Source organism: Mustela nivalis (assembly GCF_964662115.1).
Source record: "Mustela nivalis genome assembly, chromosome: 1".
In the NCBI taxonomy this organism is placed as follows: Eukaryota; Metazoa; Chordata; class Mammalia; order Carnivora; family Mustelidae; genus Mustela; species Mustela nivalis.
This window is the reverse complement of record NC_139020.1, coordinates 2,765,529-2,874,315: the sequence shown is the minus strand read 5'-3', so window position 1 is coordinate 2,874,315 and position 108,787 is coordinate 2,765,529. Positions and strand designations below refer to the sequence as shown.

Sequence of the window (108,787 nt, the reverse complement as noted above, 5' to 3'; positions counted from 1 at the left end):
AACTTGTATCTGTCACCATGAACTTGATCGCATCCCGGTACTGGGTGAGGTTTCTGATGAGGCAGGTGCCGCTGCCTCATACCGTCTAGGGACACGGTGCAGCACTCGCGGGGTTCCTGTAACTCGGGGTTAACAGGTCTCCAATGACTGAGTGACCGCGTGACAGCACCGCGCGGGGGTCGCAGGTCCGTCTGCAGGGCGGGGGGAGCCCAGTGGGGTTTAGGCTGACAGCACGAAGAGTTCATCGATGAGGTGTTGCCGGGCCCACGTCACCACACACCTTCCAGAAACGTCGATGTGTGGGTTTCCGTGGAGTCTCTGTGTAAATGCTACACGGCTCCTCGAGGCCGGAGTTTCTTCACACGCGTTGACTAAGACAATATATCGTGACAGACTGGACACAAGCGGCTGTGAACACCCAAGCGTCTTCTCTCAAGCTACACGCTAAAGAGACTGGCAAAAGCGTGAAACAAGTTGACTCTTCTAATTTTTGAGAAGCATTTTCCATAAAATACACTATTTATATTAACAGAGGATCATATGGAAGAGGCTTCTTAGTGAAATCACAAATAAATGAATCTTTCAATTAAATAAATAATTAAGTGTTACTTTAATAATAACAAATAATATTTAATATAATAATACATTTAATAATTTATTTTAATTTAATTTAAAAATCTGTTAAAAGCGGTTTCTTGGTTTTACTGTCTGATGCCGTATGTGTGGATGAGCATAAAGCCCGCAGAGGAGAGAGGCGGGGCGGTCTCCGGCTGCGAGAGCTTCGGGCGGTGAAGGGACTTGTTCCAACTGCTCTGGCGACGGTAAGTCTAAATTTCCCAATTCTTCATGTTTACCAAGTGCCCCTCTGATACATTTAACCTCTTGAGTATTTCAGAGAGTAGAAGGGAGGGAGAGAGAGAGATCAAGAAGCTCAGAACCAAGTGGTCTTTTAAAAATCACGAGATCCTCGCACACCCTCTAGAATGGCTACTCTGTAAACAAAACCAGAAAATGAGTGTTGGTGAAGATTTGGAAAAATTGGAGCCCTTGGGCACTGCTGATGGGAATATAAAATGGTGTATCCACGGTGAAAACCAGGATGGCAGTTCCTCAAAAAATTAAAAATAGAACCACCATGTGATCCAACAATCCCACTTCTGGATGCACACCTGAAAGAACTGAAATCAGGGACTCACGAACTGGAACAGATATTTATGTATCCATGTGCTTAAAAACAATTTTTTTAAAGAGATTTTATTTATTTATTTGACAGCAAGGGAGAGAACAAGAAGGGAGAGCAGAGGGAGAGGGCAAAGCAGGCTTCCGGCTAAGCAGGGAGTCTGATGTGGGACTTGATCCCAGGACCCTGGGATCATGATCTGAATTGAAGGCGGATGCTTCAAGGCTGAGCCACCCCAGCATCCCTTAAAAACAATTAAAAAAAATTTTTTTTTGTATATCCATGTTCCTAGCAGCATTATTCACAATAGTCAAGGGTTGAAAATAATACAAGTGCCCATTGACAGACGAAGGGATAAGCAAAATATAGTATATCCAGACCACGAAATATTATTCAGCCTTAGAACAGAAGGAAATCTACACAGAAAACTATGTCATTCATCAAAGAAACTGTAGAAGAGGGAAAGATATGGAAAGACATTCTGTGCTCTTGTTAAAATATCCATATTATCCAAAGCAATATACAGATCCATACCCCATTAGATCCAAGCCCCATCCAAATCTCAGGAACAGTGTTCAGAGAAGAGAACCAACAATCTTTTTTTTTTTTTTTTTTTAAAGATTTTATTTATTTATTTGATAGCGAGAGATCACAAGTAGGTGGAGAGGCAGGCAGAGAGAGAGAGAGAGATGGAAGCAGGCTCCCTGCTGAGCAGAGAGCCCGATGTGGGACTCGATCCCAGGACCCTGAGATCATGACCTGAGCCGAAGGCAGCGGATTAACCCACTGAGCCACCCAGGTGCCCGAGAACCAACAATCTTAAAGTTTGTATGGAACCACAGAAGGTCTGGAATAGCCAAAGCAATCTTGAAAAAGAATAAATCCAAAGGTATCACCCTCCCTGATTTCAAACTACGTTACAATGTTATACTAATCAAAACAGTGTGGTAGCATAAAACCAGACACACACACAGATCATTGGAACAGAACAGAGAGCCCAGGAATAAGGCCACACATAGAATATTAATTAATTTATGACAAAGGAGGCAAGAATATAGAATTGGGAAAGCTGGAAAGAAAGAAAGAAAGAGAGAAAGGAAAAAAGGAAGGAGCGAGAAAGAAAGAGGGAGAAATTAGAGCACTATCTTACACCATACATAAAAATTCACTGAACACTTGAATGCAAGCCCTGAAACTATGGAAGTCCTGGAAGAAAACATGCATGGTAAGCTACCTGACATCAGTGTTGGTAATGAATATTTGGATTGGACACCAAAAGCAAAGGCAACAAAAGCAAAGATAAAGTATCGGGACTACATCAAACTGAAAAGCTTCTGCACAGGAAATGAGACCATCAACAAAATGAAAAGACAACCTATGGAATGAGAGAGAATATTTGCAAATCATGTATCTGGTGAGGGGTTAATACTGAAAATATGTAGAGAACTCATAAAAGGCAGTAACAAAAAAACGACAATCTTATTAAAAAATGGACAGATGGGGCGCCTGGATGGCTCAGTCAGCTGATTCTCCATCTCTTGATCTCAGCTCAGGTCTTGATCTCAGGGTGGTGAGTTCAAGCCCCACGTCGGGTTCCATGCTAGGTGTGGAGCCTGTTAAAAAAGGGGGGGGGGCGACAGATGATCTGAATAGACATCTTTCCAAAGAAGTCATCCAGATGGCCAATGGACACACAAATAGCTGTCCCGCATCACTCATCATCAGGGAAATGCAAATCAGAACCATAATGAGGGATCACCTCCCACCTGCTGGGACAGCTATTATCAAAAAGACAAGAAATAGCAAAAGAGAAAACCACAGCATGGTGGGGGCAAGCGTCACCCCGCGCCCCCGTCCTGAGCCGGTTTGGCATGGTTTGCAAGTCCGCTCCCGAATTCCTGACCCGTAAGTGTGTCTGTCCGCACCTTTCCTTTGAAACTGGTCGTCCCGTGTCACCAGTTCCCGCATTCAATCACCGGTTCGGTAAGACGTTTGGCACACGTCGGTTGCGTACCCCTGGGACACTCAGGACTCTGTCCTTGGTCACCATAATTTTTTAACATTGGTCTGTCCCACGTGTTGTGGCTGCCATTTTTTTCCTGCTGCATTTCCCTGGGATCCTTGAGAAGGAAGCGTGGGTGGTGAGGACAAAGTCTCCTGATCTTTTAGGACTTTGGAGTGAAAGTCTGTGGGTCCCCCTCATCCTGGCCTGAGCGCTTCACCAGCTCTTCTCAGCTCGGATGTCCCCTGCACTTTCCAAGTGCAGCCCCGTTTTCTCTCCTGTGTAATCGTCTCAGAGAGGTCCTGCTGCCCCATTGAAGGCAGAAAGAACAGAATCTCAGGGAAGGAAACTCCTCCTTGGAATTTAACAGTAAGTGGCAAAGTCACATTTACACCCAGGACTTTGGACTTAGGACTTTGGACCGCAAGCCCAGTGCTCCTTTGACTATACCACAACTGCCTCTCTCTCTCTCCCTCTTTTTTTTTTTTTTTTTAATGATTTTATTATGAGAGAGAGAGAAAGAGAAGTGGGAGAGGCAGAGAGAGGGAGGGAGAGAATCCCAAGCAGACTCTCCAGCCGAAACACCAGCTCAATCTCACAACCCTGAGATCATGACCCGAGTGGAAACCAAGAGTTGGATGCTTAACCCTGTGAGCCACCCAGGTGCCTCCACAACTGTGTCTTCAACACAGAAAAAGAAACTGCCACATGTAGGCAGCCTCTAAGCGATTCTTGGGGACCCTTTCCTCCAGGCGCTCATGTCTTTGTGTGATCTCCTTCCCCGAGTGTGAGCAGGACCTGTGACTTGCCTCTAAGCCACAGAGTCCAGCAAAGGAGATATGACGTCACTTTTGGGATTACTCAATGCAGGAATGTGATTTCTGTGTTCTAGTGGACTCTGGTCCCTGCCGGTTTTAATGAAGCAAGCTTCCAGATCATGAATTCCTCCATAACGAGGTCCAAGTGGAAGGGAACTGAAGGTGACCCCCATGCCAAAAGCCAGCAGGGAGCTGAGACCCTCAGCCCATCTGCCCACAAGGAAATGAACCCTGAAAATGGAGCCATCCCCAGTGGAGCCTTCAAAGGAGCCCCCAGATTTGGCTGGCACCTGTGAGACCCTGAAGCAGGACCGAGGCAAGCCATACCTGCATTCCAGACAAGCAGAAATTGTGCGGTAATAAATCAGTGTCGTTTGCAGCCACTAAGTTTGTGATAATTGGTTACAAAGCAACAGATTGCCGATACATCAGGTCTTGGAAACATTCATTCATGCATTCAACAAATGGAGCTTGAGGGGCACTAGTCAGACACTCAGATGCAACAGTGAACGAAACAGAGTAACATTCTTGCACTTTGATTTCTAGTGTTTACAGGTGTGTGGGTGGGGGGAGACAGTTGATATAATGGGCACGTTACCTAGTTATAGAGTTACAGAGGAATGTTACAGGGAGCTACACAAGTCTGCTGGAAGAAGGCAGGGTGAGGTGGGAGGGAGGAAGCCGGGAATTTTGCGATTTTAAACTTTTGAGAAAGCATTTTGAGAAATACCTCAGGGAGGAAGCCAAGCGGGTATTTTTGGGAAGAGTGCTGCAGGCAGCCGGATCAGCCCCTGCAAACGCCCCGAGGCTGATGGGCCTGGAATGAGGGAGAGGCAGGAAGGAGGCGGATTGAACAGCCTGGGTGGGGGAGGGGAGGGGAGCTGAAGTCAGAAGGGGAGGGTGGGGGAGGGTCCGGTAGACCCCTTTGGCTAGTGTGAGGACTTTGCTTTCACTCTATGATGCGGAGCTCGACCCCAGGACCCCAGAATCATGATTGGGGCCGAAGGCAGACTTTTAACAACCAACTGAGTCACCGGGCGCCCCTCCCCCATCCTTGCATCCCGTCACTGTGGGTGCCTTTCGCGCGCCCCCCCCCCCCCCCCCCGACCTCAGCCACACCGGCCGCCTTAGTAAGCCAAGAGACATGCCCTTATTTTTAAGTGGTTTTCAAGATCATTTTTCTTACTGATGCCTTCAGATCCTGGCCAACTGCTAAGGACACCTCAAGCCCCGCCCCCCCAGCCCCGACCTCAAACCCTCCCCCACGCAGGCACTAAGCACCTTTGCGTCCTATTGGGGGTGGATGCTTGCTTTGCACTCTAGACTGTAAGCTCTCCCGGGCAGGTGCAAGCCCTACCCGTCTTTTACACCTGGCTGCTGAGCCCGAGCCCCCGCCCCGTTGGGCTGGCGGGCACCTTGGCAGAGTTCTTTCTACCTGTCCCTGCGGCTTCTCTCCAGCAGCACGCCCCACCTCCTGCAGCCTCCTCAGGGCCTCCCGGCATGACCACGACGGGCACCTGCTGCCACCTGCACACTTCAATCCGCATTTATAGGCGGCTTTTTACTTTCCACACTTAAACAGGGTCCTTGGGAAAAGACTAACACACTTGGGGAGGGGGGGTGGGGGAGAATAGCTAGAACGGCTGATTACCTGCAAGTTTTTGTCTGGGGACCACCTGGTCCTCAACACTGGGGACAAACCTGGGGGTGGAGGCCAAGGGAAGCAAGGAACCCTCCAAGGCCCCACAACTAATTTTGAATGACTTTTACTAAGGAGTCCCCCTCAATCCCCAAATGTGTGAGCCTCAGGGCTACAAAAACTGGGGGTGATTACTGATGGTGCTCCAAGCCCCCGGAAAGGAAGAAAGCTTAGCTGATCAAGGCTGGGGGGGGGGCAGGGGGGAAGACCAGAACACAGAGCCAGGAGGGCAGGTTGGTGGGGCTTGGGTCTCCTGGGCCTTCTGACCTGAACGGCTCTCAGGTGACCCTACACAACCAGATCCTCTCCAGGTTCCAGAATCCCTGCGGGATCGCCCTTTTGAGGGAGGGGGAGGTGGGGAAGCAGGATGATGACATCCAGAGTTGAAGCACCCTGGCTCCCGTGGCTGCCCAGCCTTGCTGGACTGTCCTCTTCCACAGCCTCAGGAAGCCCGGCTCCCCAAGTTCTGCCAGTTAGATGGTGTTACCTGGAGGCTCTGACAACAGCCTGATTTATAGACATTATGCAACCTTCTATTTTGTCTTCTGTGTGCAGTATTCAGAAATCGGACTTGACATTTTAGACCTCATTCAAGTATTTGTGGAAACATTGGACAGGTGTTTTGAAAATGTCCAGAGCTGGATTTAATTTTTGCCACGTCTATGAGGTTCCTAATATTCTTGCTGAAATGGTGGCGGGGGGGTGGGGGGGTGGGGGGGATGCTACCGGAGACCAACGTGAAGATCGTTACACCAACTGATGCAATCTGAGGCTAAATAATCTGATAATCTGAGGCTGATAATCTGAGGCTGGCTTGCAGGAGCCCTAGCCCTGCAAGGAATCTTCTCCCGATCCCAAGGAATACTAACATTGGTGACATCAGTATAAATCCGCCCACTTGTAAGGAATCCAGGGGAGAAAGTCATCTCAGTTTACCGCACAGTTGTTCACCAAAAATAGAGGTGGAGAGTCTTACTTTTTGCTCTGGGATTTAAGCCAAGATACTGTACAGAAGTTGTATAAAATTGGTATGGAAGTTTAATGTTCCTTTTTTCGCTCAGTGATTTTGAAGAAATTGGGTAATTCCAGCATGATATTTCTTTCTTTTCTGAATGCGTCCCTATGCCCACCTCAGGCATCCCTCCATGTCTTGGCTCCTGCTGTATTTCAAAAAGCATGTGAGACGTGTCTTTAAATCACGTACAATCCAAAATGTTTTGTGTGGATCACAAGTGCAGCGTTCCATAACTCCTTCTGTTGTCAGAATTGTTAAAGAACTGAGTGCTAGTCCATGAAAACATTATGCTTTCTCTCTTAGTTTACAGAAACTCCAAGGTAACTAGAAACTAAAACAAAACAACAAAAACGCAAAAACACAGGACAGGACCCGGGACTCAGGGGGAGGAGAGGCCAGGGACAGTCGGGCGGCCTGGGGACAAGCACAGTCACAAGGTCCGTGCCCAGGCCAGCTGTCGCTCCGTTTAGAGTTGTCCTGTCCCTGCCTTCACATTCCCAGTAACTGTTGAACAAGGGAACTTGCCTTTCCGCTTTGCCCTGGGCACTCCACATTCTGCAGCTGGTGTGCATCCCTGAACTTTTGGGGTCCCCTCCAACTTTTCACCCCGTTAGAGCCCCAGCGGCCTCTGGCGCGCGGGCCTTGCTCGCTACAAGCTTGTCTGTACAACGCGGTCCACAGAGCAGTTGTGCTGTGGCTCGCGGCGTCGGGGAGCTCAGCCGATGTCCTCCGAGCAGCTCCAGGCCGGACCGGACCCGCGGCTGCGGGGCCCCATCCCGGCGCGGCATCTCCCAGGGGCGGCACCGGAGCCGGCCGCGCGGCCCTGCTCCGGGCGGTGCGGAGCCCGCACAGCGATCGCACGCGATGGGCCCGCACAGCCGCCGCCCGCCCGGCCCCCGCCCCGGGAAGGCCCGCCCGCCCCTCGGCGCAGCGGACGAGGCCCCCGCGGGAGCTGTGGGCGCACCGGCACGGTCTTGGGGAGCCCGGCCCGCAACGCTGACAACTCTCCGTGTCGCTCTAAGGGAGGCCACGCCCCCGCATGGAGGGCCCGCGTGGGTCTCCCGGGGGGCAGCTGTGCGGGAGGCAGAGCGCGGGAGCAGAGGCGAGCCGGCCGCGGTCCCTGGAGCCCTGGCCCGGGGCCGCGGGGGCCGCTGCGCACCCGCCCGGAGGAGGCACACAAAGGGGCGCGCGCGTGGTGCGGGCCACCGGCGCCGGGCGCCCGAGCGGACGGGATCCAGGGCAGCCGGGGGTGGGGGTAGGGGTCCGGGGCCCACCTGCCGCAGGTCGCGCCCCGGGGAAGCCCGCGCTCCCCGCGGCGATGGTTCGGCCCGCCCTCCCCGCCGGCCTGCGGCGGATGGTTCCGCCCACCCGAGCCCGCGCCACAAACCCCGCCCCTCCCGAGAGCGAGCGAGGGGGCGTGGCGCGCTCCGGCCACGCCTCCAGCTGCATAGTCATGAGGCGGCCCTCTCGGCCGGCGGGGCGGGGAGGGGCGGGCCGCTCCTCGCTCCCCGGCGCGCCCTACGGGGGGGCGGGGCTCGGCGCGGGCGCGAGGCGGGGGCGGGGCCGGCCGCCGGCCGCCGGCCTCCCCCGCCTGGCTCCCCGCCCCCGGCGCGCAGGCCCCGCCCCGCGCCGCCGCGGCGCAGGGACGGGGCGGGGCCCGGGCCCAGCAGGCCCCGCCCCCCGCCTGAATATTGATGCGGCGCGCGTCGGCGTCGCCCTCCTCCCATTGAGCGAGGCTGTGTCGCGTGGCCCAGCGTCGGCGTGACGGTTGGACGCGGGCGCGGCACTGCGGGTCCCGATTGCTGCAGCCGCTTGTCAGTGTGATGAAGATTGGCACCCAGGTAAGCTGTCACTCAACCGCTCCGCCGCCGCCGCCGCTCCGCCGCCCCGTCCCTATCAATCACGCCGGCCCGCAGGCGCCGCGGCCGCCGCCCCGCCGCCGCCGCCCGGGTCTCCGCGGGCCGCCGCCGCCCGGGAGGGCCGCGCCGGACCCGCCGCCCGGGGCAGGGGGCGGGAGGGGGCGCGGGTGGGGGAGGGGAGCCGAGGCCGCGGGGAGGGGCGCCGTCCGCCGGGCCGCCGCGGGGGCGCGCCCCGCTTGTTTTCCTGTGTGGGCTCAGGGACGCGGAAATTTCTGGAAGGCGCCGCCGCTGCCGCGCGGGGCCCGCTGTGAGGCGCGCGCTCCTAACCGTCCCTCTCGGAGCGCGGCGCGCGCCCCTGCGGGCGGGGGCGCGGGGGCGCGCGGGGGCGGGGCCCGGCGGGGGGCGCGCGGGGGTGGGGCCGGGCGGCGGGGGCGCGCGGGCTCGGGCGGTGGGGGAGGCGGCGGGGGCGCGCGGGCGGCGGGGGCGGGGGGGGGCGGGGAAGGGCGGCGGGGGCGCGCTCGGAGCCGCGGCCGCCGGGGTGCGGGGCGGAGCCGGCGGGGCGGGGCGGGGGCGGTCGCGGGCCGGGAGCCGGGCCCGGAGCTGCGCCGGGGTGTGAGGGGCGGGGGCGCGGGGTCGCCTGGAGCCCCGGTGGAGGCGGGCCTCGGGTGGGGGTGGGGATCGGGGCGGCCGCCGTCCTGCCCGAGGGCGGGGTGCCCCGGTTCCCGGATTAGTCGGCGCTGGTGTGCGGCCTGTGGCGAGTGAGCGGCCGCGGTGTGGGGTGCGGGAGTGGGTGCCGGGAGGTGCGGGCCAGGGGCTGGCCGCTCGCCGGCGTCTCACGTCGCTGCGGGCGAGCTCCTGAGTCCCTGGACGCGAATCAGGAAAAGTTGCGTTCGCTCTGCGGGGTCCCGGCGGCCGCGGAAGGGCCTCGTGGTGCCCGTGTGTCGAGGCTTGGCCCGCGGGGCCGGCCCGTGTGCTTGTGGGCCCAAGGGGCCGCGTCCCGAGCCGGGCTCGGGGCGGGTGGCCCGGGCCCTCGCACGCCCGCAGCCCGGGGCGGAGGCGGCGCGTGCAAGGGCTGCCCGCACGCTCGGGTTGTAAGAAGGAGGTTCCCTAAGAGCCGCTGGGGTGTCTCCCTGGGCAAGTGCGTCCTCCCCACCCGGGGTGCGTGGCACCCTCGGTTGGGTTGGGCGTGAGTTTATACAGCTTTCTGACATGTTCCGAGAGAGGAAGTACCTGATCCGCTTCTGCAGTGCAGCGCGTTGGATCCATTATGTAAGGCTCGCATGGGGGGCTGGAGACACTGAGGGGGAGCCGGAGGCGACGTGCAAGCGTTTGCCGGTGTCGGTGCCGCGCGCTCCTGCGCTTGTGCGCACGTGGACTCGGGGGTGGCGGGCCGACTCCCAGCCTCAGTGTCCTGAGCCTGGAGAGTGACACGTGGGTCACGAAGGTGGAAGGTGTGCGCGCAGAGCAGGAGCTGACCCAGCGCTTCCTTACGCAGAGGTGGGGGACGCTCCGTGTGTCCGATTTACAGGCGGGAGTTAGAGTGGGTGAGATCCGCGGCCGAACCAGAGCTTGGAAGACTGACCTTCAGGCGTGAGGGTTTCTGAGTCCGCAGGTGGCGTGGCTGAGGATGGGGGGCAGACACACGCATTGACCGCTCCGTGTCCGCTACAACTTGAGAGACGGTGTGTGTATGAACGGAAGGTGCTGCGGGCGGACAGCAACATTCTAGCTGTAACTTTCACTTTGCAAATTGTTGCGAATTGTTAAAGTTCTTGAAACTGTTTATTTAGGAGAAAGCCTGAAACCACGGGAGGGGGTGGAAATCCTCTGCCTCCGGGGGCCTTTTTGTGCTTCACCTAGCCTGGGGGCTCCTCACCCACATGTTTTAGACAAAATGAGATGGAGGAGGGAGCCCATCTGTTGAAATACAGTTTAACCAAAGTACTGAGCCAGACTGATGCTCAAGAGGCTTGGGTGCCCTTTGTTAGCTTACTTAGTAACAGGTCAGTTTCCGGCTGGAGCTGAGACCGGCCTAAGTGATGGGCTGTTTCTGTAGCAACTCCGGAGCTTTGTGAAAATATCTGTGGCTTCTCTTGGTGGAAAAGCCACAGGTCCTGTGAAAACTCTGGGATTTCATGTCTTCCTTGATGACTGAACCAGTACTGAGTTTCAGCCGGAGGTTATTGGGAATCAAGATGTGATGTTGTTTCTCACTCACATTCATGGAAAGCAGCGTCAGAACCTATCAGGAGGCCTGTGTATGCACCTTGTTTTCTTTCCTCGGGTGGGCAGCTGTGCTGGTGCCTGCAGGGGCGGGCAAGGGCAGAGCAGTCTGCGGTCATTGTCAGGGGCAAGGGAGTGGGAGGAGCCACGTGGGGAGGGCTGCCTTCTGCCCAGACCAGATCAGTTCCCGGTGTGTCCTGGACGGTGGGGAGTATAGTGTAGAAGAGCTTCAGTCTGGAAGTTGCTAGAATCAACGTCTGAGAGCGGGAGGCCTGGTCATTTGGCAAAGTCCTGGCTGCACAGCCTGTCAAAGGAGGCCACACCTGCCATCCCGCCAGCCGCCCCACCACGTTAGCTGTTGTTTCTGGAAAGTTTATTTGCAGAAGGCTGTGTGAAACGGCAACAAACGTGCTGTGTGACAGGGTAGTTTGAAACCAGTGGCTTGGAAGTGCTGTGGTTCGGGGTGGGGGGCGGCGGCCTTCGTGAGGGGAGGGGGCGAGGGGACAGCAGCTCCATTCTAGCTGGGATTCCTTAGGGAAAAGGTTCTCGGGTGTTCTGAGAATCTTCAGAACAGCCGACCTGCCCGATGGCCAGTGTCAGAGTTTGTGAGTAAACTGAGCCTTTGTTCCCCGCCTTGAGGCTTCCTCTCAGTGACCGGGTGGTCACCTGACAGGTCCGCCCCCAGGCCTGCCTCTTCTCCGAGTGGCTCAGCCGCGCAGCGTGGATTGCTGGTGCTCCTGTCTGGGGGAGACCATTTCAGCTTGGGGTGACCCCCCCCCCCACCTAAAAAGTGTGCGTGATTTTGTGCAGTCTCTAGCCGAGCGCAGCCCTCCGTGCGCCGGTGAGGCTGCCGGGCGCTCCCTGGAATGGCTTTTCTCATTTTCCGTCCGTGCCTGGCGCCTCGGGATGGTGAGCCGCCTTCGGCAGGTGGCAGCGTGGCAGGGAGCAGGCCGACTTCAAGTCTAGGGGTCGGGGCTTACAGAGCAAGAAGGAAACTAGGAATCTGGTGGGTCCCGGAACCACTAGTGCTGGACTTCGGGGCCCACAGAACTAGCCTGAGCTCTGGCAGGAGGCTGGGCCACCCTGGTTCGGCTGGGCCATCGCTCTCCACGGTCTGTGGGCTCTGCACACTGGTGACCACAGGGTCTCCCCTCCCAACAGTTTGGGGCCCAGCTCTACGGGCCTGGCCTCTTCCTGTTTCCCAGCAGGCACCCCAGAGAGAGTGACAAGCTCCTTCCCTCCGCCTACCTCCCCAGCCCTGACCCCTGCGCCAGGTGCTGCCCTCAGGGAGGGGCACAGGCCTTCCGCCCTGCCACCCTTCTTCCCTGGGGTCTCCCGTAGGTTTGGGTCACTTGGAAGGGACCGTGGATTAGAACCTGCACCTGATCAGACTTGTGATAATAATGCTGGTCTCAATACCCGTTGTTTTATTGATCAAGGTGTGTATTTTTTTGCATTAAAAAATTTAGGAATTTAGCTTTGCTTTCTTTTAAATTGTGTTTGTCTGTACCCACCCCCACCCCAGAATGGATGTCAGCAGAACTTATGCCGCATAAATGCGGACACTTCTATGATGCTGCAGGGCCAGGGCTGTGCACCTGCGGGAGTGTTGACATTGGGGCCAGATGCTTCAGTGTTGTGGGGGCCGTTCTGAGCGTTGCGGGATGGCAGCAGCATTCCTGGCCGCTACCCCGCAGAGGCCAGAAGTCTCTTCAGATATTGCCAAATGTCCCCTGGGGAACAAAAGCCGGCCCCGGTTGAGAACATTTCCCAAAACGTATTGTGTGGAACCCAAGTTTAATGGGATACATATCCATTTTTACGTGTTAGTTATTTTAGTTATTTTGTGCCTTTAAAAAAAAAAAAGATTTATTTATTTATTTATTTGACACAGAGAGAGAGATCACAAGCAGGCAGAGAGAGATGGAGAAGCAGCCTCCCTGCTAAGCAGAGAGCCCGATGCAGGGCTCGATCTCAGGACACTGGGATCAGGACCTGAGCCGAAGGCAGAGGCTTAACCCACTGAGCCACTCAGGCGCCCCAGTTTGGGCTATATTTTTAGTCGGCATTATCATGTATGTTTCCATGTACTTACATAACCCACGTGCTTCTCACTAAAAAAAAATGTATCAACGGTCTCCACACAATTTTGTGATTCTTTTTTTTCCTGTATTGCTTTATGGCATGTCTGATGTCACAGAACCTTATGAGCATTTAGGTTTGGGTATTTTTTTGTTTTTTTCCGCCATTCTCTGGTCTACCAAGCCTAGTGCTGGGCAGATCACAGGGGATGTGGGGAGGAGGGCTGGTGCCCCTGGGTCCCTTTCTTTCTTTCTTTCTTTTTTTTTTTTTTAAGATTTTATTTATTTATTTGACGGGAGAAATCACAAGTAGGTAGAGGCAGGCAGAGAGAGAGAGGAGGAAGCAGGCTCCCCACTGAGCAGAGAGCCCAACGTGGGCCTTGATCCCAGGACCCAAGCCGAAGGCAGAGGCTTTAACCCACGGAGCCCCCCAGGCCTGCCCCCCCTCCTCGCTGGGTTCCTTTCTGCTGCCGCTCTGTCCCTGAGCACACAGTGCCTGGGAGGAAGGATTGTCCTTGTGGAAGGGCCCTTGCTTTGAGAAGTTGGGGGTCTTATTTTTTCCTAAAACCATTCCTTTACTCTTTTTTTTTTCTTAAAGATTTTATTTATTTATTTGACAGAAATCACAAGTAGATGGAGAGGCAGGCAGAGAGAGAGAGAGAGAGGGAAGCAGGCTCCCTGCTGAGCAGAGAGCCCGATGCGGGCCAGGACCCTGAGATCATGACCTGAGCCGAAGGCAGCGGCTTAACCCACTGAGCCACCCAGGTGCCCCCATTCCTTTACTCTTAATAACAAGTCCATCATGAAAGTTTTGAGTGTCAGGTTTTTGTGTTTGTTTTAAAGATTTTGTTTATTTATTTGACAGACAGAGATCACAAGTAGCCAGACAGGCAGGCAGAGAGAGAAGGGGAAGCAGGCTCCCTGCTGAGCGGAGAGCGCCATGTGGGCTCGATCCCAGGACCCTGAGATCATGACCTGAGCCAAAGACAGAGACTTTAACCCACTGAGCCACCCAGGCACCCCATGAGTGTCAGTTTTTAATGATGCCGATGATAGTCACCGTTTGCAAAGCAAGGGTGTGCTGTAATTTTAAATTCTACCAGCAATGTCCTAAGGCCTTCCAGGTGAGATTTTCTGAAACAGATTCTGATGCCATGAAATCAACTTCATTGTTAGAATTTTGCTGTGACTTGAATGGACATGTGGGCATTTAACTTGGGAATGCACCCCCCCCCCCATACAGTTTGTTTTAACAGGATTTGGTATCTGATTTTGAGTGTTAACTCAGTAAGAGGCACCTCCCCAAATCTTGTTTGAAAAATAAAGTGATTTCTTGACAAATATTTTCCTTAATACGAGTTGTTGACTGAACACCTCCCGGGGCTGGGGGACGTGAAGCCGGGTTGGAGGGTGGCTGGCAGGTGACTTGTGCTCGAGGCCCGGGCACTGATGACTTCCCACACTCTGAATGAAATCTCCTTGAACCTCAGTGACAGTTTCCTGAAAGGTGTCTGGGAAAAGATCTTTTTTTTTTTTTTTTTAAAATACAGAATTTTGACAATTTTCTTGGATTCCTTGATGCTTTCTTAAGCTTTCTTAATAAACAGGTTTATTCTGAAAAAGGATACTCAGTTAAATGTTTCTTGGGAAATGCTAGTAACCAAAACAAAAAAACAAAAAGGGAGAGATGTAGTTTGTCAAGGTCTCAGGCCGCAGCTGCAGTTGGTGTGACCGAGAGCACGTAAACTTGAAATTCCCCTCGAATGTCTGGCATTTCTCGGTCAGTGGAACTGATCGTGCTCGTTAGTAAAATAAAGCCGCTTTGGAGAGCAGCTGTGAAGCTGCGGAGCTGGGGAGGTCGAACCCTTTGCTCATAGTTTGGCAGAGAGGGAGGGACCGGGCCAGGCTGCTCCTCCCGCCTTGGGCGTGTTTGGAGACTCACTGGAAAACACAAACGACTTGATGTCACCAAAGTGAGCAACTTTTAGATGGGTTAAAAATAGAAGAGTTCAGTTTTTAAAGTGTCACATGTCTCTCTGGACAGCTCTGCTTTCAGACCAGGGGCTGAAGGCATCCCGCCATGGGCTCCTCTCGCCTGGCCCCGGGGCCGCATGTTCTCCATTTGAAAAGGTCACAAAAGCAGGAAAGCACAATCTAGGGAGGACAGTACGCAGCAGCTTGCAAAGCCTAAACGGTTCCTGTCTGGCTCTTTACAGAAAAGCTCGCTGACCTCCACTCGGCGGGCGCTCGCCGGAGGTCAGCCCGATCTGAATGGATAAAGTTGCAGAAGTGTGCTGGGGAAACCCGGGTAAGAAGAGGGAGGAAGTAGGAGGGTTTCCCTTCGTCATCCTAACGGGACGGCCTGTGGTGAGAGCTCCTGCGCCAGAATTCGACCCGGCCAAGGCCTCCCTGTGCCTCCGGGCTGGAAGCTGACTCCGTGCCCAGTCGTTCTTCTCTTTTGGTGGCATCTGAGCCCTGGGGAACCTTGCTTTGCTGATGAAGTCAGTATATAGGGTCGAATTCTCTCATGGGTGCCACCTCCTGGCCCAGAAGTCATTCCGGGACCCCGGATGCTGCTGGGAAGGCGAGGAGGAGTCCTTGGTCACGGGCCTGTCCTGTGGGCGCCAGTCCCGGTGTCGGCCGGGCTCTCGGGCTTGGGAGTGCTGGGCGCGAGGGCCCGTGGGCCCTGGGCAGGGCTCCGAAGTATGGGCCCGGGGCCTGGGGGGGCGGCTGGCCGGGCTCCTGGGGGCTGGGCTGGGGGTGCCCTCACTGGTCTTTCGTTTTTCAGGGCTTATTTTTTCTTTCTAGAATCCTCCCCTCCCCAGCTTTTTTGTTTGCTTGTCTTCGGATCTCTTTCAGCATTTCTTTTGTAAAAGGAGTAAAAAAGGGGACCGATAATCTTCAGCTCTTTTCCGACAGCTGTTTTCTCCTGGATGTTTTGATGTGTCTGGATGTGTTCGTTTCTCTGTTTAATTTTCATGTCAGTCCAGTATATCCGAAGAAGGTGACCTGTAGCTTTTAAAAATTTTTAAAAATTTCTCTATCACCATGTCTCTTATTTTCCCCATTTTTTTCAAAGACAATTTTATGTGACTCGATTTCCAAGTGGATAATTTAATTAATTGAATTTGTGTGCAGTGGAAAGCCGTACGGAGCGCTCCCAGTATCTCTGCCTTCAAAGCTCAAAGGAATGTTTCTCTAATGTATTTGTCTCACATAATAAATAATGTTGAAAGCAATGATGATAGTGCAAATAAAACATTTAAATGTTTTCTCATTTTGGTTATATTCTTGATAGGGTGTCATTACAATTACCTGAACTCTGTCTAGACTCGTCAGAATAATCGCGCGTTGCACATAGTTATTGTAACGTGCTTTGCTGTGTTTGATGTGGTTCCTCATTGAAAGGAGACATCCTGGTACTGTACTGTGAGTACACAGACAACTAAATGTGTGTGTGTGTGTGTGTGTGTGTGTGTGTGTGTGTACACACACGGTTTATACAGGTTACATGACATTCATTGGGAAGGAAGCATTACAGCGAAGAGAAATCCACGGATAATAAAGTTTACCCCGTAAATGCCTCAAAACTCATTTTAAGGGGTTAGAAAATGTCCTAAAGTGATCCTAGATGTGTTTGCCATTCCAGCCTTGTGTTTGCACAACCAGCAGTGAGCCTCTAAGGACAAAATGTCACAGTCCCGACGGCTAAGGAGGACAAATAAGTGTGGAAGTACAGTGAACCTTAGTGTAGGTTTCGCGGATGCGGTGAGGCCTGGCAGAGCCCGGGGGCTGGGCTGTTGGTGTGCGGGTCGGTCGGAGCTGGTGTGAGAGCCGGCAGTAGAGGGCCGGAGGGGGCTGTGCGGCTCCCAGACTCCCAGAGGGAAATGCAGCCTCGGAGAACTTCATTTCAGCAAAAGGGTGTTAAGAAGAAAGAAGAGGGGTGCCTGGCTGGCCCAGTGGGTGGGACATGTGACTCTTGATCTGGGAGTTGTAAGTTTGAGCCCCACGTTGGGTGTAGAGCTTACGTGACAACTTCGAGAAGGAGAAGAGAACAAGGAGGTTTACTTGGCGTCTTGAAAGCAAACAGCGAGTATAAGGTGGCATGAGTAAGCGCAGTGTGGATAACTGCGATTCACGTAGAAGGTTGAAGTCTCCGGGTGGTGATGACTCCAGATTTAGAAGAGTGAAATCTAGTAAATGCTGTTTATGTGTGATAGCATCTGGAGCACAAGGAGGTAGGCAACTAATCACGATCAGTCCTAAGAAGAGGAAAGCAGGTTTAGTAACATTACATTGGACACAACCAGACTCAGGTTACGGAGCGCTGGGGGACTGTGTCCTGTTGCTCAAAGGTAGGATTAATAATCATAAATTAATGCACAGTAAAACTTGCCAAACGTAGAAGTTGCCAGTTGTATATGTAAAAGGGAGGACTCTTAATGTGGCTCTTTGCAGGCTGCGAAGTAGACCAAAGAAAAGAAAGGATGTGGGGTAGTTCCTAGCCTGACCCTGTTGGCATTTGGGGCCAGATCATTCTCTGTGAGGGAGCCATCCCGTGCTCTGCCTGTGACTGAACAGCACCCCAGTCCCTCCTCACTAGACACCAGTAGCTACGTAACTCCCTAATTGTGGTAGCCAGCAGTGTTTCTGGAGGTTTCCAGATGTCCTCAGGGAGTCAAATCGCCCCCAGTTGAGAGCCACCGATCTCAAGGATTTAAATCATGTGGCCATAGATACATATACGAATTTGTAGCCAACAAACCTAAAATACAGATTCTCTTCATTTACATGAATCATTTAACAAAACTGGCCAACTACAGGCCACAAAGGAACACCCTAGTTTCACCCAAAAAGTAAGTCCTGTGGGCCAGATTCTCAAGCCATAATGCACCCTAGTTAGAACCTAAGAGTGAAGGGATAGCTAAAAATAACTCCCTGGAAAAGGGGGGTTAAGACCCCCCCCCCCCGTTGTGTCTTTTGAATTGAAAGTGGAGATCAAAAATTGTTTTCAGCCTGTGTAAGTGACTGGCAGAGGGCTGTGTACCGCAGTCCTAGAATCAGGCAAAAACCGTTCTCAGGAGAAAGAAAATGTATAACCTAAAGGCTTTAGAGCACAGGAGAAGTAAATTCGTTCAGCTTTCAACTCAAGAAACCAGGAGAACAAGTAAAAGAAAATAGAGGAAAATCTGTTTCTGCTTTTTGCAAATCAGATTAAGAAGACCCGAGAGCTCAACAGTTACAAAAAGGATGTGACTGTACGTACGAGGATCTGTATGTTTACTTTTTATTTTATTTTTTAAAGATTTCATTTATTTATTTGACAGATCACAAGTAGGCAGAGAGGCAGGCAGAGAGAGAGGAGGAAGCAGAGAGCCCCGATGCGGGCTCGATCCCAGGACCCTGGGATCATGACCTGAGCCGAAGGCAGCGGCTTAACCCACAGAGCCACCCAGGCGCCCCCATGAGGATTTTTAAATAGGAATAAAACATGCACAGTTTGATGGCAACAAATCAGAAGCCTTCTGGATGGTTTATGAGGAAGTTGTAAATGACCAGCATTTACCTTGGAGGTAGAAAACTTGTATAGACCAGCACCTTTAGATGAAATTGAGAAGGTCGTCAGGATTCATCTGTTTAAATAGACGCTAGAAACCATTGTGTGAGTTAGATCCAAGTTTGTATAAAGTGTAGCAACCATTAACTAAATAAAAATCTGTATGTCATTATGTTACATGGTCGAGGTTTTCAGGGTAAAGAAAAGATACAGAAATATGAAATCAAAGTGGTAGCAGGTAAATACCCTGTAATCCCAAATTTGCATTGTAGATAATAGTGTTAATTCGTTTTGAAAAAAAGTTAATGAGAAAACACTTACTGTGTCCCCCAAAAAGCCTAGAAACAGTGACCAACCAGTAGCAGTGAGCAACGGTGGTGCCTAGATTGTGGTCTGTGCATATCATTTCCCACCGAAAGGAATCTGAGCCCGTTGGATGAATGGCAAAGTCAGAGTTTGGTGCAGAATATGAACAAGATGATCATGGAGGAGCTCGTTTTACCTGAAAGCAAGAAAGTTATTGAGAATTAGTAGGGTGTGTTAAAGGCTCTAATCGGTAACTAAAGGGGCTTGCATTGGCCAAACATGGGATAATTTGGAACATCAAAAAATATATGCATTTATATGAAGCTCTGCTTATTTTTTTTAAGGTTTTTTTGATTTATTTACTTGACAGAGATCACAGGCAGGCAGAGAGGCAGGCAGAGAGAGAGGAGGAAGCAGGCCAGGCTCCCTGCTGAGCACAGAGCCTGATGTGGGCCTCAATCCCAGGACCCTGAGATCATGACCTGAGCTGAAGGCAGAGACTTAACCCACTGAGCCACCCAGGCGCCCTACTCTGCTTATTTTGGAAACGTTCAAACCCATGAGGTGATAATGTACTAAAAAATTGGTCACTGTTGGAGAATGCTGGGGAATCAGCGCAGTATTCTGAAAATTGACAGCCAGCCGGAAGGCAGCAAGCTTTAAGGAGCCGTCACTGGGGCTGCAGCGTGGAGCTTGGCCTTGGGGGTGGGGTGGGGTTGGGAAGGGTGGCTGCGGGAGAGAGGTCTGGAGGCATTGCTTGGCGGTCAGGAAATGGAGATGTGAGGGAGTTGCTTCACCTCTGTCCAGTGGGGTGAGTGTTTCTGTAAATCTGTGGAATGAGAACAGATTCTGGAAAATAATCTTCACAGTAGCAATCGGAGCCTCTGTCACCCAGCATGTGAACCCAGATGCTTACCGCAGTATCAGGAATCTGTCCCCCGTTGTCCGTCTACGTTGGCTACAATGTATGTTTCTTGTATGTGTCCATGCGGCATGAACAAGGAGTTCTTTCCTTTTCAGTAATTTGTGTTACGGTATTTTGGAGATGCCTGACTTCTAAACCTTGACTGTGGGAGGTGCCGCGTCTGCTCATAAACATGAGGCTGTCATTTTCTTTCGAGTCTCGTGAATGTTTGCGGAGCGCTTGCGCGGGTGGGCAGAGTCCAGCGCTGCATCCTCGCTGTGGTTGGAAGTCCCGTTTGCCCAGGGACCGCCGCCTGCCTCCACGCTGAGGGCTTCTCATTTTGAAAGACACCATCAATCATACATGGGATTCATGAGATTAACACGGAGGCATCAAAGTCCTGCGGGTTACCAGATACTGTGCCGATTCCCTGTGAGTTCTACAGTCATGTTAGAAACAAGGTTCCTGTATTCTCAGAGATCATGTGTCAAAGGCACAGCAGGGCTGCGAGCCAGACAGAGCGACCTCACAGAGGTATTTGACCTCTGAGGTCCCTGTCACCAATGATCTACCAGAGTGTTCTGGTTAACCACTGGTGTGAATCCCGTCACCCCATAAAACAACCGTTTCCTTATGCTCAGGGCTGCCTGGGTCCGGAATTTGGGGAGGGGAGCAGTGGCAACGGCCCCTCTGCTCCAGGTGGCTGATGGGGTACCGAGCTGGGAAGACTCAGGCTGGCGGTGGCTTGATGGCTGAGGGCTGGAGTCTTGGGAGGACTTTCTCACGTCATTTCCACTGCTTTCTGGTTCCACGTGAGTCACTGAGATCAGCCCAGATTCAAGAGCTCAGCTCAGTGGGAGGAATTGGGGGCACCTTTTAAAAGGGCCTCACATGGGTCGTGACATACGGAGTACACATTCGGGTGACAGTTCTTCTCTCTTCCCCCTCTCTACACTCCGTACAAAATGAAGAGTGAGCCTCTTAGAACGAATTTTCCACGCATCCGTGCATCAGCATGGACTGTGTGAGTCGGCCTATAACACAGCTTTGAGACGATGTTCTTCCAAATTGGTAGAGATTTCATCTTTTTTTTTTTCAAAGATTTAATTTATTTGACAGAGATCACAAGTAGGCAGAGAGGCAGGCAGAGAGAGAGAGAAGGAAGCAGGCTCCCTGCGGAGCAGAGAGCCCGATGTGGGGCTCGATCCCAGGACCCTGGGTTCATGACCTGAGCCGAAGGCAGAGGCTTTAACCCACTGAGCCACCCAGGTGCCCCAAGATTTCATCTTTTGAGTGCTTCTGCCTTAACCAACTCGGTCACCAAGAGTCAACGTGCGCATGTGGCTGACCCGGAGAGCGTGTGCTGGACGGGTGCGGCGTGCTTGGAGAGTAGCACCAAAGCCCAGTTTCACCAGCACTTGCAGGAATTGATAGTGTTCAGAGATTTTTATAACAGTGTCAATATTACTAAGGTTTGTGCATTTTTGGTACTTCTTCAAGCCCTGGCAGGTCTAATGTCTTATTTCTTCTGTTCCATTGGCCTGTTAATTGGTTCTTTGCCATTACCCAATGTGGCCTCGTAGGGCACTTTGGAAGTTGGCATGTCCTCAAGCTTTCGTGAGTAACTCAGCGATGCGTGGAGGCGTGTTCCCCATATGCATATTACAGTAGGCCTCATTTCTCAAAAATGCCGGGAATCTTGATTGGGACCGCAGCCCTGTGACTTACAGGTAATGACACATGCCAAGAACAACGGGTACACCCTCCGTGAACCGTCAGGAGAGGCAGCCCCGCAGAGCGGGCGGGTCCGAGGTTAGTGTGTGCGAACCGAGGGCATTTCTTATCCAGAAGCCCACCGGAAAGTGCAGTAACAATGAGATACTTTGGACAGTGGCGAGAAAAACCAGAAGATATTTAGGAATAAATCTGACCAGGAATACAGTAGACCTCCACGGAGACCATCGAACTTCCTGGGGTTGCAGGAGGGGGCCTTAGATGGGGTGACCTGGTACTAGAGAGATGCCTCTTTTCCCCAGATTGGTCCATAAACACCTTTTGGACGTTGTTGTAAGGTTGTGTCTTGACAGCAGGGACCCTGTCCTGTCCATCCAGCCGTTAGAATACAGAGAGGACGGTCAGTGAATATTTGTGGACTGAATGAAGTCGTGGCAAATGTGTGCCCTCCCTTTCCCTGGTCGGTTGCTGGGAGCCCTTTCCAGGCGGCTCTTGGATGAAACCGTCCTGTTAATGATTGATGACGGGGAACTGTAATTGATTTCACCGGTCCCCTGTGGATGACATACAGGTTCTCTTTCCATTTATTATTAAGGTGCCTAAAAAACATTGTGAGCCTGTAGCTTTTCTTGCTGTTAGTTTTTAACGCCCTTTGACGTGAGGCTTTTGAGCACAGGGAAGATTTTTTGAGATTATTTTAAATCGACATGTTTTTAGGCTGCAAAGTTACAGCCCTATTCTTATGCTTTATGTGGACTTTGTAAATTTTATTTTTCTCTGTGTAACTTGGTAAATTTTGGGGCACCTGGGTGGCTCAATGGGTTAAGTCTCTGCATTTGGCTCAGGTCATGATCCCAGTGTCCTGGGATCGAGTCCCACATAGGGCTCCTTGCTCAGCAGGGAGCCTACTTCTCCCTCTGCCTCTGCCTGCCTCTCTGTCTGCCTGTGCTCGCTCTCTCCCGCCTCTCTCTCTGATAAATAAATCTTTAAAAAAAAAAAAAGAAGCTTGCGTAGATGAAGAATGTTTACAGTCTCTGTACATTTCTCTTTTACACCTTTTCACTAAAATTAAAAATCATGTCTCAAATCAGAAGCTTAATTATGTATTTTATTATTTATTTATTTAAAAGATTTTTATTTGTTCAGCAGAGAGAAGGAGATTACAAGTGACAGAGAAGCAGGAGGAGAGAGAGGGGGAAGCAGGCTCCCCGCTGAGCAGAGAGCCCGATGCGGGGCTTGATCCCAGGACCCTGAGAACATGACCTGAGCTGAAGGCAGAGGCTTAACCCACTGAGCCACCCAGGCGCCCCTATATTTTATTTATTTTTTTAGAGATTTAATGTGTTTATTTGAGAGAGAGAGAGAGAGGGCGGTGGGAGTAATAGAGGGAGAGAATCTTCCAGCAGACTCTCCGCTGAGCAGGGAGAGCCCAAGGCAGGGCTCCATCCCAGGACCCTGAGTTCATGATCTGAGCCGAAACCAAGAGTCAGATTCTGAACCAGCTGAGCTACCCTGGTGCCCCAATTTTACATTTTAAACTAAGTTCAAGGCTAAAATGTAAGATTAATTGGCCAGATTTTCTTTTTTTTTTTCTTTTTTTTTTTTTTTTAAGATTTTATTTATTTATTTGAGACAGAGAGACAGTGAGAGAGAGCATGAGCGAGGAGAAGGTCAGAAAGAGAAGCAGACTCCCCGTGGAGCTGGGAGCCCGATGCAGGACTCGATCCTGGAACTCTGGGATCATGACCTGAGCCAAAGGCAGTCGTCCAACTGAGCCACGCAGGCGTCCCAATTGGCCAGATTTTCTTAAATACTACAAATACCTTAAAGGTCAAATACATAGTTCATTCTAAAGCTTAAATTAAAAATATTAAAATCTAAATCTTCCATACGGCTTAATGCCACCCCCAAGGCAATAATTAAATCCTCTCAGACAGGGGCTCCTGGGGGGGCTCAGTCGGGGAAAAGTCTACAATCGGCTCAGGTCATGATCCCCGGCTCCCTGCTCAGCGGGAAGCCGGTTTCTCCCGTGTCCCTGCCTGTGGCTCTGCCTACTTGTGTTCTCCTCTGTCAACAAATAAAATACTGAAAAAAAAATGCTCTCAGGCAAGTAGGAGTTCCCATGTGGGGGACCCACGCTGGCCGAAGGGTTGTGGCCGGGATGAGGAGAGAGGCCCTGCCCTCCGCCCCGCCGGGCCGTGCTCCCCGGCCCGCAGGAAGCCTTCCCGGATTCGTCCGCCTGCTCTGAGCACAAAAGACTTCGCCGCCACTCGGTTTCAGTCTGGTTTATATCTGTTCTTTTCTGGAAAAAAAACAAAACTAAACTAAATTTTGTCCCATCCGCCTGGACAGGAATGCCTAGAAACATTAAAATGCCTGCCTGTTGGATTCGGGCCACATTCCATACTTTGATCTGCCTTTAAGGTCACGACACGAACACTGTATTCTTAGGCTGATTCTGAAAAGAGTGTGACACTTTTTATGGCAGTTTGTTCGTGTGGCCGAAGTGACTTGGTCCCTGAGTCTCAGGACCCCTTCAGGTTCCAGGTTTCACTTCACCTCGCCCAGCAAAGTGTGGGACCCTTGCTGGAGTTTAATCATTGCTAGATGAAAAAACGGTTATTACTTAAAAATTGGTGATTCTTTCATTACTGGTGCGAGTTTTAGTGTTTCTGTACATGAAGATCAGAAGATTGTGTTTTATTCGTCCGTATTAGTCTGGCCAGAACTCTTGAAAGGGTAGCAAAGGGACAACATCAGTACATGCTGCGGCCTTTTTTCTTACTGGATGAAACCTGCAGAGGTAGAACAGACGAAACTACGGGCAGCCCTTCACCAGCGCGTACCGTCAGGACACTGGTTGACTTCCTTCCAGCTGGAGGATGGAGCTCCGTGGGATGGTAGGAAGTTAAGGCAGTGTTGGGGCGCCTGGGGGGCTCAGCGGGTTAAGCCGCTGCCTTCGGCTCAGGTCATGATCTCAGGGTCCTGGGATCGAGCCCCGCGTCGGGCTCTCTGCTCTGCAGGGAGCCTGCTTCCTCCTCTCTCTCTACCCGCCTCTCTGCCTGCTTGTGATCTCTCTCTGTCAAATAAATAAATAGTCTTTTTTAAAAAAAAGAAGGTAAGGCAGTGTTGCTGGAGTTTGAACATAATAGGAACTTACTTTTCCGTGTAATGCAGGGAAGAAATGGGGATTAATTGATGGTTTCAAAACTCCAGTTAGCCCGGGATTTTGCATCCTGCCTCACAGAGCAGTTACGGTCGCGCGAGCCGACCGCTCATTCTTGTTGGCCGCTGTGAGTTGATTTCCCAGTTAATGCTGGGTTTCCCTCGGGCGCTCAGACGGTGGCTCGGGCCTGGCGGGCCTGGCAACCTGGAGGCCTGCACCTGAGCCCAAAAGTGGTGCAGGGTGAGCCCCGCGGAGGCTGCTGGGAGCTGGTTGCCCTGTCGGGGAGTGGGGTTTGGAGGGGGCTCCGCAGGTGAGGAGCAACACACTTGTGGGTGCCCCTCCATGGGCGGGTGCCCTCTGTGGGGTTCGGGCGGGTGGTGGGATCCCCTCAGCCTCTTGAGCCAATGGCGCCACCTGCTGGCGCCTCCCTCCCGTTCTTCGGTGTCTGTCCTGTAGGAATGCGGGTCCCCCTCCTGCTGTGTGTTAGTCACAGAATTCCCGCCACCCCCCAGCCCCTTAAGAAAAATTCCTCGCGTGGTATTCTGTTGTAGAGGGAGCACGGGTTTTCAAAGCATTTGGCACAAATGACAACTAAATTCCATTTAGAATGGTTGTACCAGTTATATCAGACATTGTGGTTTTGCCCAGTTTTGATAGAAGAACTGCAAATCCATCCGTCTTTGAGGGGTGCCTGGGGGGCTCCATTGGTGAAGCCTCTGCCTTCAGCTCAGGTCATGGTCCCAGGGTCCAGGGATCGATCCCCGCATCGGGCTCTCTGCTCAGCGGGGAGCCTGCTTCCTCCTCTCTCTGCCTGCCTCTCTGCCTACTTGTGATCTCTGTCTGTCCAATAAATAAATAAAATCTTTAAAAAATATCCATGTGTTTTTGAACAAAATTCTGACTTTTCCCCAATATGTATTATGAACATTTGGAGACGGAAAGTTTGAAAGAGTAGGACGGAGACCCCTACCAGCTAGATTTAGCAGTTGTTGACTCTGGCCGCATGTTGTTCGGCTGTGTGTGTGCCTGGGACCATCTGAAGTACGTTCTGGGGGTTGTGACCACAGCCCGAAGCATCGCAGCCCTTGCTTCTCAAAACCGAGTGTTTCGTACGAGTGAGAAGCGCTGTCGGTGGGTAACAGCCCTCGGGCTCCCCCGTCGGCCCACCCACTCCATGCGTCTCCCCCGGGGCCCCTGCACTGCGTCCCGCAGCTTCTGCACTGTGCTCATTTGGTGGCTCATTTGGTGGTTCCGTCTTTACCCCCTTGAACCCAGAGCAGACCCTCACCTTCTTTGTAATCCTGCAAGTGTGAAACGTTAAGCAACTTCTTGCTTTGAATTTCACTCTTACAGAGAAGCTGCAAAAATTGGTCAAAGACTTCCTGTCTGCCTTCCCCGGTGTTAACATTTTGCCAAGTCTGTGCCCCCCCCCCCCCGCCCCGTGCCTCACTGTGTGTGTCCGCATGCGTGCACATGCATACACACGCACGTGTGCCCGCAGCGTCGAGAGCGAGCCCGTCACAGACACGAGGCCCCTGGAACGTCAGTGTGTGTTTCAAAGCAAGGATAGCGTCTTTAACCATAGCACAGTGATCAACACCAGGAGGGAAGCTGGCAAGGTAGCCTTCTCCGCGGGATGTAGATGTTGCCCATTGTCTCACTAGGGAGCTTTAAAGCAGGAAGGAAGTAACAGTTTGGGGGCCCAGGACCCAGGTGAGGATCACACCTACTCACCTGTCACTTCCCTTTCTGGAGAGGTCCGCCCGCCCTCTCACGCTGGCGCTTGGGAAGCTTGCTGGCGGGTTCCTGTGCAGGCGGTGGTTTGCGGGGACAGCCTCAGGATTGGGCAGGGCTACGTGGTGGTGTCAGGTGTCATCTGTCCTTTCTGCGGGGGCCGTGATGTTCTGTCTCATTACCGATGAGGGGACTTGTCACCATCTGGTCAGGATGTTTTCTCTTTGTGGTGAGGCTCCTGTTTTCCCCTGTAAGGAACAGTAACTGTGGCTTGTCTCCGGGGACCCCGTGCGTCTCCGCCTCCTCACGCCCTGCGCTGCCCCGTGGTGGTTCTTGCCTGAAGGAGCGATGACTGTGCCCGGAGCCGTGATGATCAGATGTGCCCTCCTGTACGCGCGGGCCGGGACGCCGCGCTCACTCGGAGCTTTCCACCCCCCGCTCGTTTATCCCTGTACGTGTGTCTGCCAGAACGGACTCAGCGGTGCTTTGCTTTCTCTCGTTTTTACTTCGTCCACCCCGTGCTCACGGCGGCGGGTGCGCCCCCAACCCCCATCCCGTCTCCCCCGTCCCGTTGCCCACCTCCCCTCTGATGACCGTCTGCTTGTTCTCCATAGTCACGAGTCTCTTTCCTGGTCTGTCTCTCCCTCTCTCTCTCTCTCTCTTGCTTGTTGTTTCTTAAATCCCGCGTGTGCCTGTAACCGTGAACTCGTCTGCCTCTGACGGACCTAGCTCACTCAGCCCAGTACCCTCCAGCTCCGTCCGTGGTGTGGCCGGTGGCAAGAGCTCATTCTCTGCTATGGCTGAGTGGTGGTCCGTTACACACGCGCGCGCGCACACGCGCACACCCACACCCCGCCCCCAAACATGTTCTTTCCCCATTCGTCAGTCAGTGGACGCTTGGGCTGCTGCCATGTCTTGATTATGTAGCTGCCGCTGCTCTCAACATAGGGCTGCGTGCATCCCTTTGATTTGGTGTTTTTTAAAAACATTTTTTAAAATTTTTTAAAAATTTAACTTCAGTTAATTAACACATAGCGTATCATTAGTTTCAGAGGTAGAGCTGAGTGATTCATCAGCTGCACAGCACACCCAGCGCTCGTTACATCACATGCCCTCCTCACTGCTCACCCCCAGGCACCCTGCCCCTCCACCCCGCCCCTCCAGCAACCCTCCGTTCGTTTCCTGTGATTAAGAGTTTCTTATGGTTTGTCTCCCTCTCTGATTTCCATCTTGCTTTATTTTTTCCTCTCTTCCCCTATGATCCTCTGTTTTGTTTCTTTAATTCCACTTATGAGGGAGATCATGTGATCATTGTCTTTCTCTGATGGACTTATTTTGCTCAGCATAATACCCTCCAGTTCCATCCACGTCATTGCAGATGGCAAGATCTTCATTTTTTGACGGCTGCGTAGTATTCCATTGTGTGTGTGTGTGTGTGTGTATACATATATGTATATGTGTATATAGACCACATCTTCTTTATCCATTCATTTGCTGAAGGACATCTCGGTTCTTTCCATAACCTTTCCATAATCTTTCTTCCATAATCTTCCATAATCTATCTTCCATAATCTTTCTAATAACCTAGGTTTGGTTATTGTGGACGTTGCTGCTATGAACATTCGGGTGCACATACCCCTTTGGGTCACTCCATTTGCATCTTTGGGGTAAATACCTGTTAGTGCGATGGCTGGGTCATAGGGCAGCTCTATTTTCAACTTTCTGAGGACCCTCCGTGCTGTTTTCCAGAGCGGCGGCACCAGCTTGCCTTCCCACCAACAGTGCAGGAGGCTCCCCTCTCTCCGCATCCTCGCCAGCATCTGTCGTTTCCTGACGTGTTGATTTTAGCCGTTCTGACCCGTGTGAGGTGGGATCTCACTGTGGTTCTGATGTGTATTTCCCTGATGCCGAGTGATGTGGAGCCCTTTCTCATGTGTCTGTTGGCCATCTGGATGTCTTCTTTGCAGAAATGTCTGCTCATGTCTTCTGCCCATTTCTTGACTGGGTTAATTGTTTCTGGGTGTCAAGTTTGATAAGTTCTTTATAGATTTTGATATTAGCCTTTTATCTGATAAGACATTTGCAAATATCTTCTCCCCTTCTGTAGTTTGTCTTTTGGTTTTGTTGACGTTTCCTTTGCTGTGCAAAAGCTTTTGATCTTGATGAAGTCCCAGTAGTTCATTTTTGCTTTTGTTTCCCTTGCCTCTGAAGGTGTGTCTAGCAAGAATTTGTGGGATGGGGTAGAAGGGTTGGGGGGAATGGGATGGGAATGGGGTAACTGGGTGGTGGACATTGGGGAAGGTATGTGTTGTAACGAGCACTGGGTATTATTCAAGACTGATGATTCACAGACCTGTACCCCGGAAACAAATAAGACATTATATGATAATTAATTGAGTTTAAATTGAAGAAGAAGAAGTTGCTGTAGTCAAGGTCAAAAAGGTTGCTGTCTGTGTTCTTTAGGATTTTGAAGGTTTCCTATCTCACATTTAGGTCTCTCTCTCTCTCTCTCTTTTTTTTTTTTTTTTTAAGATTTTTAATTTATTTATTTGACAGATGGAGATCACAAGTGGGCAGAGAGGCAGGCAGAGAGGGGGGGGAAGCAGGCTCCCGGCTGAGCAGAGAGCCCGATGCAGGGCTCGATCCCAGGACCCTGAGATCATGACCTGAGCCAAAGGCAGAGACTTAACCCACTGAGCCACCCAGGCGCCCCTACATTTAAGTCTTTTATCCATTTTGAGTTTATTTTTGTGTGTGGTGTAAGGAAGTGGTCCAGTTTCATTCTTCTGCATTGGGGTATCCAATTTTCCCAGCACCGTTTGTTGAAGAGACTGTCTTTTTGCCTTTGGATATTCTTTCCTGCTTCATCAAAAATTAGTTGACCATAGAGTTAAGGGTCCATTTCTGGGTTCTCTACTCTGTTCCATTGATCTATGTGTCTGTTTTTGTGCCAGCACCATACTGTCTTGATGATGACAGCTTTGTAATAGAGCTTGAAGTCCGGCATTGTGATGCCACCAGCTTTGCTTTTCTTTTTCAACATTCCTGAGGCTATTCAGGGTCTTTTTGGTTCCATATAAATTTTAAGATTATTTGGTCCCAGCTCTGTGAAGAAATGCTGATGGTACTTTGATAGAGATTACACTGAATGTGTAGATCGCTCTAGGGTAACAGCCATTTTAACAATATTTACCCTTCCGGTCCATGGGCATGGAACGCTTTTCCATCTCTTGTGTCTTCCTCAACTTCTTTCAGAAGTGTTTTTTAATTTTCAGAGTACAGATCCTTTTTGGTTAGGTTTATTCCTAGGTATCGTATGGGTTTGGGTACATTTATAGATGCGATTGACTCCTTAATTTCAATTTCTTCTCATAGTTAGCTTATACAAATGCAGCTGGATGCACCAGGATGATTCTGTATCCTGCCACTTTGCTGAATTCCTCTGAATTCTGGCAGTTTTGTGGTGGAGTCTTTCGGGTTTTCCACATAGCGTATCATGTCGCCTGCAAAGAGTGAGAGTCTGACTTCTTTGCTGATTCGGATGTCGAACCGGTTCACTCTCGCAGCCCAGGAATAAATCCCACTTGGTTCTGGTGAATCATCTTTTTGATGTACTGTTGGATCCTACTGGCTAGTATCTTGGTGAGAATTTTTGCATCTGTGTTCATCAGGGATATTGGTCTGTAATTCTTTTTGGTGGGGTCTTTGTCTGGTCTTGGGATCAAGGTAATGCTGGCCTCATAGTCTGAGTTTGGAAGATTTCTTTCCATTTCTGTTTTTTTTTTTTTTTTTTTAAACACCTTCAGAAGAACAGGTATTAATACTTCTTTAAATGTTTTGTAGAATTCCCCTGGGAAGCTGCCCAGCCCTGGAGTCGTGTTTATTGGGAGATTTTTGATGAGTTCTTCAATTTCTTGAGGAATATGGGTCTGTTTGGGTTTTCTCTTTCTTCCTCTCCTATTCTGAATGACAATTGTGGTAGTTTATATGTTTCTAGGAATGCATCCATTTCTTCCAGATTGTCAAATTTGCTGGTGTATAGTTGCTCATAATATGTTCTTACCATTGTTTGTATTTCTTTGGTGTTGGCTCTGATCTCTCCTCTTTCATGCATGATTTTATTTATTTGGGTCCTTTCTCTCTTCTTTTTGATAACTCTGGCCAGGGGTTTATCATCTTATTAATTCTTTCAAAGAACCAGCTCCTAGTTGATCTGTTCTGTTCTTTTGGTTTCTATTTCATTGATTTCTGCTCTAATCTTTATTATTTCTCTTCTACCGTTGGATTTAGGCTTTATTTGCTGTTTGTTCTCCAGCTCCTTCAGGTGTAAGGTTAGGTCGTGTACTTAAGACTTTTCTTGTTTATTGAGAAAGGCTTGTCTTGCTATTTATTTCCCTCTTAGGATGGCCTTTGCTGCATCCCAAAGATTTTGAACAGTTCTGTTTTCATTTTCACTTGTTTCCATGAAATTTTAAAAAATTCTTCTTTAATTTCCTGGTTGACCGTTCATTCTTTAGTCGGACGCTCTTTAACTTGCATGTATTTGTGTTCCTTCCAAATTCCTGCTTGTGATTGAGTTCAAGTTTTAAACTGTTCAGGTCTGAAAATATGCAAGGAATAATCCCAGTCTTTTGGTACCAGTTGAGACCTGATTTGTGACCCAGTAGGTGATCTATTCTAGAGAATGTTTCATGTGCATTCGAGAAGAATGTATTCTGTTGCTTTAGGATGAAGTGCTCTAAGTATATCTGTGAAGTCCATCTGGTCCAGTGTGTCATTCAAAGTCCTTGTTTCCTTGTTGACCTGCTTACATGATCTGTCCATTGCTATGACGGGATTGCTGAAGTCTGCTTATTATTGTATTGTTACCAACGTGTTTCTTTAATTTTGTTATTAATTGGTTTATAGAATTGGCTGCTCCCATATTCGGGGCATAAATATTTACAATTGTTAGATCTTCTTGTTGGATAGACCCTTTTATTATGACATAGTGTCCTTCCTCATTTCTTATTACAGTCTTGATTTAAAATCTGGTTTGTCTGATATGAGGATCGGTACCCCGGCTTTCTTTTGATGTCCATTAGCATGATAAATGGTTTTCCACCCCCTCACTTTCAATCTGGAGGCATCTTTGCAGATAGTGTATTGATGGGTCTTGTTTTTTTTTTTTTTATCCAAACTGATACACTGTGTCCTTTGATTGGAGCATTTAGCCCATTTACATTCAGGGTAATTATTGAAAGATATGAATTTAATGTCATTGTGTTACCTGCAAAGTCACTGTTTCTGTATATTGTCTCTGTTCCTTTCTGGTCTTTGTTACTTTTGGGCTCTCTCTTTGCTCAAAGGATCCCCTTTAATATTTCCCGTGGATCTGGTTTAGTGATCACAAATTCTTTTAGTTTCTGTTTGTCTTAGAAGCTCTCTATCTCTCCTATTCTGAATGTCATCCTAGCTAGACAAAGAATTCTTGGCTGCATATTTTTCTTATTTAGCACCCTGAGTACATCATGCCAGTCCTTTCTATCCTGCCAGGTCTCATGGACCGGTCTGCTGCCAACCTTATGTTTCTAGCGATGTAGGTTAAGAACCTCTTGTCCTGAGCTGCTTTCAGGATTTTCTCTTTATCTCTAAAATTTGCGAGCTTCACTATTATATGTGGAGGTGTTGCCCTATTTTTATTGATTTTTTGAGGGGGGTTCTCTGTGCCTCCTGGACTTGAATGCTTGTTTCCTTCCCCAGATTAGGGACATTTCCAGCTATAATTTGTTCAAATAATCCTTCTGTCCCACTTTCTCCCTCTTCCTCTGGGACCCCAATTATTCCAATCTTTTTTCACTTGGAATTGCTAATCTTTCAGATCCTTCCCTCGTGATCCAGTAGTTGTTTCTCTCTCTTTTTTTCAGCTTCCTTATTCTCCATCATTTTGTCTTTTAAATCACTGACTCTCTTTTGCCTCATTTGTCCCAACAGAGCCTGGGACAAATTTTTTTAATTTTTTATCACACCTCATTAACAGCCTTTTTTATTTTGACCTGATTAGATTTTAGTTCTTTTACTTCTCCAGTAAGGGATTCTCTAGTGTCTTCTATGGTTTTTTCAAGCCCAGCTAGTATCTTTATAATCGTTATTTGAATTCTAGCTCTGATAGTCTACTAATATCCATATTGACTAAATCTTTGGCAGTGAGTACTGCCTCTTTTTCTCTCTTTTGGAGTGAGTTCTTCTGTCTTATCATTGTATCCAGAAAAGAGTAAATGAAAGAAAGAGAAAATACAGAAATAGCAACTACAACACTAGAAAAATGCACACTAAACAAATCAGAAGAGAACAGAAACCAAAAAAAAAAAAAAAAAAGAATCAAACAAGAAGTTGAACAGAACAATAAACTAGATCCCAAAATAGGAAAGAAACACACACACACACACACACACACACACATAAAATTGAATACAATGAAAGGAAGCCAGAAATGAAAAATATATATGAAGTGTAAATGTAAAAATGAAAATGAAAAAGACTTTAAAAATTGACAATATAAGAAAATAGCTAAAACGGAAATGAAGTGTAAAACTGAAAGACTAAAGAATCACAAGAAAAAAGCCACAAATGCGTTATACTGTTTTCTCCAAGAGCCGGAGTCTTGCAGTTCTGTACAATCAGTAAACCTGCTGTCAGCCTGAAGTTCTGCTGATTTTCGGGGAGAGGTGCCTGTTACGCTGATTCTCAGCTGACTTTGGCCTGGCAGAGATGCCCCCCACTTGCAGGGGGCCTGGCTCGGTGTAAGTGGCTCCAGGACCATGGGGGATGAAAATGTCGGCGCCGCAGTCTCTGACCCTGGAGCAGAAATTCGCTCCCCCCACTCTTCGGGAGCCCCCGCGGGAAAGCAGTCAGTCATTCTTTACTCCCTGAGCTTACCGAGCCTGTGGCTGAAAGTTTTTATCTCAGACGCGTGACCCTGTCTGGAGTCTCCAAACTTTGCAGACTCCTGTGGTGTGCACCCATGCTGCTCCTCCGAGGGCAGGGAGGGGGTGTCTCAGCCCAGATCTGCTGCTTGCTAGGAACCTGCTCGGAGAACAGTGACCTGACCCCACAATGGTTCTCCGGAGAACAGTGACCTGACCCCACAATGGTTCTCCGTTTGTGGCAAGACTGAGCAGAAAGTTGGTGCCTGGGGTCACTGATTGCAGTCAACTTCCTGCTCCAATGCCTGGGAACCCTGCCACCCTTGGGCACCCCATTCTTCTTGTGACCCTGGGGACCCTGAGACCACACTGTCCCACCTGGGGTTCTGGCTCACTTGGCCCCATGTGTGCCTTTCAGGTGTCTAAAAGTTCTGATTTTGTGTTCACTGCGTGTAACACTCTCCAGTAGCTGCTTCCAGAGGCTCCCTCTCCCTGTATTTATCTTCCGCTGTATCGCCTCAGATTCTTGTCTGTGTGCCTCCTACTGTGCAGAAAGTGGCCGCTTTTCTATTGGTAGAGTTGCAGCGGTTCTCAGATCTCTCGTTGATTCTGCAGTGTTCAGAATGATCTCGTAACTGTCTCGCTGAATTCCAGGGACCAGACAAAATTAGGGTCCCCTACTCCTCCTCCGTCTTAACTCCTCTTGAATTAGTGGTTTTGTATTTTCAGGGTAAATACCCAGTAGTGCGATTGCTGGGTCATAGGGTAGCTCTATTTTTAACTCTCTGAGGACCCTCTGTGCTGTTTTCCAGCGCGGCTGCCCCAGCTTACATTCCCACGAATGGTGCACGAGGCTCCCCTTTCTCCGCATCCTCTCCAGCACCTGTTGTTTCTTGTGTAATCTTAGCTGTTCTGACAGGTGTGAGATGGTGTCTCATTGAGGTTTTGATGTGCATTTCCCCGATGATGAGTGTGTCTGTTGACCCTCTGGATGTCTTCTTTGGAGAAAAGTCTGTTCATGTCTTTCCATTTTTTAATTGGATTGTTTGGTTTTGGGTGTTGAGTTTTATAAATTCTTTAACTATTTTAGATTATAACCCTTTTTCAGATACGGCATTTGCAAATATCTTCTCCCATTTCATAGGTTGCCTTTTGGTTTTATTGATTGTTTCTTTTGCTGTGAAGAAGATTTTTTTCCTTCTTTTAAAATTTATTTTATTTATTTATTTTTTAAAAAGATTTTATTTATTTATTTGACAGATGGAGATCACAAGTAGGCAGAGAGGCAGGCAGAGAGAGAGGAGGAAGCAGGCTCCCCGCCGAGCAGAGAGCCCAATACAGGGCTCGATCCCAGGACCCTGGGATCATGACCTGAGCTGAAGGCAGAGGCTTTAACCCACTGAGTCACTGAGGCACCCCATCTTCTTCTTCTTCTTCTTCTTTTTTTTTTTTTTTAAAGATTTTATTTATGGGCGCCTGGGTGGCTCAGTGGGTTAAGCCGCTGCCTTCGGCTCAGGTCATGATCTCAGGGTCCTGAGATCGAGTCCCACATCGGGCTCTCTGCTCAGCGGGGAGCCTGCTTCCTCCTCTCTCTCTGCCTGCCTCTCTGTCTACTTGTGATCTCTCTCTGTCAAATAAATAAATAAAATCTTTAAAAAAAAAAAAAAAAGATTTTATTTATTTATTTGAAAGACGGAGATCACAAGTAGGCAGAGAGGCAGGCAGAGAGAGAGAGAGAGGGAAGCAGGCTTCCTGCGGAGCAGGGAGCCCGATGCGGGGCTCGATCCCAGGACCCTGAGATCATGACCCGAGCCAAAGGCAGCAGCCCAAACCACTGAGCCACCCAGGCGCCCCTTCTTCTTTTTTTTAAAATGAGATCCCAATAGTTTATTTTTGCTTTTGTTTCCCTTGCCTCAAGAGAGATCTAAAAATCTAAAATCATGTTGTTATGCTTGATGTCACAGAAATTACTGCCTGTGCCCTCTTCTATGGTTTTTATGGTTTCAGGTCTCACATTTAGGTCTTTAACTCGTTTTGAATTTATTTTTGTGTGTGGTGTAGGAAAGTGGTCCAGTTTCATTCTTTTGCATGTAGCTGACCAGTTTTCCCAATGCCATTTGTTGAAGAGATGGTCTTATTTCCATGGGGTGTTTTCTCCTGGTTGGTTGAAGATTAATTGGCCATAGAGTTGTGAGTCCATTTCTGGGCTTTCTGTTCTGTTCTGTTGAGCTGTGTGTCTATTTCGTGCCAGTACCATACTGTCCTGATGATTACAGCTTTGTAATAGAGCTCGAAGTCTGGAATTGTGATGCTGCCAGCTTTGCTTTTCTTTTTCAAGATTACTTTGGCCATTTGGGGTGTTTTGTGCTTTCATACAAATTTTATGCTTGTTTGTTCTAGTTCTCTGAAAAATGCTGGTGGTATTTGATAGGGATTTCCCTCAGGGTGTAGATTGCTTTGGATAATATGGACATTTTTTTAAAAGATTTTTTTTTTTGTAAAGATTTTATTTATTTATTTGACAGACAGAGATCACAAGTAGGCAGAGAGGCAGAGAGAGAGAGGAGGAAGCGGGCTCCCCGCTGAGCAGAGAGCCTGATGTGGGGCTCCATCCCAGGACCCTGAGAACATGACCTGAGACGAAGGCAGAGGCTTAACCCACTGAGCCACCCAGGCGCCCCTTTTTTTAAAAGGTTTTATTCATTTGATACAGAGTGAGGACAAGCCAGGGGAGCAACAGGAAGAGGGAGAGGGCGAAGCAGATTCCCTGCTGAGCAGCAAGCCTGACGCAGGGCTCCATCCCAGGACCCTGGGATCATGACCCGAGTGGAAGGCAGATGCCTAACCAACTGAGCCACCCAGACCTCCCCCCCTTTTCTGCAGTATGCTTTTTAACTCTGAGTCACTGTATTGCTGCAGGAAGCTCTTGGTATGTGTCCTTGCCAAGGGGTCTCGTCCATCAGGTACACTTGTGACTTCGTGCCTAAATCATGGGGGGCCTCTTCCTTTTACGGTGATGAAAAAGGCTTTCAGAGTCGAATGCAGGGCACTGCTGACACGTGTGGGGAGTGACTTCGTGGGTGCGGTGCCGCCTCGTCTCCCACGGGCTTTGCTTTGTGGTTGAGCGTTGCATCTATTCTAGAAGAGTGGGTTGGAGCAGGAGACTCGAGGCCTCTGGATCAGCACCACTTCCCTGCCCATGTCCCCGTGGGCAACGCAGCGAGGGCTGCATGGCCGGCTGCACGCAGGCGGGCTGTGCCCGGGGGAGGACCCCGCACCTGGAGCCCACAGTGCCCTGCTCATTCTCTGCAGTTGCCGCTGTTTGGACTTGGCATAACTGAAAGCCAGTGTAAGCTCTGGACACCGACAGCCGAGGAGACGCAGACTTCTTCTGACACAGGTGTTTCTGGGCCGGCATGACTTTGATCTAGAGCTGTCTGCTGTAGAGTGAGGTTCGGCATTGGGCCGGGTCCTGGGAGCTGGACGTCAGCGGACGGAGAGAGGCAGCTCCGGGCTTGGCTCGCCGGCCCGCGCGGGCCCAGAAGGCAGCGTCTTCCTTCCTTGGTTTGTCTATTCTTTAAATGCGAGTTTTCTAAAATACTTTCTTTTCCACTTTGAGCAGCGGTGGACTTTCAGACGGCTGATGGCAGGAAACCTCCTTTTCCATTGTGCAGTGCTGACATAGTGAGGCCCTGGCCGCCCGGGGCCTTCCTGGCCGAGTGTCCGGGCCTGGCCCGTCTGCCCTGGACGGCGGCGCTAGCAGCCCCCTGCGTTCGTGTGGGGTGAACTAGAACGTGCGGAAGCAGCCCCAGCAGAGGTGCACCAGCCCGAGGTCTCCACGGCCGAGAAAGTGAAGCCGTGAGCGCGGCAGCTGTCCCCGCCGGCCACTGCAGGGTTCGCCGAGAGAGGCGGCCTTGCCCGTGACCGATGACTGGTGCGCGCGGGGGCTTGAGTGCTCGCAGGGCAGCCGTCACTGGTGCTGGGAGTGGGGGGCTGCCCTGCTCTCTGCAGGCCGGGGTTGACTGAGACCCAACCGGCCTCGGGAGTTTGTGTGCCCGCGGCCGCCAAAGGGACCGTGGCCGAGACCGGAGAAGGCTGAGCGCGGCCCGTTGGTGCGGGCGCCGGGCTGGACAGAGCTGGGTGAGGCAGGCGTCCAGACCTCGCTGTCGTCTGTCCGCGGTGGGCTCTGTACGTCGTGATCGGACGCGGTACCGGTCGTCGAGGCCACGGCAGGACAGGGGCCTTGGCCCTGAAGGAACGTGCAGTGTGCAGAGAAGCCATGAGGCCCGTGGCACCAAGCACGGTCTGTGAGGCCCCGGGAGACAGGTGCGCGCCAGGTGTGGGCGAGCGCTGGGCAGACTCTGGCGTGGCCGCGTGGTGATGAGGATATTTGCCCGCTGGCCAGGCCCAGAGAAGGCCGGAGTGTTCCAGCCGAAGTCCCAGGCTGGGGGCGTGCCAGGCCAGAGGAGGAATAGCCTGGCGCTCTCTGACTGCTGGCACGGCTCCCAGGGGGACAGGGCTGGCCGGGGTGCTGCTGCGTGGGGTTTTCACCAGATTTGCATTTCTAAACGGTGGACAGTGGAGAGGAGCGGGGGAGACCAGATGTTCCCGGGAGCCCCTGCTGCGATCGGGGTTGTGGGAGGGGGGAGTGCTGGTTGTAGTCACCACCCTGGGGTGGAGGGGAAGGCCAGCTTTGGGTCAAGGCAAAGACCATGGGGAGTGCCCAGTGACGGGTTTGCCTCTGTCTCAGGACAGAGGCTGCCAGGGGCAGAGAGGGCAGCTCGGGTCTTGACTCCACGCAAGTTCCTTCCCTGGGGCTGGCCACGTCTTGCTGTTCTGTCCTCCCCGCTCCCCGCTCTGGTCAGGCCCTCCTCCCCGCAGCACGTGGACACACCCCTGCAGGTCCCCGTGGCCACAGTCAGCTGTGGTGACGTGGCTAACACCCCCTCCTCCGTCTGTCTTCTCTGGCGTCAGCCGTGCCTCCTGGCTCTGTGTCTGTCCTGCCGGCGGCGGCTCCCCATTCTGTACCGGGTGTCCCAGATTTCCCGACCTCCGGACTTACGTGGCCCACCCCCTCTCCCCGGGCTCGCCTCGCCCGAGCTGGAGGCCCTACGTGCTGACGCGGTGTCCTGGGGCTGCCGGAACGAAGTCCCACACACCGGACGGATGAAAACAACAGAAACGTGCTTCCTGGCCCTTGAAGTCAGCCTGGCGTCGGAGGCGCCAGGTCCTCCTCTCGCCACTCCTGGTGCTCCGGGCGTTCCTGGCTTGTGGCAGCATCACCCGGTCTCGGCGTCTGCACACGGCCTCCCTCTGTATGTGTCAGGTCTTTGTCTCCTCATCCTTAGAGGACACCGGTCACTGGACTTAGGGCCTCCCCGAAATCCAGGATAGTCTCGTCTTAAGATCCTCCGCATAATGACCTGTGCAAAGGCCCTTGTTCTAGAGAAGGTCCCACTGGCAAGGACTAGGGGCTGGGACCGGCAATCTCCCGAGGGACACTGTTCGGTCCCCTCCTTGCGCCAGCCGTGCCCCCAATGGGCGCTGAGTTTGCGTTTCGTACACAGTCGCATTTGTTCAGAATTTGTCTGAGAAGCATCAAACCTGAAAAGCCCTGCCTCTTGCTCTCTCCTCGCAGGCCACAGAAGCTGCTCCCCTCGGTCAGCTCCGTTCCGGGACGTGTGGCTCGGCGCTGCCCGCTGTTCAGGTGGGAACACGCCCAGCGCGCTGCCTGTCCGCGGCTGCGCACCTGTCTGCCTTGGGCCCCTGCCGCGTCCCCCTGCTGCTCAGACCCTCCCATGGTTCCCTGTGCCCCCAAGACAGCAGGGCCGGGGCCTGTGAGAGTCTGTGGGAGCCAGTCCCGTGCCTGATGTTCCCTTCCCTTCGCCGTCCCCTTCAGCACTCTGCCCAGGCGCCTGCCCCCCACACCTCCCTGTGGCTCCTGCTGGCCCTCCTGCGCCCGGGGTCCCCCAGCCTCCCCCAGTCTTCTCTGTCCCTGCTTGTCCTCATCCCTTCCCTCCTGACACTTACCCATGTGCAAGGTGACCGGCTTGTGCCTGCAGCTGCCCGGCACCCTGTGTGCGTGCTGACCGGTTGGCGCCTATCTGCGCCGCTGCCTGTGCTCCCCGGGTGCCGGGTGGGACTTGAGTCGGAGCATTTGCTGCAGGAGGTGGGGGAGCCTCATTTGCCCCTGGGCCTTTCACTAGGTCACGGTTGGCTCCCGGGGCGGGTGGGTGGCATCGACTCTCGTGACAGCTTGGTGGGCCCCGCCTCTGGCCACTCTGCAGTCGTGGCCCTGTTACTCGGGCCCCTCCGGGGAGGCTGGCCCCACGGGAGACCCTGACCCAGGGAGGGTGCGAGTGCCAAGTGGGTGGAGATGCCGACCCTTCCGTGTGGCCCGGCTGCCCGGCCGCCCCAGGAGAGCAGAGTGGAGCCTCCGCACTGTCGGGGTCCTGGGCCCAGGACGGTGTCCTGCACCCGTGGAGAGTTACTAGAGGGAAGGCATCCAGAGGGGTAAACACTGAGAACAAGCCCGGGCCCGGAACAGGTGTGACTTCGGGGCCGCTAAGTGAGTGGGGTCGGGCCGAGGGGGTGGCTTATAACCTCCTGGGGTGGCTTTTTCCTCTCCACGTGAACATACGCTTTTCAAAAAAGCCTCTGGGTCCTGTGGAGTAAGGGGACTGAAAGTGCCCTGTAATTATTAACTGATGCTCTTCTGCTTCTGTTTCCCTAGACACCACTTGCCTCTGACTGGAGATGATGTGATGTTTTATTGTAAAACTCACTCACCATGATGGCCACACAGACCTTGAGCATAGACACCTATCAGGATGGGCAGCAGGTAAGCGGCCGAGCTTTTCCTGCACGCTGCGTTCGGGCGTGGAGCGGCTGCGGAGACTCCCGGAGGCTGCGGGTTCAATTTCAAGTGCGTGATGCGTGGGTTATGTGCCGGTGCTGGAGGGGCTGGCCGCAGACTCGCTCGGCCGCTTCTCCCCGTGATGCCCCATTTCCAGTGCTTGTGACCCGCTCCGTCGGAGCCGACTGGGAAGTTACCGCTTTCATGTCCGCACTAGTGAGCGTTGTTGCTTTTAAGGGGAAGCTGGGTGGGTGAGAGCCGCGTGGCCGGTTGCCGACCTGCGTGGGAGCCACGGCCTTTCCCTCCGCAGGCGTGAGCGGCGGCGGGGCGCCCCAGTGGGCTGGGCGGCGGCATTTCCCGGCCGTCCTGGACAGCCTCGTGCCCGCCCTCCCGCTGTCTGGGCGCTTGGTTCGCCTTGCAGCTGCGGTGAAGGTCCGGACGTTTCGGGTTCTGCGCCCTGAAGGAACTGGGCAGGCGGGGAGTGGGAGCAGCTCAGCTGAGGCCCGGGCGGCCTCTCTTGGGACCCCGAGGTCTTGGGGTGCTCCGTGTGTTCAGAATGGGGGCCAGTCCCCCCCCTGGAGCTTTGCTTCCTGCAGTCCGGAGGCGGTGGGAGGCGGCCCCGAGGCCCCTTCTCCCTGCTCAGATGTTGAGTGCGCTCTGTCACTCCCAGTTACTCCCAGGCTGGGGGACTCACATGAATGAGGTTGGGGCGCACCATGGTGAGGTTGGGGGTGGGGGTGCGGCGCGGGGTGGGGGGAGGGGGCGGCACGGCTGCTCCCCCTCCTGCTGCGTCTTTCCTTGGCAGCCAGTCCCCTGCCTTGCTGGTTTGGTTCCTGACGGCACAGACTTTGTTGGCTTTTCGCTGCTGTTGTGGTCATTGCTGGCTCTTTACAAACGTTTAAGGGTCTTAGCTTCTTACAGGAATTGAGGTGTGGGGGTGCTCTCTGCATCTCAAAGTCCTTTGATATTTCCAAGTGATTCTGTTTCTCAAATGCAAAGCTAGTGCTGTCCCCTCTCCTCCCGCCCACAGGCCTCGAGGACCCTGCGTTGCCTTGTCCTCACCTCTGCAGTCAGCTTCTGGGCATGTCTGCCCTGTGACCCTGGCCTGGCACTTCTCAGGGCTCTTTCCTCAAGCAGCAGTGTGGCCAAGGCCACGGCGTCTTCCATCGCACTCCGTGGCCTGCCCTGGTCACGCGGCGGCCTGCTCCCTCCCCACCTGCCCCTCCCCCTGTCCTTCCCATAACCCTAACCCTAACCCATCCCCTGCTGGCCCAACCTATCCTGGAGCCTATCCGGAGAGGCAGGTCCGTGCCCATGGCGGGGGGCCGTGTCCTGCGCGGGGCCGGGCACAGGGAGAGAAGGAGCCTCTCTTTTCTCTTGCCGTGGAAAACTCTCGGTGAACGTTGACTGTTTACTACCCTGCAACTTTGATGTGCCCGGTTTCCTTGGCCATTCCTCCGAGGTGGCACATTTAGGTGTTTCTTTTTTACACCATCATTTAAAAAAAAAAAAAAAAAAAAACCTAACTAAAATAAATCTTTTGAGGCTTTAACATTAAAAAAAAAAAGATTTTGTTTTTATTTGACAGAGAGAGACACAGTGAGAGAGGGAACACAAGCAGGGGGAGTGGGAGAGGGAGAAGCAGGCCTCCTGTTGAGCAAAGAGCCCAATGCAGGGCTTGATCCCAGGACCCTGAGATCGTGACTCAAGCTGAAGGCAGAGGCCTAATGACTGAACCACCAGGCGCCCCCTTTTGAGGCTTTTCAATAACACTGTCAGATTTCCCTCCAGAAAGGTCGAGTTTGGCTGGGCTGCAGTTAGCTGCTTTAGTGTTTTGTTTTTTTAAGAGAGACAAACACCCTCCCGGGCCCGCTGCACCATCTGAAGGCAGCAGCTCGGAGGGGTCCCTGCCCTCTGGACCTTCGGAGAGCTGCAGCAGGGTCCCTGTGGCCTGTGACCAGCCCTGGCTGTCAGGGGACCCTGGGTGGGGGCAGGGTTCATGGCAGGGCGCAGGCTCTCCCACCATGTGCGGAGAAGCCCCTTCCCCAAGGGTCCCCTCCCAGCTGCTGCCTGGAGGGACAGAGTCCTGGCGGCGAGGGGCGGCCCCGAAGGAGCTGGGGGACTGGCCATCTGCTCTGCTCCCGGATCCTTGCCAGCTTCCTGCGGCGATCTGGGATTTCTTTCTGTGAACTGAATTCCTTATGCTGATGGGTTATAAGTTACCAACCAATAGCTAGCTGAAAGGAATTTAACTGGTAATATCTCTAGCACTTCCTCTCACGTTTAATACAAGTGCTTGAAACACGGCCAGTCTTCGCTTTCTGAGCACAGTGACTCTTTTCTCAAACTTTGGATAGCTATGTGTTCTCAAACTCAAGAGTAGATAGGGGAGAATTTAGAATATGGGGTCTGAGTTGTTTTTGTGACAAGGTAAGAGTGTGAACTCCTCGTGTGTGCTTCTCTTACTGTAGTGTTACTCGGTGTGAGCCTCTAGGGCAGGAAGGGACAGCGGTGACATTATTCATGTGCCCCGTTCCTTCAGTGCTGGGCAGTAGTACGTTTCTGAAAATCATAAGCATTTCACGGAGACCGGTCCTCACGGCTTTCACGATGATTTGGAAATTTTACTTTCTCTTAGCCATTTGCAAAACGTATTAAGTTCAGAGGAGTTTTGTTGGTCATAGTTTCTAGATACTGTTGCCAGTCATCCAGCCGTCCAGAAACCTCCACTCCTGTTGCTTTTCTGTTCCCATTTGAGAGTCGAGGACTTCGTAGCTCTTTATTTTGTGTTTAGTAACCGTCTTCTCCTCCTCCTTTCACAGATGCAAGTAGTAACAGAGTTAAAAACGGAGCAAGACCCCAACTGCTCTGAACCCGATGTGGAAGGAGTAAGCCCCCCACCTGTGGGGTCCCAGACGCCAATGGACGCGGACAAGCAGGCCATTTATAGGTAGCGGCGAGATGCGACGCGCGGGGGTTGTAACAGCAATCACAGGGATGGAGAGCCTTGTTACGTGGAACGCTAGAGCTGTCAGCTAGGCAGAGTAATAAGGTGTGATGTGATAACCACGGAGGTGAGAAGTTTGTCAAATTAAGATATCATTCCTGATACCTTAAAAAACGTTTCGGAATATAAATGTACATTTTAGTCAGCCTTGCAAAAAGAAATCTTCAGGCCCAGGTATTTTTTCAGGAGAGTCCACTAAACAAAGAAGGAATGGCTCCCAACGCATCATTCTGATACTAAAGCCAGACAAAGACAGTATTTAAAAAAAAAGTACACACCAGTGTGTCTCAGGAACTTAAACATAAAAATCATTAATAAAATATTAAATCCAGTGACATATAAAAAGAATGACATACACTCACCAAGTGGATTTATCCCGAGAACTCAAACTGAATCATTTGTCAAAAGATCAGCCAGCAAGACCCCAACATGATCATACCGAGTGACACAGAAAAGCATTTGACAAAAATCAGCAGCTAATTATGACTCAAAACTGTCAGCAAGGTGGTCGTGGAGGGTCTGTCTTCTAACGATGAAGGGCAGCGTCAGGAAATCTGTAGTTCTCCTCGTATTCGATGGCCGGACACTGAGACTGGGCAAAAGGAGCCCCGTTCGGCACTGTAATATAAGTCCTAGCCAGTGTGATAGGGCAAGACAAGGAAGGAAAGGCATACCAGGGGCGCCTGGGTGGCTCAGTGGGTTAAAGCCTCTCCCTTCGGCTCGGGTCATGGTCCCAAGGTCCTGGGATCGAGCCCCGCATCGGGCTCTCTGCTCCGCAGGGAGCCTGCTTCTTCCTCTCTCTCTCTGCCTGCCTCTCTGCCTACTTGTAATCTCCGTCTGTCAAATAAATAAATAAATAAGATTTCATTAAAAAAAAAAAAAAAGGCATACCAGGCTGGAAAGGAAGACATGAAGCTGGCTCTGTGCACAATTGACACGATTGTCTGTATAGAAAAGCCCCAAGATTCTACCAAAAAACTTCCAGAACTGGGTAAGTGAGTTTAGTAAGGTCACTCATGACAGAAAACAATCCCATTTCTGTATCATTAATACAACGGGAGGCTGAGAATTTAAAAGACATCGTTTACAAGAGCTCTGAAACATTTAGGTATAAATCTAACAAAACACAGAAACTTTATGCTGAAAAACTATAAGATGCTGATGCCAGCAATCAAGGAAAACCTCCATGTGACACATACCATGTTCATGGGTTGGAAAACTCAACATAGTAAAGATGTTTTTTCTCCTGAAATCGACCTGTAGATTTAGCATAATTCCAATTAAAGCCTTAGCAGGATAGTTTTCTACACGTAGACACATTAATTTTGAATTTTATATGGAAGGCAAAATAACTAGACCAGCTGAAACAGCGTTGAAAAAGAATAAAGTTGGATTTGGAGACATCCTGTGGCGTCACAGTAATGAAGATGCCGTGACGGTGGTGAAGGGTTAGGAGCAGATCGCTGATAGCGAGTCCCGACGGAGACCTACCAGAGTGTGACTTAGTGGATCTGACAAAGGTGTAGACGGTTCCGTGGGGTAGAGGCAGACTTTCCCACAAATGGTGTTGGGAGAATTAGACATTCACATGCCAAAAGAAGATCCTCAGTGTGCTCTCACGTTTTGTATAGAAGTTTACTCAGGGGTGACCTGGGGGGCTTAGCGGGTGAAGCTTCTACCATTGCTGGGGTCCTGATCCCAGGGTTCTGGGATCCGAGCCCTGCATCAATCTCCCTGCTCAGCAGGGAGCCTGCTTTTCCCTCCTGTTTGTGCACTCTCTCTCTCAAATAAATAAATAAAATCTTAAAAAAAAAAAGTTTACTCAAAACAGAGTATAGGTCTAACTGTAAGTTTTCAACTGATAAAGCTGGTCTGTCCATACCGTGGCGTATCATTCAGCCACAACAAGGAACGAGGGGGTGACCCATGTGCCAGCGCTGGTGAACCTGGAAGACACCGTGCTGAGTGCGAGAAGCTAGGTGTCGTAGGGTGTGTGTTGTGTAATTCCGTTTAGATGTCTAGAACCCTGGCAAGCCTAGAGAGACAGAAAATCGGTTGTGGTGGCCGGGGGCTGGGGTCTGGGGGAAGACGGACAGTGAATGCTGATGGCTGCAGGGTCTCTTTGCGGGCTGATGAAGGTGCCGTAGGGTTGCCCGGTGATGGCTGCGCCCGTCCGTGAACAGAGGAGCCCGCCTTGGCGCGTCATGGCAGCGGATAAGCTGTAGCCCGAGATTGGTGTCTCGACAGCGGATGCGCACCTGCGCGCTCAGATACTCTCGGGCGCGCGTGGGACACCCGTTTTACTGTTTCTTTCCCCCAGGCACCCGCTGTTTCCGTTATTAGCTTTGCTGTTTGAAAAATGCGAACAGTCCACGCAGGGCTCCGAAGGCACGACTTCCGCCAGCTTCGATGTGGATATCGAAAATTTTGTACGGAAGCAGGAGAAGGAAGGGAAGCCCTTCTTTTGTGAAGATCCGGAAACTGACAATTTAGTAAGTAAAAGAAATGTTTCATTCTTATTCTTCATTTATTCCAAATTTAAAATCTGTTCAGTGAACTCGAAACTTGTAATCCGGACTTCAGAATGTAGTTGTGCTAAAGGAGGGAATCCGGGAGTTGATGAGCTACTTCCCGTATGTGTGACCTGGGTGTGACCCCATGTCTCCCAGCCTTTCCCAGTGACCTCTGTCAGGGGCTCAGAGGAGCTCGTCTGCGCCTGTGCCACCAGGGGCCTGGGGACTGAGGTCCCCCCCAGTATCGGTGAAGTCCCTTGGGGTCGGTGTGCTTGTGTGCACGCTTCTCAGGCAGCACGCCTGTGTCTCTGTCCGGTTCTGGGCTCATCCCCGACCACGGACACGTCCCTGTGCTCTGTCTGGAGGCTGGCAGTGAGTGGTGGCAGGTGGCTGTGTGCAGACTCGAGGCCTGTGCACACGGAGCAGGGCGGCCTGCACAGCGGGCTCCCACGCTCCTCACTGCTCGCCCCGGCCGTGCCGCCTTGGCTGGGTGCCCTCCTCCCCGGTCGGGTGCCCCACGGCCCTTGCTGAAGGACGGGCAGACGTGGTCAGTGTCAGTGTCACTTGTGCACCCCTCAGGGCAGTGGAGCACCAGTAGCCCGAGTCAGGGGCGCGCTCCTTCCCCGGGCTGCCTTTAGAGTCTGCTAACCCCCAGCCCCAAACCGGGGTCAGGGCCCCCGTCCGCAGAAGAGCGTCTTTAGGAAATCTTTTCCTGAATAAATGTCACGGGTCTGTGTGGGTTTTTAACTTCTCATCATGCATTCAACCTCCGTGAATTTTCCCGGGGCGCTGTCTGACCTGGGGCAGCCTCCAGGTGCCTGCCCTTTCGGGGTGAGAATCAGAAGTTTGCTCGGCCTCTGAATCTGTCACACTGCACCACTGCGTGGCTGCGGGGACAGCCGGAGGAGGGGACCCAGGCTCTCCTGACTGGTGTCCCCGCAGAGGGCCAAGCGGGGCTTGGCTGGTTCCTTCAGCAAGTGCACACGAGGTGTGAGACCAGGGTCCCAGCAGGAGGGCCTGGGCTTTGGGCTGTGGAGTCACAGGCACGTGGTGCTTATTGGGACAGAGCGGAGTCTGCAGCTGTGGGGCGGGTTACCCCGAAACTTAGTGACTTAATGAAGTCACAGTAGAACTTTTAGATCTTAAAGGGCAGACGTCGTGCTAGGGCCAAAGTTCTCAGGCTTCCCACTGGGAACGTAGTCCATGAAAGGCAGAGTTGGTGAGTCGAGTTTTATCGAAAAAAAGAGCCACCTGTGCTGTGGGTGTGGATCCGACCCCACTGACGGAGGGACCGAGGGAGACACAGGAGGACACGAGGGTGAGGGCCTTGCTCTGTGGAACGGGGCAGTGCTGGGGCCGGGCCGAGGCTGGGCCGTCTCCCGGCGCTGGGACTCACCGAGGGCGGCAGGGGGACCATCCGTGTCCTCGCACAGCAGATGCAGCTGCGATGCCAGAGGCCCGCGGCACTGGGGTGACTTGTCGTTCCACGTGGTTCGTAATTACCCTGTGTCGCTGGCCCTGCAGACGGCCGTGGCTCTGCGGCGCTCAGGCTGAGCCGAGAGAGGCTGCGTGCTGAGAATCCCAACTTCCCGGGATGCTGCCGTTTTCTTGTCTGAGGGTCTTTCATTTCCTCTGCTTCTAGATGGTAAAAGCAATCCAGGTTTTGCGTATCCATCTTCTTGAGCTGGAAAAGGTTAACGAACTGTGCAAAGACTTCTGCAGTCGATACATCGCTTGTCTAAAGACGAAAATGAACAGTGAGACTCTGCTCAGTGGAGAGCCCGGGAGCCCGTATTCCCCCGTCCAGTCCCAGGTACCTGTTTGGGTCCTGCTCTGCTTCGCGGTGACGGTAAGGTCCGTGGGGGCGACGGTGCCGCCTCCTGAGACCAGCAGCCCCGCCAGAGGGCCTGGGCTGTCACGGCCTTCCCGGGGCCAGGACAGCCCTCTGGGCTTCATGCGGTCGTGGACTGAGGCTTCCCTCTGCTCAGCGGAGCCTGGATCCCGGCTGTGGAGGACGGAGAACCAGTCCTCGCTTTCCTTCTTCTTTAAAATAAGGTTTTTATCATTTCTGGAAATTGTGGTAAAACACGCGGATCACAGAGTGTACCGTGACATTCAGCGTATTCACACTGTTGCTCAGTCGCTGTCACCAGCCGTCTCTGGAACTTTCCATCTTCTCAGACTGAAGCGCTGCCCCTGTGGAGTACTAACTCCCCACTCTTCCCTCCCCAGCTCCCACCTTTACTCTCTCTGAACCTGGTCCGTCCAGGTTCCCGACGCGAGCGGATCCCACCGCATTCGTCCTTTTGTGTCTGGCCCGCGCCACGGGCGTGACGTCCTCGAGGTGGGCGCACGTCGGAGCGCCCTTACCCATGAGCCGTTCTGTGGCGCGTAGTGACATCGCGTCGTGCTCACGGTTCGCACCTTCCTGACGCCTGATGGTGTTGGCCGTCTTGCCTGAGCTTGTCTGCTGTCTGTCCGTCCGGCTCACATCTTTGCTCATCTTCTGATGGGATTTTCTGAAACTGTTGACTTCTCAGCACATTCTAGATACTAGTCTTTCATGAGCTAGATGGTTTGGGAAGGTTTTTCTCCCCGGTCTGTAGCTTAGCTTCTCATCCTCTTCTCGGGGTCTCTTGCGTTGTAAACATTTTAAATTTTGATCAAGTCCCATTTGTCAACTTTTCTTTGATGAGCTGTGCTTTTGGTGGTAAGTCCAAGAACTCCGCCCGGCCCCAGGTCCCAGGGACTTTTCTCTAGGATTTTTTGTTTTGTTTTGTGTGTGTTTTTTTTTTTTTTAAAGATTTTATTTATTTATTTGACAGAGAGAGAGATCACAAATAGGCAGAGAGACAGACAGAGAGAGAGATGAGGAGAAGCAGGCTCCCTGCTGAGCAGAGAGCCCAATGTGGGACTCGATCCCAGGCCCCTGGGATCATGACCTGAGCCGAAGGTAGAGGCTTAACCCACTGAGCCACCCAGGTGCCCCTTGTGTTGTTTTTTTAAGATTTTATTTATTTATTTGACAGACAGAGATCACAAGTAAGCAGAGAGGCAGGTGGGGGGCGGGGAGCAGGCTCCCTGCTGAGCAGAGAGCCCGATGCGGGGCTCGATCCCAGGACCCTGAGACCATGACCTGAGCTGAAGGCAGAGACTTAACCCACTGAGCCACCCAGGTATCCTTTTGTTTCATTTTTTGGTTTCTTTTTTTTTCCTGCATGTTTTATGTTTCACATTTAAATCCATAAGCCTTTTGGGTTAGCTTTGGTATGAAGTGTGAGGGTCTAGGTCGAGGTTCTTTGTTCTGCCTCTGGCCGCCCAGTGCTCCAGCACCATCTGCTCCGGTCCCTCCCTTGAAGTGCTTTTCTGACACTGGGGGCAGCCGGTCGGGTGTTTGTGTCCATCCGTCTCCGTTCTCTGTTCGGGTCCGCTGATCGGTGTGTGGACAGCAGCCGGTCGGGACACTGGAGCTATCTAACAAGCCTCCCATGTCGGTGGACGGGTTCCTCCCACTGCAGTCTTCGTTTCCAAAGTGATTTTAGTTATTCTAGGTCACTTCCATAGAAGTTTTGGAATGATCTTGTCTGTATCAACAAAAAAGTGCTGCTGCGGTTTAGGTAGGAATCGCATTCAGCCTGCTTATCGTGCCGGGGAGAAGCGAGGTCTTCCCCCCGTCCACTCCCCCGGCGCACAGACCGGCACGTCTCTCTGTTCATTCACTCCTCTGTCGTTTCTCAGTGGTGTTCTGTAGTTTCGTGCTGTAAGGCCCACACGTGTGTTTGTAGAATCACACCTAGGTGTTTCTTTTCTTCTTTTTTTAAGCAGTTACAGGTGGTGTTGCGTTTTTAACTTCAGTGTCCCTGCTGATATTGAGAAGTAGTTGCTTTTGTATGTTTATCCTGCATCCTGCAACCTTGCGGAACTCCTGTCTCAGTTCTAGGAGGCCGTGTTCACAGCTTCCTGACGATGTCTCACCTGTGCAGTGATGCCAGCCATGGACAGGAACTGTTCTAGTCCTTTCTTCCAAGCTGTGCACCCATTTCCTTGTCTTTCCTTACTGCGTTGGCAGGGACCCCTGGTGCGGTCTTGAATACCATTGGTGAAAGTGAACGTCCAGCCTTTTCCCCAGTCTTAGGGAAAAACACTCTGTCTTTCACTATTCATTACAGTTTTAATGGCAGGTTTTCCTGGATGCTGTCCATCCGGTTGAAGAAGTTCCTCTCTATTCCTTTTTCTTCTAAGAGTTTCTGTTATGTTGTGTTTTGTCAAATGCGTTCCCTGTGTGAATCGATAGGGCTATGTGATTTTTTCCTCTTTCTACTTGAAAGTACTTGATTTGTTGCATACTGAGCTGGAATAAACTCTGCCTGGGCATGGCACGAAATTCTTTTCATGTAGCCTCCTGGGTTCTGTTGGCGAGTATGCTGTCAGGTGTTTGTGCCTGCTTCAAGGGATGCTGGTCTGTGGTTTTTGTTACGGTCTCTGCCCAGGTTTGGTACCAGGATAGTAGAGCTTTATAAAGTGAACGGAAGAGTATTATTCCCTCCTTTCCTGTTTTCTGGAAGTGACTACGTAGAATTGGTGTTACTACTTTACATGTCGGATAGAATTCTTCAGTGACAGTAGCTGGACCTGGAGATTTCTTTTTTGAGTTTTGAAGTTACGAACTCGGTGTCCTTCATGGTTGTAGGGCTGCTCAGATGGCCCGTGTCACACAAGCTCCCCTCTCAGACGGCAGAGGCTCCCGTAGCGAGTGGCCGCGGCCCGTCTCGCCTGCTGCCGTGTGTAGGGTGTGCGATGCCCTCTGTGTCCTTCCTGGTCTTGGTGATAGGTCATCTCCCTTTGTTTTCCCCGAGTCTGTAGACGTGACCCATGTGCCGGTCGTGCGGAGAACCAGCTCTGCTTCCGTCGCTCTCTGGTTCTCTGGTTTCAGCTTCGCGGACTTCGCTCTGATCTCTTCCACGTCCTCCCTTCTGCTTGCTCCGGTTTCCTTTTGTTCCTCCGTGTTTCGCTTCTCGAAGGTGGGAGCTTGGATTATTGATTGGGATGAAGTCACTTTTTTCTAACCAAGTTGATACGGCAGCCTGCAGAGTAATTGTCTCTGCACGATCGCCACCAGCGCTGCTCAGCTGCCCAGGTACCCGGGTGCCCACCGGGTGCCGGGCCCCGTGCCCGGACGCCAGGTGCACAGCTTCCTCCCCTTGCAGCCGCCAACCCAGCCGTCACGGTGAACGGGTAGATGAGCCCGTGAGTACCCGACTTCAGATGGCTGGGATCTGGGTGCGGCGTTTGGGCCATTTTCGTGGAACCTGCTGCAGGCCAGGCCCAGACCAAGCCCTCCACAAGCAGGAACACCAGGAGGCTCGCCTCTTTGGTGATGAGTCACATGATGACAAGCTGAAACATAACCTTTTGAAAGCCAGATTGAAACCAGTATCTCAGAACCATCGTATGTGATGCCGGGGCAGCCTTGGATCTCCTGGTTTGCAGATGCGGAAGGAGGCCTTTCTGTTTTCCTCCAACCTCTCACTGTGTGTCTCTGACTTACAGCAGATTCAAAGCGCCATCTCAGGCACTCTCAGCCCCCAGGGAATCGTGGTGCCCGCGTCTGCGCTGCAACAGGGGAACGTCACCATGGCGACGGTGGCAGGTATGCTGGCGAGAAAGGGCCGCTCTTGCCTTGAGCGCTTGTGGAAAAGGCCTTCCTGTTAGAACGGAGAAGTGCGTCAGCATAATTTCTAATCAATGCCAGTTCCTGAGACAGGAGTGGAAACATCTAGAGCCCTTAGAATTGAATGTGTCTTCCTTGTTTGAATTCCCAGTAACAAACAGTATATGCAAGCTGTGTTTCTCTACCAAAAGATTTTGAGAAGAAAGGTTCTATTATTTATTTATTTATTTATTTTAAAAATATTTTATTTATTTATTAGAGAGAGAGAGAGAGCAAGCACAGGCAGACAGAATGGCAGGCAGAGGCAGAGGGAGAAGCAGGCTCCCTACCAAGCAAGGAGCCCGATGTGGGACTCGATCCCAGGACGCTGGGATCATGACCTGAGCCGAAGGTAGCTGCTTAACCCACTGAGCCACCCAGGCGTCCCGAGAAGAAAGGTTTTATATAGGAGTGGACGACATATAGCAGAACCCGCTGTGGTTTGCAGGTGACGTCGTTGTTCCCTGGGCTCTTGGCAGCACCTGGACAAGCTTAGGTGGTGTCGTTAATACTTGACAAACAAGAGTTCATTCTTGGTATTACTTGTATAGTGAAACCCACCGCGGGAGGGGACGGGCGCTGCGGTTCCCTGGTGCATGTCGAACATCGCAAATACAACATCGTCGTGAGAATGGACTGGGGCGTGTAAGGAGGGAAAAATTCACACCGAAAAGCGTCGTGTGATAGTGTGCAGGGAAACCCCGCAGGAAGATGTATGCATGTTTGATCAAAAAAGACGATAAAAAATATTTCACACCATCACTGGGTCCTTCAATACTGGTAACTGTGGGGAGAGGAGGAAATAGAGGCAGACAAAGAGGGAACCCCAGAATCCAGGGACGCCCTTGTGCCCTGTGCGGTGGACACCTTGCCGCCTGCCCCACACTGTGCACCCCACACTGTGCCCGCGCCCCAGAACACTGCCCTGCCCTCCCAACCGTTCTGCCCCGGCCCCTGCACACTGCCGCGCTCCGCTGCGCGATACCTCCTGCCCAGGGCCCACACACCCCACAGTACCATGTCCCCCCATCGGTGCCCCTCCCTTGCCCAGAGCCAGGCCTCACTATAGATGCCGGGACACTTTGTCCGGGGACGTTGTTTCAATAATTTGCAGTGACGGGTCCACCAGCAAAGTACTGATCACTTGAAATAGTTTAAAAACCGCATCAGACTGCAGGTTTTATTCCTTCCGTACGTGCGTTGAGTATATCGAGAATATGGTTTTAAATCCTTGAGACTTCAGAGTCTTTTAATGTCTTCCTTCTTGAGGTGGCACCGTGTACCAGCCCGTCACAGTCGTCACTCCTCAAGGCCAAGTAGTGACACAAGCGCTGTCGCCCGGCACGATCAGGATCCAGAACTCGCAGGTGCGTGTGTCATTCCCGCGGGCGGGGTTGGGGCTGAGGGGCACCGTGGGTCCCGGTGGGAGCTGTCCTCGGCCTGAAGACCACGGTCTCGGCCGGCTTTCCCGTCGCCGTCTGCAGGTCACCTCGATGTCAGCGCGCCGTCTCTCGTCTACCCTTCATCTGTGTCATTGTAAAAAAGTCTCCAAGTTCAGAAAGTCTAAGGAAGCTGGAAAAAAGTCAGCCCTGACCGCTTTCCCTCAGCAGCCACTGTCGTCCAGCTGAACGGTGGACTGTGTAGCTGTCCCTGGCTCGGGAGATTCGAGGCCGCGTGGACGGGCTGTTCCCGCCCCAGGTCGGCCGACCGAGACCCCGCAGACCACGGCCAGGCCCCTTCTCGGGGCACCTGCTGGGCCAGAGCGCTGCTTCAGGCCAGTTCTAGGGGTGGCGGGGCCCTTCCTAAAAGCCCTCCCACAGCCTGTGGGAAAGCCAAGCCCGGGCTGCCCCTTCCCCACTCCCCATGGCCCAGTGGAGGCCCTGCCTGAAGAGGAGGCCGGTGGGCTTGTCCTGCCCTCCCGTCTCGAGGGGAGCCCTGGCTTCGAGAGCTCGGGAAGGAGCTTCGCGGGCAGAAGCCGCAGGTGGACGAGCCGTTCTCTCTGTGCCTGTGCGGGAAGAGGGGCTTGGGCTTAGCCCCGCGCCCGCCGCCGTCGGTCCTGGGCACGCACTCACCCTCGTTAACCACGTTTAGCTGGGTGTAAGTCAGAGGGTCGTGTTTCTCTTACCCGCTCACATTTAGGAATACAGATTCTGCTAGTTCTTTGTCTTTGGCCTGCACAGGGGTTTCCCACAGCCTCTGGGCGGCCTGGAGGCCCAGCTCCGGAGATGCTGGTCTCCCTTGAGTAGGCAGCAGAGGCCACAGGGCCTGGGGGGGGTGGTGCACGGGCTGGCGCTGGCAGTCCAGGGCTTACTGCCTCTCGCTGCCTGGACAGAGTTGAGCTGGGGCTTGTCATCTGGGCACACGGGGTCTCACCAGGCCCAGCCGTGGGTAGAGGAGGAGCCGGACTCCATCGGCGTCGTCCTAGATCCTCGGCCAACCTGCTGTGCCTGGAGCTGCCCATTCAGCAGGGCGGAGAGTGTGAGCGCCTCCTGGTACCACAGGGAGCTGCTTTTAGAGAGACACACTTCAGAGTGAGGTACCTTCCTTGTGTGGCTTAAGAAGAAAGTTCTCTGGGGCGCCTGGTGGCTCAGTCAGTTAAGCCTCTGACTCTTAATTTTGGCTCAGGTCTCAGCCGGTGTTGGGCTCCGCACTCAACGGGGGGTCTGTGTAGGATTCTCTCTCCTCCCTCCGCCCCTCCCTGCCGCGCGCTCGCTCGCTCAGATTCGTAAATCCGTCTTTAAGGAATAAAAAGGAGAAAGTTTTCTACTTGCCTGAATTTTCTTACAGACGGAGAGGACTAGTTTAGCAGGGGACACACAGAGCTTGTGTTTCAGTAAAACCCCTTTGGACGTGGAATATGCGCTCCCCAGCCCTGCTGGGCAGACAGAGGGACACAGCTCCCCTCCCTGTGGCTGTCCCCGCGCTTTGTGGCTCCAGCCCACCGTGTGTCTGTCCCCTCCCCGTAACGCTCCTGCCGAGTCTGGCTTCTAGGGCAGCAGGGCCAGGAAGCTGGAGACACGAGCTACCTCGGGTTTGCAGCAGAAGCGCAAACAGATTGCGGGGGGGCCCGGGGTGCGGGTTTCTTTGAGTACGAGCTGTGCGTGGTCGCGGGTTTTTGTTGTAGCTCTTTGGGCTGCTCTGGCTCTGTTCTTCCCTTTTTCTTTTCTTTGCCGGGGGCTGGTTCTTACTGGGCTTCAGGTTATTGGGGAGAGTAACTGAACCAGTGACATGGTCTGTTTTAGTGTCAGAAACCATCAGGGTTGGTTTTATTGGGAAGACCGCTGTCCGTCCCAGGTCACGCCGCCACTCTGGCCAGCACCGTCCACGGCAGCAGTGTGGTGGCAGACCCTCCCAGGCCGTCCCCGGCCTGCCCTGTCCTGCACTGTGTCTGGGTGCATCGTGGGTGCACACGGGGCAGATAGTAACCCTGCCCCTCCCCCCCAGAAGAGAATTGGCCACGTGGGCCCCATTCTGACCTAGAGCCCGTCAGGAGGGGCAGGGTTTGGGCGTCTCCCTGGGGCATCTCTGTAGGAAGCTGTTTCTGCTTCTCAGAACAAGTTTTCGGGAGAAGAGAGGCGGCTGGGCATTTCCCTGACGCCCTCTCCCTCCCGCAGCCCACCCGGGACACTCGCTTGTATGACTGTCATTTACGTGTTTTAGGTTTTTGCTGTTGTTTGGCCCGTGACAAGGTTTTCTCTGTTTAACTCTTATTTTGCCCTTTTTTTTTTTTTTTTAAAGAAGATTTTATCTATTTATTTGACAGAGACAGTGAGAGAGGGGACACGAGCCTGGGGAGTGGGCGAGGGGGAAGCAGACTTCCTGCTGAGCAGGGAGCCCGATGCGGGGCTCGATCCCAGGACCCCGGGATCATGACCTGAGCCAAAGGCAGAGGCTTAACAACGGAGCCCCCCAGGTGCCCCTTATTGGGCTTTTTTATATCCAGTTGTGTGTCCGGCTCATCGGGCAGCGTGCTAAGAGGCTTGGAGCAAACCGCCACCTCATTGGGCAGCGTGCTAAGAGGCTTGGAGCAAACCGCCACCTCTCCTACCCTGTTCCCTCCTCTCTGCTCGGGCACCTGCTTTCCGATCCTGCGGCTTTCCTCCCGTTTCGAACTGAAAATCCTCCCTCCTGACTCACCCCCGAAGCACCCGGATTGGATTCTCTGTCTGCGGTCGGGCCTGTGCTCCGCATCCCACCCGATGACCCCTACCCCGGGCTTGCCGCCCCCGCCCTGCCGGCGCTTCTCACCGCGCAGCCGCACTGTGGTCAGCACGAGCCTCACCTGGTCTCTGAGCCGAGTGTGTAGCCGAGATCGCAGGGCTTCTCTGGTTCTCGTGTTTCTGGCTGAGTCACAAGCACTTTACTGTCGCCCCTGGCCTGGCTCTCCTGGTGCCGTGGCCCACAGCTGGCTGAGCTTCGGGCGCCCCGCCGGCCGGAAGGCACGTGGGTGTCACTTGCCCCCAGAAGCTCTAGTCCTCCTCTTGTCGGGGCTCTTCTCCGTCCAGGCTGGGCCCAGGGCGTGTTCTTGAACTTCCCTTTGACGCTGCCTTGAGGAGTCCCTTCTCCTAGAGCCTCGGTCCTCTCCTTTCTCGGCTTCCCCCCCTCTTGGAGAGCTCCCCGGGGAGATGCGCGTGGGAACTACGTTTTGTTGCGACGTGGTGAACCTGGAGATGACTTTATTCTGGTCTCGTACTCAACGCAGTCCGCTTACAAGTAGGGTTTCCGGATAAAACCGTAGGTGGGGGCGGGGAGCACAGTGTCGGGGGCTCCAGCCACCACGTTGCAGTGGGAGGAGGTCCCGCCGCTGCTTTCCCGTCTGCTGTGTTCTCTGCTCTCAGATGCCTCTTCTCGGAGCTACTGCCGAGCCCCGGCAGACCTCAGGTCCGTGGGTGCGGGTGGGTGGGTGGTCCTCTCCCGGACGTCTCAGGGACATCCCCGGCCCCAGCCCGAGCCCGGTAGACCAAATCTCTGCATTTTGGTGTCATTTCGTATTTGCCTTTCCGTCGACCTTCTGAGCAGGCTCCTTCTGCGCCCCCGCTCCGTGCGGGCTGGGTTTCCTAGACGCCTCCGTGCCCGCTGCGCTGTCTTCCAAAGTAGCCCCCATTTTGGCTTCGCGGGCCGCCGCGTTGTCTTTAGCGTCCGCCTTCTCTCTCCTCTGCATCTCCGCGCTTACGCGGGAGCCTGCGGTTTGTGGCGGCGGCCTTCCGGTGCCTGGGGACAGTTGGCTGTCCTCAGGACTGTCCCCACGAGCTGCCAGAAGCCGCTGGGTGCGTGGCCGGGGTGGTGCACGGGCTGGCCTCCAGAGGCTTCCTCTAGAGAAGGGCTCTCGGACTTCTTGCTGGCGTAGGCCTGCTTGCAAGGGCGGGGGTGGGCCGGGGTCTCCCATTCTGCGTGTAGACTCCCCTCACCCCCTTTCTGGCCTTGCCCCTCCCACTGTGCAGCTGTGCCCTGTGTGTCCCTGTGTGTCCCTGGTCTCCTGCGGGGGCCGGTCGGTCATCTGCAGAGAAGGATGGGCGGGGGCTCTCGCTGTGGAAACGCACTTCCAGCCGCTGGCCTGGGCCCTTAAACCCCCCGCTTATCCTGTCCCCCGGCTTTGCTGGAGCCCAGCAGGGCCAGCGGCCGCTCCACGCAGAGACCCCGTGGCCTGCCTTCCTCACAGCCTCGTTAGCACTCGGGGCCCTGAGGCGCATCTGTGAGGCGAGGCGCGCGGGCGGCTGTCATCTCACACGTTGGCTTTAACCCCGCGCAAAACAAGCAACGCGGAGCGTGTGTGGAATTTCGCGAAGAACATCGTCTGTTAATTGAAACAAATAAGGCAGGTGAGCTGAAGTTTGGCCCCGGGGCTCTGAAGCTCGTATTCCAAGTTCATTTCCTGTTCCTTCTCCCGTGCGCACAAACACGAGCGTGGAGGGGTGCTTGATGCCGGCCGCCTTCAGTCCTTTGACAAAGAAGCACATTTCAAAAAACACTTATGCCCTTCATGATAGTCTTGATTTTCGAGACGCTTTAGATACAGCTAGTGTCTCTGTGCTTCCGTAAGTCATAACTGGTGTCCGTTTCCGTGTCACTGTTGAGGCTTTTAAAGAGCGTATCTTGTCCAAGCTCTGCGCAGCCCGAGGATGTACAGGCGATACAGTGACCGCCTCAAAACCGCGTTCCAGGCGCCCACAGCTGTGTCTGTGGACAGTCGCGCTGAAGCTGGCCTTCTTCCTTACCAACTCTGGTTCCTACGCTAGGTTCCGAATTCATGCGCGCACAGCCGCAGAGGTGTCCCCGAGCATCTGTGCCGAGGGCCTGGGGAGCGCGGGGGCTTTTCTTCCTCGCCGGGGTCGTGAGCGCTGCCGTCTGCACAGGCAGGCCGGGCGTGAGCTGTGGCACCTGCGGCCCGCGAGGCTGACCCGTTGACGCCTTCTTCCGTTGGGGCGAAAGACACGCGAAAGACATGAGAAGTGCTATGCGTGCTGGAATGGGCAGAATGTGCCCACACTGTCCTCGGAGCCGAGGGAGGCCGTGCAGGGCGGGCACCATGGCCCCTTTGCCCTGTGCCCTGTGTCCACACTGTGTGCGCGTCTGTGTCTCCTCTCTGCTCAGCCCACGCGCTGCCTTTCGCTGGCTGCCCTTTTGCCTTCCTGCCCGTTTCTACTGATCGCCTGGGATCCTCGGCTAGGGGAGTGGGTGTTGTTACGTGTTGTCACGTCTGTGACTAGAGGGCACGAGGTGAAAACATGTGGTGGGACAAGGGCCGTGGGACGCACGTGTCTGCCAGTCAGTGGCTCCAAGGCCCTCTGGGCTCCGCTCTCACCTGCTGGGTGGGGGCCGCTGCCTGGGAGACAGCAGGGTCCGTAGTGAGACTGCGGAGGGCGCCGCCCCCACAGGTGAGCTCGTGGGGCCCAGCCCACCCCCTCTGAGGTCGGCATGTTGTTTATCCATAAGGCCTTTGGGTATTTTGTCCATCTGAAGTCGCGAGCCACTTGCGTATGTCGTGATTTTCTGTGCTTTCTAACGTTATTTTTCCATTGTTTAAAAGCTTCAGTTGCAGTTAAACCAAGATCTGAGCATCTTGCATCAAGATGACGGCTCCTCTAAGAATAAACGGGGTGTTCTGCCGAAGCACGCCACCAACGTGATGCGGTCGTGGCTCTTCCAGCACATAGGGGTGAGAGCGCGGGGACCCCGGCAGCAGCGCCCTGGGCGCTTCCCTCCACTTCCTCTCTGCGGAGAGCGCACTGTGCGTCGGGCCTGGCTGTCCTGGCCGACTGTGTCAGTGTTGGGGGCGACGTGGGACAGAGGAGGGTGACCACGCTCTGGGGGCTCTGCCTCAGGGGCTTAGTCGGGAGGGCCCCACTGCCAACCAGGGAGTCCTCTCCACTCCTGCTAATCACCTCCGTGCCGCGAAGGGTGACCCAGTGAGCTGAGGTTCGAGAAGTGGGCAGAGAGGAGAGTTTGGGCAAAACCTGGAAAAACAGTGACATCTTAGATATTGGATTTGAGCGGAGGGTGTGGTAAGGTCAAAGACTGAGCTGTGGACAGAGGGGCCTGCACATGAGCTTGTTGAACTTGAGATTGCGTCTGGCCCCGCAGACAGATCCGGCGCACACACGTTGTGTCCGCGCACCTGTTCGCTCTCCCGGGTCGCGACCACACCTTCTCTGCGGGGGTGTCCCAACTTAGCAAGCACATGCTCGCTCGTCCATTTACTGGGCAAGACGTGCTTCTCACGAGTTGAGACCCTCAGGCCTCATGCTGCTGCTGAACTTCGGGGACGCATGTGACCCTGAGCAGCCTGGGGGACTGCCCGGTCTGGTGATCCAGGGTCAGGAAGGGCCAGATTGGCTTTTAGGGGAGTGTGCGGTGAGACCGAGGCAGGAAAGTGGCCGCTGCCTGTCCTGTCCAGGCGGACAGAGGAGCCTGCAGGGACGTGTGGGCACAGATGCAGTGGCCTTTCTGTACCCGGAGGGTCGGAAGGTTGTTGGGTCCATGGTCAAAGGAGCGAGACTGATACAAAGTGAAGGTCCAGCAAAGCTTTATTTCATGCCAAGCATCGAGAATCAAACTGACCGGCCAGGGCCATCTTTACAAAGAGGCGACCCCTCCCAGCCTCACAGACTAACTTTTATAGAGCAGAGGCCCTGTGGTCGAGCCTGGCCACACACAGGTGGCCGATTGAATTACAGTTCACCCATAGTAGCTATTTGAATGAGCCTACCACTCTGGTCAGAATTGGCGCCCAAAAGGCAGGGCCCACATTCTCGGGTGGTAAGGGAGGTGCTTTCCTGATGGGATGTCTCCACCTGGCTTGACTCAGCCTTGTCTTCTGGGCTCTGTCACCTCCCCCTGACCTGACACGTCCTGCTATCTGGGCTCTGTTATCAGGGGCTGGTCAGTCGTATTTTACTGGTTTCAAGACTTGTTTCTATGGACGTTCCTCTTGCGGGGGGCAGGGTCGATCTAAGTTTACTGCATAAACAACAGAATGGCTCGCTCTGGCTAAGTAGGCCCTTACAAAGGTCAGGAGGTCCAGCGGGGGCCGCCCGGCAGCCACAGGAGCCAGCTCTGTGGCCGGTGCTCGCCTTCCTCCGCAGCCCCGGCCGCCTGCTGCTCCCGACTGCCGCGCTGTGTCGGCAGCTCTGCCCCTTGGCCTCCCTGGCCCCCGCTCGTGTCTCTGGTTGCCACCTGCTCCCTCCGCAGCCCGCCCCGCTCGTCTGCAGCCCGTTGCCCCCGTGGCTGTCAGCGGGGAGTCCTGGTGCCCCCCTCCGCACCCACCCCAGGGCCGGCCGGTTGCCTGAGCCCCGGGCCTCCATGTGTTCCCAGTGCCGGTCTCCATCCTCGCCCTGACTCACGCCGGGCCGGCACCAGTCTCTGTCACCCTCTGCCTTCCGGGCTTCAGCCTGTGTCACTGCCGACCAGCACCCCCTTCTCTCTCACTGATGCCAGGCTCCTTCCCCGAGAGATAGCAGTCGGAGGAGCCGCCGACTCCAGACGTGGAATGGGCACGGGATGTCACTGAGCAGTTTTGGGGTGGGGACAGGAGCTCTCTCCCTTTCCCTGGGGGGAAGGCCCTCAGGGAGCCCAGGCCAGCCCGCCTGGGGCGCTAGGGCCCCCGCTCCTCTCCCCTCCCGCTCTGCCGAGCTGTCCCTGTGTGCGGGCCACGGCAGCACGGGTCTGGGGACGACAGTGCCGTCTCTGAGTGGTGCGGCCGCACCTGGACAGTTGTCCTAAAAGGAAAAGGTGTTATGGTACAGTGGTTCAGCGACGTTCGTCCTACTGGTGGGAAGACTCGGTTTCTGGTTTCGGGCCCATCTGTTTGCTGGGAAGTTACCCAGCTAGTTCCCGTGGGACACGAGGGCTGGGGCGCCCGGCAGACCCAGGCAGAGGGGGGCGAATGAGACAGCAGGGTCCCCCAGCCCTGTCCCCCCGGGAGAGTGCCACCGTGTAGCGTGTCTGCGCTCTAGGAGCACAGACGGTGTCCTTGAATGTTTTCATGATTCCTAAAACAATAAACTCTCCTCACAGGTTGAAGTAAAATGTTCCCCTTTTTTCCCCCCTTATGAGGCGTTTTCTGCCTCTTCTGGCCCTTGTTTCTTCGGAACACAGCCCTCTCGGCAGCCTCCCTGGCCTGGGGCGACGGTGGTTCTGCCACACAGCAGGGTTGGTCCTGCTTAGTGCACTTGGCTTTCCTGCCCCCTTTGCTCTCACGGGCTCCTCACCGGCCGGCGCCGCGCTCCCATCCCCGCAGGCTCCGCCCCAGGGCCCCGTGCGGTCGCCGCCTGTCCGCCTGTCCGAGGGAACGGACGCTGCTGGGGAGGCCGCTGTGGCCCGAACCGTGGTCCCTGTGGTCCTGGTCATGTGAAGTGACGGCTGCCCACGCCGAGTGTTACTCGCGGTAGCTCTTGCCCCCCGTGTCCTCCGGGGTCCCAGGCCATCTGGAATCAGGGACTCTGGGGAGGCAGGCTTTAGACCCTGTGTCCTCCGGCTCCTGCGTGTGGACAGTGACCAGCCATAGAGAAGGCGCTTGTTACTGTAGATAGAAGAGATTCCTTTGGTCCTTTTGTCGGTTTTGATATGTACCTTCCGGTTTAATTCTGCTTTTTCAAGTGGAGTGTTTTCATCATTCGAGGAAGAGGAGTGTAACAGGTGCTCCCGCCCTATCCCTGGGCGCGGCTCTTCACGGGCCCCGCACGCTTACCTGGCCCTGGGCAGGTCCTGAACCGCCAGCCGTGCACCCCCGTGTCCCTTTCCTCTCCCAATGCCTGGGACGGAAGCATGTCGCCCTGTGGGTCAGGCTGGGAGCCGCCGGCCCCGCCCCTTCCCTGTGTCCCCTACTTACCCAGCTGGAGGATGGGGACTGTGTGTGCTTTCCGGCCTCGGCTTCCTCGTCTGTACGACGAAAGTGACTGTGTGTGACGCCCGTGCTGTGGCTTGCTGGGTCCAAACGCCACCGTGTGCCTCGGTGAAGCGGCCCCTCCAGGACAGCAGGGCGCGGCTCTCGGTGGGCCCGGCACCCTCGCCTCGTCTCTGAGCCGCTCACTCGGTCTCGCCTCGGCCTGTGCGGTGTCTGCCGCGTGCTCGGGCGGTGCTGGGGGACGTCCTGCGACACGGTTCTAAAGTGAAATCGTAAGACTAATGAGGTTTTGGCAGAAAGTGCTATTGCTACTTACCATTTTTTCGCTAATGATTCTTTGTATCTTTCTATACTACCTAAATAAGCTCGAGTCCCTTTTAATCCCCGCGGGTGATGCTAACCCTTCTTTTTATTTCTAGCACCCCTACCCGACAGAAGATGAGAAGAAACAGATTGCTGCTCAGACGAACTTGACACTACTCCAAGTGAACAACTGGTAAGAGCCGCCCGCCCTCCGGCACGGTGCCGCTCCCTGTGATGGAAGCCTCGAGAATCCGCCAATAAGTAGTGGGATTGGTTGAAGATGGCTGAGTCCTTTTAATGGGTGGCACTGTGTCCCCAGAGTGCCAGAACTGGTGGTAGGATATTTGAGAATAGGTCAGCACACACTTTCGACTTAAACCTTTCATCCTCGCTACGGACTTTTCTCTGCAGCCTACTCGTCCGGTTAGAGACGTGCTTCTCCGAGGGCGCCTGGTGGCTCCGTCGGCTAAGCGTCCGACTCTTGATTTCGGCTCAGGTCATGATCCTCGGGGTCATGGGATCGAGCCCCGCGTTGGGCTCCGCCCTGGGCATGGAGCCCGCTTGAGACTCTTCCTCTCCCTTTGCCTGCCCCCAACCGCTTGCACCTGGCCACACAGTCTCCCCAAAAAAAGTTTCTCCATTGTGGGTCACCACTACGCCTGAGCCTCGCATTCATTCAGAAACGTGATGTGTCTGGCGATGGGCTTCCCTGGGCGGTGCCTGGCGGCGATGAGGCGTCTTGACCTCTGCTGCCCCTCCCGCCCCTGCAGCTGCCCCACCTTTGTCCCTTTGTTCAACTCTGAGTCGGGGAGGTGGCCCCTCTGCTGTCCGCTGTCCGTATGGTGGTCCCACCCCCACAGCAGGACGCGGGGTCCTAGGAGGAAATGCCCGGGATTGGTTGACTTCGCGAATAAAGTAGCCTGTTGTAATTTTGGTGTCACATGCTACGGTGGACGCTTGGACCCCGACCACGTGCACTCCCCTGAGATCACAGCTGCTGACGTGACGGAGGGCGTTAAGGTCTAGGGTGCACCTGAGGCTGTGCGCGTCTGTCGTCGGTCTCTTGTTCCCACTCAGGAGCGGGAAACAGGATCGGCTAAAAAAACGGGCGTCCGTAAAAGGGAGCACAGACTCTACCACTTGTAAACACTGTTCTCTTTTTTTTTTTTTTTAAGATTTTATTTATTTATTTGATAGAGAGAGATCACAAGTAGGCAGAGAGGCAGACAGAGAGAGAGGAGGAAGCAGGCTCCCTGCTGAGCAGAGAGCCTGATGCGGGGCTCGATCCCAGGACCCTGAGATCATGACCCGAGCCGAAGGCAGAGGCTTAAACCACTGAGCCACCCAGGCGCCCCACTGTTCTCTTTTTAACTGTTAAAGTTTAAATTTTAGGGGCACCTGGGGGGCTCAGCGGGTTAAGCCTCTGCCTTCTGCTCAGGTCATGATCCCAGGGTCCTGGGATCAAGCCCCTCACCGGGCTCTCTGCTGAGCAGGAAGCCTGCTTCCCGCCCCCCCCCCTCCACCTGCCTCTCTGTCTGCTTGTGATCTCTGTCAAATAAACAAATAAAATCTTTAAAACAAAATTTACATTTGAGCAAGCTCAGGCGCCTTCCAGTAGAAGTGACAGAATCTCCCAACGTACGCAGCCGTCTGGGCAAGACGGACGGGTGCGCTTCGGTCGCACTGAGTATCTGTAGCCTTGCGTTTGGGCCATTGTTGGAGCCTTGGGGACCAAGAATATAGTCGTTGGATTATTTCCTATTAAATCTTTTAAACAGCATTCACAAAAAAAAAAAAAATTTTTTTTCACCTGTGTTGTCGCTGTGACGTTTGCAATGGCCCAGTACCTTCCATTCCCTGGTGCGTCCTGGACGCTGTCCATCTCGGTTTAGTCCTAAGGACGGTCGGCTGATTGGAGCTGGACGTTAGAGTCCCTTCTCCGGACAGCCCGATGCCGCTTGTTGCTGGTCAGCCTTCTTCTTTTCCTCGTCTGTTAACTTCCTCGAGCTCCCTAACTTGCTGCTCTGTCACATTGCCAGAATTATCTGATCCGGAAGGTTTGACACCCGCTTTTAAGTTTTTTTTTTTGTTTTTTAAAGATTCTATTTATTTATTTTACAGACAGAGAGCACAAGTAGGCAGAGAGGCAGGCAGAGAGAGAGGGAAACGGGCTCCCCGCGGAGCAGAGAGCCCTATGTGGGGCTCGATCCCAGGACCCCGGGATCATGACCTGAGCCAAAGGCAGAGGCCTTAACCCACTGAGCCACCCAGGTGCCCCTGCTTTTAAGTTTTACATTAATAACAGTTTACTAGCACGATTAGCATAAAGTTTCTAAAACCTTTTCATCTTCTTAGCTACTTTTACTTTGTGTGACTTTGTTTCCTTTGACGTTTAAAGAAATCCCACGCTGGGCTGACCTTGAGCACCCCCTCAGCTTGTGCCCCTGCCACCTGGCGGTTCTGAGTGAGGAGGCTGGCGAGGCAGATGCTGAGAGGCAGCAGCGGGCTTCCGTCCGCAGGCAGTGGCGGGGTCAGCGCCGAGCTGGGGGCTGCCAGGGCTCCCCTGGACGACCGCTGCCCCCCGTGCTTGTGCTCCAGGGACCAGATCACTGCCTGCGGCTGCGGCTTCTGTCCCCTCCTTTCCACTGGAGAATGTTGCAAATGCTAGGATTTTAGGTTTAAGTCATCTGTGCACCCGGCGTCAGGCTCGCTCCCAGTGGAGACAGTGAGTGGCGCGCTCTAACTGGGCCCTCCAGGCGCCCCGTGAGTGTCCCTATGTTCATGTGGCCTGGGAGCAGGTGCGCCCTAGTTCTGCTTTGCACCTGGGCGCCTGGAGAGCGGGGTGTGGCGGCAGACCAGCGCAGAGCCCCAGTCTCCGTGGAGCTTGTATTTCTCTGACACCCAAACACGAATCCTCGCCCTCATGAGGACCCCCTGCTGGGGGCGAGCAGGCTCGGCCCCAGTGAGAGGTGACCCCTCTCCTCGCCATACTCCTAGAGGAGGAACTGCTCCTAGGCTTGGCAGGTGCAGCTGTGTCCTCCTCCGAGTGTTCGGTCAGAACAGCTGCCGTCTTCTGGAGGGCAGGGGTGGTGGTCCAGAGCTCTGCTGCCCTCCCAGTCCCGGGGGCACCGGCTGGGTGTGGGGAAGGTGCCGGCCGAAGAAGGCAGACTTTCCAGGCAATCACTTAAAGTCATATTCCCGCGTGGGACCGTGCGCTCCTGCCACTCTGCTCCTGTGGGATCTGGTCCCCGCTGGGGCTGCTGGGTCCCGTCTGGGTCCCCGGGGGCGCTGTCGCAGCACCCGCACAGCTAAGGGATTTCAGACAGGGGCCCCTCCATAACTAGCCTGTTCCTTGGGGTGTCGAGGGCCCACTCCGACCCTACAGCCGCCCACATGGAGGTAACCACGAATGGACGGAGCACCGTCTGCCCCAGGAGGGTCGGGACTGTGGGGTCGTGCTCCTGGCGGTCCAGGATGTGCTCAGCGGGAGGGCTGTGGGAGGCCCTAGGAGGGCCCGCCTAGTGACCGCTTCCCTGGGTTGCCCTCCACGCCCAGGTTCATCAACGCCAGAAGACGGATTCTTCAGCCCATGCTGGATTCTAGCTGTTCAGAAACTCCAAAAACTAAGAAGAAAACTGCTCAGAACAGACCGGTCCAGAGGTTTTGGCCCGACTCCATTGCCTCCGGAGCCGCGCAGCCGCCCCCCAGCGAGCTGGCCATGTCTGAAGGTGGGCCACGGGGTGCTGGGGGCGGGGCGGGGGGGCGGGGGGGGCGGAGCCCTGAGCTCCAGCTGTGCACAGCTGCGGCGTTGACCTTATCCCAGAGCCCCGTGACAGAGGCCTGGAGCCCCGACTCTGTTCTGTTCCTCGTTCCCCTCCGGGTGTTTCTCTTCCCTCGGGCTTCAGTGCGCAGCGGGGAGCTGTCCCCCCTCACCACCTGCCGTTCTGCCTTTTTTTTTTTCTTAAACGTCGGGGAGCCCCCGCGGCCCTGGTCCTGCTGTCGCTGGTCCCTTCTGAGCCGTCCCCCTCCCTGCCTGATCGGTGTTTTCCAGGCAGCTTTATGCCGGCGACAGCTCTCCACGTTGGCTCGTTTGGGTCTGCGTGTCCTTGCGTGTGTATAATGGGTGTTATTAGCTCATTCCTACTTTCTCGGGCGTATTTTCCTCAGCCGCATACTGTTGCTACGTCGGGAAACTTGGGGGCCCAAATACCTGCTCTGTCGCCCCTCCCCACCCCTTCCGGGACCGCCGTTGTCCATCTGTCCTTACTGGTGCGCTTTCCTGCGTTTGGGATTCTGTTTCTTGTTTCCACTGTCTTGATGGCTCCTGTGTCTGTCTTTGGGCGTCACTGAGCTCGTCTTGTGTGGCTGACCTGCCACCGGGCCCACCGCGGGTGTGTTTTGGGGAGACATTGTCCTGCTCATCTCCAGAAGTTCCGGAGAAGTCTTTTCTGCCTCTCGTGGCTCCGCTTCCTAGAACACAGTCCGAGGAACTGTTCTGACGCCCTCCGCTGCCTCTAACATCTCTGTCCTGCGCTTTCCGTTGGCTGACTTTTGTCCTCACTGAGGGTCTCCCTGCTGGCGCGTGCCTGGGAACCTTGCTTGGACTGACGCCAGGCCCTGTGAGTGTCGCCTGGCTGGGGGCGGGGCCTCTGCACGGCCGCGTGTCCTCCTGAGCCGCGTCCTACCACGGACGCTACTGGGGATGGTCTTTGTGACTGGTCCTCGTTTGGTGACCCAGGGGCGCTCAGTCCGGGGCTGACTGCGCAAACCAAGGCAGGACTTTCGATTGCCCCCCTTCTCTGGGTCCCCGGCCCCCGTGCATTCAGCTCTCAGAGGCCTGGACAGCGTCCTTGAGTCTTCTCACAGGCTTCTCTCCCAGGGCTGGACTGTGTCCCCCATGCATGTGCGGACCCATCCTCCGCCCAGTGTACGTGGGGCTCCCACAGCCGAGCTGGCCAGAGGGCTGGGCTGGGCTCTCCATGCTGTGCTGTAAACCAGGCTTGACTTTGTTTCCCGGTTGTGGTGCGTGCGTTTACAGCTGGGCCTTCACGGTTTGGGTTTTGATACACAGTGGTCTTCAATTTTTATTTAAGTAATTTGTGTTTTCAGGTCCTGTTTTCTCTTTTAATCCAAGAATTAGTTAGGGAGGTATTAGTTCTCTCTCCCTCCGCCCCACCCTCCCTCCTTGGAAAAGACAATCCCTGCATATCGGGGTAGAAGTTCACACAGAACTCTCCAGTGGAGAGTGATTTTCCCTCCATCCTGGCCCCCGATCCTCTCCAGAAACCGTCCTCATTACCAGTTTCTGTCTGAGCTCCCAGGGCGCCCCTGACACGACCCGCTGTGTGGAGACCACAGGGCCCGAGTGAAGCTCTTTAAAAGGGTTTCCCCAATTTGACCTGTGACGCAGTCTCCTCCTGCTGTCCCTCGTCACTATGTCTGGAGGCTTTTCCAGACGAGTGCACGAGGCCCCCGTGTGTGCAGTGACGCAGGGCACCTCGCGGTCCTGCAGCTTCTGTCCCTCGGCTGCTAGGCCGGAAGGCGCACGGGGACGGGCGTGTGAGAGGGCTCGTGGCCTCTTCTGTTCTGCTCGTGATGCTGCTTTCCGCCCCATGCCCCTGTGTTCTTGTCGTCCTGACCCGAGGCCTCGCGTAGACCAGGAGCGTTCAGAGCGTGTTAGCGAAGGAAAGGCTGAGGCGGATCGTAGAGGCCGTTTCCCAGCCCCCGTGGAGCGCCCCAGAACCGGAGGTCACATAAGCAGGCAGCGCCCCGCCGCGTGACGGAGCGCCTCCCTGCGTGGAGCTGATTGTCCCCTCCTGCCGCAGGAGCCGTCGTGACCATCACCGCGCCCGTGAGCATGAGTGTGGACAGCCTCCGGTCCCTGTCCTCGGACGGCGCCACCCTGGCGGTGCAGCAGGTCATGATGGCGGAGCAGAGCGAGGACGAGTCCGTGGACAGCACGGGGGACAGTGGGGCCGCGCTGGCCCCCGCCCACATCAGCGGCCTCGTCCTGGAGAACAGCGACTCCCTGCAGTAGGCCCCCGCGCGGCCCAGAACCGTGGGGGGGCCGGCCTGACTTCTGACAGTTTGCACGGCAAACCTTTTACACAGTTTTATTCTACTATGTTTTATATGTAGATAGAGAAGAACGCACTTTTGTATTTCATAGGACGCTTCAAGAGCATCTCTGCTGGTGCAGCGACTTCTTTCGAGCGTGCGCGTGTGTGTGTGTGTGCGCGCGTGTGGGTTTTTAAGGAAATTCTTTAAAGGTTTAACGCTAAGAATGTGATGAGTGGCGAACACCCCTGTGAGCCCTGAATTAGATTAAGGAATAGTGCTGCCATTTTCTAAAAAACGACGCAGTTTTAACTTAGTTCTGTGGCTGAAGCAGGTCTCAGCGGGCTGATCTCTCTGTGCGGCCCACGGATTCGAAAGAAGCTTCTGCGTCTTACAGCTGCCGGTGCCAGGTGGACGCCGCACAGCGGCAAAGTGGGCGTGGCTCCGCGGTGGGCCCTCTGAGCACACGTAGGTTCTCGCACATTCCGTGAGCCTGTTTCATTTGCTATAGATGAAAAAGAAACTCCTATTTTTACCTTGCTGGAATTATTGGATAAAAAACTATTTTTATAAATTCGTTATGAATTGGATGACTATATTGAGGATAAAATTTCTAGAGGAGAAACAATACATGCTTACTACTTCAATTTGGAATGTTGTGAACTGACCAAATTTCATGAACCTGCCCAGAGTTGTCTAGCATTCCATGGTTCTCTGCCGTCCCAGGCGGGTGGTTCGTATTTACAACTATGAAGGAAGCAGCTGTTGAATGGAATTTTGGTGCCTGCGAATTTCAGTTGCGTGAATGCTCACGTCACATCTCACTCTCAATCCGGACATAGACCCGAGGGATTGCTAAACAGGGCTAGTGAGTCAGGTGACGCGGCGGCCGCGACCGGAGAACAGCCACTACCTGTGTTTCTGTCTGACCGCAGTTAAATGGTTACTGCCTGAATCTGACTGCAGTTAAATGGTTATTGCCTGAATCTGACTGCAGTTAAATGGTTACTGCCTGAATCTGACTGCAGTTAAATGGTTACTGCCTGAATCTGACTGCAGTTAAATGGTTACTGCCTGAATCTGACTGCAGTTAAATGGTTACTGGCCCAGCTAGCTGTGTGTTGCTCTAGGACGTTTTCGTCAGCCGTGTGTTACACGTAGAATGTTCATCACAAACTAATGCAAAACGTCCTCTACCCGCTGCCTCCGAGTGAGGGCCCATAAGCCACGCTAGCTCTGTTACGTAATTAACATCTCCCCGAAGTGACCCGGGGACCCAGACCGGGGTGACAGCGTGACGGCGCACTCTCCCGCCGTCGGGCCCGGTGTCCATTTTCCCTCCTTGTCCGTTGTTGCTTTGGCATTTCCAGAGCCCTGCCCCTCGGGCTTGCGCACACGAGATTTGGAATAATTGTAGGACTTGCGCTTCCGGGGGACAAGACAAACCAGAAGAGGAGACTGGGTTTTGTTTCCTTTGTTTTCATGTAGTTGCAAGTGGGGCTCTTTCTCAGAGCAAAACCAAGCCGCCTTGTCTCGTGAAGTCTTTACATGGTCTGACACGGGACGCCCGCGGTCCGTGTGGCCGAACGGGAGTTCGTGGCCGGGAAAGTCGCCCGTTCTCGAGGTTCGACGGCGGTAGGTGGCTGCAGACCGCGCTGATACTGAGGGACATTCAGAGCGAGGGCAGGTTTTGTTCTGCACCTGACTTCGTCCCCCCAAATTTATTGATTAAAGTTAATCACGGAAGAGCATTTCCTAGATAACTTAGAAGACAGACATACTTGGAAATTTCTCTTAAAAATATTTCAGGAGCTTTAGAAGAAAAACACAACTATTGACTCTTGGCAAGAGAATCACATTTGTAAGCAGCGGTTACATTCCTTATTTATAAATGGTTTGTAATGTTTTCAGCAAGTCTACCCCAGTTTAAAAGATGATTTTAACTTGACCTGAAGTCTGGTATTGTTGGACTTCTTGAAGCGAGGACCTGTGGAGGCCGGCCGGCTTCCTGCGGCCGCAGTCCCTGGGCCTCCTAGCCGCCCTGCTCCTTGGGTGAGCGCAGACGTGCTCCTGGTGCGGACTCCCGGCCGTCCCCGTCTCCCTCCCGTGCAGGGACTCCAGGAGTCACTGTCTCCCTCCCTGCCCAGGGATCCTGCAAGGGGCAGCCTGGTCCAGGGCTCCTGTGCAGAGTCCCACTCCCCACTGGCCTGAGGCCTCGGGGCCCAGTGATGCCGCGCGCTCCCTCTGGCTGAGCCTGGGGTTCTCGGGCTCTCCGTTCTCATTGGGCTCCGAGCACTGGGATGAGCCGTTCAGAGAGCGGCGCGGAGGTTCCGGCAGACTTCCCGGGACGCGCAGGCACCCATGCGGGGCTGGGCATATGGCAAAGCCGACTGGGGTCAGAGAGCCTCCACCCAGCGCACTGTCTGTCCATCTGCATTGTAGAAACCTCCATCCCCAGCCCTCCGGCATTCCAGAGCAGCCGTCGAACGTTCCTTTTTGGTGAGCGGATGTGATTCTGACCTTCCACTAGAAGGTGCCTTGGATGCGTTCTGAGGCTCAGAGGAAGCCGGCCGTCCCCTCTGGGCCGCGGCTGAGCAGGGAGCCCGCCAGGCTGGGCCGCTGCCCGCCCACTCCGCCCGCAGTGCGCCGGCGGCCGCCAGCCCAGGGAGGATGCTGAGTGAGGGGGGCGGCCTGGGGGGGCCTTCCCTGCGGGGCGAGCGGCCTGGGCTTGCCTTCTAGACACACTCGAGCACACCCGGTCGGAGGGAGAAGGCCGTCTCTGGCCAGTAGTGACAGAAGTGACTCCACGGTCTGCCTTCGTTTTAGTTACGTTTGGTCTATGAACTGACAATCTTTAAAATGTGAATACTGTAACAATATGTTTTCTGGGATTGTTGTCTTTCAAAGGGATTTTTGTGAAGCATTTGATTTATCAAAGCAAAAAAAATTAAAAATAGAAACACGCTTTATGGATGTTTTATTTTCTAAAAGCTGATGTCACCGCAAGCTGCTTTTCCATTTTAAGTGGAACATGGACATCGTTGACAGGTTTTGCTGGTGACGTAGGGGTCGTGGGGAGCCCTGCGCTTTGTCCAAGAACGAGGATGGAACGACCCGGACGCAGCAGTGCGCCTGCGTTTTCAGGGGTCCTCCCTTAAGTTCTGTTCCGGGGGGGAAATATTGCAAAGTTTTTGTTTGTTTTTTATTGTAGTTTATCAGAAACCTAATTATTTTGGTAGGAATGAGGAAAGATTCACCAGCAAAGGGCTGCCTTCCACAGGCGTGTCGTGAGCGGCGCCCAGCGTCGTTTTGGACGCGTCGAAGAGCCACAGTAAAACAGCGTCGGAGAATGTTTGCTTTGTAGTCCGGTGTGCTCGCACTGCCCCCAGACGGCTCACGCTTCGAGGCCAAAGTAAGCAGAAGTGCGTGTTTCTAAAGGGTACACCCGAAATGGTAAGTCTCGCAGGCGATGAGAACCAGCTGTGAAACGTAGTGTTTCGGGAATCGACGGAAAATGGAGCGTCTGTGCCGCCCCTGCAGCTCCACTAGGTCGGAATTCTAACCAGGTGAGACCTCGGCCCAGTCTCTAACCCCCTCTAGGCTTCAGGTGCTTCGTTTGTAAAAGGAAGAAATTGGAGTATAAGGTTTATTCTAGCACAGAAATAGTATTTATAACTAATCCAATGCTGCCCATCTATCTATAGAGAGAAGTAAATAAGTCGTGATCTAGCAAATCCTGAAGAGAAGAAATATGCCTGGACTAGTTTTCCATTTTGTGACACCGCGCAGAGGTCAGAAGTAATGTCTACTACGTTTAGCCCCAATGCTGTGCTTAGAGACGCTCTTTAACGAAATTCTTAACACAGGGGATTTTTGCCCTTTTACAGTGAGACCCTCTTATCTTCACTAAGACCTAAGGTCTCAGTGCCATTTTTCAGCTAAAATTTGCAAAGCTGCAGAGCTGTGGCCTCTACGCCCACGTGACGAGGAGATGAATGCTGGGCTTGGACGCGGGCTCCGGCTGGCTTGCCGGCCGTCCGCTGTCCCCAGCTCCCTGGCCCTGAACCAGGTCCTGCCTCCTCCCCGCGGCGGCTCTTCCAGCTCTGGAAAGGGCTACTTTGTCTGGCTTAATTGGATGATTTAGTATTTTACGCACAAATAATATTTAGAAGGCATTATGTTGCACAGGTGTTTCCATTTCTTATGTTGTGACTTAAGTGAACTCAAAAGTTCAACCCACAGAAGCCAGTTTGGTTTTACTGCAGACGAGGGAGTCCTTTACTGCAGTGGTTTGACAAGGAACCGTTTAAGGAGGTCGAGGGCTTCAGTTGTTCAGGCTTTTTTTTTTTTTAGAAAACAGCTTACAGAAATAAAAAGGTATATTTTAAAATTTGTTGCTTTCTGTTAACTCGATTTTCTCTAGTAGTAACCCAGTAGTAACTACTCACTGCTAGGAGTGACTAGTGAAGCCCATAAGCGTCTACACCGCGTGTTGGTGTTGGCCGGAGGTCTGAAGCCCCAAGTTTGCTTAGAACAGGACGGCGGGGCTGAGCGGAGAGGCCGAGAAAGGCGTGTTTCTAGGAGTGGAGGTGGCGTGTGGGGGGGACGTTGGGTGGGGCCCCCCAGAGGTGATCGTGGCTTCTAGCAGAGCCGGAGAAGAGGGGGAGGCAGACACCGGGGGTCCCGGAGAGGTGACCGCAGATCAGTAGGCGGCTCTGAGGGAGCGTGTCTTTGTGACCTCGTGGAAGACCTTGTAAGACCCTAGACACGTAAAGACAGGCTAACCCAGAAGTGGACTTGGCCAGACCTGCAGGGAGCGTCTCTGTTGCGCGGAGGCCACTGTGGACTGGGAGCGGGCGACAGGCCGAGTGGGCCATGCTTCTGTCCCGGCGCCTGCCACCACGAGTCCTTACTGGCCGGGGTTCTGGGGTCCTGCGGATCCAGAGAGCGAGACGGGCAGTGGCCAGAGAAGCCCGGAGGACAGGAGCCGGCAGTCAGGCTCGATCCGGGGGACAGGCGAGCCCACGGGGGAGCGTGGCCGGCCCGGCAGGTGGCTGTGGCTCTCGAGCCGAGGTGGGGGTGGTGGTTCCGAGTTTGCCTGGAAGCGGGAGCTTGGGGTTAGAGCATCACTGGGACCCCTGCCGCCGGGACCTCCTCCCGGGGCTCCAGGGAGGGGAAGCCGGGGTGCTCTGGCCCCACGCGGCCCGGCCAGGGGACTGTGTCCACTTCCCATGCGGACCATGGCGTAGACACTCCCTGGAAGTCAGAGCCAAGCGGACAGGGCAGGGCTGCGTGGAGGGATGCACCTGTGGGGGGCGCGTGCCCGAACCCGGTGACCGTAGCAAGCTCGTGTTCCCAGGTCTGCTTTGGAGGACTGCTTTCTCGACAGGGTGGGGTGCCGCCTACTGCTGATGGGACGGATGGAAATCTGGGTTGATCTGGGGGAACAGCAGAGACCCGGTAGATGGTCCTCATGCCCCCGGCGGGCGTACCCCTTCCGACAGGCCGTGAGCATGCTGCGTCTTTTGAACCGACCTGCTGGGTTTAGGTTTCACTCTTGCTTTTACACCTTCAGAATCCTTCAGCCAGACCACTGTCCCGTGTGTCTGCCCTGCTGTCAGCTTTCCGCAGGCCCTGCACCCGGGCCCCCCGAGGGGGTCTCCCTGCTCCTGCCCCACCCCTGCAGAAGACCCCGGCGAGGCTGGGAGGTGGCGGGCAGGTTCTGGGGCACCCGCAGTGCCGCCCACCTGTGCCTCTGACCACAAACCCGGCCTTACAGAGTGGGAGCAAGTGGGCCTCCTGGGATCAGGGCCGCATCCAGGGTCCAGAAAGTTCTCTGGGCCCCCCTAGAAGCAGCGGTCTTATTGGGGCAGCATGGGATGGTTCCTGTCCTCGGGGATTAAGGCTCTTACATGAGGGACTGGGGGCGGGGTCATGCCTGAGAGGTCATGACCTCTGAGGGGGTCTCTCCGGTCCCCTAGCCCGCTCCCCAAGCTGCCTCGCCAGCCCCCGTGTGAGGGAGTGCTGCACCCTGATGGCCAGCTGTCTTCTTACCCCTTCCTGTGCTGGGCTACAGGGGAGCCCATCGGCGTCCGCTCCTGTCCCAGAGGGCGTTGTCTTTCTTGGGAGGTCAGGCATCTGGGGGCCTTGCCGCTGCAGCTCTGAGCTGGAGAAGTCAGGACCTGGTGGGTTAGCCAGTGTCCTTACCGTCGGGGGCACACTTGCGTGGCTTCTCCATCGGAAGGGGAAGCGGAGCCGCCGCACAATCGGCGGGACTTCCGACGGGTTGGCGCGTCTCTGCCAACAGCGCTGCCACAGCTCCCGGAGGTAAGTGAGACCGTGCGGAACACACCTGGGCCGGGCCCTGCCTGGGAGCGAGGGCGCGAGGGCGGGCGGCAGGCGGGCGCCCACGGTGGGTGGGAGGGGGCCTCCCAAGCTCTCGGCACCGGAGGTCCACAAGTTAAACATGGGTGTCGGGGGCGCCTGGGTGGCTCACTGGGTTAAGCCTCTGCCTTCCGCTCAGGTCATGATCTCAGGGTCCTGGGATCGAGTCCTGCATCGGGGCTCTCTGCTCAGCGGGGAGCCTGCTTCCTCCTCTCTGCCTGTCTCTCTGCCTGCTTGTGATCTCCGTCTGTCAAATAAATAAATAAAATCTTGTAAAAAAAACGGGCGTCAGGAGGGAGGAATGGGACTTGGAAGTCACTTTTACTTAGAACTGGAGAGGTGGTTTCATGGTCTCCTGCGTGCCCTTGAGCTGCGACCCTGCTCCCCGTGGCAGTGCTTGTGTCCTAGGCGCGGCGGCTCCCGAGGCCGCAGCAGTGCGCCAGCTGCACGCGCTCTTCCAGGACCCTGTCCGTCGAGCAAACCCTGCCTCCGGAGGGTTAGGGACTGCCTGGCCATCCTGGCACCTCCTGGCACCGGGCTGGAGAGGCTCTGACCCGCCCCGTGGTGCTTCCTCTGTGCCCTCCCCTCCCCCATCTGCTGTGTCCCCTGGTCCCCTCCTGGCTCCTCTCTGGCTCTTGAGAGCTTCTCGGGGTCTGCACGCGGGCTTCGCGGGTCCTCGCCTTCCTTTGAACTTGTGAACTGTGAGTGAACTTGTGAACCCGTTCAGAACAGACGCCACCTTTGACGTGAGTCTGTGCCGTGAGAGCAGTCTGTCCGGCTTTGTTGTCACACGTCACAGAAGGTCCCAGTGCTCTACACTTCAGTTCTGGGCAGCCGCCCGCAGACGCCCTGCCCCTGCCCCCCGGCACCAGCCCGGCACAGCGCACGCGGGCCCCTGCCTAGCCAGGCTCTGGCAGAGCCACCTCTGCACAGGACCTGTCCCCGCCCCACACCCTGCCTCCCCTGTGCCTCCCCCTGCGCGCCCTGGCTCCCCCCGCCCCCCCCCCCCCCGCCTCCAGGTTGTTCTGGGCAAGCCTCAGGGGTGATGGCTGGGAAGCTCCCCCGTTCTCTGGCCTTTGGGGTCTCTGCGGTAAGAGCATTGCCCCGACACGGCCACCAAGACCGTTGGAAACCGTGGGCTCGCCCAGTGCAGAGCATTTGCACACACGGGTCTGTGTGTGGGAGTTGCCACGCATGACTTCCAGACCAGCGAGCCGGCCCGAGTGACCAAAGTCGGCCCCTGGGAAGATGCCGCTCCGGCCAGGCGGTCCGGGAGCAAGGCCAAGTGCTCCTGCAGGGGCTGGGGGCAGGGGGCGCAGGAGGACAGCTCTGCCCAGCCCCGACTGTGTTGCCTGCTCCTCCCGGTCCCTCGGAGCTGCCGGGACGCTGCAGGCTCACCTGGCCAGGGCCCGTGTGCTGGCTGTGCGCGCGGCTGGGGGCCCTGACCTGCCTTCCGCCAGGCGGACCCACACGGCTCTCCGGTCTCCAGGGTCACCCTTTGGTGGGATGTGGCCGCTTCGCTCCCCCTCACCCTCTGGCTCTCTTCCTGTTTCTTGTTTTCATCGTAGTAAAATACATGAACATAAAACACAGCATCGGACGACGCCACAGGCGTCCAGTTCTGCGGCATCAAGTCCATCCGTGCAGTGGCGGCGCCATCTCCCTCCGGAACGCCCCGTCTTCCCAAACGGAAGCTCTGTCCTCCTCAAACACAGCCCCACACCCCTCCCCGGTCTGTGTTTTGTGTTCACTGGTCTGACCCTTGGAGTTGGCTCTGCGAGCAGAATCCGACGGGGTTTGTCCTCGTGTGACTGGTTTCTTTCGCGGAGCGCGGTGTCATTAGGTTCAACCCTGCAGCGTGGGTCGGAACCCTGTCGAGGCTGGAACCCTCCCTGCGGAGGCCGCGGGCATGGACGGCGCAGGTGTCTCAGGTCTTATTTGGCTCCTCCCACCAGAAGGGAAGGTCTGGTGCCGGGTGTTTGTGACTCTGGGCTGGGACTGGTGTCTGGTGTCCAGGGACGCCCCGTGTCTGCGGGATGCTCACGTGGCCTGCCCTCCCCAGACGCTGTGCCGATGTCCCCAGCAGCCGGCAGAGGGCGTGCCGGGAGGCGGGGCGCGACACCTGCCCGCTGGCACCCCCCACCGCGGGGATTTTCTGCTCCTGTCGCTTGTCTGGCAGGTGGAGAACAGTCTTGCTTGTGGCCTGTGTCTCTGAGCACAAGAGAAGGCAGCTCGGCCAGCAGCCTCCCGAGGGGTCCAGTGGGACTGATGCTACCTGAAGCCCAGGTGACAATGCCCAGGAGGGGCTGTCTGGGGCCGGAGTCTTTCCAGCCTTGGCCAGAGTGTCACGGAGGACGGCGAAGGGACCGAGCGTGCGGCCATCCCTAGGTGGCCACGGAGGAAACGTCCCCACTTGGCGCTTCTTGTTGCAAGAGACAGTGGCTCGTTCGGCAAGAAGGACACTGCCAGGAAACCCAGACTCCAGTGGTCCCAGAGCCAGAGGACCAGGGCCAGGCCGGCCGCCGAGCCACCACCGCTGGTCGCCGGTCGTCGTGGGCAGACACCACGCCGTGCCCCCACCATGGATGCAGCCGCGCTGCCCTCCACGCCCAGATCCTGCGGGGGGCGCCACGTCCTCCTTCCTGGCGGCACGAGGTGGCGTCGGATCCCCAAGCCTGTCCGGTGCCTGCATCCCGGCTGCAAAGGATTTTGGGAGAGCGAGCGGCGCTTCTGCAGCCGGGAAGGCGGACTGTGTCTCGCCGGGACGTGCCGGGAGGTGAGGAGGTCCACAGCGCAGAACAGTGCTTACCTGTGGGCAGGACCAGGAGCCATCCGAGTTCCCCAGCCCGACTCAGCAGGAGGAGGGGGTCGGCTGCCAGCCACGTGGGACGCTCACATGGACCCCAGGAGCTCCGCTGGCGCCCCTGGGACACTATGTCCCGAGCCAGCTGTCACCTGTGCAGGTTCCCTTAAAAAGGGCGCCCTCGGGAAAGGGCAGCGTGTGGCCACCCCCCCCTGCCCGTTTGATCTTTCTTGCTCCTTAGGACAGACACCCCCACCACTGCCCTTTTAAGCTGAGCCTACGGCCCCCCGACAAACGACCCCAAAGTCCAGCTTCCCTCGCAGGCAGGGGTGCCGCACCCCAGAGTTCAGCCCCGCGGGCAGGGCAGTCTCCTGTGCTCACCACGGCCAGCCATGTGCAGAGCGGGGTGGGGACCTCCCGCTTAGGGACCAGGTGTTCCTGAGCAGGAACTGCTTATCACTGTGTGTCGGGCGGCACCGGCTGCTCTGGGCCAGGGGACACGGGCACAAGAGGGCAGTGCGCCAGCAACAGTGGCCTTGTCACACAAGGCCTGCGGCTCTGGAGAAGCAGTGTCTGAGGGGGACGGCGGGGGCCAGCCTGGAAGGGGCTCCTGAGCCGCGGCCGGGAAGCTCCCGACTTTCCCTGAGCACAACCTCACGTGGCCCCAGGGGCCGTCCCCTGGGTCCCCAGCCCTTCATGGGAGGAACGAGGGCCAGGCCGCAGGGTGGGGGGCTGCCGGCTTCCGCAGCCAGCGTGGGCGGCCGGGGCAGGCTGAAGGCCCACCGGGGAGGTGTGTCCCCGCCGGCCCTGGGTGCAGACCCCGAGGTCAGGCCCCGGCTGGGGTGCCCAGGGGAGCAGAGGCTCAGAGCTCCACAGAGAGTGTCACTGTCCTACGGTCTAGCCCGTGGTCCCCAGGGAGCAGGCGGTGACGGTGCTGGACTGTCCAGTACGGACATCGTCGCAGGAAAGTGACCCGCTGACCCGTCGGGAGTCTTGGGCCAGACGCGGCCACCAGACGTGGCCACCAGACGCGGCCACCAGACACGGCCTGTCCTCTCCGTCTGGCCCCTGGTTCCCAGAAGCCTATTACGATGACTACCCAGTTTCAGAAACGTAACCAAGATACTTTCCTTTCTGTCCAGAAACTAACCTTTACCGGCTTCGTGTGTAAAAAGGTATTTTTTTTTTTTTTAAAGTCACTGTTCTGCTCTGATCCAGGCCGAGGTCCAGGCGGCTTACCATGAACGCAAGCAAGTCCCAGACCCACCCCAGCCTGGGTGCAGACTCCGAAGCGCCAGGCCGCCCTGGAGACACAGCGGCTCAGGCCCCGGCCGCAGCCCGTGCCCCTCGCCTGTGTGGCTCCAAACCCTCGCTCGCCCTACTCCTTGTGATCTAGTGACATCCTTCGGTAGGGGGGCGGACCCCGCTGCCCCCGGGCCCCTCCCCCCAGCACAGACCCCCTTCCTATGGTTTATGCTAACGTTTGTGTGGATCCCCACTCCGTGTTTCTGGGTTTTAGGAAGCAGCCCTCGCTCCCAGCCCAGCTGTGTTCGGCACGATGCCTGCCTCTCTCGGACAGCAGACCCGCCACCACCACGGGCTCGGACCGCGAGGACGGCCTGTCCGTGGATTCTTCTGCATCGTCGAGTCTGTACATGTATTTTCTTAATAACCTACAGCGTAGCTTAGTGTAACAATACAGTAGAAACAGAACAGACCATGTGTTAATGGTGTATGTTACCAGCAAGGCTTCTGGTCAGTGGTCGGCGGGAGCGGTTACATTTCTTTTTCAAGATTCTGTTGGAGAGAACACGAGCAGGGGGAGTGGGAGAGGGAGAAGCAGGCTCCCCGCTGAGCAGGGAGCCCGATGCGGGGCTCGATCCCAGGACCCAGAGATCATGACCTGAGCCAAAGACACACTCAACCTACGGAGCCTCCCAGGCGCCCCAGCAGTTAAGCTTCTGAGGAACAGAAGGTTACAGGTTCTTTACTGCAGGACAGAAAGGCTGGCGCCCCCGAGCCTGGGCTGTTGAAGGGCCAACAGTCCCGTCTTCACTCAGACGGCCTTCTCGTGGGGTTTCCTAGGGACGAAAGCAACCCCTACTTTCTACCAGCCTCGTGACTGGATGTTTGCAGGCCTCTGATGTTCCCTCCCCTCCGAGCGCCCCCTGGAGCCGTCTGTCCTGCTACAGCCCACGGCTGACTCGCCCTGTCAGGGACCTGCCCCCCAACCATTCGGGGTGACCTGGAACTTGCTGGGGGGAGCACCTCTCCCAGGGCCTGCGTGGAAGGGTCTGCATCCCCAGCTTACGGTTAAGGGAGGGCCTGGCCGGTATTCCTCCCCGTTCCCGATGTTTTTAGGCTCTGCTCCCTCGTCTCCCAGCCTCCGCAAGCTAGAGATCAAGTCAGACGCCTTCCTCCTTCCCAGACTACATAGGTGATGGGTTTCCTCACCCACCTCTGGAAGCTGCTTTCGGATCCTGTCCCCAGTGACCGAACATCTCACAGTGTTGTTACTGTGAGAGTCCTTCCCCATCCGTGGGGCGGGGTGCCGGATGGACCCTCTCGACTTCCAAAATCACGTCTTTTAGTCTGGAAAGGTTCTTGAATTACTTCGCTGATTTCTTTCCCTGCTTTCTTTTTTCTCTCTGGAACTGTTTCTAGTCAAATATCGGAATCCAAGAAGCGCAAAGAATTCCGAGCACCAGAAACATGAAGCAAAATACATCAAGATACACCATGATTGGGCGCCTGGGTGGCTCAGTGGGTTAAGCCTCTGCCTTCGCCTCAGGTCATGATCCCAGGGTCCTGGGATCGAGCCCCGCATCGGGCTCTCTGCTCAGCAGGGAGCCTGCTTCCTCCTCTCTCTCTCTGCCTCTCTGCCTACTTGTGATCTCTGTCAAATAAAATCTTAAAAAAAAAAAAAGATACACCATGATTTCCAAAATAATACTAAAAATGAACAAAAGCTGGAGGGCTCACAGTTCCTGATTTCAAAACTTACTACCGAAGCAACAGTCATCAAAATGGTGTGGTACTGGCCTAAGGACGTATCTACTGACCGAGGAGAATTCAGACCCTAGAAATAAACACTTCCATCTCTGGATTTTCAAAGCCAAGACCATTCGATGGGGGACACTCTCTAACAGACAGACATCCACATACCAAAAAAAAATAAAAATAAAAATAAAAAGCCTGGATCTCTACCTCACACTCTGTATAAAAATGAACTCGAAATGGGTTAATAAACCAAATATGGCAGCTAAAACTAAAAGTCTTAGAAGAAAACAGGTGTAAAGTATCATGACCTTGGATCTGGCAGTGGGTTTGTACATATAAGAGCAAAGATAACAAAAGAAAGAAACTGAACTTCGTCAAAGCTGAAGGTGTTGTACGCTAGAAGGGGAACAGTCACCCACAGAACAGGCGGAAACCTCTGCTAGTCACGATCAGATATCAGATAAGGGTCTAGTATCTATGATCTATAAACAGGGGCGCCTGGTTGGCTCAGGCGTTGGGGGTCTGCCTTCGGCTCAGGACATGATCCCAGGGTCCTGGGATCCAGCCCGCATCAGGGTCCCTGCTCAGCGGGGAGCCTGCTTCTCCCTCTCCCACTCCCCCTGCTCGTGTTCCCTCTCCTGCGGTCTCTGTCAAATAAAAAAAAATAAAAATTTTAAAAAGTATATAAAGAAGTCCTCCAACTGGACAAGACCGTCTCGGTGAGGAATGGGCACAGAACTACGGGCACTTCTGCCAAGACCTACAACCGACCGAAAAGCGTAACGATGCTGAGTGTCACCAGTCACTGGGGAAACACAGGCAGGAAGCCCAGAGCCAGAGCACAGCAACTGTGCACAAGCTCGTGGAGGAACCGGATCCCTGAGGGGCGGAAGTGGGCGCCGCAGCTGCGCAACAGCCCGGTGGGAACCGCACGCACACATGTGCACTTACACACACACATGCACGTACGCACATACATGCACACACGCATGCGCATGTGCACTCGCACATAGGCACAGACATGCATGTGCACTTGCATATAGGCGCACGCGCGCGCGCGCGCACACACACACACACACACACACACGCAGCATTATCACGTGACCCAGCGGTTTCCGGCCGGGTGTGGAACCAGAGTTTGAAGCCGACCCGCAGACAAATACTTGGGCACACATGGGGTTCACGGCAGCAGAAACCACCCAGACGCCCGCCGGCAGTGCACGAAGGGACGAGCCGTGTCCTGCGGCGCGGCAGAAAGTCCCTCGGCCCTCAGCAGGAGAAGAGCCGCCCGCTACGTGTGGGCGAGCTCCAGAAGCGTCGCGCTGAGCCACAGAAGCCGACACAGAAGGCCGAACCACAGGATTCCGTTTATGTGATGGACCCAGACAGACCCATGAGACACAAAGCAGGCTGGCAGCTGCCAGAGAGGCCAGGGAGGGGACTGGCTCCATGACCCCGAGAACAGCACGTTTTTAAACTGACTATTATGGGAATGTCCCCTCCATCAGAAAACCCCAGACAAGACCCTCTGAGCGACCCGGCCCCAAGCAGACCCTGCTGCATGAGAGGGGGCATCGCACGCACCCCACTTCCCCAGACACCTTTCTGTTGCTCCCCGTCCTTGGGGGGACCAAGAAAAAGCACCTGCTGCTGCTGCTACCCGCCCCGCTCCTGTCGCGTGGGCGCCTCCAGCTGGCTGGGCTCTGCTCGGATTTCCGCGTTGAAATGGGTTAGAAGAAAGTTCAAGAAAGCCATCTACTCTAACAAACCATAAATAGACCCACAGGGTAGCCAGGCGTTAATGAAGGGGAACGAACATTCCTGCCGGCCGCGGGCTCAGCGCCGTCCACCTTCCCTGCTGCCCATCACGGGAGAGCAGAGCCAGCGGCGGGCGGTCAGCAGTCATGGGTTGTGCGCTCGGCTGTCGGACGCCACAGAGCACGGAGCCCCGCAGGCGGCGTCAGAGCTGTACGGTGGCCCCGGCAGGCCCGGACTTTGTCTTCTGCTCCCGCTCCCGAGCGGCCACGAAGTTTAGCAGGTCGATGGCCGTGACGACACCAAACACCATCTGCCTCTTGCTGGACTTCCCGTCGCTGTGGTCTGAGGACGAACAAGGCAGGAGGGTGTAAAGCTGCCTCGGTGTGCACTCGGGGCCAGTCGGTGCCTGAGTGTCCCCCCAGGAGGGCCCAAGCCGACCCCACCAGCAGCCGCCCTCCGACACGCGCCATCTGGGCGACGCCACACAGAGCGGGGTCCTGGCTTCTCCCCACCAGGCCTGCTGGGCCCGACGCCCCGTCTCACTCCTTCCTCTGTGGGGCCCCCTTGGTGGCCGGCACTCGTGTCCTGGCATGAAGTTCCAACCCTGCCCACACCCACGAACCACACCAGCTCACAGCTCCGAGCTGTCGTCAGACCCGGGTCCCTCTCACTCAGTGGCTGCCGCTGTGCTGCCAACTGGCAGAGGGTTTGGGGGATGGCTAATTTCACATGTCCGCTTCGCTAAGTCACGGGGCGCACCAATACTTGGTCAAAAGTATTCTGGCTGTCTGGGTGAGCCTCAGTATTTGATGGGGTACGCGGGGTACACCAGATGCCCTCCATGGCCTGGTGAGCCGCGCCTTATCAGTCGAAGGCCTGAACAGAACACAAAGGCTGATGCCCCCTGAGTAACAAGAGAAGTTCCTATCTTTGGACTCAAACTGAGATATCGGCCCTTCTTGGGCCCTCAGCCGGCCCGCTCACCCTGCAGCCCCTGGGACCTGCCAGCCTAGCACGTGAGCCAGTTTCTGATACTGAACCTCTCCCTACATCCACAAGTGCTGCTGGTGTCCCTGGAAAGCCGTGAGCGACACACGGAGGACCGGCAGAGCAGAGGAGCGGGTAGGAAGGGCTCGGGTCCCACCTCTCTGCCTAGTGTGGCCACTGAGGGCAGAGGTCACAGAGGGCGGGGGTTGGGAAGGCCCGGGGCGCCAGGCACCTCAGGAAGAAACGTGGAACCCAGAAGAGCCGGCCCCGGGCACTGCAGGGAGCACAGGCAAAGGGGTCTGCAGGCGCCTCTGGGACCTGCCCTCCAGGCCCCTCCAGGAGAAAATCGCCCACAGCCGAGGCGTGCTAAGGGCCACGTGGTCCGTGATGACCGCTGGGCTCTGCCGGCACGGCAGGAAGCGCTGTTGAGTGTGACTCTAAGAAAACTTTATTCCTGGACCCTGAGCTTGGACCTCCCAGCTCTTTCTCTTTTGTTTTGTTTTGTTTTTACTAGATGCTCAGATAGGAGTAAATGTGGCACTAGGAGGAGGAACCCTTGCACGTAAGCTTGGGCTCTAGGACCCTGGACAGCCTCTTTTGCCCTCAGAGGCTGCGATTCTGACCCCGAGCTGCCTCCGGGGCGGGCAGGGCGTACATACCTGCGGGCCCCCCCACCACGCCCGGCAAGGCCAGGTCCCGTGCTGTGGAGCCAAGGACGGAAGAGGGGTTAGACTCGGGGCTGCCCGGGCCCCAAGAGCAGCCCTCTGTTGGGAGGGTGGGCAGATTCCAGGCCCCGCCCGATTCTTACTCCCCAGGCCTCATCGTCACCAGAACTGGACCGGCAGTCCTAAAGCCCCGCGGCCTCCCCAGCAGCGGACCCCAAGGCAGGCCCACAAGGGGGTCCCTCAGAGCCACAGTCCAAGGCCAGTGGGGGTTGAAGGTCGGCTCCCCACCAACTCCCAGATGCCCTTCGAGGGACAAGGGCCTTCCTGCCCGCACAGCTCACAGCAGGAAGGCGCACAGAACCTGGGGTCGGGCCGTGGTGGCCAGCGCCCCGCAGAGCTCCCGCCACCCCAGTCCCAGCCCAGCCTGGAGCCAGCCCTAGAGCCACCCCTACTCACACTGGATCTGCTCGTGGACCACCAGGGCGAAGTGGTCCATCTCCAGGATGTGCGAGAGCTTGCCCAGCGGGTCCGTCAGGCGGATCTGGAAGAGAAGCGGTGCTCAGTGCACGCAGGGGTGGCCCAGCCGCGCTCCAACCCGGCCAGAGCCGGAGAGCGGCCACCCCCGTGGGCGCTGTCTGCCCGGCTGTCCAGTGAAGGCAGCAGAGCCTAGGACAGGCTGGGCACTGCCCCAGAAGGCCCCCCTGCAGCCTTTGTGGAGTCACAAATAAAACACAGGATGGAGAGAGCTGCACAAGGAACGTGAGCAGACACGGAGGCGGGCCACCGGTCCCTGAAAGACACAGGATGGCCTGCGCCTAACCCTGCGTGGCCGCGGCCGGCGGAGCTTCCCAGTCTGAGCCCCGTTCCGTCTGGCCATTCTGGGAACGGTGAAGCCGGCGAAAAGACGAGGGGCAAGCCGGGTGCGGAGGGGGCTCCCACGCAGTGTCGCTCGGCGGGGTACCGGCGCGGAGGCACCGGTCACAGCCCGGAGACCCCAGGAGACCAAGACGGAACCCCCACCTCAGCCGGCCTTTACGAACAACGGGCATCGGTCATGCACCCCGACAGACGGGCGGCAGCACGAGACCTAACGAGAGGAGATGCTGCGGAGAAGGGGAATGTGGGAACTCAGCGCCGCACTGGGCACCTGAGACGGAGGAGAACCCGCGGTGAGGAAGGACAAGGACACTCGGGTCCACCTTTCAGACACGAACACGAGCAGACACGCCTCCGCGCGGCTTCAGCAAAACGTGTTTCCGACGAGATGGGGAAGGGGCTCGGGGGACAACAGAGCGGACAGAGGACCCAGGAAGGAAAAGCCACAGCAGGGATGGAAGCCAGCCATGGCCCGGAGACCCTGGTCCTCCGGGGCTGGGGGGACAAGGCAGGCCCATGGCGGTCCCCGTCTCCAGGCCGGTCACCCCGCTCGGGCCACAGCTCACCACCAGCTGACCCCGCACCCAGGTCTAGGCAGGTCCAGCCCCTTGGGAAGGGCTGCCCGGACCTACGTCCCCCCAAGTACCAACATCACAGCTCAGGAAAGACCTGAAATGAGGTTTCTTGGCCCAAACGCCTGGGAGCCGGGGAGCCATGTGACCTCACGTCCAGAGGGAAGATGTGTGCCGTCCGCGAGAGGCCTCACTGGCCCCAGACTCTACCTTCGTTTAGAAATCAGTCTGAGGAGGCTGTTCCGGGTCGGGGCTCCCTGACCTGGTGGGGCCCCGTCACACTCGTCCCTCCCGGGGAGGTGATGTTCGCAGTGATCGAAGGCGACCTCCCTGCGAGCTGAATTCATGCCTTTTGAAAGCTCTTTCCACTTGTCAGGGCCCCGGAGGGAGAGGGAGCACTGTGAGGCCCTCCGGCGGGGTCTTCTCCCCGCGAGGTCACACCGCGAGGTTCTCAGAAGGGGACTTACAGTCGGGGCGCCCGCAGCCCAGCCCCAAGGGTCACTTGGCATTAGCCATGCACTCGGGTCATCTGTTCACGATCCCAGTAAAGTCCTTCACGGACCTGGACAGTCCTCCGTCCCCATGGCCTCCAAGGGCGTCCGTTCCCTGGGAGGGGCTGCAGGGGCTCAATGACCCTCTCCAGCCACACAGCGAGGGGGTCCCGATCGGAGGCGAGCTGCACAAGCCTAGCTGATTTCCAAACCGGCTGGCCACGCCGGAGCCCAGCCGGGTGCCCTTCCCATCTGGCTCCGGTGCCGGGGGCGGCCTCCCGTGGGAAGACGAGTGCTCACGGGGCCGGGCAGAAAGGGTCAGCGCTGGCCTGCGGGAGCCGAGTGCCCCTGAATGCGCCTCGGCAGGTCCGACGTGACGTGGCCAAGACGACCGCGGGGGTCAGGGAGCGCCAGGGAGCTGGGGCGGCGGCTCACTGCCGGTACCCGCGACACGGGTCCCACCCAGGCTTTCTCCCGTGGCCCCTGCATTCGCCTCCAGACAGGATCTGGTCCACGGAAGCCTCGCACGCCTGGCAAAGGACGACACCTGCCTCCATCCGCGCCAGCCCCGTGGTGCCCGGAGTGGAGCAGGCACACCAGGGCCCCTTCGCGGTTTGCTCCCGCCGGCCCTGCCCAGCATCTGGGTGGGAAGACACCAGGGTCCCCACACACAGAGACACTGAGGGTCCTGAAAGCAGCAGAGCCAGTGGGGGGCCCTGCCCGGGGCTCGGCCGTGCTATAAAGGCAGAGCCCTGCCAGCGTGGCCTCTGAGGAAGGGAACAAAACAGACGTGGGTGGCAGGTGGCAGGCCCGCTCTGCCTGTCCGTGCTCAGGCTCTGCCAGCCACGCGCACGCACGAAACCCCAGCGGCCTCCCGCAGAGAGACCCCCAGCACTGAGAGGCAGAGGAGCCACAGCGGCTTGCAGCAGGCCACGGCACAGGGGCAGCCACTTGCTGAGGGAGGGGCCAGGCGCCCACGGAATCAACCCCAAAAGGACTGAGCTGCCGTGGAGCCGGCAGGGGACGGACCGTGTGTGCGGCTCCCTGTGGATGGAGGACACATCAGGGAGCCGTGGGAAAGCAGCCGGACACGCGGCACATGCCACCCGCGAGGACAGGACGGGCGTGGCCTCCGTGGCACTGGGGGTTGGGGAGTGCGGGTAGCCTTTGGGGTGACCGGTGACGGCGTCCTGTCCCAACTGTGAACTGGGATGTGTGGGACGTGCTCACCGCGTGGCAGTCACACCTCCCAAGATGGAAAGGAGGGAGCAGGATAGCTGGTGGCCGCGGGGCCCGTGGACAGGCCACCCGTGCTCAGCGGGGCTGGCCAGCCACGTGCACGGGACACCGGGCTCAGGGGCGCGGAGGCCAGGCAGCCTTACGGTGCTTGCGACGAACGCACACACAGACCAGAGCCGGGCTCGGGGACTGTGAGGAGGGGCAGGCCGGGGCAGCGGGGGTGCTCACAGTTGGAGGAAGCAGGCGGACGCAGAGGAGAGGGGGTGGGGGTCCAGGCCAGGGGGGCAAGCTCTCCTGGGGGTGGCGTGGCGGGGGAGGGGGGGCTCTGCAGGCCCCAAGAGATGTGGTGGAAGTGGAAGCAATACTCGATTCCGGCGGGCGGGCGCCATGTGCCGGGGGAGGGGGCAGCACCTTTGTCCCTGGGTAGGGGCCCGACCCCCGACCCCCAGGCCTCTCACGTGGAACAGTCAATGGCCCACCTTCCCCCCACCGCCAGGTGGAAGCCAGAGCGCTCGGGCCTCGGCATGTTGGGGCCCGTCACGGTCTCAGGACACCCTCAGGGTCCCCCCAGCCCCGGCACGTTCCAGAATGTTCCAGTTCTCACTAGACAATCGGGCGCACCAGGGCATGAGTGTGCCCAGGAAAAGCGTGGCCCCGTGTTATGGGACAGTGGTGCCCGAGAGGCCCAGCTGGCTCCTGACCCCCGGGGGGCCACGCCGTGCCCTCCAGGCAGCGTCTCTGCTCGTACCTGCTGGAACTGCTTGTACAGGACTTTCCGAACTTGGTCTGACGGCTGGATCTTCCCGGCGAGCAGGGACGACAGCATGTTGCCCAGGGTCACCATCCCCAGGATCGCCCTGGGGGGTGGGGGACAGGCTCAGGGTCAGGGCTCAGGGCGCGTCCCCTTCCTTCCCCAGGGCAGAACATGCCCGGGGCCACCCTCGGTGTCAGATGGTGCCTTCTGGCCAAGGGCGCAAGTCCTCTCAGACCTCAGCCAGCACGAGCAGGGCATACGGGGGCAGAATGTGCCGACTGCTGGGTCCCCTGGGGGCTTCCGCTCTGACCAGCGTCGAGGCCGTCCCCGGGACCTGGACTCCTGGGGTGCGCATGGGGGTCGTCTTGGGAGCCTGTGCACACAGGTCACCTGTGCGTGGCCTGCCAGGCCTGGCGTGTCCCCCACCTGCCCCGGGGTGCACAGCAAGAGAGCCGTGGGACAGGGGGACCCCATCCGCAGGAGTGCACGTGGCCCACTCCCCACCCTGGCAGCTGCGCAGCGACCACTTGTCCATCGGGTCCCCAACCGTGCTGCGGCGTGCACGGCGGCCACCGCCAACCCACTGGCATGTCCCGAGGGCTGCCCCGTCCCGCAGCGCGGAGTGCAGTCCGGGTAGGGGTCGCAGACACTGACCCCGACTCGTCGACCACGGGCACCTGGTCGAAGCCCTTCTCGCGCAGGATCTCGATGGTGTGCTCACAGGTGACCGTGGGCAGCACGGTCAGCGGCGCCGACAGGCTCAGCTCCTGGACCCGGAGGTGCCACCACCTGAGCGACAGTTCAGGGCGGGCCGTGAACCGGGGACCAGAAGCACGTGCCCTGTGGCCACATGGGGGACTGTGGGGGCGGCGGTCCTCACCACGGCTTGGTCACCGTGAAGTCTTCCTCCTTCAGGAAGCCCTTCTGCAGCATCCACTTGTCGCTCAGGAACTTGGACCTGCGGGCATCCGAGGTCACCAGGGTTTGCATGGAGGGTCTCGCCGCTCCTCTGCCCACCGGTGGGGGGGGCGGCGCTCAGAGAGCCCGGCACTCCCCACTGGATGCCACGGTCCAGCAGAGACCCCACCATGGCCGAGGCTGCAGGGGAGGGGGAGCCCCGTGGGGACCCGGCGGGAGAGCTGGACAAGCAGCCCCCCGTGTCCGTGTCTGAGTGAGCGCAGGGCACAGCAGCTCCCGACCCTGGACCTGGGCCAGCAGGGCCCTCGCGGCCCCAGCCCACTGCTGACACTCGGGGACAAAGGGAGCACGACCCTCCTGGGGGTGAGGGACACCGGCCGCACCACGGCCACCTCATATGCAGTCACCCCCCACACCCGCCCCTCCTCTCACACCCCCTTCAGACTTTCTCGCACACGCGGCAAGCGTGAGTCAGACGCTCCTCCTGACCGGGGCAGGTGAGCCGCCAGCTGCAGGCGGTTTGGCTGCAGGAGCCCAGACGTGACTCACGCCGCCCCCGGGGGAGCACCGGAGACACGTACCCCAGCCCCCCGGGGGAGCACCGGAGACACGTACCCCAGCCCCCCGGGGGAGCACCGGAGACACGTACCCCAGCCCCCCGGGGGAGCACCGGAGACACGTACCCCAGCCCCCGGGGGAGCACCGGAGACACGTACCCCAGCCCCCCGGGGGAGCACCGGAGACACGTACCCCAGCCCCCGGGGGAGCACCGGAGACACGTACCCCAGCCCCCCGGGGGAGCACCGGAGACACGTACCCCAGCCCCCGGGCTGCGGAGCACACAGTGAGGGGCTGGTGGGCAGAGCGGGGGCGTCTCTAGATCTCTGACCCCCACAAGCCCGCCGCAGAGCACATGGGCCTGGGACCACCAGCCAGGCCTACGGTCTGCAGAGTCGGGACACAAGGTGAAGGGGTGGCAGAAGCCACTGGTCACATATTCCGCACCAGGTCCCACGGGGCCATCTGACCCCCCCGGGAGAGCCTCGGCCAGAGGCTGGACGGAGCTACAGGGGAGCGTGGAGGGCAGCAGGGAGGTGCGGTCACGGCCGCAGTCACCCTCCTCCCTCAACAGATGCTTTAGGCCAAACTGTCAAATGCGTCTAGAAGGCCCGAGGTGGGGACGAGACGGAAGGAGAAACCACGGACTCCTGAGACCCCCAAGGGGACCCCGAGGACCAGGAGGGCGGACACAGGGGCTGGGGTGTTGTGCAGGCCCCCACCCCACCACGTTCTGCCTGCAGACGTCAGGGGAGGCTTGGCGGCGGGCCAGAGCGTGGCCGGGAAGGACGGGGCGACCCGGGCGGATGAGGGGGCGCATCTCACATGTAGTTGCGAACGGAGTCGGGCAGGATCACCACGCAGCGCTGGCCCTCCCGCAGCTCCTGGGCCGCCTTCACGGCCACCGACACGGCGCTGCCCGCACTGCCACCTGCGGAACGGGACCGTGAGCGCGTGTGCATGTGTGCCCGGACGCACGCTGTTGGACCCCGGGGCGCCGTCACCTGTGGCTACCTCTGCGGAGAGCACCCCGCTTCTCAGGGCCTCCTGCCCTGCTCTCACCGGCTGAGCTCTGCGTCGGCTCAGGCTTTCCTCACTTGGCCCTGCCCCAGGGAAACCCAGACACCCCATGGCGGGTTTCACAGAGCATGTGCCTGTCCCCTCCGTCCTGAAGCCCCTGGGGGCCAAAACTAAGCTGCTTCCCTCGGGGGCATTGGGGGCTGTGAGAGCTGGTGGGGAGTGTCGTCCCACCTCCCCTGCCCCATGTGACAGACGCCCTCCAGCCTCTCCCGGCCGGGGACTCAGTTGACGACGAGCCCCCACTCCAAGGTCAGTGCTGGGCTTGACTGGAAACACAAGTGTCCCAAGAGCCTTGGCCTCACCCCCAGAACAGGCCAGCATGGCTGATGCCATTGCCAGGGCTCTTCTCACGGGCTGGGGGACCCAGGCGGGAGGCAGACGCCCGGCGCGCCCGGACCCCGGTGCCTACTTCCCCAGGAGCGCGACGCCTACTTCCTCTCCCGTCAAGCTACTGGGGTCTGCTGTGTCCCCAGGCCCCTCACCGCTCACGCTGTCCCCGAATCTGCGTGCCACGTCCCTGTTCTCACCAAGACCGTTCAACACAGAGCACAGAGCACGAGGGACCCAGAACAGCAGCCCAGAGCTCCGCGCTCCCCGGCCTCCTGCCCTCCCGCGAGGAGGGCGCCCACCGAGCACTGAAGGGCGGGCGGGCAGCACCTGAGGGGCCCGGCTGCGGCCCCCCACAGCCCCAGGAGGAGGGCGTCTCTCGCACCCCTGGACGGGAGCGGGCAGAGCCCCCCACTCACCGCACAGCAGACCCTCCTGCGCGATCAGCATGCGGGCGAAGGTGAAGGCCTCCTCGTCGTTGCTCTTGAACCACCGATCCACCACCTGCGGCCGGGACCGAAGGCCTGGGGGGTGTGACCGCCCCCTGCACCCCCGTATGTCCCCACGGGGCCCAGCCCAGACCCTCTCAAGAGCCTTGTCTGGGGTCCTTCTCCTCCGCCTCGCTCCCCTGCCCGAAGCACCTGGTGCTCCCTCCCTCTGCGGGGGCCTGACAGGCACACAAAGCTGGGTCTGACCGGCCACGTCCACGTCTGTGCCCAGCAAGGCCGCGGCACACACCTGTACGGTGCCGCCGGTTCCCCAGCCTTGACCGCCAAGACCGTGCTCCGCCCACCGCCCCGTGCAGTGCTCACGTCCCGGCGCCCCCTCCGTGGGAAAGCCGGTCCGAGGGCGCATGTCGCGGAGCGCTGGAGCCCCTTACGCGGAGGCGGCCCGGCTCTACCTACCGACCGGTCCAGCACCGTAGGGATGAAGTCGTAGCCAATGCCCTCCACCTCGTACACGGTCTGCTCCGTCTGGTTCAGCTCCTCGGGCTCCGCAAGGATGGAGCCCTCAGGATCCACCCCGATGATCTGCACAGCAGGCGGCGTTGGGGCCTGAGCCGGGCACAAGCCCCATCCGGCCAGGCCTGGCTTTCACCCAGGTGCCGGATCCCGACCCCAACAAGTGCCGGGTCAAGATTGGCCCCTGGGGCGTCGGTCTCATTCGCAGGCCTCAGGCCAAGCTAGAAACCCAGGAACCCACGCCCCCAGCCTTGGGCAGATTCCAAGGTAAACATTCACCTTGGGGCACTCTGAGGGGCCAGCATGTCGGGGGAAGGAGCCTCCCAGGGGAGAACCTGGTAGCGGGGCGCCCCAGGAAAGCGCTGACTGGCCCTGTGGGGACAGCTGAAGCCTGTGGGGCCGAGAGGGCAGAGAACGGACCACCCGCTGGATGTTTCTACAAGCCCCTCCCCAGGTCTGGGCTAAACCCCAAATCCAGATGCCCTCCCAGGTGCGGCCCATGTGAGACCCAAGCCTGAGAGCTTAGAGCTTCTGGAACAGTCCTTTGGAGGCCACCCAAGCCAACCATCTGCTCCCAGAGCATCTGGGCACGTAGGTCACGGGCCACTCCCAGACCCGCACAGACACACTCTGGCCCCGACACAAGGCTGGAAGCAGAAATGGCAGGAACTCTCAGCCCTAAAGCAGAGGCCGCTCTGCCGGCCAGATGCCCAGACGCCGGACGGGTCGGGTCCACTCCAGCTGTGGCGGAGGCCACCGGGGAGAGACGCGCCCACGTCGGGGCCTGTGTCTTGGGGCGGGGTCGGCGTCCACGTGCCCCCACCTCCCGCCCGTCCGCAGCCGCGGGGTCAGTCACCTTGCAACCCGGGCACTTCTCCTTCAGCTTCCTGGCGATGCCGGTGATGGTGCCACCCGTGCCCGCCGAAGCCACCAACATGTCCAGCTTCCCTGATGGGAGAAGCTGCGTCAGGGGGACGCCCTCGGCCACAGCCCAGCTGGCCCACCCTTTTTCCTTTTCTTAAAACTTTATCTAGTTGAGAGAACGCACACACGTGTGTGCATATGTGCAAGAACAGGGGAGCAGAGGCAGAGAGAGAAGCAGGGTCCCCCTGAGCAGGGAGTCCGTGCTCGATCCCAGGCCCCTGGGGTCATGACCTGCACCGAAGGCAGATGCTTCACCGACGGAGCATCCACCCCCACCCCCGCACCTATCAACGGGTGAAAACCTAACCCAAGTGAAGGCTGGTTATGGGAAAGTTCCAGAGAACCGATTCTCATGTTTCAACAGCCTTTCGTTACGGCGCCAGATCTCTGAAAGCGTTCACGGCGAGTGACCCCGGGGGCTTCATTCCAGTCTCAGCTGGCGGCCCACGGCCACGGCCACGGCCACCCCGAAGTGGCCTGCTTCCCTCCGTGGAGGCTGCCCCTGGGGGACGGGGCCCGGGCAGCTGAGTCTGGCTGGGGACGGGACTAAGGGAACCGGGTTACAGAGGAGTCAGAGGACACCCCAAAGCTCGGCTCCAACATCCCCTGCTCCCAGCCTGCTGAGAGGCGAGCTCCGACGGCCGCAGACAAGTCCGCGCGGGCACGCATGCCGGGGCAGACGCGGGTTTTTGCCAAGGGAGAGGGTGACCCAATGCTTGGAGCTCGCCGCCTGGCTCCTGGGCTCGGAACACGGCTGCACAGAAGCCCACGCCAGCACCAAACTCCGAGCAGAAAGCCAGCGGGGCCCACTGCCCCGCAACGACTCCCTCAAGTCTCTCTGGGAAATGGCCCGTCGGCAAACACCGCCATAGCCCCTCGAGGCCTTGGCTCCGAACGTGTGGAAAGGAAGGAAACCAACCCCAGGTGTCACCACCCATTCAGAGCGGGGCTCGATGCCAAGTGCCCTTCCACAGTGTGAGCCCAGGGACGCGTCCAGCACCGGCTGGGGACACATGCGCTCCCTGAGCTCGGGAGACGCTACGCGTCTGGAGGGCACACCGCTGGGCACACAAACAGGACTGCTCGTGCCTGGTGTTAGAGAAGAGGCAAAGGCAAAGTCCAAAAAAGCACACCAGAGCGAGAAACCTCTCTAAGGAGAGGCTTGGCAGAGCGTGTCACAAAGTGGGGGCATCTGAGGTGGGTTTTGAAGGACGAATAGGAGTTTACCAGGGAGAGGATAAGGGACTCAGACACTCCCAGGCAAGCAGGCGTAGAAGCCACGGAGGTGGACCACGGGGCGGGACGGGGTACGCACCGTCACACTGCTGCAGGATCTCCTCGGCGGTCGTGTCGTAGTGAGCAAGGGGGTTGCTGGCGTTGCGGTACTGCGCAAAGACGGCGAGGTCAGACACACCAGGAGCTGCAGCCACAGCGCGGGAGGCGCGCGGCTCAGAGCCGGGACGCTCCTGGCAGCTCCGGGGACAGTGGCCACAGCACGGGCAGTTCTGGGAACCTCAGCAGGCACGGAACACAAAATCCCATCTCCGGGAGCCCCGGGAGGGAAGCGTCCGGAGAAAAGGGTCTTGTGCATTTCACACCCATAAAGCACTTCCAGGGTCCCCTGTTCCAGCCCAGGGCCTGACCGGCCAAGACACCCCTGCTGCGGGCCAGGCACCCCTGCCGCCAGTGCGCCCTCCCGCCACCTCCCCCGCCCCCAAGAGAGGTCCCCGCCTCCGAGGGCACGACCGCCCCCAGCCCCACCCTCACCTGGTCCAGGATGTGAGAATTGGGGATCTCATTTCGGAGCCTCCACGCCACCCCCACGTGCGATTCGGGGGAGTCGAATCTGGCGGTGGTGGGTGTCCTCACGATCTCCGCCCCCAGGGCCCGCAGCACGTCCACCTGCAGAGGAACACAGAGGCCTGCGTGTGCCCCACCCTGCAACCAGGACCGGCATGTGGGGCGGCCCCGGCGGGAGGACCCCTGCCCCACCTTCTCGGTGCTCATCTTCTCCGGCATCACGATGACGCAGCGGTAGCCTTTCACGGCAGCAGCCAGGGCCAGGCCGATCCCTGGGGATGGGTGGGGGCGGTTTTTGAGAGGGGCAGCCCCTCCCCGCGACAGGTGCAGCTGGTGCAAACGGTCGGGGGAAGAGGCCAGCCAGACAGGCCAGCGGGCCGCAGCGGGTCGCCCGGGGCCAGGGGACCCTCCTGGCCTGTCCCGACACTCACCAGTGTTCCCGGACGTCGGCTCAATGATGGTGTCCCCGGGCTTCAGCGTCCCAGCCCGCTCGGCGTCCTCAATCATCCGCAGGCTGATCCGGTCCTTGACACTCCCGCCCGCATTGAAGAACTCGCACTTGGCCACTGGGAGCCAAGGATGGATCAGGAGAGGACGCCCTGCGCCCCACCGATCCCCCCACCCCTGCCCCGTGCTCTGATACAGCCCGGATGTGGGGACAGACACGGTCTCTGCTGAGTCTGCAAACCAGCCCCTCTCCGTTCCCGCCTCCCACCTGCTCCTGGAGGGGGGGCCGGTCCGAAACTCCCACCTGCCTCCACCTGTGGGCCCTACGGCCCCTCCCCCTGAAGGAGACAAAGACCCCCGAGGAGCCCCTGCAGGGTGACGGGCCAGGAAAAGCCTCCGTGGGTGGGGGGCCTGGGGGTCCACCCTCGCATCCCTGCGCCCCCCGAGCCAACCACAGGACAGAGCGCGCCGGCACTCACAGAGCTCACACTTCAGGCCAAACTTCTTCCCAATCTTGTTGATTCTCACCATGGGGGTGTCCCCAATTTTCTTCAGGATATCTGGCAAGATTTTAGGGGATTTTGCCCTAAAACAGAGAAGTCCATGATTATTCAGTCTTGGCACGTTGTCTTAAGTCAGTCAAGTAAATCGAAGAACGGGGTTTCCCGGGATCCGAGTGAGGACAGAATCCACACGCAGGGAGGAACGTCCCAGGCACACGCACACCTGCACGCGCACACGCCACAGGAGGACATGTACGAGCCCCGCCTAGAGCTCGGCTCAGGGTCAGCTGCGCCAAGGTCGTGTCCTTGGCAGCAGGGGTCACAGGGCGGCTGGGCGCAGGGACGCAGGACCCCTCCGTAGGGTTTCTGCAACTTCTCACGTTAACGTTATTTCCAGATAAGGTCGCTGAAGGACAGCACTTTGACAAGGTCCCGGTCGATCTGTTCGGGGAGTCTTCTTTGGGGACCCTCACTTCCTCCCCTCTCTCAACCCAAGCCTCAAGGTTCCTGCTTTTCCTTTCCTTGATGAACGCACTGATGCCGACTAATGCACTAATGCACTGATGTGCGTGCCCCAAGGCCCCCAGGGCTGCCCGTCTGCCCACCAGGCTGGGGACAGTGGCTGCAAAGGGCTCGCATGGGGCACCTGGCGCTGTCTAGAAAATGCCAGGCCCTGGCAGTGGGAAGTACCACGCTCAAAAGCAAACCACAAAGACCACGAGGAAGCCCCTGGTGCCCCTGGAGTCAGGGTCAGGATGAATGCCGAGGCGGACCTCCAGCTCAGCGTGGGTCTCCGTACCACGGACCTGCTGTCCCCCTCCCCGTTCCGGCGACGGCGACCGGCTGCCTGTCCCCATTCTCCCACCCGGTGACAGGTGACAGGCGGGTGTGGACAGCCCAGCGGGCGCGGGTGTGCAAACCAGGATACGTGTACTTCCTGAAGGGCCCCCCCGAACTTCCCTCCATCCTCACCCTCAGGGACCGATGCCAATTCCGCACCCTCTTCCCGTCTGCGCCAAGGGTGTGCTCGCCCAACGGTCACCTGGGAACATGCCCCACAGACCCGAGTCTCCAGAAATGCAGCCACTTCCTACACCCCTGGCTCTCACGCACATTCTGGGGTTCTCAGACGCAGCAGGTCCACTGCTCCAGGAACCTGCTGTGGTCAGATTCCTGGCCCCATGCCCAGCACCAGCGGGCTCAGCTTCCCAGGGGGTCCGGAAGCCTTAAGGAGGCAGCATTCCAGCCTGGGGGCCTGGACGAGCCGGAACCAGCCTCCCACTGCAGCCTTCCCAAAGCTCAGAGGACACCCCGTGGGGTGAGCTCAGCAGAGAGGCGCCTCACAGATGCGCGGCCGAAGGGTGAGCCTGGCTGGGGCCCAGGGCTCCTGACCTTGGCCTGGGAGGGAGGCCAAGACCTCAGTGTGAGGCGGGCGCTGATTCATCAACTAGCCAGAGGCACAGAGGTAAACAAGTTACCCCTGAATCATCCTGCCCCCCCGCAGGGGCTGAGGCCCACCTGCTCTGGGCAGGAGAACCTGGGGTTCCTGACTCAGCACCAGGCCTTGGGGGGCAAACCCCGCCCCCCAGAAGCTTGCCTGAGGTGAGCAGCGCAGGAGCCTGAGAACCGAGCAGGGCCGAGCCTGGAGGCCTTCAGGAGGGTAACCCCACAGCATCTTCGGGTAAAGCACGCACCTCACCGCTGCGCCCACCCTGGCCCTCCTCCCACGCCCATTCCACGGGGAACCATCTAGAATCCCTCCCCCAGATGTCCCTGTGGCTTCAGTCTATCCAGACACGGCCCTGTCCCCCACCCAGCCCCAGCACACCTGCGTCCTCACCCGAGGCTCCCCAAGCTCCACGGGCCCCGGACCCCCGGGGTCTTGCGTTCCCCCGGCCGGTCAGCCCCAGCACCCCCGGAACTCTGGGCCTGAGCCGGAATGAGCATCACAGGGGACACCAGCCCATTAAGGGCTTTTTAAGAGAATGGATCAGGCCGGTGTGTGAGATGCAGGTCTGACGCTATCTCAGCCCGGGAAGAGAGCATCCTCTCCACCCCGGGCTTTCTGAGTTAACGCTCGGGAGCCTGCAGGAACCTGGGTCTCTCTCTGCTGCCCCCCCCCCCACCACGCCACCCCCGACCCTGGCAACCATGCCCCAGCCTCCCCGCCTGTCTGCCCACGGCTGCGCTTTGCCTGCGATGCGAGGGCTCATCCCACCCCAGCAGCGGCCAGCGTGGCCTCCTCCACTCCCAGCCCTGAAACTCGTCTGTTTGCAGCTTCTGGGACATTCGTCATCTCCGTCAGCTGAGCCTGCACCCCCGCCAGCCCTCGCTTCTGACGTTCAAACTGGGGGTCACGAGCGCTGGTCCAGCAACGTCCCCGGGACAAACAGCACACGCCTGGGAGCACCTCCCGGACCTACCTGTCCCGCTTTCGGGAGATTATACCAAGGACACGAGACAACCCCGGGCACTCAGCTTTTATCCCGGGACAGGGACTTCTGTCCTGTTTTTCCCTTTCCCACAGACAGATCTCCTGAACCTACAACAGGTCGTAGGTATCGTGGGTTTTCGTTAAGGACAGAGTTTTCTGGGGCGCCTGGTGGCTCAGTGGGTTAAAGCCTCTGCCTTCGGCTCAGAATATGGTCCCAGGGTCCTGGGATCGAGCCCCGCATCGGGCTCTCTGCTCAGCGGGGAGCCTGCTTCCCTCTCTCTCTGCCTGCCTCTCTGCCTACTTGTGATCTCTGTCAAATAAATAAACAATCTTTAAAAAAAAAAAACTTAGGGAAAAAAAAGTTTTCTACAGATAATTCTTCACATGAGATCATCACAAACATCCCAATACTCAATAAAAGGCCTAACGAGTTTCCACGCGACAGCCTCGGCCCAACCACGAAGGAGCCCGAGGCAGGAAAATATTTCCAATCAGAAGCGTTCATCACCCGATGCATAAAAGCGCAGGCATGTTCCTAAGGACCAACACCCGCGGGCTGGCCTCCCACACGAGGGGGTGGCCCGTGTGACGGGGCAGGAAACGTCTCCCGCACGGGTCGCTCCAAGTCTGCGGCTTGTTACAGGCTCAGCGTCGACCCTCGCTGCGCACGAGTCTAGGGGCCCGGCTACCGTGCAGACAAGCCCGGGCCTCTCGGAGCCTCGGCCCACTCCCCCCGACAGCGCCCCTGCCCCAGCTCACTGGCCCTCCGGAGGGATTTCGAGGGGGGACCACACCTCAGGCCAGGGGGCTCCCAGGAAACAACGTCCGCCCTTCCACTGCCCACTGTCCACGGGCACTTACACGGGGGCGTGGTGATGCGGAGAGTCGGAGACGGGCCTGCCCAGCTGCCAGGAGCACCTGCTTGGGGCATCGGGACGGATCCACAGACGTTCCTTGGCTTCTTTGTCCCCCGGGGCCCTCTTCTCCAGGCTTCCTTTCCCCAGCTGTGCCCCCGTGAGGTGGGGACACGCCATGGACCCGTCTGCTTGGGGCGTCTCGGAAGGCATCCTGGGATCTGCCAAAGGGAGGGGACAGAGTCCATTCAGGCCGTTTTAAACACCTGCCGCCAGACCTGGGGGGTTGGGCTCAACTGGTCCCCCTGGGGTGGGGGTGGGGGTTGGGAACGAGCACGAGTTTCAACTACAGCCCTGGCTGCTCCCCAAAACGTTAACACAGACCCACCATGCGGGTCGGCGCCGCACCCCCAGGCACAGACTGACCCCAACGACCGGGAAGGGGGGTGGGAGCGGACGCCGGGAGAAACAGAGCGCGGCGTCCCCACAAGTCAGAAATAGTACTGGGTTATGAAAAAGCAGTAAAACTTCAAATTTCTTCTCAATACGAGGGCACGTGGGGGAAAAAAAGGGTTCCTATGTGGAGGTGACGGGTATCTTGACTGTAACCGTCAAAACAAACACAAAGTTGTAAAAAGGGCTTCGAATGGCATCTGTAGGACAGGTTGGGGGGGGGGTCAGGGCCGCGGGGGGAGCTCAGTGAAGCGTCTGCCTTTGGCTCAGGTCATGATCTCGGGGTCCTGGGATCGAGCCCCACGCTGGGCTCTCTGTTCTGTGGGGAGCCTGCTTACCCCCTCTCTCTCCCTGCCTCTCTGCCTGCTTGTGATCTCTCCCTCTATGTCAAATAAATAAAATCTTAAAAGACAAAAACAAAAACACTCTAGAATCCGGTGGGTTTGGAAAAGTCCCTGCCAGAAGCTCACGGTAGGAGCCCTGGCTCTGGGCCGTCTCTTGCGCACAGCCACACAGCTCCTCTGGGAAGCGGGAGGGACCCCAGATCCCAGACCTGCTATCTCTGCTCCCCGAGAGCTCTGTAGGGCAGTTCCATTGTGAAAAGGCTGGGGGCCCCGGGGAACTGGGCTGAAGCTGCGCACAGGGCTCCTCCCCCAGAGATGCAAATCCACTCCCCTGCTCCCTTTCTCCTCTGGAGCTCACCTGGCCAGGTGACGGCTAGCGGGCGAGCGCAGAGGCTGCCCCAGCTGGGTCTCTTTCCTCCAGCGCAGGTGGCCTGATGCAGCCCAGCCTAGCGGCTCCCCACAGAGACCCAGGCCAGAGCCTGCCAGCAGGGAGTTAAGAGGGTTGGGACCCTTTGCAAGTCATACCCCTTGGGAACGATGCAGGCCGAGGCTCCCCCCAAGCCTGGGGCATTCTGAGAGAAACCAGCTCCCAGCTGTCCTGCCCTGCGGCATCCTTAGAGCAGTGGTTCCCTCAAGGGGACCACAGACTTCTACTGGGGTCAGACCTTCCCTGAACCCACTGGAGGACCTCCTTCTTCCTCCTTTTGGAAACACCTAAGCAGAACAACACCTGTTCTCCGGCAGTCGCCAGAGTGGCCTGTGGGCAGGTGACCTGCATCTGGCAGAAGACCCCGTCACCAACGTAGCTCCCCATGAAGGGCCGGCAGCGCCCCTGCCCGGTATGCGCCCGCTGGGCCGCAGGACTGCCACGGACCGGCCACCCACGCCTTTCTGGCGACTGACCTCGCCTGGCGCAACCTGCGGCCCGGTAGGAGCTGCTGCGTCCACTGACGGAAGCCGAGCGAGTCTCCGTGGCCCCCAAAAGCACTGCGTCGCGCGCTCGCTCAGGGAGCGGTCCGAACCCGCGGGCCTCACCTGCGGAGACGGCCTCACCTGGAGCCGCCCGGCGGGCTCTCGCCTCACCTTAAACCGCAAGACCCCCCACCCCCGTGAGGACGGCCCGAGTGCACCCTGTGCTCTGCAGACACGCACCAGTCGACCCCGTGTTTGGGGGTGGGGGCGGTCAGGGTCAAGGGCGCAGGGGTGCTAAACTTCTCCCTCGAAGTGTGAGTTTTCAGGCGTGAGAGCGAAGCCCGGAGGGACAGTGCGGGATGCGCACGCCCAGCTCACCTGGAGGAGCTCCGAGTTTTGCGTTCCCGCTCACTCCCCAGCCCGGCCGTCCGCCTCGCTTAGGGTTCGGGGAAGTGGGGGTTTCAGGGCATCCTCCCCCCACCCCGCGTCCCCTCCCCCCGTGGACACCCGCTCACGTGCCGCCCACGCAACTCCGTCAATATTTACTCCCGCCTCCTACAACTGGGAAAGGAGCATTTGCGAAACTGCCCTTTCCCGTCCAAAAAAGCAGCGAAAACTCAATGATCGCACCCCGCCCCCGCCCCCACCCCATTCGCTCCACAGCCACGGGAGTCGGGGGGCAGGCCCGGGGCCGCGTGCATGCGGCATCCACAGCTTCACGACCGCCCGGGTGCGCGGGAGCGGGGAGGTCCAGGGGCGCGGGACGCCAGCCCCGCTCCGCCGAGTGCGGCTGGAGATGATGCAACTCCGGGGGGGACGATCCGGGCCCCCAGCCCGAGCCTCCGGCACATTGGCGGGGCGGGTCTCGGCCCGGCGGGCGCTCACCTGGACGCGGACGCGAGAAAGCGGTGCGGGGCGGGAGCGTCCGGGCGCGAGAGCTGCGGGCCCGACTCTGCTCACCCGAGCCGCGAACCTGGAACTGCGGGGCCACCCGGACCTCGCGGCCGACGGTGCGCGCAGGCGATTGGCCGAGAGGCGGGGGCGGGGGCCGGCGCGCGGCCAATCCCGAGTGCGGAGCGCCCCGCCCGCCGCCGCGCGTGTCCCCGCCCCTCCCTCTCGCCTCACCCCTCTCCCGCCCCCAACTCCCTGCCCCCCTGCCCAGCCCCGGGTCCGGCACCCCGCCCCCACTCACACTGCAGGGCCGCACGGCCCGGACCCCGCCCCCAACTCCCCGCCCCCACTGCCCAGGCGCAGGGCCAGGACCCCACCCCCTCCCCCGCCCCCAACTCCGCGCCCTCACTAAACAGCCGCAGGGCCGGGACCCCGCCCCACTGCCCAGGCCCAGAGCCAGGACCCCACCCCCCGCTCCCCAGCCCCCAGGTCCCCGCCCCCACTGGTCAGGCGTCGGGCCGGGACCCCGCCCCTCGTTCCCGTTCCCCCTCCCCTCACCACCCCCCACCCCAGGCCTCCAACTCCCCGCCCCCACTGCACAGCCGCAGGGCCGGGACCCCGCCCCTCACCCGCCCCTCCCCCGCCCCTCCCCCGCCCCAGTGTCCAACCGCGGGCCCTCGTCGCGGTTTCTACTCCGCTTTCACGCGTCCGCCGGCCGGGAGCCCCTTTGCCCTCCTCTCCCCCCGGTTCCCCGGACACCGCCCCGCCCCTGCCCGTCCCCAGGACCCCCCACCAGAACCGCAGACTCCAGGGGTGCGGACACTGCGTACTCGGTTCTGTTTTACGTGGTGACCCGCTTGCTCTGTCGATAAGACGCGCGCCCTCCGGAGCGGGGGAGGGGCTGGTCCTGCCGCGAGGCTGGGGCTCCGCAGAACCCCGTGCGCCAGGTCCCCCCACGCCGGCCCTGGTTCCCGCGGCTTCGGTCAGGGGGGCGCCCAGCGGGAACGCGGCACCCGGGCTCTGGCTTCCCCGCGGCGGGGTCCCCGGGACTGACTTCTGCCCCCCGTGCTGCAGGTGCCCCGCGGCCCCAGGGCTTGCCCTCGGAGCCTGTCCGCCCAGTCCGGGCACTGGGAAGGAACCGGAGCTCGCCGGAACCTTGGCCTGAAGTCACAAACGCCGCTCAGAAACACGTGTCACCCAAGCTCTCCCCATCAACGCTGGCTGCCGCCCCGAGGGCGCCCTGGGGTCACCGGGAAGGCCACCCCCAACAGGATTTCAAACCTGTGTGCTCTTGACTTCTAAGGAGCCGGCCTCGTGGGGTTCTGGGGCTGACCGGCACCTGTGGGACTGACAGGCACAGGACTGACAGTCCACAGGTGTGGACAGAGGCGGAAGCATCATTGGCTCAGCCCAGGTGGGGCTTCTGTCCCGGGCTCTGGAAACTCAGGGAAACTCAAATGGCCTCTGCCCCTGGGGTGCTCTATTCCAGGAGGGGGGCCCGCAACAAGGTCTCGTTTTATAACAAAAGTTCCACTAATGGGAATTAATGTGAAGAACGAGGAAGACCTGAATGGGAGGGGGTGTGATGTCAGGCGCTCCAGAAGGTGCCACAGACAGGTGACAGGTGACCGGGGGAGCCAGTCTTGTTCTCAAGGAGGAATGTTCTGTGCTGAAAACAGCCAGGGCGCTAATGCCTGGGGCAGGAACGAGCCCGGGGGGGCTGGAAGAACCCAGGAAAGGTCAGTGTGTCCCTGAGGCCCAGCAAGGGACAGGAGTGGGGGAGGGGCGGCGGGCCAAGAGGACAGGGTCCAGCCTTCAGCCGCCACCCTCCGGGCCCTTGGACAGTTTCAAACTAGGGAGTGTTTATTTATTTATTTAGAAGATTTGATTTAGTCATTTGACAGCACACACAGGAGCCTGGAAGAGGGAGCAGCAGGCTTCCTGCTGAGCAGGGAGGCCGATGCGGGGCTCGATCCCAGGACCCTGGGACCAGGACCTCAGCCGGAGGCAGACGTCCTTCTAAGAGAAGTTGGGACCACTGAGGCACAGACGGAAGTCATGCTGGCACAGGAGGAGGGACTCGGGCTGCACCCCACAGCCACCCTACCCTAGCTGGGCGTGGCAGGAGGGCCCCTTCCCTGAAGCCTGGGGGGTGGGCCCTGCGGCCGCCTTTTGGACTTCTAGCCTCCAGAAGCAAGAGACGAGAAATTTGCGTCGTTTTAAGCTATCTGCGTTTGTAGTGATTTGCTATGGTGCCCAAGTACTAAAAAAAAGCTTTAAAATGTTGACAGAATTTCAGACTGTCAGGAAAGGGGCAGGAACCATAAGAATTCCCAGATGCCCTTCACCCATTTTCCAAGTGTTCAATTTTTTAAAGATCGTATTTTTGAGTCATCTCTACAACCGTCGTGGGGCTCAAACTCGTGACTCCGTGATGAACTGTCGTGGGCTGCACCAACCGAGCCCGCTGGGCGCCTCCAAAGGTCACATTCCCACTGCGTCTTCTCCACGCTGGGTCTCTGCCTGTCTCCGTAGTGAGAACGCGAGCGCACACGGTCTGTCCATCCGTGAACCAGCTGGCTCTTCTGGATGGGTCACAGGAAGCCGCAGACCTGGTTTCTCTTTCCCCCTACTTCAGCGTCTATTTCTGAATAACAATCGTTTTCCATGAGCTCCAGCCAGCGGTCAAAGTCAAGAAGTTAAGCTACAACTGCTTGAAAGAAATTTAGTCTTTAAAAGACAACCAAACCGGAGATGAAGTCACCGGTGATACAGACCCCAGGGTCGAACCAACGGTCCCTCTGCGGACAGTCCCCATGGTGCCGGGCACCGCGAGCAAGTCCCGGACGTCTGAGCTCCTGTGGGCGCTCTTATGTGAAGCCACGGGCATTGGTGACGTGTACAGGACAGACGTCTTGTAGGACGTCCCCGATGTGTCTGATGTTTTCTCGTGACTGGCGCGGGATGGCCTCCTGGGGGAAGGCCCGGGGGCGGGGGGACGAGGACAGAGGGGTGTCTGCGTGGCCCCTCTCCGGCCACTGGGATTCTCCTCTGTGAAGGTGTGGGTCTTACGCTTCGTAACTGGTAAGACTCTTTGGAGAGATGCTTCGGAAATACCCCGTGACCTTCTCAAGCCCGGCATCCTCTGGGGGAAGCTTCCTTGGAGAGTCCGCCTGAATCGGTTTCAGCGACAGTGGTGGCCAAGGGGGTGTTCTAGGTCCGGGCCCCTTCTGCCTTTGTTACTTGGCACTCGGACACAGCAGAGGTGCCTCGCCCCACTCCCGCACCTACGCACCGATCTACACCCGTGTGCACTCAGGTCCGTTATTTTTTTTTAAAGGTTTCGTGTATTTATTTAACAGAGAGAGACGGCGGGAGCAGTGGGGTTGGGGGTGGGATGGGGGAAGGGCAGAGGCAGAGGGAGAAGCAGGCTCCCTGCTGAGCAAGAGGCTGGATGTAGGACTCCATCCCAGAACCCTGGGATCATCTCACCAGGTTTAGGGGTTTTTTTGTTTTGTTTTGTTTTTAGTATTTTATTTATTTATTTGACAGAGATCACAAGCAGGCAGAGAGGCAGGCAGAGGTGGGGGGAAGCAGGCTCCCCGCTGAGCAGAGCCCGATGTGGGACTCGATCCCAGGACCCTGACATCATGACCTGAGCCGAAGGCAGAGGCTTATCACCAGGTTTAGGTTTAGCAAGAATCCTGCTAAGTGAGTTTAGAGAGGAAGCCCCACATTCAATCGCCGTCATACCTGATCACTTGCCTCACGCCCCCTGACTCCCCACCGCTTGGAGAAGCCCCTGGCCCCCATCCCCGCATTTAACACGAATCTGCCCCGCCCTTGCGCCCCCTGCCCCCTGGTGGTCTGCTGCAGCTGTCCTCTTGTTGGGGCTGAGCCCAAACTCTCTCCCTACGGTCACAGGCCCACTGCCCAGAGTCTTGACTAGCGTCTCTCATGTGGGGACGCACAGCTGGCCCAGCGTGTCACTCTTGATCTCGGGGTCGCAAGTTCCAGCCCCGCACTGGGGGTAGAGGTCACTTAAAGGAAGTCTTCCCGACCGTTTCATCCAGAGTCGGAATAAGATTCTTAACCGAGAGGGGGGCTGGGCTTAAACAACACGTTTAGTTCTCCTGTCTCGGAGGCTGAAGCTCCAAGAGGAGGTGGGGGCATGGCTCCTCCCCTGGCTCGCGCACACGGTGGGGGGCGGGCGGGGACCCAGCGCTTCCGTCTTGTCTTAGGAGGCACCGAGCCATCGCCCGGGCCTCACCCTCTGCCTGCTGCTCTGCCTACTTGTGGTCTCTCCCTCTCTGTCAAATGAATAAATAAAATCTTTTAAAAAAAGAGAGAGACCGCACAAGCACAAGCAGGGGGAGCCAGGGAGGGGAAGTAGGCTCCCCACTGAGCAGGGAGCCCGATGCGGGGCTCGATCCCAGGACCCTGAGATCATGACCTGAGCCGAAGGCAGACACAGAACCAACTGAGCCACCCGGGCGCCCCGCCCCCCATGGCTTTAATTCTTATGTTTAGGTTTCTGACCCATTTTGAATTAATTTTTTGTTTATGGTGTGAGGTAAGAGTCCAACCTCCTTCCTCTGAACGTAGATAAGCAGCAGTCCTACCACGTTTGTGGGAGAGACCTTTACTTCCCAGCTGACCAGGGGGGCACGGCTCTTTCTGGACCCTCAGTTCTGTCCCGCTGGCCCCGTGTCTGCCTTTATGCCAGGCCCACACCAGGTTCATTGCCGTGACTTGCAGTAGGTCCAGAGATCAGGAACTGCGAGTCGTCCTGCTTTGTTGAGAATTTCTCGGCTCTTTGGGGTCTTTAAAATGCCACATGAACCTCAGGATCAGCTTCTCTCTTTCTGCAGAAAGGCTGTTCGGACGTGGTAGGGATTATGTGGGACCTGCAGACTGCCACGGTGGGGGCAGGTACTGCCGTCTTAGCAAAGGGAAACATTCCAGTCCGTGCACACGGCCGGCTTTCCGTTTGTCTGGGTCTTCTTCAATTCCTTTCAGCAATGTTTTGTAATTTTCAGTGCACAAGTCCTGCACTTTCTTGATTAAAAGTACTCCCAGCCGTGGTAGGCCTTCGGCTGTGGGGAGTGAGCCTTCTGGTCCATGAACGTGGGATGCCTCTCTCTGTAGGCCTCCCTTACTTCTTTCCGCGACGTTTTGTCACAATCAGCACGTGAGTTTTATAGTCTCAACTTTTTACACTACTTGTGAGCTCTACACCTTGTAAAAGGGGCCTCGTGGGTAAAAGGGCTTCCATGGGGTCCTTCTCCTGTCCTCCTGGGCACTCACCCGCGTTCCACCTTCTGTTACTGACCGTCTTGCTCCTATAACTAATGGTTACCAAGCACTTGCTACGTGCGTGCTGGGCGCTCACTATTCAGGAACTTTCCTTAAATTAGCAACGGATTCTTACCATCACAGCCCTCACACCACATCATCTTCCCCAGACCGAGGAGAAAAATGAGAAAAACGGAAGGTCCGGGGACTCACCCAGCCTCTGCAGCTAGTGGCGAGCAGAGCCGGGGTTCAGGCTCCTGGTCTCTGCTCCTTTACGCCCGAGGCAAGGGCAGTCAGCCCAGCCCTGGGGTACATTAGCCTGAACCAGGTAAAGTTGCTGTTTGATCTTATTTGACCTACAAACAATGGCTATTTCATGTGATTCGACTTGTTTAAAAAAGAAAAAGGGCCTGGGATTTGCAGCAGGTGCCCGAGTCTATGCGCCCTCCCAGTGCAGGTGGAGATGTTGGTGCCCGTGTGCTCCCCGTGAAGGAGGCTCCAGCCGTGAGTGGGCCAAGTTCGTGCCCCGCGTCTTCTGAGGAGAAGAACGCAGCCTGCCTGAGATGGGGTCCCACGTCGGGGCGAGAGCTCCTGTGCCCGCTCTGACAGGAAGCCCCCAGGGGGCCCCAAGGGCCACCCTTGGCACGCCAGGACGGGCGCGGGGCTGACAGATCCCGGGCCGGGGACCCCTCCTGAGGGCCGTGTGCCCTTGGCCTGGCTCTGTTTTCGGGCCTGTCCTGCTGCTCCCGGAGCATGGGAAGGCAGCCACCTGGTGGGCAAGCTTCCATCACCTGAGATGAGGTGGAGCGGAGGCCTTGAACTTGGACGAGGGAAGGCGACCCAGCCGCGGGCGTGGGAGGAGCGCTGTCCGACCACAGCCTCGTCCTCACCCACCTCCTGCACAGCTGCTGCGGGGACTCCCGGGCCTGGGCGGCAGGGGAGACGGGCTGAGGGGAGGCAAGGCCCCGCTGCAGACGCTCTGCGGTCTCGCTTGTTGGACACCTTGTCGGGACAGAGGCCTCACTCTGTGGAGCCAGGAGCCCCGGGGGGCAGTGGCTGATGGGCAGCAGCCTTAATGGAGGTTGGGCCCCTTCCCAGCCCACTTTGGGCCCCGCCGGCCTCTCCCCAGCAGGCTGGGAGGGGCCCTGAGCGACACCGAGGGTCCTGCATTTCCACGGGGACGAGCGGCACCGCTCTGCTCCTTGCTGGCCGCGGGGAGACCTGGGGCTGCCGATCTCCAGGCAGGTGTGTCCAAAACACACAGGGGCCGTGCAGAAGCCTCGCACGAGCAAGCCAGGTTATGCATAAACATTCCGCTTTGGTAGAACTGAAACACCGGGAAAATGGCCCCGTTTCACGAAGCTTACAGGGCCGCTGTCCCCTCCAGGAGAGCTCGGTGGCGGGGAGGGCCCATGTGGGGCTGGCCGTTCCCTCAGCTCTTCCTACTTGTTTCCTGTGCTGAATGCGCCAAGCAGCCCCCCCAGACACCGTCAGCGTGGGCTTTACCCCGCCGCCCCAGGGTCCCGCGTCGGCCAGGCGCCCTGCGGTGCCCCTTCGCAAGGGCTGCGGGATGCTGCCGGCCAATGGTTTATTTCAGGCTTCGTGTCCGTATTCAGAACCGAGACTCCCTTGCTGTGGGTGTGTCTGTCCCATTTTTGTGAGGCTTTGTTTGTTTTCATCCTCATCTCAGAGAGCCTGGAAGCTGTTCAGTTTTTTTTTTTTTTTTTTTTTTTAAGATTTTATTTATTTGTTTGGCAGACAGAGATCACAAGCAGGCAGAGAGAGGGGGAAGCAGGCTCCCCGCTGAGCAGGGAGCCTGATGTGGGGCTCGAATCCCAGGACCCTGGGATCATGTCGTGAGCCGAAGCAGAGGCTTAACCCACTGAGCCCCCCAGGCGCCCCTGGAAGCTGTTCATTCTAACCAGAAAAGTAAGTTGCACCGAACTGGGTCAATGGGGCACGAGGCCTGGGGTGTTCCGGGGGAAGAGGAGGCCCTCCCAGGTCCCGGCCACATGAGGCAAGGTGAGGCCCCGAGAAGCCGCGACCTGGCTCCCGGCCTGGCGTGCAAACCCAGGTGGGGCGGGTGCAAACCGTAGCGGACCGGGAGAGGCAGGCGGTGCGATCCTACAGCCCGCCGGCCTTTCCTGCTGTTGCTGCGGCACTCGCCAGCGGCGCGGTCCAGCTGCTGCCCCAGGACAGCGTGGTCGCCAACCAAAGCGGTTTCCTCGAGCCTCGGAAGGCTGTGTGCATCGACTGGGACGGCGCCCTACCCGACCAGGTCCCTGCCCGCGGCGGTGCTCGGGCTGCGTCTGAATCCCCATGCCTGGCGAAGACCGGGGCGGCAGCCCATGAACCCGTCTGCTTCCCACTTTCCAGCCCTTGGAGCCTCCGCCATGCGGCCCTGCATGGACCCGGCCCTCCTCCCGAATTGCTCGTGAACGGGGCACTTCTCAGAGTAAGTCCCCTGGGCGCCGCCTCCGTGTGGGCACCCGCTTGTCAAGGGTCGAGCCCTCGCACGTCTCGGCGCGGGACGCCAGCTGGACGTTCCAATGGCCGAGGAGGCGTTCGCCCCCGTTCGCCCCCGT

The 108,787-nt window shown here is 56.9% G+C and overlaps 3 protein-coding genes and 1 long non-coding RNA gene across 17 annotated transcripts; 2 read left to right on the top strand and 2 right to left on the bottom strand.

Moving 5' to 3' along the window:
- The first annotated feature begins 8,340 nt into the window (after window positions 1-8,340).
- Window positions 8,341-70,936, top strand: PKNOX1 (PBX/knotted 1 homeobox 1). Of its 11 annotated transcripts, none has more exons than XM_082720867.1 (13): window positions 9,221-9,842; window positions 36,806-37,520; window positions 38,822-38,890; window positions 39,917-40,024; window positions 42,862-42,989; window positions 45,367-45,538; window positions 47,202-47,372; window positions 51,113-51,209; window positions 52,539-52,636; window positions 58,297-58,425; window positions 62,031-62,107; window positions 65,470-65,642; window positions 67,740-70,936. In XM_082720867.1, the coding sequence occupies exons 4-13, from the start codon at window positions 39,974-39,976 to the stop codon at window positions 67,949-67,951; spliced, it is 1,308 nt and encodes a 435-aa protein (XP_082576993.1). In that variant the 5' UTR covers window positions 9,221-9,842; window positions 36,806-37,520; window positions 38,822-38,890; window positions 39,917-39,973; the 3' UTR covers window positions 67,952-70,936. The 11 variants fall into 11 exon arrangements, with proteins under 11 accessions (XP_082577000.1, XP_082576991.1, XP_082576999.1 ...); XM_082720872.1 differs by having other exon boundaries at window positions 9,222-9,842; window positions 51,110-51,209; XM_082720871.1 differs by lacking the exon at window positions 9,221-9,842 and adding an exon at window positions 35,882-36,583 and having other exon boundaries at window positions 51,110-51,209.
- LOC309860053 lies at window positions 28,791-34,570 on the bottom strand. The gene is made up of 2 exons (XR_014309121.1): window positions 33,397-34,570; window positions 28,791-33,362 (listed from the first exon to the last, which is right to left on the bottom strand). It is a non-coding gene; the product is annotated as an uncharacterized lncRNA (long non-coding RNA).
- A 10,570-nt stretch (window positions 70,937-81,506) lies between the features above and the next one.
- Window positions 81,507-101,052, bottom strand: CBS (cystathionine beta-synthase). 3 transcript variants are annotated; one of them, XM_082720709.1, is made up of 17 exons: window positions 100,902-101,052; window positions 98,315-98,528; window positions 94,996-95,102; window positions 94,501-94,635; window positions 94,262-94,341; window positions 94,037-94,171; window positions 93,585-93,654; window positions 92,202-92,293; window positions 91,289-91,414; window positions 90,803-90,887; window positions 89,802-89,907; window positions 88,381-88,458; window positions 88,155-88,289; window positions 87,495-87,603; window positions 84,025-84,109; window positions 83,563-83,604; window positions 81,507-82,258 (listed from the first exon to the last, which is right to left on the bottom strand). In XM_082720709.1, the coding sequence occupies exons 2-17, from the start codon at window positions 98,518-98,520 to the stop codon at window positions 82,119-82,121; spliced, it is 1,731 nt and encodes a 576-aa protein (XP_082576835.1). In that variant the 5' UTR covers window positions 98,521-98,528; window positions 100,902-101,052; the 3' UTR covers window positions 81,507-82,118. The 3 variants fall into 3 exon arrangements, with proteins under 3 accessions (XP_082576835.1, XP_082576836.1, XP_082576837.1); XM_082720710.1 differs by lacking the exon at window positions 83,563-83,604; XM_082720711.1 differs by lacking the exon at window positions 98,315-98,528 and having other exon boundaries at window positions 100,902-101,022.
- On the top strand, window positions 95,142-97,799 carry LOC309859872 (uncharacterized protein). Of its 2 annotated transcripts, XR_014308997.1 has the most exons (3): window positions 95,142-96,380; window positions 96,524-96,700; window positions 97,297-97,799. XR_014308997.1 is itself a non-coding variant. In XM_082721084.1 (2 exons), exon 1 carries the CDS (start codon window positions 95,657-95,659, stop codon window positions 96,623-96,625), a length of 969 nt encoding a protein of 322 aa, XP_082577210.1. In that variant the 5' UTR covers window positions 95,142-95,656; the 3' UTR covers window positions 96,626-96,700; window positions 97,297-97,799. The 2 variants fall into 2 exon arrangements, 1 of the variants encoding a protein (XP_082577210.1); XM_082721084.1 differs by having other exon boundaries at window positions 95,142-96,700.
- Window positions 101,053-108,787: the final 7,735 nt, after the last annotated feature.

What these genes read in the sequence shown, in the direction of transcription:
- PKNOX1 (XM_082720865.1), top strand. Translation starts at nt 39,974, where the DNA reads ATGATGGCCACACAGACCTTGAGCATAGACACCTATCAGGATGGGCAG. An exon ending in CACCATGGCGACGGTGGCAG is followed by an intron (nt 51,210 to 52,538) that starts GTATGCTGGCGA and finishes TTCCTTCTTGAG; the next exon opens with GTGGCACCGTGTACCAGCCC. An exon ending in GGCTCTTCCAGCACATAGGG is followed by an intron (nt 58,426 to 62,030) that starts GTGAGAGCGCGG and finishes TTTTATTTCTAG; the next exon opens with CACCCCTACCCGACAGAAGA.
- LOC309859872 (XM_082721084.1), top strand. Translation starts at nt 95,657, where the DNA reads ATGGGGCACCTGGCGCTGTCTAGAAAATGCCAGGCCCTGGCAGTGGGA.
- CBS (XM_082720709.1), bottom strand. Translation starts at nt 98,520, where the DNA reads ATGCCTTCCGAGACGCCCCAAGCAGACGGGTCCATGGCGTGTCCCCAC. An exon ending in AGAAGATGAGCACCGAGAAG is followed by an intron (nt 94,172 to 94,261) that starts GTGGGGCAGGGG and finishes GTTCCTCTGCAG; the next exon opens with GTGGACGTGCTGCGGGCCCT. An exon ending in CCCGTGGTCGACGAGTCGGG is followed by an intron (nt 87,604 to 88,154) that starts GTCAGTGTCTGC and finishes CCCACCCCCCAG; the next exon opens with GGCGATCCTGGGGATGGTGA.